This window comes from Ascaphus truei, chromosome 1 (assembly GCF_040206685.1).
Source record: "Ascaphus truei isolate aAscTru1 chromosome 1, aAscTru1.hap1, whole genome shotgun sequence".
NCBI lineage: Eukaryota > Metazoa > Chordata > Amphibia > Anura > Ascaphidae > Ascaphus > Ascaphus truei.
Genome location: NC_134483.1, coordinates 56,591,062 through 56,735,240, shown reverse-complemented (window position 1 = coordinate 56,735,240; position 144,179 = coordinate 56,591,062).

The following is a 144,179-nucleotide window of genomic DNA, read 5'->3' as shown; positions in this document are numbered from 1 at the left end:
AGGCTGGTGGTTCCACGGGTGACACATGCGGGGATGAAGCTGTGTGGTCCCACTTCTGTGGGGGCACCGCCGACCCGTAGTCTGCGGGGATGAAGTTGTGTGGTCCCACTTCTGTGGGGGCACCGCCGACCCGTAGGTGCGGGGATGATGATGTGTGGTCCCACTTCTGTGGGGGCACCGTGGACCCGTAGTGAGCACTCGTGATTTCCCCAGACCCCCGTGGGAACCACCCGAGGCCCCGCAGACACCAGTGGGTCTGACCCGGGGCTCCCAGACATCCTTGGGCCTACCGTGGGGACCCAATTGTGGCCCACGGTGACCCAAGGAGACTACCTGGGGGCCATGGTGCTGGCGGGACCCACCAGCAGGCCTCCAGAACCTGTTTAAAAAGGGCTGCTGGTACCCTGTAGGTCTGTCCAGGTGCCCCGCCAGCCCACCGGGGACTCGCGTGGGGCTGCGTTATGAACCCTGTATGTAAAAGAATAAATTATGTATTTATGGGGGGGCACAGGGGGTGGGTAATGTATTTAATAAATAGAATGATGTTTATTGTGGGTCACTGTGTTGTTTTTATTGTGGGTACTGGGGTTGGGGGGGGGGGTTTCCCAAATGGTAAGTGGGTAGGCCTCCCTTGTGGGTACTGGGTGAGGGTGGTTAGGCCTCACGGGGGGGTTAGTGTGGGAGGGTATGTAGGCATCCCGAGTGGTGGGTGAGGGTGGGTTAACCCCTTAATGACTGTAGTGGTTAATAACCGCTATGGTGATTAAGGGGTTAGGGGACATTACTTTGGATGTTTTAATTTTTGTGTCTGTTTTGCAGAAGCGGAGGGGCCATGGCCAGGATGGGGGGGGGTAACGGTATGTGGGTAGGGGGTGAGGGTGGTTAGACCTCACAGTATGCACATCGGGTCCCCCCCCCCCTGCTCCCTACACTGCACTCACAGCAACACAGGCAGGGAGATTTAACAGAAACATTAGGGGGAGGGGGCTTTAAACAGATTACACTGAAGGCAGAGAGATTTAACAGAAACATTAGGGGGAGGGGGCTTTACACAGATTACACTCAAGGCAGGGAGATACAGGGGATGTACTGTACTGTATGTTGCTTATTGCAATGCTTCAATGTCTGTACAGTATACTGTTTTTTACAATTAGAAAGATGTAATCCTTGGTATTGTAAGGGTTAGCATTGGTTTTAAATTTTGTATTCTGGTTGGTACTTATATATTGATTTTTGTTTACTTGATTGCTTAAAATAGTTGACTTGTTTGGAGTTATCTGTATTTTGCTTGCAATGATATTGTTCACATTCATTTGCAGAATGTATATGGTGCATAGTGTTATTTGTAGGACAGTATGGTTCATCATGTGTGTGTATATACTGTATGTATGTGTATATATATATATATATATATATATATATATATATATATATATATATATATATATATATATGTATGTATATATATATATATATATATATGTGTGTGTGTGTGTGTATAGAGATTGTTGATATATATATATATACTGTATATATATATTTGTTTATCTTTATGTATTTATTTATTTATTTATTAATTGTGGAGCTCCTGTGCGTGAATTTTTTTTATTGTGGGTAGCGGGGGTGGGTGAAGGGTGTATTTGGCCCTTGGTGTGAGTTTAGGACTTGCGGGGGGGTAGCGGGTGCACTTAACCCCTTCACGACCGTAGCAGTTAATACCGCTACGGTCATGAAGGGGTTAAGTGCACCTGCTACCCCCCCCGCAAGCCCTAAACAGCAACCGTTGGGGCTAATACCCCCTTCCCCCACCCCCACTACCCAGAATAAAAAAAAAATCACACACAGCAGCAGCACAATTAATAAATAAATCTAAATAAATAAATGAATAGAAATAAATACATTTAAAATAATTTTTTATTCATAGTGTAGATGTGCAGGGGGTCTCCGGAGCTGAACCGCTTTGGTTTTAGGTCTGGGGACCCCCTGCTTCCCGAGATACAGGCCCCTTTAGGGGTTGCCGGTATCCCTCTGCTTGGTTTACATGCCACGGTCACGTGATCGGGACCTTTAAATGCAGAGGGATACCGGCACCTCATAAAGGGGGCTGTATCTCGGGAAGCAGGGGGTCCCCGGACCTGAAACCAATGCGGTTCAGCTCCGGAGAACCCCTGCACATCTACACTATGAATAAAAATGTATTTTAAATGTATTTATTTATATTCATGTATTTATTTATTTATTTATTTAGATTTATTTATTTATTGTGCTTCTGCTGTGTGTGAATTTTTTTTATTGTGGGTAGTGGGTAGTGGTAGTGGGTGTGGGTGTGGTTATTTACACGGGATCCCCCTCCCCACATTTACATACAGTACACTGCACTCAGAAACACAGGCAGGGAGATTTAACCGACACAATAGGGGGAGGGGGGCTTACACAGATTAGTCAAAGCAGGGAATCTTAGCAGACACAATAGGGGGAGGGTTTTTTACATAGATTACAGTCAAGGCAGGGAAGTTTAACACACACAATAGGGGGAGGGGGGTTTACAAAGATTACAGTCAAGGCAGGGAAGTTTAACACACACAATAGGGGGAGGGTTTTTTACATAGATTAGTCAAGGCAGGGAAGTTTAACACACACAATAGGGGGAGGGGGTCTTACACAGGTTACAGTCAAGGCAGGGAGGTTTAACACACACATTAAAAATATGTATTTAATGTATTTATTGTTTATTCTTCCTTAACCCTTCATTGCCTTAGCGGCTATCAGCTATGATAATGAAGCAGCATTTCTGTATTTTTAATAATATTGTGCAGGAGCAGGGGGTCCCCTGAGCATTAATTTCTGGCTCAGGGAACCCCCTGCTCACTGTACAATATTATTAAAAATACAGAAATGCTGCTTCATTACCATAGCACATTGCCGCAAAGGTAAAGAACGATTCTTTATTGATGTGTGTGTTTTATTCATACTGTAGATGTGCAGAGGGTCTCCGGAGCAGAAACGTTTTTGTTTTAGGTCCGCGGACCCCTTCGCTCCCCGAGATACAGGCCCCTTTAGGGGGTGCCGGTATCCCTCTGCTTGGTTTACAGGCCGCGGTCACGTGATCAGGACCTTTAATTGCAGAGGGATACCGGCACCCCCTAAATGGGCCTGTATCTCGGGGAGCAGGGGGTCCCCGGACCTGAAACCAATGCGGTTCAGCTCCGGAGACCCCCTGCACATCTACACTATCAATAAAAATGTATTTTAAATGTATTTATTTATATTCATTTATTTATTTAGATTTATTTATTTATTTTTTGTGCTGCTGCTGTGTGTGAGATTTTTTATTGTGGGTAGCGGGGGTGGGTGTAGGGGGTATTATCCCCAACGGTGGTTGTTTAGGGCTTGCGGGGGGGTAGCGGTAGGGGTTAACCCCTTCATGACCATAGCGGTATTAACTGCTACGGTCGTGAAGGGGTTAAGTGAACCCGCAACCCCCCCGCAAGTCCTAAACTCACACCAAGGGCCAAATACCCCCTTCACCCACCCCAGCTACCCACAATAAAGCGGGCACGGTGGGTTAACCCCTTCATTGCCTTAGCGGCTATCAGCTATGGTAATGAAGCAGCATTTCTGTATTTTTAATAATATTGTGCAGGAGCAGGGGGTCCCCTGAGCATTAATTTCTGGCTCAGGGAACCCCCTGCACACTGTACAATATTATTAAAATACAGAAATGCTGCTTCGTTAACATAGCACATAGCCGCTAAGGTAAGGAACGAGTGTTTATTTATATATGTGTTTTATTTATACTGTACATGTGCAGAGGGTCTCCGGAGCAGAAACGTTTTTGTTTTAGGTCCGGGGACCCCCTGCTTCCCGAGATACAGGCCCCTTTAGGGGGTGCCGGTATCCCTCTGCTTTGTTTACATGTCGCGGTCACGTGATCGGGACCTTTTAAATGCAGAGGGATACCGGCACATCATAAAGGGGTCTGTATCTCGGGGAGCAGGGGGTCCCCGGACCTGAAACCAATGCGGTTCAGCTCCGGAGACCCCCTGCACATCTACAGTATGAATAAAAATGTATTTCAAGTAATTTGTAATGTGCCGATGTTTGCGCAGAGAGAGCAGCGGTTCTCTCTCTGCTGCAAACACATCTCGCCCCCGCCGGCCTATAGTATCATTGATGTGCATATACAGTACTCTATGTGTATGTTAGGGGTTATAGGGGTTGTTGTTATACAGTATATACTGTATATATACAGTATATACTGCATTACAATTCATGAATTTCTCGGCTTCAAAGACAACAGCTCGCAAACGCCCCCATGCGTTTTTACACTGCATTGCAGTATTGCAGCCAGCGGGAATAAAATGCTTAAATCACGGGCGCGATATAACGCAATACACCCCGGGAGAAAACGTTACTAAACCGCACATCACCGGGATATTCCGAAATTCGTGGAACTAGCCAACTTCGAATAAAGTTGGTCGCCACTGTATCTCACACAACATGTTAATCTTATTACTAGTGAGGGGGGGTGTTGTGTTGAAGAAAAGGCAAGTTAGAAAGGCTTAGCTTATCGCACTTGCACATGCATGGCATGGTTTGTCAGAGGTGTTGATAAGAGGTTGAAATCCTTGAGCCGTGTGTGTGCAGGGGGGGGGGGGGGTTGGAGGGGGTGCGAGCTGTAACAGCTGTATGAAGTTCCAAGCTGTAGTTCAAAGACATATTCTCAACAGGTCATCATAATGTTTTGATCCCCACACCCCCAAATCAAAATCACAGTACTACAGTATGTCATTCACCTCATTAAGAACGTACATGACTAGTGTGGAATTAAAAAAGCAACAGTACTGTTTGATTCTCATAATATTCATACTTGCTATGCAAGCCATAGCGATAACCAAAAAAAAAAACACGTTATACAGTACAGTATATATTTTTAAAACTTGAACTAATTAACTGCTGTTCCAGGCAAATTATCCCAAACTGATGCAAACCTTGCGAGGGGACATAAGGAGATGGGCCAATCACAAAATCTCTTGGATAGGGAAAATTCTCTGTATTAAAATGAACCTGCTCCCTCGCCGTCTTTACTTATACCAGACCCTACCGGTGCCAGTGGGATTGAAGGACGTCCTCTTGCTTTAATCCGAGATAAATAGATTTATCTGGGGAGGGAGGAGGGCAAGAGTGGGCAGGTGGATAATGTGCAACCAAACAGGGGCAGGGGGGCTGGCGGTGCCCTGCTTGTTGGCTTATTATAAAGCGGCCCAATTATGCTAAATTGTGCAATGGCACACCAACCCAGACTCCAAAAGATGGGTTGCATTAGAAAAAGAGCTTTGCTCCCCATTTGAACTCCGACATCTAATCTGGCTACCCATAAAGGTGCAGTTAAGCACTAAAATGCCGCTTTCCTCAATGGCTAACTCAATCTCAGTGTGGGAGAGCACCAGGCTTAAATGCAATTTGACCCATAAAGCATCAGGCATGACCCCACTATGGGGGAACTCATTGTTTGCTCCTGGATTGAACAGTGCAGACTTTACAATTTGGAAAGCTAATCATATTAACAGATTAGTGGACCTGGAGGGCAGAAGAAGCATCCAAACATTCGATATCCTTAAATCTAACAACAATATCCCCAATGCTGAATTCTTTAGATATCTCCAGGTCAGAGCATTTTACCAAGCTCAACAACCTAGAAACCAATTAACGAACTTTGAAGAGCTCTTCCGAACAGGGACGAACACAGTTGGACTCACATCACAGCTGTACAAGGAAGTAACTGGTTCTGGCTCGACCGTAACATAAAAATTAGGCTACATGACCAAATGGGAGACGGACATAGGAGAGGTATTAGACGTAGAGGACTGGACGAAAATCACCACGGCAGTCTCCAAAAGCTCCATGTGTATGACCCTAAGGGAGAACGCATATAAAGCTATGATGAGATGGTACACACACCCACAAAATTGGCTAAATTCCTGCCCAGTTACTCCCCATTGTGCCCTAGACAATGTGGACAAGCAGACTTGTTACGCTAGCTGTGGTCTTGCCCCAAACTAGCTAACCTCTGGGACTCAATCCAAAATTGGCTGAGCAGAATCCTAGGCATAAATATCCCTCTAGACCCGTGGTAGTTTCTCCTTAACAGACCGCTCCCGGGCCTCTCCAGAAAAACAAACAAATTAATATCGCATTTTGCGATGGCAGTGAGAGGAGAGATTGCAGAACGTTGGAAACAAAATGAGATCCCATCAATTACTGCAATTCAGAATAGAATTTGGACAGTCTGCCAGATGGAGAAATTGAAGAGTATGGTCAACGATACTGGCACAAATTATCTAAAACTCTGGACGCCGTGGTTGGCACAGACAGATATACCAGGGGTAGAAAGGTCCACGATATGGCAATGATTGGGATAGATGCGTTCTCCACTGGGAGGTAGTATAAACATAGACATAAAGGACAAATCTGAGTCACTTGGGTTGAGCCAATCAAAAAAAAAGTCAGTGGAGGTGTCGTGGGCACCGCCGGTGTGAAATTTACCCCCCCAAAGAGCGATGAGCCGGAAGATGCAGAGCTGTCGGTGAAACCACAGTAGAAGGACCTCCCCAAATACCCCTACCCCCCTCTCTCCATCAGGTGTCTGTGTAATGTCTGTCTATCTGTCTTCCCAGTCTGTCCTGTCTTCACCTGCGGAGACTAAAGATGCATGGGCGATTGATATTGTTTTGATTATGCTGTTGATAAAAAGCTTTGAAATGTCTGTCAAACATGTAATCTGTCAATAAAATTTAAGTTGAAAAAAAAAAAACTTGAACTAATTTCCAAATGAATGGGAAGTTACACACGCATGCGCATTAATAATCAACAAGGTCCCAGGTCCCAACCAAAGAGAATTACACGCAAATGCAGAACGGTGAGAGCAGGCTTGGGAAGATTAATGCAACCACAAAGCAAAGCATTTGAAAATGGATGGTTTGTCAGAGGTGTTGATAAGAGGTTAAAATCCTTGAGCCGTGTGCGCGGAAGGGGGGGAGGGGTGCGAGCTGTGCTAGCTGTATGAAGTTCCAAGCTGTAGTTCAAAGACAAATTCTCAACTGGTCTCATAATGTTTTGATCCCCACACCCCCAAATAAAAATCACAGTACTACAGTATGTCACCCATCTCAGAAAGAACATACATGACTAGTGTGGAATTAAAAAAGCAATAGTGCTGTTTGATTCTCATAATATCCATACTTGCTATGCAAGCCATGGCGATAACCAAAAAAAAAAAACACGTTATACAGTACAGTATAAATTTTTAAAACTTGAACTAATTTCCAAATGAATGGGAAGTTATACACGCATGCGCATTATTAATCAACAATGTCCCAGGTCCCAACCAAAGAGAATTACACGCAGGCGCAGAACGGTGAGAGCAGGCTCAGGAAGATTAATGCAACCACAGAGCAAAGCATTTGAAAATGGATGGTATGTCAGAGGTGTTTATAAGAGCTTGAAATCCTTGAGCCATGTGTTTGTAGGGGGGGGGGGTGCGAGCTTTGCTAGCTGTATGAAGTTCCAAGTTGTAGTTCAAAGACATAGGGCCTCATGCAGTAAGCGTTGATAAGGGAATTATCACCATTTTATAGCCAAAATTGGGTTTGAGATTCAGTAAGCGCCGATAAGTGCTTGATTTCGCCAGGTTTCGGAGCCGATTATTTTGTTATGGCCAGTCGGCTGCCGATAAGCCTGTTTTCGCCACTGATCGCCACTTTTTTAAATCGGCTGGATTCAACAAAAAAAATCAGCTTATCGGGGCTGATCGGCACTACGAAATTGAGATGTTATGGCCGATTTCTCCCGCCAACTAAAGTTGGCAGTTTGGACGGGAGAACGATCGCTAAGGCTGCCGGAACGGCACTTAGAAAAAAAAAATCTTCTGTACATCAATGGAGTCAATGGAGCGGGGACGTATAACAGTATAGTACTGTTTACGTTTCATTGCTCACAATACAAACGTCATTTGCATTACAGTGTGGGGGGCATTCCCTGCATTGTGTCACGGCTGACGTGTATTATTTGCATAACATTATACTTTTACATGTTTGCAGCATTTGCGGGTCACATTACTCATCATGTGATGATGTGGCAAGGGAAAATACTATACTCAACTCTTAAAGGAGAACCTCACATCATAGCACACATTTTACTGAATTGATCGACAATTGTTTACATGATGTTACACATGTCACACATGTCACACATACACCGTATATTCATGTTCCTTTACATTACACAATGCTTGTAATGTGTCACGCATCTTTAAACGTTCATGTACATCTAAATTCTCATGTTTACATCTACGTTTGGTCCTCCCTATTTTCATGACGTCACTTATTGGACGCGCAATCACATTGCATATTTACATTATAACCGTTGCATTACAAGCACTTCAACCTAACTTATACGCACATGTACAGTAATTCATCATTGGGACACCTTGTAAACTCATTCTATAGCAACTAGCCTCATTACACAAATGCATGCATATGCACACGACTATTCATTGTTGGCAACATGTCACAATAACATGGCTAATTACACATGTTACACAAAACTTTTCCCACATCAATCTCAGCCTTTTTGTCTCATTACATGACTGACTCTTGCGTTCACAAGTTTTACATGCATTGCACATGCAACTATTTATTTGCAAGCAATGTTTCTACAAAGCATCACGTCACATCATTGGCAAATATCATCATTCCCTGCAGAATACACACAACAACTGCACACAGCTTGCCACACAAGTACTTTATTATGTTCATGTAAAACCTTGCATTTTACTATGTCACCTGACATCATTATACCTATTTAAAGGACGCCCATTACCTGCTCATTCACAGCTACTCATTTCAAAATGTTGAGATTGTTTAGGAGACGGAGGAACATTCTTTTCTATGACATGCTTGATGATGAAGACAATCATATAGGGCAAGGGAGGGACACACCGAGGGACAGTGACAGGGACAGTGACGCGGATACGACAGGGACAGGGAGAGGGACAGGCCGAGGGACAGGGAGAGGGACAGGAGATCAGAGGAGAAGACAGAGGAGACAAGTTGTGCCTCGTCCGCGTCTGTACAGGGAGAGAACCCTGTTAGATGGGATGAGTGAGGAGGAGATTGTAAGTCGCTATCGTTTGAGTTCAGCAGCAATCTTAGCTCTTTATCAGGAGATAAGGGGAGATTTAGATTTTTTCACAGCCAGAGGTCGTGCAGTCCCTGGGCTTGTTAAAATGCTGTGCTCATTACATTATCTTGCTTCCGCGTCATACCAGACAACTGTGGGCATAGTGGGCGGGGTCTCGCAATCTACATTCTCGCGGGCCTTGACCCAGTTTCTCTATGCACTCAATAGACGCGCTAGGAATTATATTCATTTTCCTACAGAGGCGACAGAGTGGCTGGAAGTCAGGACTGGCTTTTATAATATAGCAGGGATACCATGTGTGCTGGGTGCAATCGATTGCACACATGTTGCTTTGATTGCACCTAGTCAGAGTGAGCATGTGTACCGCAATCGGAAGCACTACCATTCACTCAATGTACAGGTGGTATGTGATGCGACGATGAGGATAATGCATGTGGTACCCAAATTCCCTGGTTCCAGTCACGATTCCTCTATCCTGAGGAACTCTTCAGTCTTCCATGCGTTCGAAGAGGGACATTTTGAATATGGTTGGCTGCTGGGTGAGTACACATTTACATGTTATAACACAAAACACATTTTTATTTAGGAATATTGGCATTGTACCATTTGATCACTAATGTCAGCTTATGTGTGCTCCATTCATTATAGGTGACTCAGGATACGGAATTAGGCCGTGGCTCTTGACTCCGGTGCTAAACCCTCAAACTGAAGCAGAGGAGAGGTACAATGCAGCCCATATATCTACAAGATCTGTTATAGAGAGGACATTTGGCCTACTCAAGACCAGATTTAGGTGTCTGGACAGAACTGGTGGGGCTCTTCTATACAAGCCTCAAAAAGTCTCTGATATTATCCTTGCCTGTTGCATTTTGCACAATGTTGCACTCAGGCACAATGTACAATCAGACCTAGCTGAGCCTTTGGTAGACGAGCATCCCACCCATGTAGCTGCTGAAAATGAACAAACAGCCAGTGGTGGCCAGACACGCCAGAATCTCATCAATTCATTTTTTTCTTGTAAGTAAAAACAGATATGTTCCAAGTTCTACTTTTATACTTACATTATGTTATCTTAACAATAATGTTTTTTTATATAACCTTCTGTTAGGACACAGATGAATATGGGTTGCACACCTTTCTTTTCTCTGCTGTGTGCACAAAGGGATGTGGCACCGGTATGTTATTGTTGCACAGGTTATATAATCCCTCTTCAATTGTACTTTAGTTGTGTGTATGTGAATACAACTGGGGTAACAAAGCACTAATATTTTAGCATTGTGTTGTTCCTTATGCTAACACAATACACATATTATGCCCATACTCATTCATGCTTCTAGTATGCTTACATACAATGTTATTGGTGCAGTGTAACATGTACATCCATATGATGTGTACACCAGGCTCATTTACATTTTGAATGTGATTAAATATACATGGTGTTGCACATTTAACACCAAATACACACTTTGCTGTGTTGTTTACGGTACTGAAGATGGCATGTCAATGTTTGCAATTTATATATTGTTCCTTTGCATTATAGGTATATCTCCAGTATGACTGATCATGGTATGTATATTTGCTGACATCTCTCATAAGATGTGCCTACCTCAATCTTCCTATAATTATTTGAAGTAAAAACACAACATATTGTTTTAAAGACAAATGTAACATACATGTACTTTCTGTATCATGTATATGCATTTAGCTACTCTTGAGCTTTCATGTGCATTGTATTCGAAAATGATTACTCACATTTTATCACATTTTATGTATGTTTCCTTATAAATTCCATTCATGTAATATAGAGCTGTTTGGAGAAAAGGGGATAACTGTACTTATTTGTTTACTTACGGGAGATCATTCATCACGGATGAAATTGACTGATCATAACACTCCATGCATGAATGCCTGTAATCACAACAATGCGTACTACATCTTATATTTAGCAATGTAGGTGTTTTTTAATGCTAGGAATTAATAGTCAACATGAATTTAAATTTGTGACATGTGTATGTATAAGTCACACGTGTGTGGATGTGTCCTACATGTACCAAGTGTAAAACTGTGAACAGAAAACACTATTTTGTTGCAAATGTTACTGTCATTTAGCATTTCTAATTTACCTATATGACAATGTTGGTAATATTTTTGCTATATAATTCACGTCACTTCATCATTATCATGATGATAATTATCAAGTATTCTCACAATTGTAACGTCAATCACGTGCACATTAGCATAGACACACTTTTTAAGACAACTGTTTGTGTCTGAATCAATTTGTGAAGGATCCATGTATAACACCGACAAATGATAACACCAGCTTTATTATGGTAGCTTATATCATCATATTGACTATACGATGTATTTTTAGAAAGTTTAATAAACACAGTAAACTATAGTTAGTTAGGTTAATGAAATATACACAGAAACGTACTTCATTACATGATGTTGATGTCATATTCAGAACATCATGCATTGTAGGGGACCACAACATCTGGCCAATAACATTAATTGCTACAGTCCCAAACCATTTTATCAACATACCCATGTAACAAGAGATTTTTAACAATAAAGGGCTAGTTGGTTGTAAGTGTCCTTTACATTGGGAGAAGGAGTGGCTCAGTGAGTAAAGACACACACTGGCAATGAGAGTTTGAAGCAGGAGTCTGGTTCAATTCCCGGTGTCGGCTCCTTGTGATCTTGGCCAAATCACTTTATCTCCCTGTGCCTCAGGCGGCCAAAAATAAATTGTAAGTTCCACGGGCCAGGGACCTGAGCCTGAAAAATGTGTCTGTAAAGCGCTGTGTACAACTAGCAGCGCTATACATGAACATGCTCATATTATAATTATTATTATTATTCTTATTATTATTGTTACATAGTTTCGACAGTCATACGTTCCATTACACAATAGAATACACAAATGTGTTAGCAGAGTGGGAATGGTTGTTATATATAAAACACACCATGCCATAAAATGATAGTAGTCATTAAAGAACACTCAATAAAAATTCATGAGGCACTATTTTGCAACATCATTATGTTAATTAAGTGCTTATGCAATATAGGCATAAGTGTATCACATTTTTAATTGTTTGTTAATAAGCGCTGCAAGCAATATAAAATTAGTTCCATATGTAGTATAGTAGTCGGTGGCTCCTCCTCACAATCATCTCATATAAAGGTAGACTCTTCTGAAATCATACATTGATCCGATTGTATCTTCCCCGACATCTCTGAAATACAGCAAACACATGATGGTCAAAGATGGCACCTTACTATATATGTATCCGTGACAACGCGTTACACAGCTCTATATGATTGTGTACATACACACGTCACTCACTTATATTTTAGAAGTACAAGTGTACATCAGTATGTAATATTTCCTTAAATTTGTAGCAGGCATAACTATGTATATGATGTGAACGTTGCCTGTATACTGAAAAATGTGCGCGCACATCTTAGTGTGCGCACGCACTTCAGGCTTGGCTGCACTAACTGTTTGCGCATGCGCAAAACAAAGCGTACGTTGTGCGTTCAATACAGGTTGAAAATATGATTAAACATACAATCTTTATTTCAAATACAATGAATACGAAACTACATTCGTTCTAAACGAGTACATCTGTATTCTTTTTAAACAGACGTGTTTGGACAGAAAGGACGGCCGATAACACAATGCGCAAATGCAATACGTGTGACGTCATGTTAAACCAGCGTGAAACGCACGCTAACACTCCTCCCACTCAATTAACATTCGGCTAACGCCCAGTTGACGCCCCCACTGTATGACACACTGCAGTTACCGTTACTATAACAAAACATGACAGCCAATAGGCTTTGAGGCGCGCACGTCGCTTGGGGGCGGGACTTACATCCGTAATCCTTTTTAAGGACGCCTTGGGCCATGACAAGGGTCCCACGTCATACGTGGTGGACCCGCTTTTAAATGTTGTAGATGTAGCATGATAACAAAACAGGTATGTGTTAGAGTTATGGTAAAATTTTGCTAATATGTTTAAAGTGATAGGAAAGTACGTATATTTATTCCGTCAGCAATGTGTACTACTCTTTCAGGTTCTACTATATTGTATTCGGAAACAATTTATTTGTGATCGCTACATGTTATGCAGTCTGCTATGTTACGCTGTATCCACGCATTGAAAGGGAAAATGGTGGTTAGACAAAAAAAAAAAATGTAAACGCAGAGTCAACGCATAACGATTGTTATATTTACCATTCTTCTAGAATTAACTCTTCGTCTGCCTGCAACTGGTCACTCCAGAAATGCAAGGCATTTTCATCCACGCTTGACCCAAACGCTGAATCCAGTATGAAACACATCTCCTCCATGAAGCGCTCATAGGAATCGCCACTGCTTTCTTCAAACAATTGGTCGGGAGGTAGGTTCATTTCTTCGGGTACCCATTCCAATGCATTTTCAGCTGAAAGGCTTGGTACAGAATCATAGTAGTTATGTTCATGTACAATGTGGGTTTCAGGAATGGAGGGTGCAGATATTGCAGCAGCTATCGATTCACACGGAACAGTAGTAGCGGATCCATTGCTATTGGCATTAGGAATAAATATGCCTTTAACCACAATATATGTGCCTTCTTTCACGGTGAAATGTTTTTCTTTGGCAATCTTCCAGAAACCATAGTTGTGTTCTAGCTTATCCTGCACACGTTCAAAAAAGTCATTTGTTGATAAAGTGAATCTTATTGATGAATTAAAATTGCGCGCATGCCGACGGTTTTGGTAATAAGGATATTTTGCTCGAATCAAATCATAGATTTGGCGTGTGCTTGCTTGATGTCCGCAAGTTGATAAAATAGCTTCTGAAATCATGTATTTATAACCTAAATTCGGATTCATAATTGTCACCAATTCATCAGCCATTGCAGAGTAGCACAAAAGATGTGTGCAGGTATCTGTTCTTTGCTCATCAAAATGAAACTGCTCAGTGGCTAACAAATTGCTGTGTTTCCTTTTCAAGGTCAACAAAAGTATAAACTGTAACTCCTTATTTCAAACGCCAATTGGATTTCTAGTTATAATTGCTTGAACATTTGTGGTTAGTGATAGCCGCATGTGGGACAAACATGTATCCTTTTTTTATCTCGTTTTTGAAAACATTAGTACACTTTTCATTCAGTAACATTGAGTTTTCTTGCAAAATAACAATGAGCACTGTGTGAAAATAGTGCTTAGACAGCCATATCAGTAAATACACACACCTGCAAAATGAAATGTTTTTTTCCCACATTTCTGTGTGTATTTGAAAGTCTGGTTAAGTCCCTGTCTGCATGAGTTTAAATACGTGTGTATCTATATATATATATAAATATATCTATCTCATAAATATATATATATATATAAAGTGTATATTGTACTATATGTATATTGTGTGTATGTGTATGTGTATGTGTATATGTATATATATATATATATTATATATAAAAAAATATTTTTTTTTTTTTTATATATATATATTATATATATATATAAAAAGTAATATTTTTTTTTTTTTTTTAAATATTGCTGGAGTACACACAACATATTGATGGCAGTAAGTAGGCCTTGTATGAAACCTATTTAAATGGTGATAAACATGAGTGAATTAAGTAATAAACATTTGTTTGCGCCCAATAATGTTAGAGGCTCACACTTAGTATACTTCTCAAACATTAGGCCTGTATTATTAAAATACTGTGTTTTCACAAGGAAGCATGAAGTGTATGTTTCTTGTAAATACATCTATACCAGTTTATATAGCACTATATATACACACACACACACACACACACACACACACACACAGTGTGTGTCTGTGTGTGTGTGTGTGTGTGTGTGTGTGCATATATCAATACATACTACATATATATTAGTATCAATTCAGAGATGTTCTTGAAACAAGAACACATAAATGATTAAAGGACAACATTACAATGGGCAGCAAAGGTAAGTAATATGTAACACAAAATCCTGCTGTACACGTACAAGAAAGATGTTTGCAGTTAAATAGGTGCTTTTATAATTGCATGAAAATAATATGCACATGCAATGATTACATCAATTAACACACCCAAATGCAATGTTTTGCTGCAAAGTCAATGGCAGCTTCTCTAAACTTAGCAACTGGCTCCTGGTGGACCATTACTGAACAGACGATTAAAACATAAATATTTAGAACACTATTCATTAATTAGGAGTGTAAACATTTCCAAAACTTCACGTGTACAAGAACATACTTGAAAGTTTGGAAACAACACAGTCTTCAGCATACATACAATAGTAATTAGATAATGTGAAGTCAACAAAACAAGGCCAAAGACATATTTTCTGAATTATAACATTTATTTTTTTTGTTCCTTTTGCGAGCGAGTAACAGGCCTGCTTGTTGTCTCTTGAATTTTCCTTTTTCTTTTGCCACCAACTTTAGGCACAGCAGAGCCACTTTGAGTGGCCTCTGGCACTTCACGGGCAGGGCTTGTGGGCAGTGACTCACCTACAGGGCTTTTGGGCAGTGACTGTTCACCTACGGGGCTTGTGGCCAGTGACTCACCTACAGGGCTTGTGGCCAGTGATTCACCTACAGGGCTTTTGGGCAGTGATTCACCTACAGGGCTTTTGGGCAGTGATTCACCTACAGGGCTTTTGGGTAGTGACTGTGAGCAAGTTGGTAGACACTGCACAAGTGATGGTTGGTCTGTTTCATGTGTGTCTTTTGTTGTTTTTGACCAAAAACTGGTCAGTAGTAACTGCTTGTATTTTGTTTTTGTGGGCTCCTTTGTAGGTGTCAGCTGCTGATTTTGTACAGATGGCAGTGGTAGTATGTCGTCAGGAACCTGCACAGCAATCTCTGCTACTTGACCGGTAACATTTGGGCCTGGTGAATGAATATCAGATGAATGTGGTGAAAACTGACCTGCATGAACAGATCCTGGCTGGGAGGTGTTGAATTGTGGTACATTAGTCATTCTCCAGTAATTAGCTTGTGTTTGCTGAACAACTAATGCTTCGAATGAGGTGTTGATTTTTTGCAACTGTTTCGGCACTTCAATGAAGACTCTGTGGAGATGTGCCAATTGTGAAACTGTTTCTTCCTGCAGTGCAATCATCCTTTCCAGCACTGTCATGAAGTCAGAATGGCGACGATTTTCTGCTTCCACAATTTTTCCCTCAGAAGCTACAATTGCATCGTATGTCGTATTTGCAGGACGATTTGCCGGTAAAACAGTTTCAATTGGAACGTCTTCATGGTCACTTGCTTCTATTTGTGTGTGTATGGCGGTGGCGTCATCATCATCATCATCATAATCCTCTTCATCATGTTCTACAAATAAATGTACAAATTATTAAATGTCATGTTAATCTCTGCTGTGTTACTATGTAATTGTACTGTGTCATAAGTAACAACTAACATGTTTCCATACGTTTTATAACCTCACATTAAAAACTACCTTGACTTAAGAATAATGTTTGGACTCAGAATGAAATATGAGTGAATGAAAACTTGCTGTAAACTCACAACTCCTACATGATAGTTAACATCACTAACACAATACAAGTTGCCTTACACTTCATTTTCACTGACACTAAGTAATCCTATTTAAAGAAGATGTGCAAAACAAATAATGAACATGACAACATAACATATAGAAGAGCACATATTATATGGCCACCAACTGATACACTCACCTTCTAGGTGTGTTGAGCTGGCTGACCCAGGTGAAGACACTTGTTCAGTCTCAGGTGACACATGTCCTTCAGGGGCAACTATATATAACAATAACATAAGTTTTACATTTACATGTGTAAATATTGAACAAACAGTTATTGTATGTTCTGTATTTCTGAGTACCTAACAGCATCATTTCCTTAACCCAAAATGTGTGTGTGAAAGTGAACATAAATAGTTGTAATAACAATGTACATGCCTGTGTACTTAGAAGTTTTGAGTTCCCTAACATACAACATACTATGGTTCTGCAGTAATGCGTGAGGATAAATAGATAAAATTTGTACATAAAAATCATATGTTGTGTAGTGATATCAGTATCATAATGTACATAACTATCATGAGATGACCATTCACAATGGTTATCATGAAGGTGGTCATATTGCAAAAAGTGTTGCTTTTGGTAGAGGATATGTGTGGTACATTAATATAAGATGTGGCACACATGAATGTGGCTGTGACTAAACAAGACAACACATGCAGTGTGTGATAATGTGTCGTTGATAGTAGTTCAACTATAGATATGAGTGAACTAATGTGTGACGTACGGTTTGATAAGTAATGAGTTTTTGGGGCATTTAGTAGCTAAAGTGAAGCTTTCAAATGAGTGTGATTAACTTCAGTTGTGCTAGTCAGGTTGTAAGAACGGTATTCCCTTCCCCAAAAAGCCTAATGAGCCACACCTTTCAATTACTTGAAACAGGTGAAAATGGTGTGAACTAAGTTGCCCCTAAAATGAGGCTGTAATTAGTGTGTGTGCTGAACCCCACCCCCTCTGTTGAAGTGTATGCTGTGATGAGATATTAATTGCAGCTGCTTTAACACAATGGTAGATGAGCTAAATAGTCGTGTGCAGTTTTGAAGTTATGAAAACAATGACATAAAATATGATACGTGTGCCTCATTATGCTGTCTGTATATGACTTAAAGCAAAAATGGACCTTTTCATAAACAACTATAGATGTGTTAGTGCAAGTGATGTTTGTAGGCCGTTGCATGCAATATATTTGATGCATGCTTAAAATAGGCAGTAATGTCATGTTTGTCGGAGTAAAATAAATAAATACACAATAATATTCTACATATTTCTGTTCTGTACCTGTAGCTAGTAATAATTTCTCATTAACATGTGTTACACATGTGTACTACCCTGTTGTTCCCCATCTTCGCCCACCATCAATTGCTTCCACTGCAGCAATGCATTTTGAGAATTCACATGTAAATGAGCACGCAATGGCACGTGCTATATTAGTTACTGCTTTTAGTAGGACTACAACATATATGTCTATTTAGATATATATATATATACAGAATCAGACATATACATATATAGATGCAGGTATGCTTATATTGTGAAGACAGTATAAAAAGCAGTGTAACTATGCAAAATATCTGTAAGCAACGACACGCCTAGTACAGTAATATTTCTCACCTGGTGGAAATTGTGAGGGGTAAATTCCTATATCACGGTCACCAGGTAAGCCTTCCACGACGACGGGAAGTAATTTTGCCCGAAGCAGCTCCTCCAATGGACTTAATATGAGACGTTGTGGTGTGGGCCCACCTCCAGTGCCAGTAGCATGCACGCGTTGGTGTTGTATTTTCTTTTTCAATTTGGACCTAATATCATCAAATCTCTTGTGACAATTCCGCTTGTCCCTCACATGATTCCCACACGCATTGACACCAATGACTATTGTGTCCCACATTTCTTTTCTGCTTGCTGAACTTGTCCGCCCTTGAAAAACATATCAAATATATGAGGTAAATTAATAATAATATAAGCACCAGTTTCCTACACTGCTAGCTGTTCCAAGAGATAGCAAACATGCTGTTTTATGTGTAATATGTGAAGCACATGAGCATTCACTACTAAACCTATACATGTAAGCAAGGTTGCATTCATATTGTATGCAGTTATGGCAAATTGACCGCCTGTGTTTAGTTGTCCTTGTAAGGCATGATAAAAAGCTGTGTTTCCAGACTAATTAACATAGAAAGATATTGTGAAGCCATATTTGCATATGAACAAAACTCAGATGACCTAGGATCACATGTATTTGAATAATAAATGTAAATGTACACTTACCTAGTAAATGTCCATATATACTGTCATAGTGCTCCAGAATGCCAGTGACAAGAGCTGTATTTTCCTGGTCATTGAAGCGAGGATTACGTGGCTTCTCCACACGTTTCTTCCGAGCAGGTTTAGGGTCAGAGCTTGGCTGGTGCTGACTGGACTCTCCTTCTTCCAATGGAAGAGCCTCCAAAAGCTGCCCACCAGCAAGCACGCCACCACCATCCACCCCATCAGCAACTGCGCCACCAGCAGCACTCCCAGCACCAGCACTCCCACTCCTAGCACCAGCACTCACACTCCTAGCACCAGCACTCACACTCCTAGCACCAGCACTCACACTCCTAGCACCAGCACTCCCAGCACCAGCACTCCCACTCCCAGCAACAGCACTCCCACTCCCAGCACCAGCACTCCCACTCCCAGCAACACCACTCCCACTCCCAGCAACAGCACTCCCACTCCCAGCAACAGCACTCCCACTCCCAGAAACAGCACTCCCACTCCCAGCAACACCACTCGCAGCACCAGCACTCCCACTCCCTGCAACACCACTCTCACTCTCAGCAACATCACTCCCCTGAACAGTACGTTCACTCCGACGCGTACTCACACGAGTAGCACTCCCACTCCCACCAGCATCACTCTTCCCACGCTTTGCGGGCATACTTCCAGCACTCACAAAAAACAGACAAGAAATGTACAGCCAATCACACGAAACACTTCCACATATAAAACAAGACAAAGATGTAAACAAAACAACAATGGACAAAGCTCACCCAATACACAACAAGTCTCTCAGTCAATATGCAAATGTTCAAACAGCCAGCTCTGTGCGTCTCTCTCTCTCTCACTCCCAACAACACAGAGAATGAATAGCAGTACACGTTGCCTTTAAATATGGCGCGCAATCCAAAACATGCTTGTTTCGCCTGATTCAGCAAGATTTGTGATTGGGCAACCTAACAGCACCCCGCCACGCACGCCGATACACCTGTGTGTGATCGGCTAATCATCGTGAGAGTGGGCGGATTTGTTTTCGGGTTGATTTTGAATGTATTCGGCACTTACTGCATACGGAGAGGAAAAATCGCCAATAACATGACTAATCGGTAAGATTGCCGATTTCACATAATCGACGCTTACTGCATGAGGCCCATATTCTCAAGAAGTCATCATAATGTTTTGATCCCCACACCCCCAAATAAAAATCACAGTACTACAGTATGCCACCCACCTCAGAAAGAACGTACATAACTAGTGTGGAATTAAAAAGCAACAATACTGTTTGATTCTCATAATATCCATAATTGCTACAATATGCAAGCCCATGGTGATAACACAAAAAATATGCAGTATACTGTACTGCATTTGTAAAACTTGAATCTCAGAATATCCATTCTTGCTATGCAAGCCATGGCGATAACCAAAAAATAGTTTTTGCGGATTTGCAAACATGTTACTGTAATACAGCACATGTTTTTTTCTTTAATAAAGTCTATTATTGCTTATTTGATTATACTACAGTATTGCAGACATGAATATCGTACTGAACGTGTGTGTGGGGGGTTTAAATCATCAGACCCCCCCCCAATTTTTTTTTGTTTAATCAATTATTTCTGGTTTTTATTTTCAGTACTGTACTGTACAGTACAGCAATACAGAATCAAATGTAACCATAACAAAGGAAAAGACAAGCCTGTACACGAATTATGGTATTTTTGTATTTTTGCATTTTTGTATGATTCATTACCCAATAAAATTCTAAAGAATAATTATTAATGATTTGATTCAACTACTAAAGTGTGTTTGTGTGGGGGGGGCAGCTTTGAAGGCCGTATGGTAATCTTATTAACAGCTCTGTGGGGGGGAGGGGTGTTGTGTTGTTGATAAGCGGTGAACTCCAAGATGACTTGGCACAGCGCAATAGAAGAAGCTTTGAAGGGCTTATGGCATGCATGCGTGGCAGGCATCACAGCTGATTTCAGACAACATGGTAATCGGAAAGTAGGAGGTCCCAGAAGCTGAAATAAACTTTGTTTAGCTCAGGAGACCCCCTGCTCACACACACAATAAATAAAAATAAAAATGTAAGCAGCTTCATTACCTTAGCGAGAGAAACAGTAGGAAAAAGCAGGCACCAGTAACTCAGGAAAAAAAAAATAAGGGATATCCAAGAGAGCGTGTGCCCATTAAAAAATGAATTTAATGGAAACTACAAAAAACAGCAGCATTACGGGGTACAGAGCCCCCCACCAACGCGTTTCGAGCGCAAGCTCTTTTTCAAGGTGACTATAAAGGTACTCACCTAGCTGTTTATATACCCGAAGAGCGCGCCGCTGCCCACTCGCCGCTCACTTCCTGAAACTCTCAGTAGTGACGTCGGCGCGATGACGTCAGCGCGCAACGTGGGGAATACAAAAAAGCTCAAACTTTATTAACAACAGTACAAAAAAAACAATTATAATACTAGAAATACAGATACGAGTACCTGGTATATCTTTCAACAGTGAAAAACACTGGAAAAGAAAGGAGAATTCATAATTAAAAAGAAACATCATAAAAGAAACTATGAATATTTCTATTAAAGGAAAGAACATACCTAACAAATGGATGGACTTGATAGTGAATATATTAGTGCATATCCATACACAAAGGTATAAATCAAAACTGTTGGAGATATGCACATAGACATATAAAACGTCATCATCCATTTGGAAAAATGAAAACGTAGTATAATGAGCTGTAGCATGTTTAGAAGTGACTAAACTGGGGCCAACAATTAAATTTAGAAAACTAAACAATTGATCATAGACAGCTGTCACGTCTTAATTAATTCGTTTTTAATTATTATACGATTTAATTATAAATTTGTTGAACTATTGTGAGGGAGAAAAACACATGCTAGAACTGTAATAATATTAATATTCTGAGTTATCAATGGAACAATATAGATGTAGCATATTTATAATAGTTGATAGATGAAAATGCAGGCAATGTGCAAAAATAGATGAAAATGCAGGCAATGTGCAAAGATAGGGAAAACTTCATACAGATTTTAAGGAATTAACCAAACAATTCAATTGTTAAAATAAATGAAAATGTTTAACAATTAATCATTAATCGTTGATCAATGTAGATAAGGTGCCAAGTCCCAATCAGAGTTTAGAACATGGGGGATTCTTGTTTTTAACGTAAATATCCAATAAAGCTCACGCTCGATAAGGGGCACTTGTCTTATTGGCTGAAATACCATGTGACGCCAGCCATCTTGGATTTAGTGACTTCATGTTAAATGGAAATGAAGCACAGCCATTCTGATTGGCTGGCATCATTCCCTTTAAATGATGTAATAAAAAAAAAATCTGCACATGGTTTTAACAGCCAATCAGATTACAGTTTACCAGTTCCCGCCCAAATGTGATGTCACCAGCCACATTTAAGGCCGTGATGCTTTATTTGAGCCCAAGAAGACGACGAGACAACATCTGTTGGGATTTACCATGGGGTTTTTTGGATTGACAGATGAAGACAGACGATAAAGAAGATAAAGAAATAATTACAGAAGAAGATAGAAGAAGCTGATTAAAGATAAATAAAAGAAGAATGGCATTGGATGCAGTTTCGGGCCTTCGTGGTACGTGAGCTTCCTGTTTCCCTGGGAGTCGGAGGGCCAGCTCTTCTAAAGTTAAGTAAAATATTGAATGTATGGAAATGTATTTTTTACAGGTTTTTCCATTGTATGTGAATTTTTTCTTTGCACATTGACTGATAATACCGATCAATACATTATTAGGCCAATAATTTGTTTTTAATTTCTTGATTTTTTCTATGTGTGTTTATTATGTGGATGTAATGGTTTGTCATTTTGCTGATTTATTTAAAAAAATGTTGGAGATTGATTTTTGTTTTTAGTTAATGATGTCTTGTGTTGGGTAATGCTTTTAATGGTTGTGTTGCCGATATTTTTTAATAATTAATGGCTTTGATTGGTTATTGTTACAATTAATTCCTTGTTGTTTTATTAATTAATTGCTTTGATTGGTTAATGGTTTAATTAATTCCTTGTTAAGCTGGTTAGTGCTTTTATTAATTATATTTGTTAGCAACTGGTTTAATTTAGTGAATTGGGGTGATCCTGTGTTTTTGAATGTTTTATTATTGTGTGTTTTGTGCGTTAATGTATTGTGATTAGGTGCCTACTGAGTGCAATAGTGGCTTATCAAGCCCATATTATTATATGGGTATGATGTACCACTATACTAGTCAATGGGTACAGGGTGGGTATAGTGTGTCCGGGGTTGGTGGTTAGGCCTCCTGGGTGAGTAGCGGAGCATGGTGGGCTAACCCCTTAATTAATGTGATTAAGGGGCAGGGGGCCATTAGAATGTATTTTTGCTATGTATTTTTCTGGCAACGGAGGACAGGGACCTTGCAGATCCTGATGAGGACGCCCTTCATATTGCAGGGGTAAGTAGAACTGTAGTTATTTACTTTATTTATGCTTGCTAATGTTGTGTTTAATAATGGGCAAATAATCAATTATCCATATCTGGATAATAGTTATTTTGCCCATTACTGTACTGTCCTGTATGTGTTTGGTGGGGGGAAGGGGGGGTGTATTTATTTAAATGTAAGACATGTTTTATTTTTTTTACACACAGGATTGGTACTGCAGGGCTGCAAGGACCCATGGAGACCACCTGAGGACACTCGGATGCCCACGGGTACCACCTGAGGACCCCCGGATGCCCACAGATACCACCTGAGGACCCATGGGGGACACATTCACCCGTCAGAACCACCTGATTGCATTAGACACCTGTGGAAATGACCCAGGGACCCCCAGGGACCCGCAGGGACCACCCGTGTACCCCATTGGGGCCCGTGGGGAGGGACCCACAGAGACCATCTGGAGGCCCACTTTGCCTAGTGGGGACCACCCAGAGGCCCAGAGACACCTGTGGGTACCCCCTGGGATGCACTGTGCGGCCTGGGAGCACCTGCCGGGACCACCGGGGAACCCTGTTGGCCTTGGGTATTAATCCTGTGTGTAAAATAAGAAATCATGTTTTTATGGGGGGACACAGGGGGTGGGTTGTGTATTAGTGGGTGGGTAGTACAGTACATATTGTAATGTAATCTGCTACAGTACTGTACCTTAACCCCTTCATTGCCTTAGCGGGCATTGCATGGCCGCTAAGGTAATAAAACTGCTCACATTTTTATTTTTATTTATTGTGTGTGTGAGCAGGCTTTCTCCTGAGCTGAAAAAGTTTATTTCAGCCTTGGGGACCCCCTACTTTCCGAGATACAGGCCGTATGGGGTGCCGGTATCCCTCTGCTTTGTTTACATCCCACATGGATTTTAACATGGAGGAGATACCAGACCCCATACCGGGGCCTGTAACTCGGGAAGTAGGGGGTCTCTGAGGCTGAAATCAACTTTGTTCCACTCAGGAGGCCCCCTGCTCATGCACACTTTGAATAAAAATAAAATGTTAGCAGCTTCATTACCTTAGTAGCTACCCGCTAAGGTAATAAGGTAATGATTTTTTATTTGGGGGAGGGGGGTGGTGTTTGATCCTATTGTGAGGGAGCAGGGGTCTCCAGAGTTGAAAAAAGTTTATTTCAGCCTCGGGCACCCTCTACTTCCCAAGATACAGACCCCGTTATGAGGTGCCGTATGTCTCTGCTTTGTTTAGACCCCACGGTTACGTGACCCACAGGATTTTATCATGGGGATACCGGCACCCCATAATGGGGCCTGTACAAAAGGAAAGATACCATACAGGATGGGACGCTACTGTAGCTATTAAATGTCTGGGTTGTGGTTCATTAATTAAATGCCTGGGTAAACAGGTAAGTCTTGAGCCTGTTTTTATGGATTTCCAGAGAGGGGGACTCTAGAATTGTGTGAGGTATTTTACAGGGAGCCAGTGCAGAGAACAGAGAACAGGTTTCAGGTGGCAAGAATGGGTCTGGTTAGTTAACAACCTGGCCAAAGCATTCTGGACCAGCTGTAGCGGCTCTTTTTCTGTATGACGGTGCTCATCTCAAATCAAGAGGCAGACCCGCAGGTCTAAGGTAGGGATACAAAGGAACTTACCACAACCCAGGGACAGTCCTGTAAGAGTATCCGTAGTCAGTATGGAAGCAGGAGTCAGGGCAGGCGGCAGAGTTGCAAAGTCGAGGAGGCAAGTGGAGGTCAGGGCAGGCGGAAGGAAGCGAGGTCTGGGTCAGCAACAGGAATTCAAACAGGCAAGAGGGTAAGGCGTAACTGCAAAGACCGACAGGAGCTGCAAACACACAGAATTTTGCTCGGCGAATCCCTATGGTAACTGCAGCCTTATAAAGCAGGCTGCCAGTACCCTAAATGGCCACAGAGACCAAAAAAGGCAGGAGAGACAGAAAACCTGACCGAAGTAAAAACCCGGCACGGATTAAGCAGAATCCTTACATTCTGGAATAGATTGCTTTGCAGTAGTCCAGGCATGAGGACGCAAAGGCACGGACAAGCATAGTATGATCCTCTGGGAGGATAAAGTGATTAGGCGTGGCTATTTTATTTAGGTGGAAGAATGAAGATTTGATCATGGCTGAAACCTAATGTTAAAGTGTCAAGTCACAGTGAAGGAGAACACCAAGATTCCACACATGGACAGAGTTAGCAACTGGGAAACTGTAAACGGAAGGCCAGTTGATTGACCTAGCTTCACTCTTGTTGTCCTCCGACAGTGAGCATCCACCACGATCACTTCTGTCTTATCAAGATTCAACCTCATCCAACTGGCACTCATCCACTCTAGGAGCTCAGATAAACATCTATTGAAGACTGATAATGGCTCCTTAGTAGCTAGTGCAAAGAACAATTAGAGTTGAGTGTTATCTGCATAGCCATGATAACCCAAGCCATGCTGCTGATTATGTCAACTAGTGGCAGCATATAAACTGCGAACAACATAGGGGATAACATAGAACCTTGTGGCACTCCACATGACAGTTGCATTTGTGCAGTGGAGTAAACTCCTGGAGATACACTCTGTGAGTAAGAAAAGATCTGAACCAGATGAGAATTACCCCACTCAGTTCACAGAAATCTTTCAGGTGCTCAATTAAGATCCCATGGTCCATGGTATCAAATGTTGCCGAGAGGTCTAGGAGCACTAAGTGTGAACAGTCACCACTGTTTCTTGCCACCAGGAGATGATCTAGTACACGAACCAGAGCTGTTTCTGTAATATGCCATTTTCTGAATCCTGACTGGAATGGGTCATAAATATCATGGGTTGATCATGGGTTGATCATGGGTTGATAGACTGGTTTCCAGTAGAGTTTTCATCACTTTCTCAATAACCTTCCTAGGAAATGAATGTTTGATACAGGCCTGTAATTAGACATGCAATCAGGGTCTAATGAAGGCATTTGTTTTAGAGATTAACTGTGCGGTTTGGCAATGACAACTTTGAAGGTACTAGAATAGACAGAGAGTAATTTTTGTGTTGTTCATTTTTATTTTTTGAGAATTTGGATTTTATACATTATTTTTTAGTATTATTATAACTTATTTTTAACGCGCCAACATATTCCGTATTGTAGTACAATAGAGTTGAAGGGCAAAAAACAATACGATAACAAACATTAACATATATTGTTACAAAAGGTAAGCTTACTCTCTATAAGGAAGGGTAAGTGGAAACATTGGGTACAGGGGGATGAGAAGGTTGGTGCGTTACAGATTGTAATAGAGGAGCTGTAACAACAGTGAACGGCAACAAATGGCTGACACCTTTAAGGTGCCATTTCAGCTGCTGTCCTTGTGGCAATGCAGCTGTAGGCGGAAGAGGTTCTGAATACATTCACATTTATTGCAGATTTCCAGTGATAGAAACAAAAAGTGAATGTGCCGTTTTGAGACTGACCAGAAAATATCGGCAGCTGGTAGAAACTGGGCAACTTGCGGCGAAGGTGAATCTTGGTAAAAAATGTGTCCTTCTCTACAAATAAGCATGAAAGCTAAATGGTGTGAAAGGTGGGAAACTAATCAAAAAATCCCCCTGCAATGATCATATTGCAGAAACTACTCATATACAATTATTGTTCTTTTCCATCTTTATACTAATCTCAATATGCACCAATACGTATATTTGCTAATAACATCAATTTTAACAAATTATGATGCATACAAAGATTACATAAATAGAAAGATATAACTTTTTCCAAACCTACAGATTTACTGTAGCCGATCAACTTTCTCTGAAGCCAGAGATTGCCAGGGGAAAATGACAGTGGCAGTTCCTGATGGCTGGAAAACTTACACACTCCGAAGAATGTACAGTAGCGACTGTAGCTTCCCCGATAAGTCAGGCTATCTTATTGAAGACCAGAGACATAACATAAAACACAGACAAAGCTCAGTTTTTAGCACATCTAGTGAGACTCATACATGGTACAGTGCCTAAATATATATGGATAAATATCTAATAAGTAAATGGTCTTTTAGTTTGACATTTTTGGCCAAAATTGTTGTAAGCCCCTGAGCCAACGCCAAGGCAGACCACATATCAGGGGTCCCTAACGCTAATATAAATTCTTAATAACCTGTTTAATAACAGGAAGAATGATTTATAGTAAATCTGTCAATATTAGCTGCAAAGTTCTGTCTGACTGAAGCTTACTATAAATCATTCTTCCTGTTATTAAACAGGTTATTAAGAATTTATATTAGCGTTAGGGACCCCTGATATGTGGTCTGCCTTGGCGTTGGCTCAGGGGCTTACAACAATTTTGTCCAAAAATGTCAAACTAAAAGACCATTTACGTATTAGATATTTATCCATATATATTTAGGCACTGTACCGTGTATGAGTCTCACTAGATGTGCTAAAAACTGAGCTTTGTCTGTGTTTTATGTTATGTCTCTGGTTTTAATGCATATTGCCATGCTCAGTAGCACTCCTCTGACACTCATATGCTTATATATATGTTGTGGGTATTTTGGGGGTTTAATAGGAGCTTGTTAGGTGTCCAGTATGTTTTACAATTCTTGTCCAGCTAGTCATGGCTGATTGGAGGTTGGCAACCTCCTACTTAATTTAAGCTCACCCCCTCCCACATTTAAATGGTTATGGGCTCACTCCATAGCATCTTCCACTCAGGGGAACTTTCCTGCTTGCAGTTTGGCTGTGACATCTCTAATACAGAGTGGTTTTCCTGGTAATGTACAGGTTAATAAAAGCTTCAGTCAGACAGAACTTTGCAGCTAATATTGACATATTTACTATAAATCATTCTTCCTGTTATTAAACAGGTTATTAAGAATTTATATTAGCGTTAGGGACCCCTGATATGTGGTCTGCCTTGGCGTTGGCTCAGGGGCTTACAACAATTTTGGCCAAAAATGTCAAACTAAAAGACCATTTACTTATTAGATATTTATCCATATATATTTAGGCACTGTACCGTGTATGAGTCTCACTAGATGTGCTAAAAACTGAGCTTTGTCTGTGTTTTATGTTATGTCTCTGGTTTTAATGCATATTGCCATGCTCAGTAGCACTCCTCTGACACTCATATGCTTATATATATGTTGTGGGTATTTTGGGGGTTTAATAGGAGCTTGTTAGGTGTCCAGTATGTATCTTATTGAAGATCCTGGTACATAAAGGATAATATTTAGTAAGTGGTGCTTTTCCATGACACTTTATGGCGCTGGAAGACAGTTTAGGTTACAACTTTTTCATTCCACTGAAAATAATTATTGAAATATTTGTTTTATGAACAACTTTACTGTTTATGGTTTCAATGGATTGCAATATTTCAAGATTCCCATGGAAATTGTTTATTGTTTGTGATGTTAGCATATGACACCATTTAAGCTGCCAGCTGCCTCTACTAACACACTTCTAATAATTTGGCAGAATTTTACAAAATGTTAGCAACATAACATATGCCGGATGTTTTTTTGAAGGAAAACAAGTTATTTGCTCCAGACATTTCATTAGCTTTACATTCAGTTTATAAAGCTAACATACTGTATATCTTAATTCAACTCTTATTACACAGAAACATTTAAACAGTTACTAAGTAAACGCATAATTCAATACATTATTTGTATGTAATTTTGCATAACTGGGGCATCATGTGCACGTTCATCAGCTGCACTGTATGTGGTTGCATGAGTTTTCAAAACTATTTCTAAACAATAATACATTGTCAGCAACCATCTGTAACGGATGCAGTTTTGTATTAAAGATGTTTCCTTCTGTAATAGTTTACAAGTGACCAAATTTCTAATATAGTAATCCTACAGTATTAACATCAACACGCACATTTGTTATATTGATGTACTTAAAACCTATGGCTTTCGAATGGACTTCTAATTTGCATATGTTATATAAGAAAACTTGATGTGTTACTGATAAAATAAAGAATAGTATTTGAAGTAGTATGAAATGGAATATTATTGGTATACATGGGATAACATATTCTGATTCGTGAAACAGGTATTGTAGACATTATAAAAATGATACCGCTGTAATATTTTTATAATTACTGTAAGGGTTGTATTGTATTTCATGCTTCTCGATCTATGCATAATAAATATAAATATAAAGTAAATGTAGTCTTTGGCACCAAATATGTAAGACAGAGAATAATATTAAGGTGGGAAATCTACAAAAAAAAGAACACCAAAATATATGGCACCTCCATCAGGGGAGACCTAATCTCAGTTGCGGCTTACAAAAAAAAACAGAAACTTAAACTCCAGAATGAACTAACAGACAAAATTGTGCAACTTGAACAACAGCATAAACTCACAGCCTCCAAAAAAATATTTAAACAATTAAACCTAGCCAGGGCAGCCCTCAAACACACAGAACTAGAAGAGGTGGAGCGTGCACTGAGATGGACTAGACAGAAGTTTTTCGACAAGGGCAATAAGGCTGATAAGCTCCTTGCCACAAAACTTAGAGGAGCCCGAGTCAAATCCCAAATCTCGAAAATCCGCACCAAAAACGGACAAATCTCCTATTTAGAGAAAGAGATAGTGCAGGAATTTGCGGAGTTTTACTCCAACCTCTACAATTTGCACCCCCCGGGCCACGACCCAGTATCCCTGGAAACAATCTCGAACTATCTAGAGCAGAGTAACCTACCATCCCTTACGGACGAGGAATTAGATAACCTAAACAAAGAAATCTCCCAGGAGGAACTGTCAGGAGCAATAGGGTCCCTAAAATTAGCTAAAACTCCCGGCCTGGACAGCTTTTCCAACGCCTACTATAAAACATTCTTGCCGACTCTATCCCCTTACCTCCTAGAAATGTTCAACTCCTTTCTGCAGGGAGAGCCGATCCCTGCCACACTCACAGCGGCAAACCTAGTGATCATTCATAAAGAAGGCAGGGACCCCCTCCTCTGCGGCAATTACAGACCAATATCCCTATTAAACACCGACCTTAAACTCTACAGCAAAATCTTGGCAAACAGGCTCAACCCAATTCTCCCGAGACTCATTCATATAGATCAAGTAGGTTTTGTGTCAGGCAGACAGGCATCTGACAACACCCTCAAAATTGTGGATATAATAGACCATGTGCACCTCACGGGAACCAAGGCGGTGATTCTTAGCCTCGACGCAGAGAAAGCGTTCGACAGAATCAAATGGTCCTTCTTAAACCAAACAATGCTGAAATTTGGATTCAGCGGTCCCTTCCTTCAGGGGGTCAGAGCTCTCTATCAAAACCCGACAGCACATGTCAAAATCTCGGGCTGATATTCTGACCCAATCAAGATAAGAAACGGGACCAGACAGGGCTGCCCCCTCTCTCCTCTGTTATTCGCCCTCACAATTGAACCACTTGCAGCCACAATAAGAGAGGATAAGAGCATTAAGGGCATTCTAATTGGCAAAACGGAATACAAAATTTCTCTATTCACGGATGACATGATACCGACCCTCGCGGACCCCCACGTCTCCCTCCCCAATCTCCAAAGGTCACTCCATCAATTTGGCACGGTCTCTGATTATAAAGTCATTATGGACAAATCAGAGGCACTCAATGTATCCCTCCCAACCCAAGAATGGCAGCTCCTTTAAACTAACTTTAAATATCGATGGAGCACCACACATAATAAGTATCTAGGAGGTAGAATATCTAACACATACGGCTCCCTATACCAATACAACTACCCTCCCCTGTTTGACCAAATGAAAAAAGACCTGGAGACATGGAAAAAGTTCCAAATCTCTTGGTTCGGAAGAATTGTCTCAATTAAGATGAACATCCTCTCGAGACTACTCTACTTTTTCCAAACACTCCCTATCCCCATCCCCATAGCAGCTCTAAAAAATATCCAGGCCCTTATGTCCCAATTTATTTGGAACGATAAATGACCAAGAGTACCCAGATCAGTAATGTTGTCCCCTAAAACAAGAGGAGGGGTGGGGATCCTCGACGTGATCAGATATTATTCAGCAGCCCAGCTGAAACAGACAGTGGTTTGGAACTATGACCCAGCCCCTACATGTTGGCTGGCAATCGAATCCCACCATGCCGAGCCGGCCACCCTCCAGGTCCACCTCTGGTCCCCGACAGGAAGGGAGGGGGGATCACGGAGATTTGCTCTGGGGGCAATGAGGTGCATATGGGAAGTGTGGCGCAAAAACAAAGGGAAGTATAGCCTGTTAGCTGCCCCATCTCAACTTACCCCTATCTTTGGAAACCCGCACTTCTCGCCCGGGTGCTCCAAAAAACAATTCGACCAATTCCAAGGTCTAGGCATAAGCCTGGTTGCAGATCTGCTGAAGAGTGAGGGAATACTATCTTTCCAGGAACTGCGAGATAAATACCACCACCAAGGCCTCCACCTATTCAAGTTCCTGCATATTAGACATTTCCTCCTCTCTCTAGCCCCGAACGCCAAATTTCCCCCCTTAACCAGGTATGAAACCCTCTGTCGCAATGGCTCCTATCAGAAAGGACTGATCTCGGAGATCTATAGGGGGATGGAGTTGGCAACAGTGCCCCCAATCCACCAGTATATGCAGAAGTGGTCCGAGGACCTTCACGTCCAGATAGATATGGACGAGTGGGAGGATATCTGGGAGCTGGCCACAAAGACATCAATTTGCACAGTGACAAAAGAGAACATATACAAAATACTTTTTCAGTGGTACCTGACTCCGGTTAGACTGAGCCAGATCTTCCCCGGCACCCCCGATCTGTGCTGGAGGGGATGTTGTCAAAAGGGGGACATGGCCCACATTTGGTGGTCATGTCCGGAGATCCAGAGATACTGGACCAAGATCCAGGTGCTCATACAACAGACCACAGGGCTCCTTCTCCCTCTGGACCCCCTGACCTTTGTACTGGGCAAACCAATAGATAACCTGGACCCGCCCATGAGTAGACTAATAAAAGCTATACTAACAGCAGCCAGATGCTCAATCGCAGCGGCTTGGAAAAACACCAACGCCCCAGCAAGAAACACGGTGCTGAGAAGAATAGATGAAGTGATGTCCATAGACAAACTAACGGCAATGCTACATAAGAAAATGCCACAGTTCCGGAACACCTGGGCCCCCTGGAGTGGCCCGATGGGAATAGGCCTGCTTTAGACCCTCCAAACCCAATGGAGAGGAAGCCCGAAAACACTGACTGCCCCCCCTCCCCTCCCCAGTCTTCCCCCCCCACACTCCTCCCCCACTTCATCCCCACCCACTTAGAAAAACACACCTTCATTGAGACTACAAATTGCTTTATTTAGTCAAGATTCATGTCATGTGCCTATGACACTGTTGTGTTTATGCAAAATGTATGGTTGTTCTCAAATAAAAAAATTGATACAAAAAAATAATATATTGCACAATCATACTGTTTTTAACACATTACCTTTGCTACTGCGGGGGGGAAATTGACTCGTCATCTGTAATTATGGAAGAATTACCAGGGAAGATGTGAAGTGGGTAAAACCAGCACTGATGTGGTGCAATCACACTAATTTTAGGCAAATATCTTTGGGGAAGATTTACTAAACAAATGTATGGACCATACCACATCTCCATAAGACCCTTTGGTTACATTTACTTAGTCATTAAAACAACTTGTGGCAGCTGATGCAATAGGGTTCCATAAAACATGCCTTTAAAGATGTTTATGGCTAAAGAACTCTACTCCATAACTTGAAATATGTATTATTATTATTATTATTATTATTATTATTATTATTATTATTATTATTATTATTATTATTATTATTATTATTATTATTATTATTATTATATTACTATGGCTGATTTATAAAGCTCCAAAATATTCTGCAGAGCGGATAAATGGGGGACACTGTTAATTATTTAAACAGAATGTTATTCCAAATAAGAACAAACAAGCACAGATACAGACAGTTATGAGGGCCCTGCACATGAGACCTTACAATCTAGAGGAAATAAGGGGCAATGCTGATACAAAAGCTAAAGTGGCTGCGCATTGTGCGAGGGAGTACAGTATACCACAGGATGGAGTATGGTATTCTACCATGTTATGCCAAGCTACGTTTAATAGCTAAAATACTGTATCAGTAATTAACAAATTATGTTGAGATATTTCAAAAATATATATATACATTAAACAAGCATTTCTAATGTAAAAATGCAGGATTGATATACATTTTTAAAATTTTAAAATACACGGTCATTACTTAAAAATTTAAAAAAATAAAAAATAAAATAAGTTAGTAACCGATATAACCCCTTTACTACAATGGTTTGTAGGTGTGGCTGGTCCCTCTGGCACTAAAGTTCTAAGGGCATCATCTTCAATTAAAATTTAAGTTACTGTAGTTTACTTTATGGAGGTTAGATGCATCTTTAAGAACACTTTAATGTAGTATGCTTAAACTAGGGGGACTGACCTTCTGAGGGCCTTAGCTGGATGTGTAACTTCTGATTCCAGAATGCTCATGTGCTTTCTATGACACCTAATTATGGATTTATAGCATACTTTATTGTCAGACGATCCAACAGTATTTCTGTCCTGTTTTTCACTACAATACGGCTGCTGAGTCACGTATAGAAAGTTGCAATGTTATGTCCTGATGATGCAGTTTTCTATTGGCCACCACGGTTTGAGCATGACCAGGAAGTTATTTTCTATCTGAAGGATATATTCTTCCCCCCCACCCCCCCGTACAAAAAGAGTGATATTTTGGGAGCCTGGAGTTTGGGAGGCCAGAGACCAGACCAGCTCCTGCTTGGGGTAAAAAATAAACGTTAACCAATTTGGATGGGATTGCTGATTCAAAATGTAAAGAAGGGATGACAATGCCCAACCCAGTTAAGGTGATTTACCCTCCCCACCCATAAAATGGCGGGGGGAAAGTCCAAAGCAGACTGCTTCTATAAAAGTCCACATCTCGGGCTCACAGTGCTTTGCTTTCATGGCTGCCACTGGATGACTGCAGATGTATTCTAACTCATTGTTCCACACAATATATGTCGTAAGAACTCAGAATATCACAGGGTTTCCATAGGATTCAATGACAGTGATGGCACATAATATCACAACATAAAACACTATAGCACACTAGCGGGACCAATGATGCTTGCTGCTTACAGTACTTCACATTATTGTGCAGGTAGGGAGAGACAGACAGCAATATACACAGTATACTATAAAGATGAAGTTTTCTGGAAAGCATCATGAAGAATATGTGCTCCGGTCAGCATATCTTCATTATTGCCAAGTTATCAGCACACAACTCCAAGTTCCATGACGAAAGCCCAGTCCTCGTTATCTGCATTCTGGGTTGTAACAAGCTTGTATTTCTTAGAAATTGAAGAATGAAAGCAAGATGGTGGTTACTGATGAAACTTTAGACTTTCAACTGGAACAGGACATATAATACACTAGGTCCGGTCACTTAAATGATAAAACGAAAAGCATAAAGTACAAAGTAAACATTTCATGATGAATTACTTGGGGAATGCAAAACAAGTCCATCAAGCAGAAAGATGTGTAACAGTCATCACCATATACACAGATTATTTACCCAAACTATTGTCAAAGTCATCAGAAAGATTGAAAGGATATAATAAAAGCCAACAATGTAGAAGTAATAACAAATATTGAAGTCCGGGAACAGTTGGGAAACAGTAATCATAACATGGTCTCATTTTAAAAAAAAATGATCAAAACATGTATTACATGGGTTCAACACAGACTTTACATTTTAGAAAGGCAGATTGGAATACATTGAGGAATAATCTATGAGGAATAAATTGGGATGATGCTTTTGCAGAGAAAAATGTGGAAGATACAGTAAATGGGCAGTCTTTAAAACATTGTTGGAAAAGCAGACTATACTCTTGGGTAATAAATATAAAAGAAACAAGCCTAAATCAATGTGGCTAAGTAAACAGGTAGGAGAGGAAATGGAAAAGGAGATGGACAAGAAGAGGCAGGCATTTAGATTCTTTTGGGGCCTATTCACTAAACTTCGATAAGTTCAGTGCATTACCGAACGGGTTGGCATGTTCCTAATACACGCTATGAAATTGGTGTAAAAACGGTATTCACTAAGAAAAATCGCAAGTTATTTATCGTTCTAATTTGTGTTCGCTTAATGAGCGAAACTTCTCTCCATTAGTCTGGAAAAGCTGCACAGGGAGACGTTGAATATCCGTGCACAGCTCTTACAGGCGATCGTGCAGCTTTAATGTTAATTTTTATAACACAGTATTGAAGCAGGGGGTCTCCGGAGCTATACTGCATTAATTTTAACCCCGGGGACACCCTCCTTCCCGAGGTACCGGCCCCAGTTTTGGGTGCCCGGTATCTCCTGTGTGTTTAAATGTCCCTGTCACGTGATGCGGGAGAATTTAAACATAGCGGGGATACCATCACCCCATACTGGGACTGTAACTCAGGAAGCCGGGGGTGTTCGAGGCTGAAATGATAACAGTTCAGTTCCGGAGACCCCCTGCTTCAATACTGTGTTATTAAAATTAACATTCAAACAGCTTCATTACATTAGTGGCTAGCCGCTAAGGCAATGAAGGGGTTAAGCTAGAGTACCTGGTTTATTAGGGGTAGAGGGGGTGGGTAAAGGGAGCTGTTTCCCCAGGGTGGGTGGATACGCCTACCAAGAAGGTTCTGGGTGGAATTAACCCTTTCATTACAATAGCGGTGGTAACTGCTATGGTAATTAAGGGGTTAACCCTTCCTGCTACCCACCCGAGAGGCCTAACCACCAACTACCACCTTTACCCTTCTCTACCCCCAATAAACATTAAAATACAACAATTCTACTACCCACCCCCTCTACCCACAACAACCCCGCTTCCTCCCCCCAGCACATACAGTACAATAATGGACAAAATTCCTATTATCCAGATCTGGATAATAGCGCATTTGCCCATTAAACATAAAACATAATCCAGCCAGTATATAGTTAATACAAGTTCTAATTACCCCAGCAAGGATGAAGGCCGTCCGCATCCTCCTTGTCTTCAGTGGGCACTGATAGTAAAATAAAAAAACTAACTACTGGCCTGTAACCCCTTAATCACCTTAGTGGTTATTAACGCTATGGTAATTAAGGGGGTAACCCCCCTCTCACTACCCACTCAGGTGGCCTGAACACCCTCCCCGGAGAAACTACCCTCCACCCCCCTACCCATTGATTGTCAATGTAGTAAACCATGCCCACAATATGGGAATGGATTGTCACAATGGCAATGAATGGGCAAGCTACAAATAAAAAACAACTACAAAATAAAATACATGACATTTAATAAAAACAAGCATTTGCCAGTAAATCCATTGATTGTCACAGTGGCAATCCATGCCCACAATATGAGCATGGATTGCAACAATTACAATGAATGGACAACTAAAGAAAAAAAACACAAAAAGAATACATTGCAATGAAATAAAAACAAACATTTGCCAAAAAATGCATTGCTTCTCACTGTGCTTATCTATACCCTGAAAGGGGCATAGATAAACACATTGCAAGTCAATGGGCATCCTAAAAAAAAAATACACAATTAAATAAAATCCAATCAATGTGTTTCTTACCTTTGCCAGGATGAAAATTCACCTTCTTCATCCAACTGTGGTACCAACTCTTCACCACGACGCAATTATCAGCATGATGCAAAGAAGTCCATGATACCCTGTTGATTACAGAGGAGTCTCAGGGGAGTTCTTTCGTCTTTCCTTTTTTTCTTCCTTATTTTCTTCTTTCTTGTCTTCTTTTTAATCCAATTGGTCCCGATTGTAACTGCTAAGATAATGAAGGGGTTCAATCCAACTACAAGCTTCACCCACCCCTCTACCAACAACAAAGTATATCCTGCCATTTAACCCCTTCATTGCCTTAGTGGTAAGCCGTTAAGGTAATCAAGCTGGCTAAAATTTAATTTTTGTTACCTAGGATTGAATCCGGGGGTCTCTGAGCTAAAATAAATATTCAGGTCATCTCCGGAGACCACCGGTTTCAATCCTATGCAGTAAAAATAAAATAAACTCTGCGGTATGCAAATCACCATTCCGATCTCGCTACCCTCTAGGTGGCGAGAAAAGAAGGCGAGTGTTTACGCTGCGACTTGCATAACGGAGCTTTTTGAATAGCAGTTGCTGGCAAAAAAATTGGGCATTATTTCAGCTACCGCAAGGGTTGTTATAGCAAGAGTTTTAACACTCGTTAAAAAGCCGTTTTCAAGCGATTTTACCATGTTATCGGAGCTTTGTAAATAGCCATACATACAAAATCGCTCGAAATGTGCTCTTACCCAACGTTAAGTCGCTTATCAAAGTTTAGTGAAAAGGCCCCTTTAAGTCTGAAGGGACTGACACATAATATCAAAATTATAAGGAATGTAACAAAAGTTTCAAAAGAGCAATCAAATTAGCAAAAATTGAAAATGAAAAAAGGATTGCAATATTAAGCAAGATCAACCCTAAAAAGTTCTTTAAGTACCTTAAGACAAAAATATTAGAAAAGAAAATATAGAACCCTTTCAGTGTGTGATGGGCAAGTAATTTATTGGAGATAAGGGAAAAGCAGAGGTATTAAACAAATTATTTGAATCTGTATTTATCAGGGAAGAATCAGTTGCAATAATAATGCCAATGGAGGAAGCTGCAACCTCTATATTAACAAACAATTGGTTAACTGAGGAGAAGTGCATAGGCAGCTTGATAAAATGAAAGTGAATAAAGCATAGATTAATTTACATTAGAAAAGAGGCTTCTAAGAGGGGATATGATAACTATATACAAATATATTCGGGGCCAATACAAAGAGCTTTCAAAAGAACTATTCAACCCAAGGGCAATACAAACGACACAGGGTCATCCCTTAAGGTTGGAGGAAAGGAGATTTCATGAGCAACAAAGGAAAAGGTTCTTTATTGTAAGGGCGGTTCAAATGGGGAATTCATTACCCATAGTGACTGTGATGGCAGATAGATATCTTCAGAAAAAGGTTGGACATCTTTTTAGAAAGGAAAGGTACAGTATACAGGGATATACCAAAAAAGTAAATATGCGAAGGATGTTGATCCAGGGTGTAATCTGATTTGGAGTCAGGAAGGAATTTATTTTCCCCCTTCTGAGATATCATTTGGATGATATTTCACTGCGTTTTTTTGTTTGCCGTCCTGTTGATCAATATACTGTAAGTACGGATAGAATAAAGTAACTGTCATCTAAATTTAGCATAGTTTAACAAGATACACCTTTTTTTGTTACTAAATTTAATCAATTACACAAATCTATAAAAGGGATTTTGGCCAAACATTGGCCTAACCTACTTATGGATCCCATCCTAAAAGAATTCCTTACCAAGAAACCACCCATTGTTTTTAAAAGGACACAAACACTCAAGACTATTCTTGACCCTAGTTTATTAAAGGGCACTGATAAATCTAGGAAAAAGGATCTGAGGGATACATTGGGATTGGTTGGTAACTATAGATGCACCAAATGCAAGATTTGCCCAAAAATGTTAACCAACAAATCGTTCAAATCATTCGCCACAGGGCTTGAATATAAAATCTCCAACTACGTTGATTGTCTGTCCACGTATGTAGTGTACATCCTGCAATGCAGCTGTGGACTGCAATACGTGGGCAGAACCAAGCGCAACTTAAAAATACGTATTATGGAGCGTTTACGTAATATTTCAAACATCCCTAAACTAGAAGCATCCCCTAAACCCCTCAGTCATTTATTAGCCCATTTTAAAGATGCACACAACTGTAGTACAGCAGGTGTACAATATATGGGGATTGAGAGGATTATGGGTGACGTGAGGGCAGGAGATAGGGACCTTCAAATTGCTAAAAGAGAGCAGTTTTGGATTTTTACTTTACAGTCAAAACACCCAGGGGGTCTTAATGAGTATGTTGAATTGACACCTTTTTTAAGATAATTGGGAAATTGGTTGCGCCATTTTAGGTATTATTTTATCTTATCGTTTTTCCCTCCCCCATTAAAGGTTTTTCCCTACCCTTGTTATTCCTTCCCCCCCCATTTTTTTCCCCCCTCACACTTTTTTCCCCCCATTCTTTCCTCCTTTTCCATTCCCACTCCATTCCAGCCCCCTCTTTTCCCCCTTTTCCCCCCTCTCCCCCTCCCATCATGCCTTTTTTTCCCCTTATCTTCCCAGGTATTTTACATCTTATTTATTCTTTGATTTTGTTTTCTATCACTTATTTTTACTCTTTTTTTATTATTTTAAATATATGTTTATTATGGTATTAATTTTGTTGCTTAGTGATTTTAGTAAATTATAATCAAGCATGTTTCTAACAACTATGGGGATAGCCTCTAGCAGCATGATATTCCAACACTGCTTCTAATTGACCTTTATTTGGCATCTTAGTGTTGTGGATCATCAAATGATCTAGCAATTATTCTATTCTCCTGGGTAAGTGTTCACAAACACTTCCAGCTTGTTAGATACTCAACACCTATAGTATATCTAATGTTTAATCGAGGTACTTAATTAATTATTTTATTGGGCAATTGGATTGAAGTGTCTGCATAAAAGCCCCCCCATAGGTGTCTCTATACAGCCTGATGAAGCACGAATTAGTGTGAAACGCGTTGTGGAGTGAATACAGTAATTGTTGGTGTTCAGACGTTTGGTTGCACCAGTCCAGGCCTCTAACGAAGCTTTGAGCTGATTTTACCTGCTCGAGTGGGACGTGGAGTATACAGGCAATAGGAGGACAGCTCAATACGGGTCCTGCATCAGCCGCAACCCGGAAGAAAGATCTGAGCTCTGCCGGGCAAGTCAGCCCCAGCGCGCGGAACTGAACTGCAAACACCAGGCAAACCCTCCTGTGCCTACACAACCTCCTGGATTCACCACTCATGCACTGACCGCTACTGGATTTTTATTATGATGTGTAAGTTTTTATGTTTTACTATACTTATTGCTTAATACATCCTCTTAACCCTTGGTGCGCTTCTGTGTCTCTTTCATTAGCATAGGTTGAACTTGATGGAAATGCTTAAGAGGTTTAACCTTTGAATGTATTCACAAAGGGGGATATTCTACTTGCTGTGAGGGTTGCAACCTGTGTCTAAATAATATTTTCTGATCTGATTGGCAGGTTTAGCTATTCTGTATGCCCTTCTCGCATGTCCAAACTATGCGGGAAAGGCTTTATTTTTAGAAGAGGTTTTATTCCGTCTGCCAATCCGAGCTATTTGACCAAAAAGGTCCAATCTCACATTTTTTGCCAATTAACTGCTAAAGTCAAAAACACTTTTAAAAACACACATTTATTTTCTCTCCACCTCAAGGGTGGCGAAATAACCTCAAAAGATATGAGTTTGCATCTTTACAAGGCTCAAAATCAATTTCTTAACTAAAGAACATGAACAGACTTTGTCCCGCATACAGTATAGTGCTATGTTTTTTTCCTAAAAAATGTCACTCAGAAAACTACTAGTATTATATACGCAGCCTAACACCTTTAATTATCATGTAGATCACCTTCAAAATGTTAGGGTCGTATTATGTATGAAGCCATACTACAGTATATTCGGGCCAATACGGTACTTTATATGTGTTATTAAGTATTCCATATTCATTTTAGCCATTTTACACTTAAGTTGAACTCATGCTGTATAGTGTAAATATGAATGCACAACAAAACATAACATAAAAAGTATCTTCCCAAATAATAATACTAATAATAATAATGTTAATTAGTATTATTATTAATAATTACAATAATATATGTATCTTGTATAAAATTAAAAGTGTATGCAGAACTGTACATATAATTGTTGTAGGCATGAATCCCTGCACCATTGGGTGTTTAATTGAGAAAAAGAAAGAAAGAGGGAAGAGATGGAAAGGGGGAGAGAAGGGGAGAGACAGGGAAGGAGAGAGATGGCGAGAGAGGAAGAGGGACAGAAATATGAATGAATGATTTATAATAAATCAAATATAAATCATTCATTCATATTTGATTTATTATAAATCATTCATTCATATTTCTGTCCCTCTTCCTCTCTCGCCATCTCTCTCCTTCCCTGTCTCTCCCCTTCTCTCCCCCTTTCCATCTCTTCCCTCTTTCTTTCTTTTTCTCAGTATAATTTATGGGTATGTCCAACATCATTTTTACAGTGCACATCAGGAATTGTTTTTTTTTTACCTGTAAGACGTCCTTACAGTTGGTCATAATGTTGGATAACATGTTCGTCATGGACTGCAGATGTTGTACACCCTTGATATATTGTACTTCGACGTAGCACAGTGGGTGTCACAACAGGAGGAGACTCCAGCTCTGAGCCTCCAGATCTGTGCGGTCTTCCTGGATTCTCCTCCCAGATCCCACTTCCTGCAAGACCCTCTGGGCTCCCCAACCTCTGGCCATGCTTCAGTCCCTCCTCACATCCTCCCTATGTCCTCCCCTTCGTCATACCTCCACTCCACGCACCTGCACTCCTCTCTACCTCCACTTCTCACACCTCTACTCCTCAAACCTCCTGCCTCACACTCCACTCCTCACATGCCCACTGCCACTCCTCTCATGCACACTTCTCTCATGCAAATGCCCCAGTCCACTCCCACTCCTCCTCTCCTCCATGTTACTCCCAAAGTCATACAAAAAACAGTGAAGACAAAAAAAGACACTGCGCATAACTTTCACACTGACTGTCACGGGGGACCAGGTACTTACACATTTAAAACTGGGATCATATCACTGAGCAAAGCCAATAAGTAAAATAAATTATAATTTATTCCATAGAAACAGGCAAACACATATTGAATTACAATAGGCAGAAGAATAATACACTTACTGGGGTTTAGGGTTGACAAACTGACTTTCCTAGTTGAAATAAAGTCTATAAATAGACTTGCAGCCCATATCCAAGTAGCCCATTATAAGTGGCATGACTATTGAACAACTGAAGTTTAAAAGGAAGGAACTCTTACCCTAATGGATCTTATCCTTCTTCTCTCCTCAGGTAAAATCCATCTCTAAATCCTCTGCTGTGTGTATTATATAGTATATGCAAGTGATCCAATGCTAGGTAAAATCCATCTCTAAATCCTCTGCTGTGTGTATTATATAGTATATGCAAGTGATCCAATGCTAGGTAAAATCCATCTCTAAATCCTCTGCTGTGTGTATTATATAGTATATGCAAGTGATCCAATGCTAGGTAAAATCCATCTCTAAATCCTCTGCTGTGTGTATTATATAGTATATGCAAGTGATCCAATGCTAGGTAAAATCCATCTCTAAATCCTCTGCTGTGTGTATTATATAGTATATGCAAGTGATCCAATGCTAGGTAAAATCCATCTCTAAATCCTCTGCTGTGTGTATTATATAGTATATGCAAGTGATCCAATGCTAGGTAAAATCCATCTCTAAATCCTCTGCTGTGTGTATTATATAGTATATGCAAGTGATCCAATGCTAGGTAAAATCCATCTCTAAATCCTCTGCTGTGTGTATTATATAGTATATGCAAGTGATCCAATGCTAGGTAAAATCCATCTCTAAATCCTCTGCTGTGTGTATTATATAGTATATGCAAGTGATCCAATGCTAGGTAAAAACAATATTTGAACCCTGTGTAGAAAACCATTTGTTTGAATGTGCCTCAGATGTACTAATTAAGCAGACAGAACAACATAGTCAGGTGACTTTTTAGGCCTATATAAACCCAGTCAGAACAGCTAGTCTGCTTGCAGCCCATATCCAAGTGGCCCATTATAAGTGGCATGACTATTGAACAACTGAAGTTTAAAAGGAAGTTCAAAAGAAGTGAGAAAGAAGTGGACACCCCATCTGGCCCTTATTCCTGCATTTGAACTACGCTGGAAAGGAGGATATCATCAATACCAGACTGCATTATTACTGCTGTAATGCTGCCTTTACCATTTATATTTGCTGTGACTTCACTTCTTCTCAAATTATGCACTTCTTTCTACCAGCCTCAGTATGTCTCAAACTCTATTCATATATCTCCATCTCTCCTTTCTTCACCACTTCTCAGTTCACATGAACTCCTTTCTTACCTGCACCCTCTGACCCCACACAGCTATATCCCCTGCACTAAAAAACACCCCTACAAATCATCCTCACACATCCTCTTTCTATCCATGCTTCTCCTCCTTGCTTCTGGGGATATCTCTCCCAATCCTGGTCCCTGTCTTATTTCAACTTGCTCTCGTCCTCGCCTCCCACATGCAACTTCTACTCCTTCTGGTGTCACCCCCTCCAACCTCATACCCATCCCCTGCCACCCTCCCTCCTCTCTCCCTTTCTCCTGTGCCCTTTGGAATGCTCGCTCCCTCTCTAACAAGTTCCTCTCTGTACATGACTTCTTCCTCTCTCACTCTCTGCTCCTATTTGCTATAACTGAGACCTGGCTCACTCAGTCTGACTCTGCTCTGGAAGCTGCCCTCTCCTATGGTGGCCTTTCCTTCTCCCACACTCCGCGCCCTGATGGCAGGGGTGGAGGCGTGGGGCTCCTGCTCTCCTCTGTCTGCCGTTACCGAACCCTTCCTATTCCCCCCTCTCTTGCTTTTCCCTCCTTTGAGGCTCACACTGTCCAGATCTTCTCTCCTCTCCCTGTTCATGTGGCGGTCATCTATCGCCCACCTACCTCTACTCATCCCCCTTCTGCCTTTCTCTCTCACTTTGAATCCTGGCTCTCTTTCTTTCTCTCCTCAGACTCCCCTGTTCTTCTCCTTGGGGACTTCAATTGCCACATTGATGACCCCTCTCTCTCTTGGGCTTCCCGCTTTCTTTCTCTTACCTCTTCTTTTGGCCTTCAACAGTGGACTGCAGCCAGCACCCACAAGGATGGCCACTACTTAGACCTGGTTTTCACTAAAAACTTCTCTCTCTCTGATTTCTCCATTTCCCCTTTTCCTCTCTCTGACCATCATCTCATCTCATTCTCTTTATCTCGCTTCTCCCCTTCTCCACCTCCATCTACACCCCGGTTCTGCAGAAACCTGCGCTCTATTCACTTACCTGACTTTGAGTCCACTTTACACTCCTCCCTCTCCTCTCTCAGCTCTGCTACAGACCCTGACAACCTGGTCAGAAAGTACAACTCTGTCTTGTCCTCGTCTCTTGATCTACATGCCCCGCTTTCTCTCTGCCGCCCTCGCCCTTCTAACCCTAGACCCTGGCTAAATTCCCACACGCGCATGCTGCGTTCCTCCACTCGTTCCTCTGAACGCCTATGGAGGAAGTCTCACACTCTCGCAGACTTCCTTCACTACAAATTTATGCTATCCTGTTTCAACTCTGCCCTCTCGCAAGCTAAACAAGCCTACTTTTCTGCACTAATCAACATGCACAAGTCTAACCCACGCCGACTGTTCTCTGTCTTTGATACTCTACTCAAACCACCCTCAGCTGCCTCTCCTTCCTCCATCTCCGCTCAGGACTTTGCTGACTATTTTAAGGAAAAGGTGGAATCCATACGGCAGAACATCCCCTCTGTTTCTTCCCCCCATCCTACACCTCTTCCTAACTCTCCTCCTGCCTTCCTTGAGTCTTTTTCCACTGTCTCAGAGGAGTATGTGTCGCTGTTGATCTCCTCTTCTCCCTCTACCACTTGCCCTCTTGACCCCATTCCCTCCCATCTCCTAAAACCTCTAGCTCCTACTATAATCCCTACGCTTACACACATTTTTAACTCCTCCCTCTGCTCTGGAACCTTTCCATCCTCCTTCAAACATGCAACAGTCATACCATTACTCAAAAACAGCAAGCTTGACCCTACCTGTCTTTCTAACTATCGACCTGTCTCCCTCCTGCCTTTTGCCTCTAAACTACTTGAACGTCTTGTATTCTCTCGCTTGCTCCATTTTCTCAACACCTATTCTCTCCTAGACCCTCTACAATCTGGCTTCCGCACTGCTCACTCCACGGAAACAGCCCTCACTAAAATAACTAACGACCTCCATGCTGCCAAAGACAGAGGTCATTACACTCTGCTCATATTACTCGACCTCTCTGCAGCATTTGACACCGTGGACCACCCTCTTCTCCTCCACATTCTCCATACTCTAGGTATTCAGAACAAAGCTCTATCCTGGATCTCATCCTACCTCTCCCATCGTACTTTTAGTGTCTCTTCTGCTAACACCTCCTCCTCCTCTATTGATCTCTCTGTGGGGGTACCCCAGGGCTCTGTCCTGGGACCTCTTCTCTTTTCTCTGTACACACTCTCTCTAGGTGACCTAATAACATCTTTTGGGTTTAATTATCACCTCTATGCCGACGACACACAAATATACTTTTCAACACCCGACCTTACACCTGCTGTACAAACCAAAGTTTCTGAATGTCTCTCTGCTATATCATCCTGGATGGCCCTCCGACGCCTTAAACTCAACATGGCTAAAACAGAGCTCCTCATACTTCCTCCCAAACCTGGCCCTACTACCTCCTTCCACATTACTGTTGGAACTACAATCATTCACCCAGTAGCCCAAGCACGCTGCCTAGGGGTCACACTCGACTCCTCTCTCACATTCGCCCCTCACATTCAAAACATTTCTAAAACTTGTCGCTTTTTCCTCCGCAATATAACTAAGATACGCCCTTTCCTCTGTTGTTCGACTGCTAAAACTCTGACTCAGGCCCTCATTCTCTCCCGTCTTGATTACTGTAACCTCCTGCTGTCTGGCCTTCCTGCCTCTCACCTGTCTCCCCTACAATCTATCCTAAATGCTGCTGCCAGAATCACTCTACTCTTTCCTAGATCTGTCTCAGCATCTCCCCTCATGAAATCCCTCTCCTGGCTTCCGATCAAATCCCACATCTCACACTCCATTCTTCTCCTCACTTTTAAAGCTTTACACTCTTCTGCTCCTCCTTACATCTCAGCCCTAATTTCTCGCTATGCACCATCCCGACTCTTGCGTTCTGCTCAAGGATGTCTACTTTCTACCCCCTTTGTATCTAAAGCCCTCTCCCGCCTTAAACCTTTTTCACTGACTGCCCCACACCTCTGGAATGCCCTTCCCCTCAGTACCCGACTAGCACCCTCTCTATCCACCTTTAAGACCCACCTTAAGACACATCTGCTTAAAGAAGCATATGAATAGCACTGTGGATATTCTGAACACAGGATACATAAAGATTGGCCCCCTGCAGACGCACTTACCAGAACTCCCTCCTACTGTCTCTGTACGTTCTCCCTACCTACCAATTAGAATGTAAGCTCCTCAGGGCAGGGACACCTCTTCTGAAATGTTACTTTTATGTCTAAAGCACTTATTCCCATGATCTGTTATTTATATTATCTGTTATTTATTTGATTACCACATGTATTACTACTGTGAAGCGCTATGTACACTAATGGCGCTATATAAATAAAGACATACAATACAATACAATACAATACAATACAATAAATAGTCCATTGGTTGACCAGGACTTAGCTCAAAAGGTTCTGGAGCGCAAATCAGCATGAACCTCCAGCAGTTCCCACCTTTTTCACTCCAAATGGTACTGACAGTCTGACTTCGGAACTTTTCTGCTTAAAGTCCTGTAGCTGTTTCCTTGTTGTCTCCACAAAGCTTTTATGGGCTTGGAGTCACTTAGAACTTGGAAATCTTGGCAAAAACATTGAATCCCATTGAATCACTGTGGGAAAACCTGCTCTCTGGGCTGGCTGCTCACTTTTTTATAACCTTTTCAAAGTAATTCTTGCAGTATTACAGCCAATCCGTATCGTGGGAACTTCATATCTAGCCACTCACACACTGTGCCAGGTTTGTGAAAGCTGGAACCTACTCTATGGCTTCAGAAAAGTTAGAGGAAACGTGCACAAACTGCCATTTTCCCCACTTACTATTCAAAGGCCACCCGCAGGCTCAGGGCTTCCAAGTCTAAGAAGGTGACAACAGGCCAAGACTTGAACATTTAACTCAGCTATCCTATGTAAACAGTTTTCCCACCCCTGGCACCTAGTGTCACTTTGATCTAGGGATCTAGGATTAGACTCACTGGCACCGAAGCCCCAGGTGGCCATAAGCCCCCCATTGTCCCTGAGATGAAAGACCCTGCCTTATGTTACAGTAAAAAGTATATAACATTTTAAAACATTGCTGCTTTAATAAACTATACTTTTCTACTCTTCTTTATTAAAATGTGTTGAGTCTATTTGGTGTGGGAGATAGAGTGCAAACTATAACTGTGTTTTTTCCTCACTAGCCATATCTTTGATACTCAATAAATAAACTTCTTATTTTAATAAAAACTTGCTCAGCCTTATACATGGCTGGAGCATCCCTTAGCCCCTGTACCAGAGTCAGGCATGCATACTAACATGCTTGGCACACTTTATTAGAAATCTCCTTAGGGCCGTTCTATACAGGTTGTGGGCATGCACGTGCCGTATGCTTTCCCCCGTTATAGAGCCGGGAGCTGCAGGTACTGTGTATGTGTGTGTGTGTGTGTGTATGTATGTGTACATGGGTTGCGTGAGTGAAATAAGTCCTAAATAAGATTTTTTAAAGAAAAAAAAAAGTTTAATAAATATTTTTTTTATTTTAATTGTGCAATCAATTATTTATTTATTTATTTATAAAATATTTTACCAGGAAGGAATACATTGAGAGTTACCTCTCGTTTTCAAGTATGTCCTGGGCACAGAGTAAAACAAAATAATACATGGTTACAAATACAGTTACATAAATGAACAAGGTATACATTATATACAATACATTGCATGCACAGTTAAAGAAAATATATATTATGAGCGTATGAAACAGTTACAGACCAGATTAAAGTGTGATACAGCCTTAGATTTGAAAGAACTTAAGCTGGTGGTGGATATGAGAGTCTCTGGTAGGTTGTTCCAGTTTTGGGGTGCATGGAAGGAGAAGGAGGAGCGGACGGATACTTTGTTGAGCCTTGGGACCATGAATAGTCTTTTGGAGTCTGATCTCAGGTGATAGGTACTGCATGTGGTAGGGGTGAGGAGCTTGTTCAGGTAGCTGGGTAGCTTGCCCAGAAAGTATTTGAGGGTGAGACAGGAAAGGTGAACTTTGCGCCTAGACTCTAGTGATGACCAATCTAGTTCTTTGAGCATTTCGCAGTGATGTGTGTTGTAGTTGCATTGGAGAACAAAACGACAAATTGAATTGTAGAGGGTGTCAAGTTTGCTAAGGTGGGTTTGAGGAGCTGAGCCATATACTATGTCTCCATAGTCAATAATTGGCATTAGCATCTGCTGACACACGCGCACACACACATCCATACAAACACACATCCACACATACATGCATACATACATACACACATACACACACATACATACATTTGAGCGCCGGTATCGGAGCGAAATCATCTTTTCCCCGTCTTCGCCGCTATCTGTCAGCTCCCCGCTCCCTGCCATGCGCGCATGCGGCACCATTATAGAAAGGCTGACTGATGTCAGCCAACTAAAATTCTGCGCGCACGCACGGCATAGCGCGCACCCGGCACTATATAACAGCCCCAAGTCTTTTGGGGGTGAGGGATAGAGGGGGATTTAAACTGTCTGTCTCCCCCCAGCCATATCCCTTGTACTCCGCAAACTGAGACTTTTCTTTATTCTAATAAAAGCTTCTCTGCCTTATACCTGCTGGAGTATCCCCTAAACTCCTTCTACCAGAGATAGGGTGACCTGAGCAAGAACTGGGCATCCCCTCCTGTTATATTAGGGACCCCTTGACTCTTTCAGTGACCCTTTTCCTCCCTGTGCCTCATTTGAACTTTTCTAGTCTGTGCTGAAGCAGGACCTCCTAGTGGTGAGTCGCAAGAACGCTTTCATGGAATAGTTTTGACCGGAGCACTGCGCTTCAACATAGCCGGGAATCTAACCTGATCCTTGGGTATGTTTTTGGGGTCTCCAGTAACTTTGGAACCCCGCTAAATAGACGCAATCTGAAAGAAGTTTCTCCGTCAAACCTACCCTGAAACTCACAGCCGGGTCATCTCCACTTGCTAGCACTCCTGGAAAGGCTACAACATGAAAAATTGCAATTGTAGTATATTTTATTACATGGTACAGTAATGCATGCACAATGCACAGGTCCAAGAGCTAACACTCTAGGACCCCAAAACACAGTTCATGGGCAACCAAGTGGGCTTAACCTTTATTTTAAAGCCTGGTAACCACCCCCCACTGTCACACTGACTAGACTAAAACATTTGACAATAACATGGAGATATGAAGTGAAATTCATTGTGCCATAATGACCAACGTTTCTGCTGTGTAAAATAGCCTTTTACACAGCCGAAACATTGGTCATTATGGCAGAATACCTTTTCGTTGATATGCAAGTCTGTGTGCCCGTTTCACTTCTACCTCCACTGATGATTTCTTTGGAACCTTAAGATGCCCTTCTGTATCGGAGAACCGTCTGAAAAGTAGTATGTGATGTTCTACTGTGTGCCTGCATTTTCCCTCTTAAAAGGATAATATAACAACAGATGACTAGTCATTCAGAAATTGCAACAAATGCACACCAATATAAGCTATCTTTTTCTCTTTCACTCCCCACAGCACTGATACACGCTGGCTAAAATGGATGCTTTATATAGTGTGTATGATACGTTGTCTAGCAAAGTGATGTTAACTCCGCTTCAGAGAAGAAACAGCTCAGTAGAGAAGGAGTGGCGCAGTGAGTAAAGACACTGACTGATGTTGCAAGGTTGAGGGGAACCTGGTTCATATTCCTGGTGTCAGCTCCTTGTGACCTTGGGCAAGACACTTTATCTCCCTGTGCCTCAAGTACCAAAAACATAGATTGTAAGCTCCACACGGCAGGGACTGTGTCTTTACAGCGCTATGTAAAACTAGCAGCACTATACAAGAATAAACTATTATTATTATTACAAAGGAATAACGCACGCAAATTAGCTGTTTAACGTTGTGGTTTTGCTTCTTTTTTTTTTTTTAAGACACGGCTTAAACTATGCGATTTGCAATAGATAATAAACATTTTTTGTCACGTTCATTCCACAACTTCTGATAATGCCAAATCGTGACATATGACAATGACAAAATTGGAGCTACCTGAACATTCCCCATAGTGTTTGACTGACCAGGAGTCATGGAAACCTTGGTTTGTGGATTCAACATTCCATATTTAAATCCAAGAGATTTGAGTTCTTCTCTCTAGGCTAGGAACTTGGTTTTGTTTTCTGCAGTTTCCTTTGCAAGATCTGCTGGGATTGTAAATGTCATGCCCGACCAGGAATGTGAAGCTTTGATTTGAGCTTTTTTACATACTGTATCTGCAGTAATAATTTGCTAATTAGTGGACGAGGTCTGCTTTCTGGATTCAAATCTGTGATTGCAAATGTGATGCGATCTCCTATTTTAAATGATTTGCTTAACTGTACCCATAGCAGTTTAGGTATCAGAATTTCAAAAAACAAATGCAGATATTACCCCTCAAGAACCAGAAAGAGCTAAAGGTACAATGTAGTGCAATAAGCCCCTAACTGGATAAATATTATGAAAAAGGGGTGTTTGGTGCATTCACATTTAACAAATAGCACTTAGACATATCAAATCTTGGCACATCTTTTGCTGATAGCTGGTTATTAGCTGGTTATGAGGTGTGGATATTCTTCTTTCAGAGATCTCTCAAATAAATCTCAAAAGGAATACAGAAACGCTTGGACCGGAAGTAAGGGAAACAAGTCACGGGGAACGCCAGAACGACAGTGAGATCGCAGAGTCTATGCAGTGCTCCTGATATTTGTTCTATTTTTACATTTTTAACTTGCAAAGTGTGTGTACTGTACAGTACACTTTGCTGTATTTTATTTTTATACCTACAAAGCATTGGACTCTCTGCACTATCGTATCCCTTCTCTGGTTCCTTTTGAGAATTATTTGAGGGATGTCTGAAAGAAGGATTACCCACACCTCCTAACCAGCATGTAACCAGATATCAATAAAAGATGTGCCACGATTTGATACGCCTAATTTCTCTTTGATAAATTTGAATGCACCACATACCCCTTTTACACAACAAGTATCTATTTAGGAGCTAATTGCACTATATTCTATCTTTATCTCTTTCCTGTTTTTGAAACCTGCGCTCCCCACATTTTGAAGACTATTCATGGCAAGACAGGAAAAATGTACTTTGCTTCTGTACTCAAGGCATAGCCAACCTAGTACATTTTGTAGTGATGCGGGTTGTAATGACATTGTAGTACAAAGCAGCATAGAGCTGTAGAGGGTGTCTAGTTTGCTAAGGTGGGTTTGGGGTGCTGTATCATATACTATTTCCCCATAGTCTATAATTGGCATTAGCATCTGCTGTGCAATGCGCTTTCTGACCAGCAGACTTAGGGCGGATTTGGTCCTATAAAGCAGCGGTGCGTAAACTGGGGGGCGCGAGAATTTCTAGGGGGGGCATGGCGGTTACAGAGGCCCCGTGCTCTTCCCCATGGCATTTAAATTAAATGCTAGGGGAAACGTGAGGCCTCTGTAACTCCCTTACCTGCTGTCTGCCGGGTCTTCGGCGACGCGTCTCAATGGCAACGCAGCATCAAATGACGCTGTGGGATCATGTGACGTGACGCTTCGCCATGGCAACGCGTGCCAAATTACGACTCCCAGGCAGGGGGGCGCAGCTCAAGAAGTTTGTGGACCTCTGCTATAAAGTATACCTAGTTTGGCAAAGGTTGTGGATATCAGAGTATCAACTTGCAGCATAAATGTTAAGTTGGAGTCAAGCCTAGTTCCCAGATTCTTAAAACTAGTGACAGAGGCTAGAATGGTGTTTGGTAGCTTTAGAAATTTAGCATTAGTCCCAAATACTATCGTTATAGTTTTGTCTGTATTTAAAAACAGTTTGTTCGGGAAATCCAGTATTTAAGTCTTAAAAAATGAAATCGATGTTCTTATCCAAGTTCAGAAAGTCGAGGTCTGTGTGCATAATATTAGATTGTGTCATACGCATAGATGTGCATTGAAGCTGCCTTACAAGCTGTACATTGATTATTAATGGAGACTGTAAAGAGTAGGGGCCCAGACAATCCTCATATTCTCTGGCATCCCCGAGCATTTGAAGGGCTCTAACAGCGTTAGACCAGCTGGGTACTGTTGCCTCCAAATTGCTGATCCTACTTTTTCCTTCACTCATCCTGTTGTTGAGTTAACCTCTGATCTTAACTTAGATAAATCCTTTATCCAGGGCGGAAGCAGAGAGATTCATTATGAGGATTTCCAAGCAGTGCAGATCCTCCAAGATTGAAAAGAAGATTCTACAGTAGATGTACTAGAATAGTGAGCACATGCTATATCCAGAAATGGGTCAACATATTGCAACAATGGAACAATATATATTTTCGTAAAAGGTTTTGGAAACAAAAATTGGTCCAGATTTACTAAGAGGTGCCATGTCAGGAAGCAACATTATGACTTAGCACTGCCTTGTAAATATGGCCCACCATCTCTATTCCTGGAAACTATAGCAAACCACAGCAGATGGGTATTTTTCAATTGCTTACATTTTAAACAGTGGTGACTTGTAAAGATCATTTTATACAGTATGGGCAAAACGTTACATACAAAAGATGCATAAGGGGCTTTCAGAAATATATTATATTTGTAAAGTGATGAATACACTGTTGGCAGTATATAAAACAATTTACCTACATATACATTGTGATAGCCACTCGGGAGTGCGAAATCAGAACTTAATAGAACCCTACTGTATATTCCAAAACCCAATACAAAACCCTTAAGATTTTTAAGTGTAACCCTCTGTGTCTGCCCAGCAACACAAGGACACTGCCCACTTGCAGGTTCCTCTCCGTGGACAGATGACTATGCTAAGCCAGTAACGAGGCTGCTGAAGGAGGAGATTTTATGAGGGGGAGTGAGCCTTAAGTGCTTGGGGCAGCCAGGTCAGATCTGCCTGGAGCTGAGGAAGTGAGCCTCTGTCCGAAGCCTCCTGCACAGTGGGACTAGAACCTGTTGCACTTGGCAGCAGAAGTGCTGATCAGCGAATGAACACAGCTGCAGGGAAGCAGAGTAGGAGACAGGTGGCTGATGAAGGGAATCCCCTGCAGTGTCAGAGGTATGTGGTACCACACAACATATCTTTATGAAGTACCGGCCTGCAACTTACAATTCAATACACAAGCTCCAACGAGATACCGGTATCACACAGCATGGACTAATCACCCAGGATTGGGAAGCCTGATACAGTGACTCTAACACACACATGTGCAGAGCTTGGTTGTACTGTGATGTTAGTATTTGTATTGTATTTTGGATGTAGGGATCCTTGTCTTAAGGATCACTTGGTCACTGACAAACAGTGTATTATATCTATTCCTTCTATTCATAAACCTATTATATACATCCAAGTGTGGTGTCCCCTTTTACTGGCCCCACGCATGTGTGAGGGTTGCTATAATTGTATGATCTCAGGCCCCCACTTCCATAGACTGAGGTATAGCAAAATAACGAGTAAAAATGAGATAAAACCGATGTTAAACCCAAAAATTATTTACAACCAAAACCATAACATTAGGACAACTGCCCATCTCTACAGGTAGATTTTTCTTACCATAATGTTTTAAATTATTTTAATAATTTCAGTTTTTATTTTAGTTTCTTAAGTTTTTTTAATCTAATACTTATTTCAAGAATTTTTCCTGCCTTATTATGGTACAGTATTTTAGCATTTTAGCATTTTCCTCCTAATTTTGAGTTCTAGTCATAATTTGCTAAAAATTAAAAACCAAACAAATTGAGTTTAGGCAACAAAAAAAAAGAACCAAAACACACAATCTTTTTAGCACCAAAAACAATGTAAAAAACACAAAACATATACATACAAATGTAGTAAGCCTTAATTTCATGGCAGACATGGTCCCGGGGCTGCAGACATGGTCCCGGGGCTGCAGACATGGTCCCGGGGCTGCAGACATGGTCCCGGCGCTGCAGACATGGTCCCGGCACTGCAGACAAGGTCCCGGCGCTGCAGACAAGGTCCCGGCGCTGCAGACATGGTCCCGGGTGGTAGACATGGTCCCGGCGCTGCAGACATGGTCCCGGGGCTGCAGACATGGTCCCGGGGCTGCAGACATGGTCCCGGCACTGCAGACATGGTCCCGGGGCTGCAGACATGGTCCCGGCGCTGCAGACATGGTCCCGAGGCTGCAGACATGGTCCCGAGGCTGCAGACATGGTCCCGGGGCTGCAGACATGGTCCCGGCACTGCAGACATGGTCCCGGCATTGCAGACATGGTCCCGGGGCTGCAGACATGGTCCCGGCGCTGCAGACATGGTCCCGAGGCTGCAGACATTTACTTGTGCGTCTGAGGCACAGAGGACAGTAAGTCTTGCTACATCTGTACAGACATGGCATTTTTTTTCATACCCAGAACTAAGCATGCTAAAGTCTGTATTCTATTATTTAGTTTGCGAATACGTCAGTACTATATTTTAGTTAGCATTTGTAGAACTTACAGCTAGACAGGTTCCTTGAGGAACATTATACAGCTAGCATCGCATTCAGTGTGATTAAGAAAGAATTATGTACACATCCTAAAAGGAGTCAGACATTTTAACTGAAAACGGTGTAACATATGACATTGATTAGTTGTTTACTACCCTAAATGTCATGTGGAACGGTTACATGAGATAAAGTTCAAGGAAATGTTCTTGGAACAAAATGCTGCCAGGAGCAACACTGTGTGTGATTTCATCAGGAAGTTTTAAGAGGTTGGTGAATGATTATTTAATAGAGATTTAATGGCAAATTTGTGAGCTAGTGTAGTCTGTGTAATCCTCAAAGAAGAAGCAGAAAAAAATAGTTGCTTTAAAGAAAGGATGCAAAAAAGGGTGAAAAAACAAGGTGCTCTTATGACTAACTTAAGTGAATTAATGTGCTTGTGCAATAAACACTAATATAATAATATAGTGTAAAATAAACAGTTAAAAGTGCATAGGGTGATTAAGTATATTGCTGTTACTCCACTGCTCAAACCCTCTGGATGACACACTCCTGTAGGGTAAAAATCGAATTAAATAAAGAGAGTTTTAAAACACTAATGATGTGGTGCTTGCTTCTTCAAAATGTGTTCTAGACCACTTGTGTTCCAAAGAATTCTGCAGCCAATGGGTGCAGAAGAGCACACAAGGACACCAAATAGTGGAAGAGCACACAAGGACACCAAATAGTGTAATACACTTTAATACAATGATGGAAGTAAAGACAAAGTTACTGTTGCCAGGTCACCTGATGGCTACTATTCTGCCCTTGGGCTGGCAGTAAACCCTGGTACAATCAGGTTGCCAGTAGTTGGTATGGGGTTTTCCCCTTCCCTTTTGTACTGCACTCTAGTGACAGCAGGGGGTGGTACATCCTATTGCAGCTGGGACAATGGGGTGCCCGCCTCCTGACTGTACTTAAGGGCAGGATGCAGTAAAGTTTGTAGTGTCCTTCCCTCTGAGGAAGACAGGTCACACAACTGAGAGCCTGAGATTGGGGCCTTCCCATGTGCTCTTCCCTCCAGGGGAGAGTGAGTGTGGACCATACCTGTGCCTCCGCTAGGGAGGTGGGGAAGAACTAGGACGGCTGCAGGTGTCCTTGGCCTGTAGTGACAGTCCAGAGACCATCATTCAGTGAGAGCTGAGAGCACTGCATCGGGCAGAAGCCTGCCGTGTAACTGTGCTGTACAGAGTGAATAAACCATTCCTGTTGTTATATACCTAACTTTTTTTGTTTACTCAAGCGCCAAGCTTGAGTGAGCGTGCGTGCCTGTGCATGAGCGCGCACGTGCCTGCACATGAGCGCGCGTGCACCGCGTAAACGGGGACTTACACATATAGATTTATGTAAGTAAAATCTGCAAGCACCGCGCACTCAGTGCGCTCAGTGCCAGCAGGAACACAGCCTTAGAACATGTGTTTTATCTATTTGCACTTCTATATTTATAGTAAAAGTGAATTCCATGTGTGTGTGTGTCAGTGTGTCTGTCTGTGTGTGTGTCTCTGTGTGTGTGTCAGTCAGTCAGTGTGTGTGTGTGTGTCAGTCTGTGTGTGTGAGTGTCAGTCAGAATGTGTGTGTGTGTCAGTCTGTGTGTGTGTTTTAGCTGGAACTCTCCATTTCTGCCTTCTGCTGACTCCACCCCTCTGCCTTCCCCCTACCTGACGTCACCGCCCCTTGCAGCCAGCTACATCGCACACCAGGGTGCAACTTTTGCTACAGCGATGGTGACGAGTGACGTCACTGGTAGGACTATGAACTCAGCCTTAGGCACCCAGGCGTCCTGCTCTTCGATGTCTGTTACCACGGCATAAACGGATTACTTCACCACAGCTGATTCTTCTTGGGGCTTCTCTTCTCTGCTGTCTAGTTCAATGCCTCATCAGGAGAAATTAATATGGAGCGGCCCACACATGGAGGGTTTAAATATCTAATTCTTGATGCCCTAGGAGGAGGAAAGAAGCTTGTCAATGGAGGATGGGTGTGTTAAAAGAAACAGACATATAAGTAGCACAAATAGCACTATAATGTAGTAAATTATTGCCTGAATGTATTAAAAGGCTTACAATTCAGACCCACAATTGGTATAACTGATGCATAAAAGAAAAATAGAAAACATATTGTAACATATTTATAAAACAAGACTAGTAGATAGGGACGAGGCACTGGGGCTGCATAGGAATTTGAAAAATAAATATATAAGAATAACAGTGAAAAACGAAAAGATCCAAAAATATACCTTCTGCACATTCCTTCTGTGCTCAATCAATCTATAGAAATATATAAACAGATACAATCTGCTAATTATGATGTAGCAGATATACCCTGCTAAAGCGAATGGAGAGGGACTAATACACCAAACAGTGTAGAGCAAGGGTGGTGCTCACAGGGAGTGGATAATAGACTAAGGGGCCTATGCAGAGAGCAGCGGTGTAAATAATTGGCGAGGGGAATAAAATGTACCTGAAATGCCGAGTTTATTTCTCCATATGCAGGAAGGTGAGAAATCTGCTATTTTTTTCATGAATGCGTGTGTCCAGTTGAAAATGGAGAGATGCACGTTGCTAAAATGTCTTAGAAAAAATTTGCCGTTTTTTTTTTTCTCCCCTATGGCCGCCGAGCTCCAGCTTCTTGCCAACTTTAGTTGGCGGAGCTAATTGTTGAATTTGGCGCGAACAGCCGCTAGATGGCGATCGTCCCTTTCTGAATAGGGACCTTTTAAAAACTGGCGAGATTTAGGTTCTCGCCAGCCGCGCGGCGAGATTTAAAAAAAAATAAAAAATGGCGCTTTTTTCTACACTCGCCATTACCTGCCTTTCTAAAGGCAGATTTCACCAAAAAATGCCGCTTTTCCTGTTAGCGCTGCTCTCTGCATGAGGCCCTAAGTAGGAGGAAAGACAGAATCCCTATATTGTGGAACTAAGAAAATACACCCTAAATAAAACTTAATATTTATTAGATAATCTTAAAATGAACTGTTTGGAGTAACCATAAATGCAGGACAAAAAGTTAGTTAAAATAATTAAAGACCGGAGAGGTGGGGTAGTACATAGGGTAATTATATATAAACCCTATTGTCAGTTTATTTAACCCTTTGACGGTATATAAGTGTAAGAATAGTGTCACTCAGGTAAGTATAGTGTGGATATTGTTATATCACTGGTCCCTTACAATCAAATCCTAGAAGGAGGCTGAGTAGGGATAACTATAAACTTACAGAGAGTAGGAGGAGGGATACATGAATCCTAGCTATATAGATAAATATCTATGTATAGAGCAGCCATGTAGATAGCCCTTGCTATATCTAGGTAGCTAACCTCTAACTAAATGAACGTGAACACAAACACTAATTGAGACAAGCTGACACTGAAGTCTGGGTGCTCTTGCCGTCCACGAATGCAGTCTACGAAGCACCCAGATAGTACACAGACCCACACCTCTCCAATGAGCCGACATCACGTGATGATGACGTCAGCCGTACCCTTACGTACGTTTCACCGTGACGGGCTTCATCGGGGGCGGGTTCCAAGTGAATTTGGTAGGTTTTTATTGGATCTTGTTGCCGAGATAACCGATTGATGCCCTCTTTCCATTGGAGGTGGCTGACAGCCAATCGCAGCTCATTGCGTGTAGACGCTCCCTCTAGAGGGGAGGGAGGTAAGAGGAATACATTCCTCTGGATTGGCTGTAACTGTCAGCCAGTGGTAAATGTGTAAGTTACATTTCTTGTTCACAGCAGCGCTTATGGAGGTGTGTAAACGAACTTACATTCCATAGCATACCAGGGATACATACATATGGTGGGGATGTCTCAGTTAGGAACAATAAATGGCCATATAATATATATATATAAGCACAGGTGATGGGAGAGCTCACTGATGCACAAGGAATGGTAATAATGGTAATATTATGAATGGAGATGTTAGTGTAATGTTGATATATAGATGGGTTAACCTGTTATAGATGAAAATCTTAACAGCAGGTAACCAAATGAATATCTATGATCTAAAATAGAGACACTATCAAGAGTCATTAGAGAAAGGGAGTGTAAAGAAAACCCTCATTCATACCATTAGGAGTCAAGGTGGACGGAGTGAAAATCCACCTTGACTTTTTTTGCAGAAGTGTTTTATACCAATTGCCCCCTCTACTTGTAGGTACAACTATCAATACCTTGGAATAATAGAGATTTAGTATTGCCTTGATGGTATTCCCTCACATGTGTGGATACCGGGGTGTCCGCACAGTTTTTTATGGAGCCAATATGCTCCAAAATGCGGCGACGAAAATCATTGATATCTGAGCAGTTTCACACAAAAACACACAAGCAATGGCAAGGAATATATTACGAGGGGTTTCTTTAATTACAAATCTTCCAAAATTGTTTATTTGATCACATGTTGTTGTAATTTACAATATGTTCGTAAAACCGGTAGGGAATTTCTTCGCCGCATTTTGGAGCATATTGGTTCCATAAAAAACTGTGCGGACACCCCGGTGTCCAGACATGTGAGGGAATACCATCAAGGCAATACTAAATCCCTATTATTCCAAGGTATTGATAGAGTTGTACCTACTAGTAGAGGGGGCAATTGGGATAAAACACTTCTGCAAAAAGAGTCAAGGTGGATTTTCACTCTGTCCACCTTGACTTCTAATGGTATGAATGAGGGATTTCTTTCCACTCCCTTTCTGTAATGACTCTAGATAGTGTCTCTATTTTAGATCATAGATATTCATTTGGTTACCTGCTGTTAAGATTTTCATCTATAACAGGTTAACCCATCTATATATCAACATTACACTAACATCTCCATTCATAATATTACCATTATTACCATTCTTTGTGCATCAGTGAGCTCTCCCATCAACTGTGCCCCTTTATATATATATTATATGGCCATTTATTGTCCCTAACTGAGACATCTCCACCATATGTATGTATCCTTGGTGTGCTATGCAATGTGTGCTCCATAAGCGCTGCTGTGAACAAGAAATGTAACTTCCACATTTACCACTGGCTGACAGTTACAGCCAATCCAGAGGAATGTATTCCTCTTACCTCCCTCCCCTCTAGAGGGAGCGTCTACACGATTGGATGTCAGCCACCTTGGATTGGATGTCAGCCACCTCCAATGGAAAGAGGGCATCAATCGGTTACCTCGGCAACAAGATCCAATAAAAACCTACCAAATTCACTTTTAACCCGCCCCCGATGAAGCCCGTCACGGTGAAACGTACGTAGGGTACGTCTGACGTCATCATCACGTGACGTCGGTTCATCGGAGAGGTGTGGGTCTGTGTACTGTCTGGGTGCTTCGTAGACTGCATTCGTAGGCAGCAAGAGCACCCAGACTTCAGTGTCAGCTTGTCTCAATTAGTGTTTGTGTTAACGATCATTTAGTTAGAGGTTAGCTACCTAGATATAGCAATGGTGGCTATCTACATGGCTGCTCTAGACATAGATATTTATCTATATAGCTAGGATTCATTTATCCCTCCTCCTACTCCCTGTAAGTTTATAGTTATCCCTACTCAGCCTCCTTCTATGATTTGATTGTAAGGGACCAGTGATATAACAATATCCATACTATACTTACCTGAGTGACACTTTTCTTACACTTATATACCATCAAAGGGTTAAATAAACTCACAAAAGGGTTTATATATAATTATCCTATGTACTACCCCACCTCTCCGGTCTTTAATTATTTTAACTAACTTTTTGTCCTGCATTTATGGTTACTCCAAACAGTTTATTTTAAGATTATCTAATAAATATTAAGTTTTATTTAGGGTGTATTTTCTTAGTGCCACAATATAGAGATTGTGTCTTTCCTCCTACTTACTCAATAAATCTATATTTCAAAGCCCATTTTCTTCTCCTTATGTATTGTAGTTTACACGGCCATTCAATAATGTAAATGAAAGAGTTTTTGCAACAGTTGGAAAATGTTTGATGGGAATGTTCCCCCAGTGGCCTTGGAAGTAACCTTGCCTGCCTCTGAAGAGTGCTGTAGCTTCAATTTGAAACAGACTTCAGAAGTGCAATATTATTCAGTTTGAACGGTTCATACAGTATATAGCTGGTTTGTTCAATTGAGGCAAAATAGGAAGCACATTGCAGGGTTACATCCAGCAGCTGTATAAAGAGGAAGAACAGAAGGACTGTGCACCTGGAAAAGCAGCCTGAAATGTTTAATTACTTTCTTCACCAATATGTTTGTGCTCTGACATAATCTTCATTTCCTCATCTTGTCTTGCTATATCTATGATATCTGTATCGTTATCAATAAGAAAGTGTTTTAACAAATGTTAAGATATGTATTTAGTTAAAACCATTTACAAGTTATGAAGATATATAAATACATTCGTTAAAATAGCTAAATCAGTTTAATATTTGTAACAAAAAATAAATGTTATCTTGAAAATTAAAATGGAAGTTAAACTGGCTGGTCTTTTAGGAAAAGCCAAAAATAACAGGGTGGAAACAGCAGTTAAATGGTAAAAAAAAACAAAACAGTGAGGGATTTGAAATTAAACATAATAAACAGTTTCTTAACAAAGAAAAACAAGTTAAATAAGTTAATGATGTGTAGCGCATGGGTCATCACCCCCCCCCCCACCCTCTGGGAAATCATGGCCAGGCTAATGCTAGGTGTAGTGCTGATTACCTGCGAGGTACAGAAGAGATGAGATGCCGCGATGTTGTGGGGGAACAGGGCAGACTTTTGGTTATTCCTCTGGTTCTTTCCTTCTTGGTGACAGCGCCTCCAGACATAGGGGACTTCAGCAAGGCTGAAGGTGGTCCCCGCTCTGACAGTCCTTACTCCCAATACCTCTCTCCATAAAGACTGCAGTGGAGCCAGAAGTATAAATGAGGATGATCTTTATTACAGCAGACACTGCTGGTGTTGTTACAACGTATGCTTAAGTTGATAAGGTAGATCCCTGGCTTCTGGATGGTACTGGCCTGCGGGTAATGATGGGGCCTCTCTGGATTAGTTTAGTGTCTCAGCCCATGAGGACTGAGCACATTTCTCTCTCCCAGCCAAAGGAGACCCTTGAAGGGGTAGTCTGGAACCCAACTCACTAACTAACTAATGGACTCACCCCCAAGGGGCTGAACTTCATTATATAATTTAGGCAATTTCTTCCTGAAGCTCAACGAGGGAGGGCTCAGTATCTGTACCACCATTGGCTGTTACAGATCCCTGTGTCATCTTCACTCAAGTCACTCAGTAAGTCAGCATGAGGAGAGGGAAAACCCCATAGGATAGCCTGTCACTCTCTGTGTCTTACTATTACTTATGTGACAGGGAAGGTATAGAGATACCTGGACCAGCCATCGCTATAGATGTTTTCAATAATACATCAAGACCTCCTGAGAGACCTAGTCCTGTGGGGTATGTTCTGGGAAAGCAATTTTTAAGAAAAAAAAAAACATTGTTGTAAATAATTAATTAACTACAGTAATACAGTATACTGAATAAAAGGACTGTCATAATAATATCATACATCCCAATTAGAAGGTGCCTATGACAGATATCTGTCAATATATCTGGAAATATAGTCATTAGCTTGTTTACAGGCATACCCCACTTTAAGGACACTCACTTTAAGTACACTCGCGAGTAAGGACATATCGCCCAATAGACAAACGGCAGCTCACGCATGCGCCTGTCAGCACATCCTGAACAGCAATACCGGCTCCCTACCTGTACCGAAGCTGTGTGCAAGCGGGGAGACTATAGAGCCTGTTACACATGCTTTATTTACATCAGTTATGCACATATGTGACGATTGCAGTACAGTACATGCATCGATAAGTGGGGAAAAGGTAGTGCTTCACTTTAAGTACATTTTCGCTTTACATACATGCTCCGGTACCATTGCGTACGTTAATGCGGGGTATGCCTGTATATTATTTCAAGGTGTGAATAGTAAGTGCACATAAGCAACAGTGAAGATGGTGAAACAAAGTTATGAAGTTTTTTTTATAAATTGAGGCAAACTTTAAAGCGTTAAAAGGAATGTTATTTTCCTTTCATTCGTAAAAATGTCAGCCAGATCTGATTGACGACAGAGGTGGGCTTAAGTTGTTTTCAATTAAAGACTTTTGGCATAAAAATGTGCATGTGTGAATAGAAAAATTAGATTTCAACCAGGGGAGTGTCCATGCTGGAACACGTGAACTCTCAATTTCCAATCTAGAACCTTTGGTAAAGGTTTGATCAATGTTAGACGATAGCATAACTTAGATTATTTGTTTGTTTTTTTATTTTGATGAAACTGTGTGTATTTATTATAACTTTGTTCTTGCAGTAATCTTTTTCTGTACAATTTAGTAAAAAGAATCAGGTGAGCTTAAACCTACTCCTATAACAGAATGTATTAGGTAACACTATAACTCAATACCTTTATGGAATATGCAGCTAGGAATAAAATTAAAAAAGAAATAAAAAAAATCTGTGCTATCTACGGTAAATAAATAGTGCAACAAGTGCAAATTGTGATATATATATGTATTAGATATACTACACTACTTGGTGACTAAATGATACACTAAATATGTAGAGTATCTTGTAAACTGAATAGATAATCAACAAAAGTGTACTGTATGTGTAATGTGATGCAAATTGAAATGAATATGACATAGCAGATATAAAAAAAACAATTAAAAAATCTAGTGGTCCAACTGGGAAAGTCCAAAAAAGTTAATCATGGAAAAAAAGTACCAACGTTCCGGCTCTCAACTTGACAAAGGCTGTTATTTGCAGCCAAAACGTTGGTTCGTTTGGCACAATAAGTTTCTTCATTCAAGAAGTCAGTGTGCCTTTATCTCTCCTATCCTCTCTGATGATCTCTTTGGGACCATAGGATGCCCTTTTTGTTATGAAGAACTGGCTGATAAGTATACTGTTATTCTTTTCATTGTGCCTGCATTTTTCTTCTAACTGCACAGGCTGGTTATACTGACCTGGCAATTTGAAGTTTGAATAGGGTTCAACCACACATTTCTTACTCACAAGTTATGGTGGGTAAAAAAGTGACAAAACCCCTCCACCGTACAGTGTATAGCAAATAAAAAAAACTATTCTTACGGTAACATTGAAACCACAATTTATTCTAAACCAGTATCTGTCAACAATTTCATAGAAGCCTCCAGTAACCATCACCCTAGATGATTACATACAGTAACATCCCGTTTAATCCGTTTTGTAGATTAAGAAGGAATTGCTCCTCAGTAGAAGCATTTGAAACACAATGCCTCATCGTCCAATCCAGCGTTTTAGAAAAAGGATATACTGTATGGAATAAATGATTAGAGAATCCTACTTTAAAGCAAACAGTATCTCTAGGATTTATATGTTGGAAAAATCCAAGAAGAATCTACACAAACTAGAACTAACATCTTTTTTTACTCCAATCGCGAACAAAAGTACTAATATAAACTATTACAGATGTCCAGGAAAGAATGGGGCCACCCAGTTGAAAGCTCTGCTCTTATTCATAATGTGACAGTGAAGGGGTAACCAGGCCATCAATAAAGGTATTATTACCTCTGGTATAATACCAGCTGGTTACATCTTTTACTGGTTACCAGGTTTTAGAATGTCAGCTCTTCAACCTGTGTATTGTACCTGCAATGATTTTATTGTATGACAATAAAGATTTTATGTGTGTTTTACCTTTCCAGGAGTGCTAACCAGTGGAGATTCTCAGGCTTTGAGTTTCAGGGGGGACTTTGCGGTAAAAGTGCTGTCAGAATGTGTCTAGGTAGAAGAGGTCCAGAGTTGCTGGTTACCCCAAAAATGTATCCGGGTATCAGGTTAGATTCCCAGGGACATATAGACACATCACTGCGATCAAAATCCTCGATTGAAAACAGTTACACGAATCACTACCAGGTTTCCCTGCTTTAGTACAGACTAGAAAGGTAAATGAGGGCATAGGGATTTGTATATCCTGGGTTAAGTTAAAGGTCACCTAAGTTAGTGAAGGTCTCCCAGTATATGCTCAGGTACCCTGGAATCAGTATAGAGGTTCTGGGGGGTTTCTCCAACTGTATATTAAGTTGCGAGAGGTTTTATGAAACCTAAATCCTAGTTTCAGTAAAGGAAAGAGATACAACCCTGGGAGTGTGCCTAAGCGTTTTTTGGTTCTAAAGAAAATTAGGTTTCCTTAAGGGAAGGAGCTACAGCTTTGAGATTGAAGCTAAGCATCTTTTCATTTCACTATGGGACTTAGAAAAAAAATGGGAAATATTTTTTACGTTTCATAAAATGTTTAATAGCCAATGTGGTAATAAGGTTTTTACAGTCTAACTCAGGTTTACAGTGTATGAGGGATATGGCTAGTGGGAATAAAGTATATAGCCCCATTTTTCCCCTCATAGCCAAAAGACAGACAAAGTAAAAAGTGTAAAAGTATATTTTTATTAAACTGAGATGTTCGTGTAAGGGGCTCACCCCCGGTTCCCCTGATCTTCCTTTGCCCCCTGCCTTACCCTGTGGCAGTGGGGGAAGGGGAAGTCAACATCACCCCACGCGGAGGCAGGTTTCATCGCAGGATCAGCGGATCCTTTGTGAAGATTCATGATACCGAGTGTGGACACACTCGGCAGGTACAGTCACCAAGTGCACCACCATTACTGGTACCACACAGGCACTGATCATGCCTAAGGTTGCATAACTCTTGGGACACTTGGGACTCAGGGAATAAGGTGTGGGGTACAAGGCCCTGCAAGGTGTGTGGCTAGTTGTGTCTTCAGTGGGTGGAGTGATAACATATTATCATAGAGTTATAAATCTACATTAGAGCGTTAAGATATATGTTATGTTCAGTAAAGCCCTTTGCTATTTCACATCCAGTGTATGTGTTCATTTGTATGTGTCCTGCGAGGAACAACTCCTGCTCTGATGGGAGCCATCGCAGGTGGAGGAGCTGCACCATATAGTAGTAGTGAGAGTAATTCACCCCAGGTTCCCCGTGGCGGAAGCTCAGCCCTCCTGGTTGCCAAACAAGTACAGCACCACACTGATAAGTAGTCAGATACACCTACCCACCTCAATCTCACTTAGGGTGGGGATAAGAGGGCTACATTCGTATATGTATTATTCTTATAAGCTGGGAAAAGACGGTACTCTGAGGATGGCTAGTGGGCTACCAAGATGTGGTGCCACTTAGTCTGCCCTAGGTCCGTACTTCAAAGTCACAGATGCTGCCAGAGGTGTTAAAGCCACTTGGGCAGGATGGTTAGTGGGAGAACCCTCATCCGGGAAACAATGCCAGCCATTGTGGCTAGCATTTGCCTTCCCAGACTTGGAGGCACCTAACCCAGCAGGTGGCTTATGAATGACAAGTGGCTAGGGTGGCAAACTAACGCATGCCCTCGTTACATTCAGAATAACCGCTTGCCCGGCTTTAGAAGACTGGCAGCCCTCTGATTGGCTGGTTGTAAAGTTCCCAGGCTCGGATTGGTTATAGTATTTCATGAATGAATCTGAAATACTAAAAGAAACCCAGCAGCCAATCTGGTCCTGAGATTCACAGAGATTCTAAGTGCCAAGACAGCAGCGGCAGATTTGAACTCACCAAAAGATGCTCTTGGAGAAATAGATGCGAGCCGGCTTCAGAAATTTCAAGGTAAGACATTTTCTACAGTAAGTCCTTCTTTTTGGGGCCAAGTTCTGAAAAGAGAACGTAGCGGTCATCTGGAACTACACGCCAAAAAGAGTACCAGGACGTTTGGTACTTTCTCCCGGTCAAGGGATTTTGCCATGTCCGGAAGAGATACAGCGGTGGCGTCTGGTAACTCATGCCGAATTGAGTTCCAGGACTTTTGCGGGTAACACCCTGTCAACCTAAAGACTTTGTTTTCTGTGCTATTTCAACTAGGAAAGATTAGTTTTGTAGCCCAGACCCCAAGTAAGTGTGTTTTCTTCTGTATAATTGTAATCCATTGTGTGTATGTGTGTTTCAAAGGAATATATCACAATTTGTTTTGCTTTTTGGTTTTGCTCAGTGATATGATCCCGTTATAAATGTGTAAATTCCTTGTCTCCCGTGACACATAACACGTTACAATCAGTCTGGAAGATGCACTTAAATAATATTAAATCAACATTGGAAATTGTTAACATGTGACCAAATCTTGAAATCACACATTCCAACTCATCCAAAAGTAGTTTTCAGAAAAGCAAAGAATTTAAATAATCTATTAGCCCCAAGTAGATTGAAATCTACACATCAGAACTAGAATTTGGCAAAACTGTCACAGTCAGTTTAGCGGAATTTCCCAAGCTTTCCTTTAAAAATCTGTTCCGCGGTGTATGGAATGTTTCCCCTGATATTTTGGGGGCCAAAGTTTTTCCACATTATGTAGGAGAGAATCCTAGTTGATCCTTAATATGTTACTCTCCATCCGGATGGTCTAAATGAGTGTTTAGATGTCAGCACATTTCTCTGGTAAACATCTTAGAAGGTTACCATCTAGGCACCATTTGTTAATAATTTTATTTCATATTACCAAATAACTGTTGTTCTTGTGTTCCACAATTGGGGTCAAATCTATCTATGTACTGTATAGGTATATATTTATATTTATCATTTATCTGTTGCATTCCTGTTTTCTTTCATACAGAATCATGGATGTATGGCTATACAGTATACTGTACATCGGTGTAATCTTAAATTTGGCTCTAAAGAGACACTCTTTTTTTAGTTACTAACCATACTACTTGCATATTGTCATCCTTTTTCAACCCTATCTGGGGTTACTATATTATTTTAAGGGGTTTATGGCCCTCAGAATAACACACCTCTGTCATCACGTAATCAGAGTTGCTGGCCAGAAAAAAAACGTAGCCACGCCTACTACCTAGAAGATATTTAAAATGCCTCCATGGTGAAATGTTTGGGATTTTAATAGAGAAAATAATAATTAAAATACACTCACACAGTGCATGCTATCAAATAATGACTTGCCCTTCAACTCTTCTCTTGTGCATTTCGCTAGAACACAGCTAGCTTCCAAGCAATTAGTTTAAATGGATTATTGGTTAACTGCCATTAAGACCGTTATAGTCTTAGAAATCATGAAATTCATGGAGTTTTGAATAATTAAATGGTACATGCATTCATATTTACAACAAAAGATTTCATCCATGAAATACTTAAATATCTGACGTGTTGCACCTCATTGCGAGCGGCGTCGATCAGCTGAAGACCAAATATTTAATGGCGTATGTCCTAGTCACCTTTTTGTGAGTAGGATTCCAATTTTTCCTATCGGCGGAGCAAAGTTTTATTCAGAGTGCTGTAGCACTCAGATGTTTTACTAATTGATGTACAGTTGTACACACTTTTATCTTTCCAATTTGGATTATTAAATTGCTCAGTCCACATATCCAATGTTTATGTTTCTTGGGTAATGCACTATTGTAGTGTCTCTCAATATTTTGTCTCCCTTCTCTTGAGGTAACTATTCAAGGAACAGGACAATCTCTACAGTCCATTTGAACTTCACAGGCCACTCCTTTCCTCAGCGCCACAAGAGGTTTACCATTCTCTTAACCCAGGCTGTGCTGAAAGCTGTGTAATGCAGCGAGCATAAGCTTATAAGGGTTCCATGTAAAAATGGTTGAGGCAAATGTATGCTCATTTGCATGTCATTTCCCAGAATTCTTTGCTGCAGTGGAAGCACTGTATGCTAGGTGATAATGGCGAAAATCAGGGTTGCAGAACTGTCTAAGACATGTGAATGTGCTCACAAGTGATATTATTATTTGATTATATATATATTTGTGAAAAAAAGTTTAAAGTGCACATATGCAGTCACCAATACATATAATACAATAAAACATATGCTACCATACTGTATATTATGGTGCAGCTCCTGGTCTGAGGTTTCACACTGAATTGTTCAAGGGGTAAGACACTATAGAAAAAAGACCATAAGCAATGACTTATGGTAGGAAAAAAAACAAATAATTGCCCTCAAACAAGACTATGGATAAACAATAAAAGACTGGCTATTATTATAAAGAGAGTTGATGACTTCTACATGAAATTGTAAGAGGCATAATCCAGGATAGGTCAAGAAAGAAGAAACCTCTAATGAAGTACAGTACCATATATCCTTCAAGAAGAAGTGGCAAAAGCAATAAAGCAATAAAGACCACAAAGAATGGTCTTGGGGTAGATGGAATTACAACTAAAATTTTGAATGAAGTCATAGTTCTCCTCACACAGAAGAAAGAGAAAAAGACCTCAAGATCTAAAGACCAATCAGTCAACTTCCAATCACGTACAAGATTTTACAAAGATACTCACTAATCGGCTGCAACCAATCTTGGACTTTGCCCAGCCTAGAGAACACGTGGGATTTTACAGGGGGAAAAAAACACAACCGATGGCAAACAAGTCAAACAACAAGAGATTTTCTAAAGTAATGAATACGAGCTACCACTCGATTTAAGATTCGCAGATTACAAAAAGCATTTCACTCTGTCAACACATCAGTGGTAATAGATGCATTAAGAAGACAAAGTGTTAAAAAAGCGTACATTGATATTATAAAGAACATCTATGAGAATGCCACATCAACCATTAGATTACATGAAGATACAAGCAAGATAAAGATCAGTAAGGGACTGTAGCAGGGATGCACCATGTCACCAAAGGTTTTCACAGGAAATGAACGTAAAAAAATGCTGTATGGTGCTCTAGAACATTGATCAAAGCCATAGCAAGTCCATAAATGTATTCTCCAACTGTGAAGATCCTAGGAGTATCAAGGAAATAATAGACCAAAAATCATATATAGATCACACCTACTTCCACTATGACACGATGGCCTGGATGGAGTTCCACTAAGATAAGTAACAACTCCCACTCGCTAGTGTCCAGTCAGATTAATCGCTGTGGAACAGTAAAAAGGTGTATAAGAGTAGTATTACTCACATGTTGATGGTCTTCATGATATTCCTCCTCTGGTGTGTGCATCCGGTTTTCCAAGAGTGACAACAAGGCAGTATAGGAAGGTTGGAGCACAACTGGGCACAGAAAAAGAAGAACAAACTGCGAGAGAGTGTGTGTCCCATAAAAATATTTAATGGATCAAACCATAAAAATACACCTTGATAAAGAGCGTTCCGCTTGAAACGCGTTGGTGGGGGCCCGTGGGCTCGCTGTATTTTTATGGTTTGATCCATTAAATATTTTTATGGGACACACACTCTCTCGCAGTTTGTTCTTCTTTTTCTGTGCCCAGTTGTGCTCCAACCTTCCTTCACAGGAAATGAAAACATTTTTACAATGGACTCGCGTACGCATAGGCCACAAAGTGTATTCTGAATTAGAAATAGTTTAAGTTGCAATGCATTAGTGGCAGCTTCTGAGAGACACCATACTCATTTCTTGTAACTATTGTGACAAACGGCTTACTCCGGGGCTCCGCCGTCTGTCCGGGACTGTTAGAACACGGTCTTTTAGGGTAGGTTAAATGATGAGACGTCACGTACTGTTCCTTTAAACAGGCTATGCCTGGTTTATTCAGTCCCAGGCACTGAGACTGCCACAGTTTAAACAGAAAACAAAGCCAAACAAAAAGCTGCTCGTCTGAGCGATAACTTAAACTTAGATGTCCCTGACTCAGAGTTGGAAGTGGCTTGTCCACTTCCACCAACAAAATAAGTACCTTTGCAGTCTTTAGACAAACTAACAGAATGAATGAAGCGATTTGGGAAAGAGGCTTTCTCACCCCTCTGCAGTTCAGCAGCCTTCCAGGCTCTTGGGCGGGGCCCAGAGGAAACAGGAAACAGGTCTTATATACCTGAACTCTAATCAGCATGACAGGTGACAGAAAACAGGCAGCAGACAAACTGTGGAATGGAGTGCCTGTACCACAAGGCTGCCCTGTTCAGCTTAGACAGGACAGAAACTGTTCAGTATCCTGGGAGCCCTGTATATGGAGTTTATTACCAACCCCTGGTTTCTGTCACATATCCTCCCCCCCAGCTCAGACCTCGAGGGGTGAGCGACCATGGATATTAGGGAGTGCATCCTTGACAACCCGTCGGCATTGCCATGTTTGTGCCCCGACCTGTGTTCCACAGAAAATTTAAAGGGCTGTAGGCTTAGGAACCACCTGGTCACCCTAGCGTTCTTCTCCCTATTTTGACACATCCAGGTAAGGGGTGCATGATCTGTGACCAATCGGAACTTTCTCCCCAACAGATAATACTTGAGTGTCTCTACAGCCCACTTTATTGCGAGACACTCTTTCTCGACTATGGAGTAATTTTTCTCCTGGGGATTTAGTTTCCTACTTAAATAAAGGATGGGGTGCTCCTCCCCTTGAGACTCCTGGGAGAGTACCGCCCCCAGCCCTACCTCAGATGCGTCGGTTTGGACTACGAACTCTTTGGAGAAGTCAGGTGTGACCAACACTGGTTGGGCACAGAGAGCTTCTTTCAGGCTTCTAAAGGCCTGTTCGGCTTCGGGGGACCACTTTACCATTAGCGGTCCTCTTGCTTTTGTGAGGTCGGTTAGTGGGGTTGCCTTAGTTGCAAAATTGGGAATAAACCTCCTATAGTAGCCAATTAACCCCAAAAAGGTCCTTACTTGTTTTTTTGTGACTGGCCTTGGCCAATTTTGTATCGCCTCTACTTTGAGTGTTTGTGGTTTGAGTAACCCTCTACCAATAGAATACCCCAGATACTTGGCCTCCTCCAGACCAATAGTGCATTTAGCGGGGTTAGCAGTTAGTCCAGCAGACCGAACTGCGTCGAGCACAGCTTGGACCTTAGGAAGGTGGGACTGCCAATCTTCACTATGGATTACCACATCATCCAGGTAGGCGGCAGCGTACCGAACATGTGGTTTTAAAATTTTATCCATCATTCTTTGGAATGTGGCGGGAGCTCCATGTAAGCCAAAAGGCAGCACCTTATATTGAAAGAGGCCGTCTGGGGTTGAGAAGGCTGTTTTTTCTTTTGCCCTTTCTGTGAGGGGAACCTGCCAGTACCCTTTTGTTAGGTCTAGGGTTGTGAGATATCGGGCTTTGCCCAGTCTCTCTACAAGTTCATCCACCCTGGGCATAGGATAAGTATCAAATTTTGACACCGCGTTTAGTTTCCGGTAGTCATTACAAAACCTTGTTGTACCGTCTGGCTTTGGGACTAAAACTATAGGGCTGTTCCACCCACTTTGGGATTCCTCAATTACGCCTAGTTTTAGCATTTTTTTAACCTCTAAACTTATAGCCTCTCTCTTGGCCTCTGGGATTCGGTACGGTTTAAGGTTAACTCGGACCCCCGGTTCAGAGACTATGTCATGTTTAATTACGTTAGTTTTACCTGGCTGTGTAGAGAAGATTTCTTTGTTCCTTCTCACTAAACTCTGGACCTCTCGTTTCTGATGCACAGACAGTGTTTCAGCTATGCTAACCTCTGGGTCAGTTCCTTGATTCTCTGACGGACCTGGGGGTACTAGGGTTAACAAGACCTCTCTATCTTTCCAGGGCTTGAGTAGGTTTATATGGTAAATTTGCTCAGGTTTCCTCCTACCTGGCTGCCTTACCCTATAATTTACTTCTCCCACTCTTTCCAAGACCTCATATGGCCCATGCCATTTAGCAAGGAATTTACTCTCCACGGTGGGAACCAGAACTAGTACCCTATCACCTGGAAAAAAAATTCTGACCCTAGCACCCTTATTATACGTATTCCTTTGTGCTTCTTGAGCTTTCTCCATGTGTTCCCTCACTATGGGTAGGACTGCAGCAATGCGGTCCTGCATTTGGGCAACATGCTCTATTACACTTCTGTAAGGGGTAACCTCGTGTTCCCAAGTTTCTTTGGCTATATCCAGTAAGCCCCTTGGATGTCGGCCATACAATAGTTCAAACGGGGAGAAGCCTGTGGATGACTGGGGAACTTCCCTAATGGCAAATAACAGGTATGGTAACAAACAGTCCCAGTTTTTCCCATCCTTATCGACCGCCCGGCGTAACATGCTCTTTAAGGTTTTATTGAACCTTTCCACTAAACCATCTGTTTGTGGATGATAGACTGAGGTTCTGAGATGCTTGATTTTTAGGAGTTTACATAGCTCTTTTGTTACTTGGGACATAAATGGTGTTCCCTGGTCAGATAAGATCTCTTTAGGAATTCCGACCCGGGAAAACAGAAGTACTAACTCTTTTGCTATGTTTTTAGCAGAGGTGCTACGTAGGGGAACTGCCTCCGGATATCGGGTAGCATAATCTAATATTACCAATATATGCTGATGTCCCCTAGCAGACTTTATTAGGGGTCCTACTAGATCCATAGCAATCCGGTCAAATGGTACCTCTATTATGGGAAGGGGTACCAATGGGCTGCGGTATGCTTTGAACGGGGCGGTGATCTGACATTCTGGGCATGAGGAACAATAGTTTGTAATTTCTGCCAGAACCCCAGGCCAATAAAAGCTTCGGAGAACCTTTTCTTTTGTCTTTTCCACCCCTAGGTGTCCCCCCAATGGATGACTATGTGCGAGGTGTAATACTATGTTACGGAATGTCCGTGGTACCAACAATTGTTTAGTTGTAACTGATTTTCTTTTATCAACCCGATATACTAGGTCGTTCTCTACCTCGAAGTAGGGGTAAGCAAGTGACCTATCTGGTTGGCCATGAGTACTATTCTGGTCCCGTATATTTCCCCTTGCTACCGCTAATGTGGGGTCCTCCCACTGGGCCTTCTTAAAACTCCCAGGACTGACCTCTAGGTCAGCGAGGGTCTTATCCTGTACTGGGGGGGTAAGTGCCTGATCAACATCTTGATTTGGGGTATTCCCTACCAAAGTAGTGATGGGGAAGGGAATTTCACAGCACTCCTCCTTTTCCCCCTTCTTATTTGGGCCCTCGTCAACCTCCATTTCTGAAAAAGGGAAAGGATTTGTTTCTTCTAACACTTCGTTATGGTCTGCTATTGAACTCTGGGCGCTATTCTGAGCTGGGGACCACATTTTTAGAAAATGGGGAAAGTCGGTCCCTATTAACACATCATGTGCCAGTTTGGGTACAACACCCACCTTGAAATCTAAAGAACCAAATTCTGTTTCAAAAAAAAACATCAACAGTGGAATATTCATGATTATCCCCATGTATACAACAAATTGCCACTCTTTGTGAACTGTTTACCTGTTTCTTCTTAATGGGCAATAGGTATTCGGACACTAGTGTGACCATACTCCCAGAGTCAAGAAGTGCCCGAACCCTCTTACCATTAACCTTTACAAATGCCCACAGATGGTTATTCAAGGGGTCCTCTGGGCTAGGGCCCATACATTGGGACAACAGCGAATAAGGTTCCACGCTGTTGCATTGCATGGGCTCATCATTTAGTGGGCAGATTTTTGCTGTGTGGCCCCTCTCATGACAATTTACACATTTAGGTACATAGTCTGTGTCCCACTTAGAGCCTTTTCCCGGCTCCCCATGTTGGCTATTGCCCTTAGTGTGCGAACCACTGTTGCTGGAGCGGCGTGAAGGTGGTCGCCGCTCTTCAGCACCCCTTAACCCCGGTACCCTTTTACCGTCTCTGGAAGAGTCCTGGAACCTCGGATAGTGGGGTTGCTCCACGACTGTGGGTTGCGGGTGCTCTTCTGCTGCACTGTACCTTTCTACAAGGGCCACAAGCTCATCCGCATTGTGGGGGTCACTCCGACTGACCCAATGGCGTAAGGCAGAGGGAAGTTTCCTCAAGAACTGGTCCATGACCAACCGTTCCACGATGTGGCTTGCTGAGTTGATCTCGGGTTGTAGCCACTTCCGGGCGAGGTGGATGAGGTCATACATCTGGCTTCGGGTGGCTTTATCCATCGTGAAGGACCATGCGTGAAACCTTTGGGCACGAACAGCCGTGGTTACGCCGAGGCGGGCGAGGATCTCGAACTTCAATTTTGCATAGACGTTAGCTTCGGCTGGCTCTAGATCAAAGTAAGCCTTCTGGGGTTCGCCGCTTAGGAAGGGTGCGATTAGACCAGCCCACTCAGCTTCTGGCCATCCCTCTCTCTGTGCCGTGCGTTCAAACGTGAGAAGATAGGCTTCCACATCATCCGAGGGTCCCATCTTCTGAAGGTAGTGGCTTGCCCTGGTCATTTTCGGAACTGGGGCTGCCTCTGCCAGTGGAAGGTTACTGATAGTCCCCCTCAGGATCTCGAGTTCCTGCTGTAAGCCCTGAGCGAACCGCTTTTGCTCCTCTCTCAGCAGGCGGTTTGTCTCTTGCTGGTTTGCATTAGTCTCTTGCTGGGCTATTAACAGCTGTCGCTGGGTTTCACTCGCCTGTTGCTGGGCTTCATTCGCGTCTTTCTGGACAGCGACATTGCATACCAGCGCACTCACCACGTCTTCCATCTTGTTTGGAGAGAGAGAAAAAAAAACCTTCTTTGTTTTTTTTTTTTTTTTTTTTTAAAGTTCTTTAACCCCCAGACCTTTTAGTGTTCTGCCCGCATTCTCCACCATATGTGACAAACGGCTTACTCCGGGGCTCCGCCGTCTGTCCGGGACTGTTAGAACACGGTCTTTTAGGGTAGGTTAAATGATGAGACGTCACGTACTGTTCCTTTAAACAGGCTATGCCTGGTTTATTCAGTCCCAGGCACTGAGACTGCCACAGTTTAAACAGAAAACAAAGCCAAACAAAAAGCTGCTCGTCTGAGCGATAACTTAAACTTAGATGTCCCTGACTCAGAGTTGGAAGTGGCTTGTCCACTTCCACCAACAAAATAAGTACCTTTGCAGTCTTTAGACAAACTAACAGAATGAATGAAGCGATTTGGGAAAGAGGCTTTCTCACCCCTCTGCAGTTCAGCAGCCTTCCAGGCTCTTGGGCGGGGCCCAGAGGAAACAGGAAACAGGTCTTATATACCTGAACTCTAATCAGCATGACAGGTGACAGAAAACAGGCAGCAGACAAACTGTGGAATGGAGTGCCTGTACCACAAGGCTGCCCTGTTCAGCTTAGACAGGACAGAAACTGTTCAGTATCCTGGGAGCCCTGTATATGGAGTTTATTACCAACCCCTGGTTTCTGTCACACTATGCTGTTGTATTAGTTATGCATCTGTGTGAAAGTATTGCTGGTGACTTGTGTTAACATGACAAATTCTCTTAGTGTGGCGTTTTCAGTTAATGCATCACTAAACAACTTGAATGTGGGATGTACGCTGATATACCAATTTTGGATTTCTTTACCGATTCCAAAGCACTTAGCCATCATGGACACAACGCACTATAGACTATGAAATGTAATGAAGGCATCATGACCTGTTAATGAAAAAGGCCAATCATGATGTGTAAGTTGTGCTTACCTACGATATGTACCAATTATATGACGCTATTGTGCAAATATGACTGTAGACATTGCTTGTTATAAATACTGTGTGCTAAGTAGTTGTCAGTTTAAATATGAGTTAACCAACGTGGTTGGTCAGGGCAATGACCAGACTGCCCCCCAAAGCCATCAACTCTGTGATGACGCCGGGAGTCCAGAAATACAGTATATATATATACTTTATCTTGCCATTTTGTTTTGCACGCTCTGACCTTGATGTGAACGTAGTGTACATATCAAAGTAAAATTGAATTACGATTATGAATTAAAGTTAACTAAATATAGAATATATAATTGTATGTATATATTAGCAATTGTATATTATCTAGAGAACTACAGTAGATGTGTGAAATGGTTAATCTTTAATTAAGGTAACAATGATTTATACCTTACTTTAACCACATTTGGTATTTAGGAGGAAGATTTTGCAGTCATTGAAAATGTATCTAATATAATATATTTAATATACAATATGCTTACATATAGAAATAAAGCTCTCTAGATAATATATAATTGGTAATATATACATAAATTATATTTTCAATATTTAACTAATTCATAATCATGATTCAATTTTACTTTGATATGTACACTATATTCACATAAATATGTTGTATATAGTAAAAAAAAAAAAAATACATTTAGTCCACATCCAGTGTTGCAATCTTTGCTTATGTTGTCTATATGAAATGAAACATTGCACTTGTTGACTTTAATAGACGCCATCTTTAATATATTCACTGCAGCTGGAGATGTCAGCACGTCCACAATGTTTGCCGGTATATAAATTACTAGCTGATATACCCGGCGTTGCCCGGGATATAAATGTGTAATAGGTAGTATTACTTATATATAGTGGGAGCTGAAGCGGCGGCCGGTTGTAGGGTGTTTGGAGGTGAGGAGCGGCGGTTGAGGTGAGGCTGCGGCTGGGTATAGGGTATCAGGCGGGGGGCGGGTGTCAGGCGGGGGCGGGTGTAGGTGAGGAGAGGCGTTTGAGGTGAGGCGGCGGATGGGTGTAGGGTTTCAGGCGGGGGGTGGGTGTAGGTGAGGAGCGGCAGTTGAGGTGAGGCGGTGGCCGGGTGTAGTGTGTCAGGCAGGTGTCAGGCGAGAGTGCAGGGGGCGGATGGAGGTGAGGAGCAGCGGTTGAGGTGAGGCAGCGACTGGGTGTAGGGTGTAGGGTGTCAGGCGGGGGGGGGCAGTTGGAGGTGAGGAGCGGCAGTTGAGGTGAGGCGGAAGCCGGGTGTAAGGTGGGTGGGGGGCAGGTGTAGGTGAGGAGTGGCGGTTGAGGTGAGGCGGTAGCTGGATGTAGGTTGTCAGGCAGTGGGGTGGGGGCAGGATGGAGGTGAGGAGCTGCAGGTGAGGTGATGCGGCGGGCGGGTGTAGGGTGTGAGGCGGGGGGGCGGGTGGAGGTGAGGAGCGGCGGCCGGGTGGTGTATGTCAGGCGGCGGGGCGTTGAGGTGAGGAGCGGCGGTTAAGGCGTGGCAGAGGCGGGGCGTTGAGGTGAGGCGGTGGATGGGTTGTGAGGCGACGGTGCGTTTTGGTGATGAGCTGTGGGCGGGTGCTGTGTGTCAGGCGGCATCCGTGTGTAGCGTGTGAGGCGGAGGTGGGTGGGTGGAGGTGAGGAGTTTCGGGCGGGTGCTGTGTGTCAGGCGGCACGGCTTTGAGGCGAGGAGCGGCGGCGTAGTGGGTGGTGTGTGTCAGGCCGTGGGGTGTTGAGATGAGGAGCGGCGGTGGGGCAGGTGGAGGAGCAGCGGATGGAGGGTGTGAGCGGCGGGTGGGGTGGATGGTACCTGGCAGTCCCGCTAGGGTGGGTTTGCACTGAAGTGGGTTGATGTGGGTTTAGGGAGTTCGCTGCATGGCGTGTGTCTCTCGGTCAGAGGGGCACACGGTGTGAGGAGGGTGAGGGTGTGTGTAGCCCTGTTGTTGGTGATGTCACCCCACTCCGCAGGCCAATCAGAGCATGAGCCACCACCAACCAATCAGCAACATCCCACAGACAAACAATTTTTCACTTTTATATATATAGATTATACTTCACCACTGTGGTATCTTGACAAAGGTCTGTGTTTGGACTGAAACCTTGATAAGTCCACAAATAAAATCTTATATGTTTTGCAAAGACCCATCGAGTGCTGGCATTCCGAACAGGATTACTTTCTTAATTGATTACCCTTCAAAGGTATAGCCATGCCACTGAGGCAGTTTCCAAACCATTATGTGAGTGCTCCTATCTCTTTCTACAGATGTTGTACTGCTGCGGCCAAGCTTAATCTAAAGCCTAACCGCATTTTTTCTCACCTTTTTTTTCTCCGCCGAGATTGACCGCGCGCCAGCCGCATCTCAAGGCTGCGCGTGGCCGTTTCTCCAATCAGCACCTAATGGCGCTGAACAATAGAAGCGCCTGCGCCGCCGAAAGAAAAAAAAAGTCTGCGTCTGCACGGGGTTTTAAATTACCCGCGGTGGCAGCCGCTTTAGACTCAGGGCGGCCGCCACTGTATCTTTAATCTATCAACTGCCTGAGAGCACGTGCTGGTGCAGAGTGTGCAAAGCATTGACTGTCCGTGGCCAGTGCATAGCAAGAGGTAATGACCCATCAGAATTAACACAGCGGGACTCCAGCTATGCGAATTCTACAAGGCTGCACCTATCTGTAAGAGACACGCAGTAAGAGTGAGACAGAATCAGTCACTCTACCTTTGCGCCTCGAACAGATGGTTGCGTGGCTTTTATTTTAATAATACAGTATTGAAGCAAGGGGTCTCTTTAGCTAAACTGCATTTAGCCTCTAGGACCCTTGCTTCCCGAGTTACAGGTGCCACTGTATGGGGCGCCACTATCTCCTCCATGTTTAAATTCTCCCACGTGACGGGACATTTAAACAATGCAGAGAAATACCAGCACCTGTAACTCGGGAAGCAAGGCATCCGCGAGGCTGAAATAAATGCGATTTAGCTAAAGAGACCCCCTGCTTCAATTCTGTGTTAAATAAAAGCCATGCAAACGCCTATTAGAGGCACGCAGGGAGAGTGACTGATTCTGTCCCACTCTTACTGCGCGTCTCTTACAGACAGGTGCAGCTCAGTAGGATTCACACAGCAGGAGCCAAATTCAGAAGCAGGGACCCCCGCTGTGTTAATCTCGAAGGGCCATTAGTCCAGCCACTGGGATTCTGCGTGCACTGATGAAGAAAATAAAACGTGACCGCAGCAGATTTCGGGATTGCAGCGCAACCAACCATAATGCTGCACCTATATTACTGTGACTGAAAAACCTTTTGCTTTTTGGAAGGATGCACCTATACAAGCAAGACTATTTTTATCATATTAATCACACTACCAGACACTTTGCTGAGTGACTATTTAAAATAGTGGAATTGAGACTTCACCAGTGTATTTACAACTAAAACACTGATTAACTATAATGGATGACCTTCCGGACATTACAACAGCTGTGTGCAGACGCAGTTACTTACACGGACACTGAAAATCCAATATATTGTTTAAAAGCACCTTCCAGGAAATGGCAGGGTCCTCCAAGACTGACATGTATTATGACCTACTGAAATTGAAAAAAAGAGAGATTGATTTAATTCTGCATGGCACACCTATCTCTGATTAGCACATGAACAGACGGAAACCCTTGGGACTTCAGGTTAAAACAATTACCCACTATTGGGAGGACAAACCCCTTGTTTTGCAGGAAATAGTGTGAAATTTTGTAAACATGTTCCCTCGACCTTATGAAATTGATTATTGATTAGGTTGGTAAGGATTGTTGAACAAAATGTCAAAGAACTTGAGAGTTTGAATATTGATAGTCTTGTTGAGGATACCAAACAAAATTGGTTACAACAATTAGAAAATAATTTTTCCAAATACAATTGTAGCCCTGTTTCCTTCTGAATACAGTATAACTACCAATGCTGTACAACCTGTTGACTCGCACGGCCTAAGCCTCTGCCACGGAGAGCCTGGGGCAATGTGTATGTATGGATTGTCTCTTACCAAATGCAGCGCCTCCACCTGCGATGGCTCCCAGCAGAGCGGGAGTTGTTCCTCGCAGGACAATAATACAATACTACTCACACAGCATATAAAAGAAACAGTAGCTTTACTAACGGTAACCATAACCATGCATGTATCATACCTATCAGTGTTACTCTTCAATGAGACAAAATAACTAACGCGACTCTTCACCGTGTTCCCACACCGTGTCCAACACCCACACCATAAACCCCAAAGTGAGTGTATGTGTGTGATTGCGCAGCCAGTAGTATGAACAATATTATAGTTGGTGCACTTTAATTGATGTTACCTGCCCAGCGCTCCTGCGCTCGGGCCCGCAAACAGTCTTCACAAAGGTTCCGACGGCGTGGGGCTGTCCGTGATGTCCTCCGGGGCGATCCCACCCGGTGACTGATGATACTCCTGGAGAGGTCTCCTGGAGACCTCTGGGATGAAGCTGCGACAGTCTCTGTGTCCCTATCCCCACACACTAACGTGACAGGTTCCTATTCTAGGGCCTGTCCTTGTATTAACTTATACTTGACTGGGACTCAGGGCCTATCTCGACCTGGGGGTATTTGGGCTTAGTGTAGAGGCTACTTGCCTCTCTACACTCGGAGCTCCTACCTCTTCCCCTTCCCGGTCTTCTCTCGCAAACGTGCTCCCCTGCGCAACCTCCTAACCTCTCCCTGCTCCGTCTCTCCGCCCTATTGGCTCCAGGGCATCACCTGGTCCGGCTGAGGCTCATGGAACTTGTAGTCCCCTGCTCTAAACCTCCTCTGGTTGGTCCATGCTTCGCGTGCTACCGCAACCACTTGCTGCGCATGCGCGACCTCTCTTGTGTCGACGTCGCTTACAGGACTCACTGCGCATGCGCAAATACAGTAATGGCGGCGCCCTGGACGCTCGGGTCGCCGCGGAACCTCCAGCGCTCCCTGCAACCTTCTCTGACTCTCTCACCACAACGGAGGTGAGGGTGAGCCTGGGGACCCGGCTACACATATATGAACTATTATCTTTAAAAAAGCAAAATTACAAAAGGTAGCAGCAGATTATAGATACCATCCCATCTATGGATGATTACAAGGTACATCTGATTACCAACACTTTTTTATTGGACTATATCCTTTAACAGACATGGGACCGGATTTGGTATTGTGAGCCCATCGTCAGGTTGTGATACTGACATAATTGAACAAACACTACTGACAATATCTGACTCTTAAATACTGTAGGTACAGTATACTGTAGTGAAAATTGAGGGAAGCACAAAAGAATACAATCGTATGCAATTCAAGTGAATGGAAAGTGCAAGTGATATAAGAACGTGTCAAAATAAGAAATTAAACTAAAAGTAAACACAAGGTATGGCTGGATGTCAGGGGATTCCCATCAGATGTTCATCTGTATGTACAGCTCACACAAATCCACCTCACAGGAGAGACAAAGATACGATGGTGCAGACGGTATAAATAGAAATTTAAAAAGCACTGCGATAAGCACAAACAAATGCGCAGTTACAATGCCCCAGAAAAAAAACGCATTGGTTTAGAAGTTCATACTCAATTTTGGAGTGCTGAAGATCTCAGCACCGCCCGACCCACACAGTGTCCTTTGTGACCAGCGTTTATTCGAAGAGTGACATCAATTCCGGTACACAGCTCTGGGACTGGAAATTCTCGTAGCCGGGTCCAGACAGAGCAGCACAGGTAACAAGCAGTCTCAGTCCCACACAATGCATTTCGCTATCTAGTAGCTTCATCAGGAGTGTCATAGTTTTGTCGTCCTGTGCAGACACCGCTACGAGAATTCCCAGTAAATTGAGTGCACAAGGTTATATTTTAAATCAATCAATATACATTGAAGTGAGTTCTTGTTTAAAAGGGGCTCTATCTCTTGCCTTGGCAAGTTTTTTCTTGTTACTACTGTATTACCTTAAGCTCCTGGCACCGTTCACCAATCATCATAAACTGTTGCAAGAGCTTCCCACCCCTCCCTCATATTATATGTGTCAGTGCGTGTCTTATACAGTAGATAGTTGTAACGCTCGGCCTGCCCACAAGCAAGACGATACCCCGGGACTGAGGTGGAAAGGACAAAAACCACACACCTAACAGTAAACGGGGGCGCGGCCGGAGTGTGGAAGTAGCATAGCTGATCCGGGAAACAAAAATGGAAGTAGTTCGGTACTTGCCAAATCCGATGTAGAATGGTTGGGTACGTAAGCCAATGGTCATGGAGTAGAGAAGGGAGTGTGGTAGAGTGTCCGTAAGCCTGGGTTGAGGAGAGGAGAGAGCTGCATCGTTGAGGGTCCATTTGCCGAGTCCAAGGGGTATAGAAGACAGCGTGGTAGAGTGTCCAATAGCCAAGTCCAATGGGTCCAGAAAGCAGCGTGGTCAAAGTCCAAAGCCAAGGTCGAAATCCAGGGAGGTCAGCAGCGAATCCAGGGACAGGAACCGGGACTGAAAAACAAGAGAGCCAAGCAGAAGCAGACAGCACCAAGTTACAGTAGCTATGCAGAGCACTGAGAGAATGGGGAGACTAGACTAAATAGTGGGTTGGGACCTATCAGGAGAAAGGGAGGAGCGGAGGTGCGGTCTAGGGGTTAACCCTGATAGGAGAGAGAAGCCTGGGGGCGGACCTGGTCGGACTGGGGCTTGAGAGCGCGCCAGTGCACATGCCCGCAAGGAGGAGGCGGGACCAGGCTCAGGACGCCAGGTAAGAGAGGCTTGGGTCCACGCGCGCCTGTAAGGATGACGCGCGCAACCTGGAAGAGAGAGAGCAGCCGCGGAGGTGAAGCCGACGGCAGGGGAATGCCGCCGGGGATTCGGGGCAGCGGAAGAGCAAGGTAAGGGGATGCCGGGAGCGGGAGTCCCCGCAGCGCGGGACCTTACAGTACCCCCCCCCGCCCCTTGAGGGTTGGACTCCGGACAATCCAAGGTCTGTGGGGAAATTTTTGGTGGAATCGTTTGAGTAAGGACGGAGCGTGGAGATCAGCATGCGAGACCCAAGAACGATCCTGAGGTCCATATCCCTTCCAGTGGACCAAAAACTGGAGCTTGCCCCTGGAGATGCGAGGGTCAATGATGGACTGGATTTCGAATTCCTGTTGTCCTGGTACAATGGCGGGAGGAGATCGAAGAGAAGGATGAGCAAATCGTGTGCCTTGGATGAAAGGTTTTAAGAGCGAGACATCGAAGACGGGTGAAATCTTCATGGAGGGGGGTAACAGAAGATGATAGGCCACAGGGTTGATTTGTCTCAGGATGGAGAAGGGACCCAGGAACCTGGGAGACAATTTAGGGGTTGGGGCCTTCAGTTTGATATTTTTTGAAGAGAGCCAGACCTTCTCTCCAGGTACAAACTTATGAGACGCCCGACGAAGGCGATCTGCCTGTCTCTTCTGTCTTAGGACAGATTCCTGTTTGAATCTTCCTCCATGACTCCTGTAACGTGGTCACCCTAACATCTGCTGCAGGCACTCTCGACATGGATGAATGCATAGGTAGGCGGGTAGGATGAAATCCATAGTTTACAAAAAACGGTGATTCTTGAGTGGACTCATTCTTGAGAGAGTTAATGGAAAATTCAGCCCAAGGAAGTAGTTCTGCCCAATTAGCCTGAGAGTCTGAACAAAAACAACGCAAATACTGTTCGAGGGACTGGTTCATGCATTCAGTCTGCCCATTAGTTTGGGGGTGATAGCCTGAGGAAAAAAGGAGAGTAATGCCAAGCCTCTGGGAAAACACGCGTCAGAACTTTGAAACAAATTGAGTACCACGGTCCGAGACAATGGACAGTGGAACGCCATGAATACGGAAAATCTCTTTTACAAAGATATCAGCCAGAGTACTAGAATTGGGTAAACCCTTGAGGGGAACAAAATGAGCTTGCTTGGAGAATCTGTCAATGACCACTAGGTTAGTAGTCATACCGTTAGAAGGGGAAAGATCCACTATGAAGTCCATGGCAATGTGACTCCAAGGACGGTCCGGGACCGGGAGAGGTTGGAGTGGACCAAAAGGCTTTTGACAGACTGATTTATTTTGGGCACAGACTGGGCAAGAGGAGGTGAAACTTCGAATGTCCTTTACCATATTGGGCCACCAAAAAGTTCGCCGGATCAGATCCGTAGTTTTCTTAAAGTTGGGATCTGGAGGAGTGACCCCATTCGAGAATTTTAAGATGGAAACGTGGGGGTGCGTAAAGACGTCCATCAGGAACATCTGGTCCATCGGGGACCTGTGATTGAGACTCCAAAATGTTTTCCAAAATGTCAAAGGAAGCGGCAGATATAAACAATCGGGGGGAAAGAATACTCTCCGGGACGTCCTGCAACTTCTCCTCAGTGTTGAACTGACAAGACAATGGATCAGCTTTGATATTCTTTGTCCCAGGAATATAAGAGATGATGAAGTTAAACCTTGAGAAGAACAATGCCCAATGGGCCTGACGGGGACCAAGGCGACGGGCACCCTCAATGTAAGAAAGATTTTTGTGGTCCATGAGGATTAGAATGCGTTCCTTGGTTCCTTCAAGAAGGTGTCTCCATTCTTGTAATGCCATCTTGATGGCCAACAACTCCCTATTCCCCACGTCGTAATTTCTTTCTGCTGAAGAGAATTTCTTGGAGAAAAACCCGCAGGGGTGGAGTTTATCTTCGGGGGTGGTTCTTTGTGAGAGAACCGCACCGGCTCCCACGTCAGAAACATCGACTTCTAGGATAAAGGGTAGGGTGGGGACAGGATGTCTTAAAATGGGGGCCGAAACAAAGGTTCTTTTGAGAGACTCAAAAGCATGACTAGCCTCCGACGGCCAAGAGGAAGGATCGGCCCCTTTTTGGTAAGAGCCATAATGGGTGCTACCAAGGTAGAAAAACCAGCAATGAATTTCCTATAATAGTTTGCGAAGCCAAGGAAACGTTGAATCGCCTTCAAAAAGTTGGGTTGTGGCCAATCGAGTATAGATTTGAGCTTCTCCGGATCCATGGTGAACCCCTGGTCAGAGACAATGTATCCCAGGAAAGTGGTTGAGGATTGATGGAAGACATACTTCTCCATCTTGCCGTAGAGCCTGTTGGCCCGTAGACGAGAGAGCACCATTTTGGTATGGAGAATATGTTCTTCGGGGGTTTTGGAAAGATGAGGATATCATCCAAGTAGATAATCAAAAATAAGTTCAATAGATCACGGAAAACTTCATTAATAAAGTCTTGGAAGACTGCAGGTGCATTGCACAACCCAAAAGGCATCACCATGTACTCATAGTGACCACTGCACGTGTTGAACGCGGTCTTCCACTCGTCGCCACTGCGGATGCGAATAAGGTTATAGGCCCCCCGTAAATCAAGTTTAGAAAAGATTGTGGAGCCTTGCAACCTATCGAAGAGCTCGGGAATAAGGGGCAATGGATAGCAATTCTTGATGGTAATCTTATTTAGCCTGCGGAAATCGATGCACGGGCGCAGTGTTCCATCTTTTTTTTTCACAAAAAAAATCCTGCTCTGGCGGGGGAGGTGGATTTCCGGATAAAGCCTTTCTGAAGGTTCTCCGTGATATACTCAGCCATGGCTTCCGTCTCGGACAAAGATAGGGGATATGACCTGGCTTTGGGAAAAGGCGCTCCCGGAATCAAGTCAATCAGGCAGTCGAAAGGGCGCTGGGGAGGAAGCTCCTCAGATTTAGTCTTACTGAAGACGTCCAAGAACTCCGAATAAACCTCTTGCGGGGGAGAGGTCTCCAAGACGGCCAGTACCGTGGGGGAAGGAGGTAGCAACTCCACATGGGGAGATCTCCATCGGATGGGAGACTTAGCAGTCCAATCGATAATGGGGTTGTGGAGTTGTAACCACGGTAGGCCTAGAATGAGTTGAACCAAAGGGGAATGGATGACATCAAAAGTAATGAATTCCAAGTTTCCATCCTTCATAGAAAGTTCAATGGGAAGTGTCTCCAAGGAAATAAAGGCTGGCTGAAGAGGTCGGCCATCGATAGCCTCCAACACGGCCGGAATGGCTTTCTCCCGGAGAGGGATGTTGTTCTGAATAGCAAAAGCATGGTTCATGAAATTCCCTCCGGATCCAGAATCGAGAAAGGCCAGAGCAGGGATTTGGAGGCTGACGTACTTAAGGAGGACAGGGAGTAAGATGTGCTTGGGGAGATCCTGTGCAGGAGAGGGGAAGGAAGAGATTGTACCCAGTGAAATCCCCTCATACCTCACTGGGTGCTGGCATTTCCCGGCCTCAAGGGACAACGTGGCAAGATGTGCCCAGGAGATACGCAATAAAAGCACAAGCCCTCATTCCTCAGACGAAGTCGTTCCGTAGACGAAAGTTGATGGCTGCCCAGTTGCATGGGTTCCGGAGCGTCCAATGCTGGTAAGACAGGAGCAGGATATCTGGAAGCAGAAGGCATAAAGACAGCAGTACGAGGTCGTTGACATTCGGCCCGCCTTTCCAGAAGTCGTTGATCCACCCTGATGCATAAAGCGATTAGGGCTTCCAATGAAGATGACCTCTCACGAGCCGCCAGTTCGTCCTTTAAGGACTCAGAAAGCCCTTGCCAGAAGGCAGCGGAGAGTGCACCATCGCTTCAATTAGTCTCAGCCGCGATTGTCCGGAATTCCAGAGCGTATCGTGCCACAGATTTCCGACCCTGCGAAATGTGGAACAAGGAGGAAGCAGCCATATCACTATGTCCAGGGGTATCAAAAACTAAACAAAACTCTCTCTTAAAGTTGGGAAAGCTGTAAGTGAGTTCAGGTCTTAGCTCCCAGATTGGTGAAGCCCAGGCCAAAGCATCCCCGGTGAGGAGGGAGATGATGTAAGCTACCATGGTTCGATCCGTGGGAAGCGAGAAGGAGAACATTGCTTCAAAAGCAAAACAAAAATATGCACAAATTGGCTATTAAACGGCACAGTTTGGCATTCTTTTAAATATTCCATTCAGAAGATACGATTTGCAATAGAGAATAGGGTTGTTACTCACATTTCACTCCGCAACTTCTGAAAATGCAAAACACTGCGGTTTGGCAATGACAACCTCGGAGCTACAAGAATAGGCCCCTATGTCTAACTTGGCTGGCAAATAAAAATAAATGGGAACCTTTTGAATGAAATCAATAGGTGAATGAAAATAGGATGGAGCGTATTTGGAAGAAACAAGACAATATTTCAAGGGAACCTTATACTATGCCTCAAGAGGACATTTTTTGATCAGTGTATTCTGCCCGTGCTCACGTATAGATGTTAAACTGGGACCTTAATTGCGAGGATAATTGAAAGAAAGACAGAAGGGGCATGAGTAGAGGTAGGTGGACGATAGATGACTGCCACCTGGAGAGAGAGAGGAAAACAAAGCTGGACAGTGTGAGCCACAAAGGAAGTAAATTAAAGAGAGGGAATGGATCAGAAACAGCAGATTGAGGAGAGGAGGAGCCCCACGCTTCTTTGCATGCCTTCAGGGCATGGAGTATGGGAGGAAGAAAGGCCACCATAAGAGAAGGCAGCTTCCAGTGCAGAGTCAGACTGAGTTAGCCAAATATCGGTTATATCAAAGAGGATCGTGATGATATCTAAAAGTACAGTAGGCTCTCCTCATTGCTGACTGACAGTAAATTTGAAAACCTGGGATATTTCTCTCCACATCTTTTTAATACTTTACATTTTTCAGTTTGATTATTTTAGTTTAGAAAAAGGAGAGGAGTTGATATTACTAGTATTCCTATACCTTAATAGACCATAATAGCGGTGCTAATACGCAAAGTTCATGAAGATTATGTGGGTGCAATACTTAATGAATTGTGGGTGAATTGGTAATGAAGTAAAATACAAAAATGAAGAGCACAACAGCATGTGCTCTTACAAGGAATTTACTTTAAATGCACACTACACATAAAACGTAACATTTATTTACAATTTGGTTAACATATTTCACTGTTCCATACATTTTTCAGCACATAAAAAGTGAATGAACGAGGTTATAGGCTGCGAATGAGTCCACCAGTGTTTATCTTCAAAGAAACATGTTTTCTGAGAATAATCAGTGCAGCTACAGTTTTTATTGCTGTTCCCATGGGGGGGGGGGGAAACTGTATTCAATACAAAGGGGATTTTTTTGTGGGAAAAATATATATTTTCCATGAAAAAAATCCCCTCTTCACTATATTGAATAGATCACCAACAATGTAAATATGTAATACATTCTGTAATCATTTAATTACCGTATTGGCCCAAACATAGTGCAATGTTTTTTTTCCTAAAAATATCCTTCCGAAAACTGTACTAGTATTATATGCGCAGCCTTACACCTTTTATTTTTCATATAGAACACCTTCAAAACTTTAGGGTCGTATTATGTGTGAGGCCGTACTATATTCGGGCCAATACGTTACTTAAGAGCATTTCATTCCTTTGAGTTTCCACAGAGGGAAGCAACCAGGAACAATTAAAAAGGTCAGTCACCTTATCTGAAGTATTTAAACAAAAATATTAACATACAGAGCCTGTCTTATAAAAAAATAAATAAGAGGATCTTGGTGGCTCATTAACTTTATTTTGATTTGGAAGTCCGTTGTGCCTGTACTTTCTCTACTCACTGCTGATTCTTTTTGGGTTATCCTTATTAGTATGGAGCATCAGCATTTGTTGCTTCGTTGATCCTTTTTGATTAGTGCCCACATCATCTTTCAAAAAAAAATATCACTACAGTATTTCCCGTTATTTGAAAGCAAATTTACAAAAACAAATGAATACAAAAATATATAGTTCAAAGGTAATAACTGCAATGGTAGGTTGGGATGCATTGAATTAAATAATGTTTCTCTTATATTTATGAGACGGACATAGATTCAATACAGTTAAAATGATCAATTATTTCTCAATTTATACATTACAGACAGAATATTTATAATAATTTGTCAAATTAATTGAAGTTGTGTATTGCCAATTACTTGGCAAAGTAATACTGAGAGACTGATCTTTTTCCAGCTGTTAAAAGGCTGCTGAGAAATATTTCATGCCTTAAAGGCATTCTTCCTTTCTCAGAGCATACTGTACCTCCTTCTGTGATAATTATGTTCTTGAGAACATATTCAGTATTTCATACTTGTGTTAGATACAGAGAATGCACAGTGTACGCAGGAAAGCAGTGTTCTTCTTTCCAGGATTTTCTACGCTTTAATTGGAAAAGCCTGCCTATTGCCAATTCCTGGAATGATTTGTCAGACATGTCTCCATGTATTTAAGCTACAGAAGATCTACAAACACAGCATGCTTGATTATAGTTCCCAGTAACAATGTTTGTCCAGAGTAAGTGAAGCGTAACAACCATAGCCAGCAGACATTATTCATCCAAAAGGGTTATCTCAGTAAGGCAACGCTACTAGTTTACAGCTATTGGCCAGGGGTCATTTACCTAGGCAGCCATAGACTGTAATTTCACTCAGTTATATGTACTGTATATTAGAACTGAGCATTACACATACTAGATTCAATGAACTTACAGCTATGTGGCTCCATTCCCCTCTTTGCCAATAAACATCATTCACATAATGTGGTCATCTTAGTAAGTGCATAGATACTGGTCAGGGGCCACTTTCCTATGTAGACATAGACTGTAAATGTACTCAGTTCTATCTACTGTGTATTATACACTTATACTGTATTCTAACTATCCAGTATTCTGCATAGGTAGACTGTTGCTATTTACTATGGAGAGGATGGGCTGTCTATTATAAGCCCTCAATTCTAGTGGGGGTTTGGGGCCCTGGTTATCCAAGCCTTTTTTCAGTTATTGCCGTTGTTTACAAGTACACTATTTTATTTGAAACCTATTAAAATTGAGTTTTATGTCTCCATTAGTTATATCACTTGGGGGCTTGAGTGCTTATTAGTCTGGGACCTTTATCTGTGTGTGGTTCTTATGAAAAGTGGGTCAGCCAGAGAGCTGTGTATGAACCCCTGTCCCGTATGCAAGTCACGTGCCCACCGGTGTGCCGTACGTGATGTGCTACTTCCCTATAAGCAAAGTGCAACTGAGCTACAAATATGAAGCTCAATCTGGGAAAAACCCCATAGCCCCAAGCTCTCCCATGACACAACAATAGGTGTTAATGGTGCAAATTTATATGTGAATTATACCAACAGAGTGAAAATTGTGAATAACCCAGTGAATTAAATGGATAAAAAACACTGTTATCACATGTTAATAGCAGCTCCATTGAACAGGATCCTCAGAAGTTGATGCTCCTTGAAGAAACTCATGTGGGGAAGAAAACACAAAGGCAAGCGTTATGGTGCATTATCATTTTACTCTAATGTACAAACAACTCAGAGGGGAAAAGTACAACTCACAATCTTCCCACTGGAGACAAGCAGAGCGTGACTTCAGATGCACTCCAACCCTTCTTCGATCCCGTCTGCTTCCCGTCTTGTGCGTGCTCACGTGCATGGCTTCCCTGGTCTGCTTCTCTCACTTGCAGCATGTTCGGGTTGCCTTTAAATGCAAGAGGACTCCACGAAACGAAGTATTTGAACTTCTAACCATATGGAGATAATTCACATATCAGTTTGCGCCGTTAACATCTATTGTTTAATGCTGTGTAGTTGCGGTTTGGGAGACTGCGGGGGTTTTGGCAGCATCTGATTTGAATCTATCAGTCACCATTTAGATTCGAACTCACTTTCACCACATATGTTTGCGCTTTTTTTGCATATTTAAATCCAAACTCTCCCAACACTGCCCACAAATTTCAATGTGTCCCAGTTTCTGAAGAGAAGATTACACAAGCGCTCTTCAAATTAAAACTAAGCAACCAATGTGGACCTTACCTACTGTAATCAAAGTTCCTACGACACTGTGCCCCAGCCATTGCCAGACCACTTGCTTCCCTAATCAACTCTATTTTGTCTGCTGGCCATATCCCTAAGAGCTGGAAAACTGCCCGAGTTTACCCAATCTTCAAAAGTGGGGACAAAAAACTTTCTCAAACTAGAGGCCAATCTCTCGTCTCCCAATACTATTCAAAGTCAAGGAAAAATGTGTTCACTCCCAATAAACGATTACTATACCAAGACAAATGTCCTTAGCCAACTTCATTCTGGCTTTCACCCAAAACACTCCATGGTGACTACCCTCCTAAAGGTTTGCAATGAGATTCAGAGTGGAATGGAACTGTGACAACTTACTAGTGCAATATTCCTAGTTTTTGCAAAGGCTTTTGAGATTGTTGCTCATGTTATCTTGTTAAACAAGCTCCAGTGCTCTGGAATAGGTAAATATGATTTATACTGGTTTCACTCATACCGTGTGTCTCTCGGGCTTTAACTCCAACCCCATAGATATCACCTTCGGTGTTCCGCAAGGCTCTGTTCTGTGGCCCGACCAGTTTTCAGTCTTCATCAATGATCTACCTACAGTTTGTAAGGGAGCTTCAATGCATATGTTTGCGGATGACACAATCTTATACAGTATGCACATACTGTGGCAAAAGCCACTCTGATCTTGGACACGTACTTCAATCTCATTTTTCGACATGTGAAAACTGGATTTCCCAAAACCAAACTGTTTTGAAACACTGACAAGACTGTAACAATGGTATTTGGTAACAAGGCGAAATTTCTAAAGCTACTGTAACAGTGTTTCCCCCACCCAATGGGAGATTCTGGCGTTGCAGCTTGTGTGGTGCATACTACCTATTGGTAAGCAGGAGGACTGAGTTGTCCGCCGATGTCTCTAGTGGTACAGCGCCTCCATCTGCCACAGGCTCCAGATGTATGGCGGCGATCTCCTACGGTATAACACAATCCCTCTCCTTTCCCAGAAAGATCACACATCAGGCAGGAGGTAAAATAACTGGAACAGTTTATTCTGTTCAGCTCAATGCAGTCCCAGCAGGCCTCTGCCCTATGCAGTCTCTGGTGATATCTCCAGCTGTAGAATGGTCCCTAGACCTGCACTACGGGTCAAGGGCCCCCACAGCAATCTTTGCTCTTCCCTGATCCTCTATAAGGAACAGGGGAAAGGTGCACACTCACTCTCCCCCAAGGGGAAGAGGAACAGGGAAGGGCAGAATTCAGGCAACCTGTGTGTGACCTGCCTCTCTCAAGTGGGGAAAGGCACTGACTAAATTTGGTCGGCAATCCCCTTAAGTACAGCTAGGAGGCAGGCACCAGGCCTGACCCAGGATTGAGTGAACCCAGGCCTGGTTCCATCTCCTCTCCTGTCACTCAAGGGCACTTCTGGGAGTGGAGAAACCCCATGATAAGTACTGTCAGGCCTTCTCCTGCCAGGGAGGGCAGACTAGTAGCCAAGAACTAGTCCTGGTTACACACCAATGATGGAGCTACAGATCAGAACCAACTTAAATCATACTACCCCTATCACTAGTTTTAAATATCTGGGGGCCTAGTCATGGAGAATGACTATGCAAGCTGCGAGGGAAGTGTTCCATGTATGCTGTGTGTAACGTACAGTAGCGACATCTTTAATTCGAGTGAATGCCGGCGGCATGCCGGGATCTACCCCAGCTGCCGCCAGTCAAAAACGCGCGCCGCCGCGTTTCCCCCACGCACCCCCCCTCCACATCGCGCGCAATTACCCCCCCAAAGACACCCCGAACCCGGCTTCTACTTTGCCCCTCTGCTTCCCCGCACCCCCGCTTACCTAGATTTGAACTCCAGGGGTGTCGGGGAAGCCTGGGGAAGCCGGGGAAGACGGGGAAGCCGGGCGCGCTTGTGACTGTGACGTCACAGTGCGCCGCCACGCGCCGCGGCTACCCGCTTCCCAGCCTCATACAGCCAGCGGCATTTACTCGAATAAGAGCTGCCGCTGCTGTATCTCTCTTGCATGAGAAGGAAGGATCAGGTCTGGCCTGCCAATAAATGGTGAACTGTTCCTTGCCTGCGTGTGAATTACTGGAAGGGGTTCTTATAGGGAATACTTCCTGGCTCTGGCAGAGCCCTGCAGGATGGAGGCACTGTACCAAAGGACCCAAAAACCTGTCCTGTTGCTGCTCCCTTTCCCATCTGCGGAGACTCAGGCCTCCTGGAAGACCACAGGTGAGCTATACAGAACCACAACCATACCATAACATATCTCCTGTGTGGGGGCGGCGGGGGGGTTGTGGGGCGGTATTACATTTTGAAAAAAGAAAAAACTGTAAGGCTTGCGAACAGAAAAATGATTAAGTTGGTTTAAGAGCCAATTGATCATGTATACAGCACAAAATGACCTCAGACGCAATGACCAAAGTTACTTCTAAATGGTAGGTGAACCAAACAATAAAATGTCCAAAAATTAAAGCATTCTAGGAGTTTATAAAAAAAAAAAATATATATATATATATATATATATATATATACTGCAACTGTAAATATTCCTGTATATTCATTTGCATGTCTTAGACAGGTCTGCAACCCTGTCTTTCACCATTATCACCCAGCAAACAGCACTTCCACTGCAGTAAGGGATTCTGGGAAATGACATGCAAATGAGCACACAGTGCCACTTTTTATCTCATGCTCACATTACATGAGCAACCCTTAGCCAATGCATGCTGCTTTAAACACAGCTTTTAAGCAAGGACTTGGGAGATGCAAAGTCAGTTAACCCACTCACAGACATGTTTTCAACCTTGATGGGTATCATCAGTGTGAGGTTGGCTTGCTGAAATTTGCTTGCTTAAAAGCTGTGTTTAAACAGCATGCATACAGGAATATTTACTGTTGCTTTATGCTTTACTGTGGAGGGTTTTAGTCACTTTTTTTTACCCACCATAACCTTTATAGTGGTGGTATATATATATATATATATATATATATATATATATATATATATATATGTAACGGTATTTCTGGCCCGGCCTGACCCACCCAATCTCACATTGGCCCCTGTGGTCTAACCGGACCCCATTACAGTGTAGATATGCCTGAGGGTGCACCTGTTGGCTACAGGACTCCTGAGTCTCCCGCATGATGGTGTGTGGGGAGGACCCGTCAGACAGGCAGCTGAGGTAGTGTGCTGAGTCTCACCTAGTTCCAGTGCAGCGCCTCCACCTCATCAGGGTCCCTGCGTCCGCATGGGGATGATCCTGACGAGGAACTCCTCGGTGGTGCAACCTCCTGTGTAATCATTGGACTCTCACACACAGGGGTTTCTCTGATCAGCTCCATCTTTATTGTCACGGCGGGCATAGCTGCCCTCCACAATGGGTATATTCAGCCAATCATCTCACCCGTGCTCCCTTTAGATAGGTATATCACCTAGATCAGGGATTCACTTATTCCCTCAGGAATCACTATCCTGTGCCAGGTCCCTGGACACAGCCTCCCATGGAGTTACTATAACATAACTGACACTCTGATAGAACTGGAACTCCTTCCTCAGCTCTGACAAGAGCTGGAACTCCTTTCAGCAGAACCTTCTAGCAACTAACTTTAGACACAGTGCTGTGCCTTATGTAAGCTTCTGAGGCTGACACACCTCTGACATCACTAACCATGGAGTCAGAGCATGTGACCAGTCCCAGCCATACACAGGGCACCCCACCAGGGTGTGAGGGGAAACCTCCATAATTACTGCTGGCATGCCCACACTTACCAGGCCTTACTGCCAACAGGAGAGATGACTGTAGGCATTTTACATGACCGCTACATTCTCCCCCTGGTGAATCCCATCGTCCTCGCTGGGACCTAAATTTGTATACCTCATTCCAGGAAGCACTGTAACGGAAAACATAATTAACATCACACAAATTTCCTCATAATGCAGTACACATGAATACAGTCATCCGCCAAGCCCGCCCCGACCAGCAGCCACAGACCCGCGTGATGCGTTAGTACCCCCTAAAAATAGTGATCTGGGTCGGGTTTCCTCACCTCCCTGTTACCCATATCCAGGACCGTGACATAGTAATGCCTAGGCGATCCTCTCTCTGGCATATAGGTCACCCTATGTTTGTGAACATTTCTCCCTATGCTCCACACTCGCATCAGGGTGTCTATCCTTTCTTCCGCCTTCTTACCTACAATGGCGCTCCCCCTATTGACTAAATACAGCTCTATAGTCTCTTGGAGCCACTTTTCCCTATTGTCCTCAATTTCATCCATCAGGGGCTCCGGAACATAGGGATACTCCAACCCATGGGATTTTTTATATTTGACTATTATAGCCCTCTCCGCCCTACTGACCCTGGTCAGATCAGCATTACCTGCCCTCCCAGGTAACACCCATGATAAGGGCTCATCAGGATCGACTGGATCTGACAGTGTGTCGGGACCCATGGGCGCTATGTCTCTACGCTCCAGCTGGAACCACCTCTTCTGTAATTCCCTGTCCCTCTGCTCGGGTGTAAACTCTCCCTCTTTCCACCAGAAATCTACCACGTCCTCCCGCCGGATGAGGAACCGAGTACGGTCCATCCACACGGAGTACCCTTCAAATAACGGGGCCCACCACCGGGTCTCCTTAAATGGGTTAGGTCCTGGTTCCCTGTCGTCGTCAAATGAAAATACCCCTGACGACCTTGTGGATCGCGAGTTGAACCACCTCGAGGACCCCGGAGCCTTTACTGCCGGTTGGGGTGCTGTATCTGCTACCTCAATTCTCCCCCTCCCCGTGAATCGCCCTCCGTAGCGCCACTGCTTTGCCTTTCCCCAGTCCGTCTTCCCTCTCCCCCTTGTGAATTGTCCACGTACTCCAGGCTAGGCGGTGAACCCGGTGACCGTGTGATGGGGGTAGGGGTATTAACTATGGCGGGGGTTTGGGCATAGGGGCACGGAACGGGACCCCACGGGGTTACGACCCGCTCCTGGCTGTCCGTAGACTGGTCCAAGGATGATGTCTCACCCTCCTCAGTCCTGAGATCGTCTCTCCAATTTCTGGGCCTTGTAAGTGATCGGGGACCTTCCCCCGATCGCCGAAGCATCGCTGCTTTTTCTTCCTGGGTTCCGCCGTCGCCACCGGAAGCGTCGCCATCTCGCGTGGGACCCCCATGCGGGATCTCTTCCTCTATGACGACATCAGGTTGCTCCGCTGTCGCCACCGGAAGTGATGCCGTCTCTCCACGTGCGCGTTGGGCCTGGCGCGGCCCTTCCAGCGCTTCGCCGTCGGCTGCAACCAAGTAAGTAATAGGGCTGCTTGGCTTACCCGTCCGCAGAGGTGTAGGCGTCTCTCTCCCGTCTCCGCCAGGTCCTGGAATGGCGGGACTCCGTCGGTCGGATCGCCGATCTGCGGGGGACGTCCTGCCACTCACCCCACGGGGTGTCGTTCTCCCGGTATGCCTTTTCAGTTCCGTTTTTACTACCGCCAGCTCACGGAGGTCCTCGTCTGAGTAATCCCCTCGCCCGGACTTAGGGGTCTCCGGGCGGGGTGACAGTCTCTTTTCCCCGAACGCGGGGGTTGATTCAGCCGCCTCAATCGCCAGTGACCCAGCCGACTTGACCGGCTCCAGTCCCTTGGTTCCGGGACTCGCGCGGTTGATCCATAGCGCGCCCGGGGACTCGGCGGAGCGCCTTGTCACGTCCACCGGGGGGTCAGCAGGCTGTATAGGAATGAATGTGGGCATAGGCCACAGGTACAAAGTCTCACAATGAGGGCAACGTGCCGCCGTGTTGACCGTGCCTCCGGGCAGCCCGCATTGTAGGCATAGCCCAACCACCGTCTCGGTATTGGCCACCCTCACTACTAGCACCCCGCCGGGCACTGAGTAGGGCTGTGTAGAGACCATTGTGCCCACAGTGGAGGAGCAGGCCATTCTCTTTACAGGAGCCACTTCCTGTACAGGTCTCTCCTTCTCAGTGGTTCCTCGCAACTGACTGATGGAAGTTGCTGGATCCGCCACTCCCTGCTTCGGCTCCTCCCTTCTCTGACAGAGCTGGAACCCGCCCCCAGGGGTTGCAATAATGGGCGGGTCCAACAGGGGAATATCATGCCCCTTAATTAAGGCCGCACCTCTCTCAGTCCTGGTGGGCGCGGTCTGCGTTTTCGCGCCAGATTCCTCCTCAGAGCTGGAGTCTTTTCCCACGGCTAGTTCCCGCCTTCTCCTTGCAGCAGCTTTTTGCGCAAGGTACCCTTCTTTCTTGCAAATCACCTCCACGGCCGGAACTACTTTCTGTAGTGGCGCCGTCTGAATATCAGTCCCTGGGCCCAGTGGGTGCATCCCCACAGGCCATAGTTGATAGTCACTCCCCCTGGTAGAAATCAGGGGAGGGTCCCATAAACTCAACGGTTGACTCAGCACAGGGGCTGAATTAGTCACTGTCCATCCCGGCGCAGCCATAGCTTTCGCGCCATGCCCCCCTTCAGGGCGGGGCTCTGCTGTTCGCGCCATTCCCGGCCAGCTTTTTGCAAGTCCTGCACCAGCCACATTTTCTGTAACTGTCCCATGCGGTTTCCCTAGCAAGCGGGAACCGCCATTTTGGTTGACTGTTGAGCCCAAAAAGTCCATCTGTTTGCTCTCCTCACGGGGTTCTCCCCCAATTATAACAATTTCTTCACACTCTTCAAGGGTGGCCCCTCGCTGTCCCATACAGGATAAAAACGGGGCAGCCATAGCCTTCGCTCGGCTCCAGAGCAGCCTGGTCAATGACAACTCGGCGACAGTCTGCTCTTCAGTGGGTTGCACGCCACGGGTGCCCTCCCCATCAGCCTCTGTCCGCCATTTCATGTTCTCCGCACCACGTGGATCCTCCACTCTCTCGTAACAGTTGTCGTACATGGGGCTCCACTCTGCGGGGCAGCCACCACACCGGTACAATAAAGATCAGCTTCAGATGCACCACCACATGTGTACCTTATCTAGGTGTGACCCAGTGTTGCACTACCTCAGGCTAGGCTCACTCTCTCAGTGTCTGCTGTGACTCCTTCCTCCCAGTCTGTGCTCCCTACGGTGAGTGTCTGGAATGGGCTAGGTACTCTGGCTCTGCCATGCAGTACTTGGGGCGTCTACCTGTCTTGGTCAGCCTAGCGCAGACCCTCTCCAGGACTCCTGACCAAGTTAACAGGCTGTCCCTTCTGGCATCCTACCAACTAGCACTGCCTCAAGGTGACTCGGTCAGCTATAGCCCGGCTCCAAACCCCTCACTCCTTTCAGGCCCCTAGGTTGTCCCTGCGAACTGACAATATCCCGTCAGCCCCTGACCACCCCTAGGTCCGTCCCTACGCAGCACAAAGTGGCAGCAGACACTTCTCCCTGTTTCCAAGTGACCTAGCTAAAGCCTGTCCTGTTGACGGATCTGATCTCAGCAGCGCCTCCAAATGTAACGGTATTTCTGGCCCGGCCTGACCCACCCAATCTCACATTGGCCCCTGTGGTCTAACCGGACCCCATTACAGTGTAGATATGCCTGAGGGTGCACCTGTTGGCTACAGGACTCCTGAGTCTCCCGCATGATGGTGTGTGGGGAGGACCCGTCAGACAGGCAGCTGAGGTAGTGTGCTGAGTCTCACCTAGTTCCAGTGCAGCGCCTCCACCTCATCAGGGTCCCTGCGTCTGCATGGGGATGATACTGACGAGGAACTCCTCGGTGGTGCAACCTCCTGTGTAATCATTGGACTCTCACACACAGGGGTTTCTCTGATCAGCTCCATCTTTATTGTCACGGCGGGCATAGCTGCCCTCCACAATGGGTATATTCAGCCAATCATCTCACCCGTGCTCCCTTTAGATAGGTATATCACCTAGATCAGGGATTCACTTATTCCCTCAGGAATCACTATCCTGTGCCAGGTCCCTGGACACAGCCTCCCATGGAGTTACTATAACATAACTGACACTCTGATAGAACTGGAACTCCTTCCTCAGCTCTGACAAGAGCTGGAACTCCTTTCAGCAGAACCTTCTAGCAACTAACTTTTAGACACAGTGCTGTGCCTTATGTAAGCTTCTGAGGCTGACACACCTCTGACATCACTAACCATGGAGTCAGAGCATGTGACCAGTCCCAGCCATACACAGGGCACCCCACCAGGGTGTGAGGGGAAACCTCCATAATTACTGCTGGCATGCCCACACTTACCAGGCCTTACTGCCAACAGGAGAGATGACTGTAGGCATTTTACATGACCGCTACATATATATATAATCAATTGCTCCTTACCAGGCAGACCAGAGAATCCAGGGAATCCAAAGCAGGCACAGCAAGGAAGAGACAGCACACTTGTTAGCAAAAAGAATTGTATTAGTGAAGCAGGCACAAAACACCAACGTTTCGGTCCTAAAAACAGGACCTTTATCAAGGGAGTGCTTACCACAGATAGACCTTAACCACCAATATATACCCATAACTAACTACCTTAATTAAAGACAAAATTGCACACACCTGTGTAACTGCAACCTCCTCCGGTGAGGAACAGATGACATCATCACCTGGCGTCTATCTCATGTGCTCACTGCAGTAAGGAGCATCATGGGTAATTAGGGAAACTATGGGAGACCCCCCTCAGCCACAGGAACGGGCTCTACTGTGCATGTGTAGTGCTCAAGTTCTGGGTTGCCTCGCAATGACAGGCAACAGGAAGGAGGGGGGCGGGCCAGAGTGCTCCGTGACAGCAGCTACAGAGCACATGGAAGTAGAGGCTGCAGGCAGAAACACATGTATACAGTAAAAATGCCACAAACACCACTAAAGTGCATACATACCAGCTGGGCAAAGGGACAGCAGGGAGAAGGGGAAAGGGGGGGTGTGTGTAGGGAGGGGGGGAAGGGGTGGGGATGGCAACAGGGGGAAGGGGGGGAGAGAGGGTGGTTGGAAGCAGGGATAGGAAGACATGGTTAGAAATAAGTAACATGTCAGAGATGCATCTGGGTCCATAATGAGGACAGTGCCAAAAAGTCACAAGTCAGGGAAACTGAAATGAGCAAAAAGGCAGAAAGGAGGAGGGCTAATCATCCAGCATCATGATCATAACAGTGGGGGGAGGAGGGGGGGGACACTGGAGATAGCATGTAGCAATAATGACATTATACAATACAGCCATTATTAAATAAAGCAATGAAAACATTATTAAATAAAGCATCCAAGTCTGAAGTCCTCGTTAAGACCAAACGGTGACATGGTTTTAAGGTCATGGATCGTCTTAGCCTCCAATTGCAGCAAAAGTTTATTGCGATCACCTCCTCAAGATGAAGTGTCGGCTTGTAAGATGGGCATACACCTTAATGTCGACAGACTGTGTTTTTCTTGTTTGAAATGTCTTGCGACCAGGAGCAGTTTGTAATCCTCCACTGTGCTCGAGTCCAACAGTGCTTTCCTGATAGTAGATCTATGAACAGCCATGCGTTCTTTCAACATACGGCTAGTCTTGCCTATGTAATAAAGCCCACACGGGCACCTGATGAAATACACGACGAACCTTGTCTCACAGTTCATGGGTGTTTTGATGTGTATTGTTTTACCAGTGTGTGGATGGGCATAAGATTGGCCAATCTGTAAAAAGCCACAGTTAATGCATCCATGACATTTATATACACCAGGTTTTTTATGTAGCCATGTTGTAGTAGGTGCATATTTGTTAAAAGGATCAGCCTCCACTAGATAGTCTCTCAGGTTTCTACCCCGACGATAGCACATCCTAGGTGCTCCCTGACAGAAATCGCCTATTTTGGGGTCAGTGCTCAGGATGTTCCAATTTCTTCTAATACTCCGTTTGATCACATTAGAAGCGGTGGTAAAAGTACTACTGATGTTAATGCGGCTGGTCTTAATTTCCGCAATGCATGGTGTGAGGAGAGAATTCCTATCCACGCCCCTAGCTTTAGTGAGGGCTATATCAATTTCAGATCTAGGATATCCCCTGTCAAGAAACCTATTGGCCATTTGGCATAAAGCACCCTCTACTAGATCTGGATCGCTAGTGATGCGCTTAACCCTCAGCAACTGTGAATACGGTAGTCCCCGTTTGAGAGGCTCAGGGTGATGGCTCGTAGCACAGAGCAGGGTGTTTTTATCTGTAGGTTTCTGAAAGATTTTAGTTGCAGGTAATCCACCTTTTTTATAGACCACGGTATCCAGAAATGAAATACTGTCCAAACTATGGTTCACCGTGAAGCGTATGGTAGATGGGATCGTGTTCAAGTATGAAATAAATTGTGCTAGTTCATCCTCATTGCCTCCCCAAATCAAAAAGATATCGTCAATGTAGCGGGTATAGTGGACAATGTTTACCGCAAACGGTGCATCATTTAGGATATGTAGTTGTTCATAACTGTCCATGAATAGGTTAGCATAAGCAGGTGCCATGTTGGAACCCATGGCTGTCCCTGTAAGTTGGAGGTAGAAGTCGCGTTCAAACCTAAAGAAGTTTTTATGAAGAATAACTTCAATCAACAGTAGGATGAATTCGGTAGGTGGACCATCATACTCTGAATAGTTGGAGAGATGTTCCCTGATTGCCTCCAGTCCCTCACCATGGGGAATATTGGTGTAAAGACTGGAGACATCCAGCGTAACCAAAAGCATGTAGGTAATATCAAAGGTGATGGTGCCCAGTTTGTTGATAAAGGCCGTTGTGTCCTTGACAAATGATGTCATATTGATGACCATTGGTTGTAACAAAAAATCAACAAATTGGGAGAGTGGGTGGCAAAGAGAACCTCTCGCAGCAATAATTGGTCTGCCTGGCGGATTAATAATGGACTTGTGCACTTTAGGTAGCACATATATCACGGGAGTCAAGGGGTGGTCCTGGGTTAAAAAAGAGCCGGTCTCCTCAGAGATCCACAAGTTGTTAACACCAAGCCTGATGATGGAGTCTATTTCTGTCTTATAGCCTGGGGTGGGATCCTTCTGTAGTTTTTTGTAATAATTGGTGTCCATCAGTTGCCTCTCGATCTCTGCCCTGTAGCCACCATAATTCATGACCACAATGCCACCGCCCTTGTCGGCTGGTTTGATGATAATGTCTTTATTGGACTTCAAAGACTTGATGGCGTCTTTTTCTGCAACTGTCAAGTTAGAAAAGCTTTTCTTGTGAGTCTTGATTTGTCTCCTAGTGTCGTTACCCAAAAGCCCCATAAAGGTAGCAATGCTCACTAAAGCTAGGGGCGTGGATAGGAATTCTCTCCTCACACCATGCATTGCGGAAATTAAGACCAGCCGCATTAACATCGGTAGTACTTTTACCACCGCTTCTAATGTGATCAAACGGAGTATTAGAAGAAATTGGAACATCCTGAGCACTGACCCCAAAATAGGCGATTTCTGTCAGGGAGCACCTAGGATGTGCTATCGTCGGGGTAGAAACCTGAGGGACTATCTAGTGGAGGCTGATCCTTTTAATAAATATGCACCTACTAAAACATGGCTACATAAAAAACCTGGTGTATATAAATGTCATGGATGCATTAACTGTGGCTTTTTACAGATTGGCCAATCTTATGCCCATCCACACACTGGTAAAACAATACACATCAAAACACCCATGAACTGTGAGACAAGGTTCGTCGTGTATTTCATCAGGTGCCCGTGTGGGCTTTATTACATAGGCAAGACTAGCCATATGTTGAAAGAACGCATGGCTGTTCATAGATCTACTATCAGGAAAGCACTGTTGGACTCGAGCACAGTGGAGGATTACAAACTGCTCCCGGTCGCAAGACATTTCAAACAAGAAAAACACAGTCTGTCGACATTAAGGTGTATGCCCATCTTACAAGCCGACACTTCATCTCGAGGAGGTGATCGCAATAAACTTTTGCTGCAATTGGAGGCTAAGACGATCCATGACCTTAAAACCATGTCACCGTTTGGTCTTAACGAGGACTTCAGACTTGGATGCTTTATTTAATAATGTTTTCATTGCTTTATTTAATAATGGCTGTATTGTATAATGTCATTATTGCTACATGCTATCTCCAGTGTCCCCCCCCCCCTCCTCCCCCCACTGTTATGATCATGATGCTGGATGATTAGCCCTCCTCCTTTCTGCCTTTTTGCTCATTTCAGTTTCCCTGACTTGTGACTTTTTGGCACTGTCCTCATTATGGACCCAGATGCATCTCTGACATGTTACTTATTTCTAACCATGTCTTCCTATCCCTGCTTCCAACCACCCTCTCTCCCCCCCTTCCCCCTGTTGCCATCCCCACCCCTTCCCCCCCTCCCTACACACACCCCCCCTTTCCCCTTCTCCCTGCTGTCCCTTTGCCCAGCTGGTATGTATGCACTTTAGTGGTGTTTGTGGCATTTTTACTGTATACATGTGTTTCTGCCTGCAGCCTCTACTTCCATGTGCTCTGTAGCTGCTGTCACGGAGCACTCTGGCCCGCCCCCCTCCCTTCACTGCTCATTCCTCCCTCCTTCCTGTTGCCTGTCATTGCGAGGCAACCCAGAACTTGAGCACTACACATGCACAGTAGAGCCCGTTCCTGTGGCTGAGGGGGGTCTCCCATAGTTTCCCTAATTACCCATGATGCTCCTTACTGCAGTGAGCACATGAGATAGACGCCAGGTGATGATGTCATCTGTTCCTCACCGGAGGAGGTTGCAGTTACACAGGTGTGTGCAATTTTGTCTTTAATTAAGGTAGTTAGTTATGGGTATATATTGGTGGTTAAGGTCTATCTGTGGTAAGCACTCCCTTGATAAAGGTCCTGTTTTTAGGACCGAAACGTTGGTGTTTTGTGCCTGCTTCACTAATACAATTCTTTTTGCTAACAAGTGTGCTGTCTCTTCCTTGCTGTGCCTGCTTTGGATTCCCTGGATTCTCTGGTCTGCCTGGTAAGGAGCCTTTGATTATATTCATTCATATGGGACTAAGCACCTGTCTTCATCTGTATTTGTGTGCCATCTGCTCTGTTACATATATATATATATATATATATATATATATATATATATATATATATATATATATATATATATATACACATATACATATATATATATATATATATATATATGAACAACAAAAAAAGAAAGCGCCCGATCCTAGTGCAATATGAAAAAAAACACTTTTAATACAATCGATTAGGTCCAACATAAATACACTCACAAACAAATAAAAGGTAAAAGCATGTTATGAGTATACTCATTCGCCTCCACGTGCTGCTGTAACTCCGTTTGTAGACTGCTCTCTCTTGGGTGAAGTGTCTGCTTCTCCAGTAGCCCTTATCGGTGCAGGAATTGTGAGAGCCTCTGGAACCGTGACCTCTACTGGCAAACCGCTCCCTTCAAGGATAGAGCTCCGGCCTTTCCCGTAGTTATCCGGTGGGTATCGGGGTTGGAACTGTAACCCGGAAGTGTAATCACCCCCTCTGTGTAAACCGGATGCGGAGCAACGGATATGCGACCCCGCTGTTGAGATCTTATTGTACCGGCAAAGTTCCAAAGTCCTGACACAATTGTGCAATGATAAAAGGCAGCAACACGGCAGCGAACGAGTAATAATAAAAACTGGTCTGGATACCAATAAAAAATCCTCCCTACGCGTTTCTTCACTCAGGGTGATTTCATCAGGGGATGTATGACGGAAGTACGTCATGCTATTTATACATATGTATGGCAATGAATGAATTAAATGCTTCTAATACAACACATGATTATATTTAATTGCTATTTTCAAAACGAAGGCATCAATATATACTTTACATGTACAATTAAACCATTCTCAATTGTTTTAAACTGATTGTGGATTTTAAATAAAGTCTCATATGACATTCAATAAAACTATTTATCCATGTCTGTTTCAGTTGGATATATATATATATATATATATATATATATATATATACACAATGTGTTCAATGAATGTTGAATTTTCATTGCTTCAATTTATTCCCATGTGTCTTTAATTTACTAATAGTACTGGGTATTGGTAGATCTTTTGTCCTTACAGACTAGGATAAAGAGTCAATTACAATTAAGCACTAATGTGAGTTAATGGTTGGAGGATAGGCGACAAGGGTGGCCACTAATTCAATGATTTAAATCTGTGTTGGTCAATATTGAATAAAATAATTTTATTATTGAGATCCTTAATGTCTGGGCAAAGTCCCATCTGAAATAGATGTTTACATATACCCTAAACATGGGCTATTTGGATCTAACATTATGGATGTAGTTTTATATATATATATATATATATATATATATATATATATATATATATACACCACACACCACATATATACACCACACTCAGGGCCTAGGGAACCTGAAATAATTAACTTATGCCTACACAGGATAAACATGGCCATTGGAAAATATTTGAACATTTTGGGGTTTACTCCATAAGTCACAATGATTTGAATGACATACCTGTGTTATTTTGGAGGGATGGGGTCACCTCTCTGATATCGGTACCAATGTCGTTAATTTAGCTCTACAACAGACGACAGAGAACCCCAATGCTACATCCAACATGACAAAAATACACAGTAAAATACTTATATATTCTCTTGAAAAAGGGTAATTTAGTTTAACCCTTTGGCCAAAGCATTGTAAGCTTGCGAGCCACGACAAGGCAGACCCTGTTCGCAAGTCCTAACACTACCAGATAAAATACTAATATACCTCTATTAGGATTAAAATTCTCATTTACCTCTATTAGGAGGGAGAAATACCACATTGGATCTATATCTAGTAGAATGAAAGGACCTACTAACTTGGGAAGGGGGGAAGGGTGGACTTAAAACCAGGGAAGGAAGAGCCACTAACCTCCAACAGCTGAGACAGCTGAGAATGGTTAACAAAACACACAAAACTCCAGTAAATCAGTTGTCCATGTCTTTATGGGGCGGAGTGTGAGTGCGGGTGATAGCACGCCAAGGAGAAAAGTTACCAAATAAGACGACTTTTCTAAATTAGAGATGTGTTAAACTATCGCATGAGATCACCAACCATGTGAAATTGGCCCTTCTTTATTAGTAAATAAAACTGTGACTCAGTCGATATTCAAAGACAATTTGTCATGCATTAAGTCAATGTGCATTGCAATTTCATTTAATACAGCATGCTAATTTCTGAATGTCTCTAAAATCACTAGATTCACTTAATGCTAAGATTAAAAATAGAAAACACACACCATGTTTCACACCATGTTTCATGTTTAGGCTTGCAAAAAGTTTCTCATGGAAGCGAATTTGGGTGGAAAAACTGTAAAAATGTCACATATGCATTTTGGATAGTATCGCACATCTCTATTCGGAACCGACTTATATGTGGGGAGGGGTAAAAGTTACAAAACTTACATTACTAGGGTGGCATTTACATACCCACCTCCTCTCACCCCATATACTTCCAAAACAGGGGGAAAGGGCGAAGAGAGAACAGGGTGGAAATTACAATGCACAGAGTACTATGTATCTTGTCAAAGCTACCAGCCAAGAATACTTGCCATAAATACTGTAGCTATACAAGCATGAGAAACCTAAACCATGAACAGACATTGTATATACATTGATGAAATTCTTAACATGGCAGCGTCTTGTGAAGCCAGTAGAATGCAGGAGCCCATACCTCAGAATAAAATTCAAGTGAACCCAAATAGGAAAAATTACAAAAAGAAAAAAAGCACCACTAAACAAAGAGAAATAAAGCAGCATAAATAGCTTTTGTCTTTTGTACCAACTATTACCAGAATGTTTAAAATGAAAGTGGGAGCGGGAGTAAATAAAATTAAAAGAAAGAGCAAGTGTAATTGTAAAATAGTGGAGAAGGAGAAATCACACGTTATTACATTCCTTCTGTCTCTGTAGCTACTCTCTATATACCACTTTGATTGTAAAATAATTTTAATTTGTATTTTTTCTACTGTTTACTTTTGTGTCTGAAGGACTTATTTCCTTTATGCCTTGTGTACTGCTGCGGCCAAGTTTATTCGAGCATTTGCCTGTTCTTGGCCGCAGCTGTATCCTGGCGCGCGCCGGAGGGTGACGGGTGCGCGCCGAAGCAGCGGAAGAGCGCCCTCCGATCGGGGCGCTCTCCCTACCGCTGCCGGGTCCGCCGGGTCCCCCGGAACCCCCTACCGCCGTCCCGTGATCGCGGGACACCAGGGCTCCCTCGGGGAGCCCTGGACGCGCGTGCAGGGGGCGCAGGCTCCCGATGACGCGTGACCGCGCGTCGGTGACGCGCGGCACGCCGAGGGGCGGCCACTAGCAAGCCGGGAAATCTCCCGGCTTGCGGTACCGGCCACACTTTAATAAAGTGTGTCGGTAGTGTATAACACACTTGTTATATTGTCTATTACTTCTGTGAAATGCTATGTGCATGGTTGACGCAACATATAAAGACATACATAAAGATATAGTCCAGGTTATTGCACACACGTTATGGATGGATATTCTGTGATATTCTGCATTATTACTGCTAATGAATCCTATGGAAAATCTGCGACATTCTGTGTTCTAACTAAATATTCTGCATTATAAACAGGTGCAATAACCTTGGCTACATCTTTATATACATACAGCTGGGGGAGATCGGACTGGTCAGATATGTCCAGGTGATAATTTTGACTGAATGTGCACGGTGGTTGGGTGAGATGATCTCAGGTCTGACCTAGATGGAGCAAGCTTTAGTGTGAACTCCCATATGGTTTCCCTGTTTTCACCCAATGGTGCTCACTGGAACAGGGGTAGTGGTGAGCAAAAATAGGTTGAAGGACTGTGACAGGGTAAATAAAAGCCACCAGCTATATGCCTGGCAGACCTATGTTTAGTCTGCAGTGCAGCAGTGACTAGGTTAACTCCAGCTGGGAACCTCAGGATAATGAGTTGGATCCCAGCTGCCTAATCAAGGTGTGTTAAAAACCCCAGGCTGTAGACACATGCTGGCTAGCTGTTGAGGAGAGAGGAGTAAGCTACTGAAGAGATTACTGATAGAAGCTCTGTCTTTTTGTATCCTGTCTGAAGCAGGGAAATCCCCTGAAACTCTGGAGAGAGAGCAGCTTGATTTAAGGTCTGTGTTGCAAAGAACATGTTTAATGGACTGTTGTGTTTACCATGCTGAAGTGAAGCTATTTTGTTTATCATGCTGAAGACAAGGAATTTTGTTTTGTCTGCTGAAGAAAAGTTATTTTTGTTTTGTGTGCTGTATAATTTAAGGCTATGGTGTCAGAAGTGGGATTTTCAAAAGGCTCCTGCAGTTAAAGGGCCACACGCACACACAAACACAAAAATGGAAGAATTTTTTAAGAGTTTCTGTGCGAGCAGACAAGACAGCAGGGACAGTTAATGCAGGAGCAGACCAAACAGCAGGGACTGTTAAAGCAGGAGCAGGCCCGGCTGCAAGCGGAGAGAGATGAAAGACTACAGGCAGCACAGGATGAGCGGATTGCCAAGCTGCTGACCCAATTCCAAGGGTCTGCCAGTCCAGAACTTGAAAGCAGACCCCCGGTACTCCTGAGGAAAATGGCTCTGAACGAGGATCCAGAGTTTTTTTACTGACATTTGAAAGAGTTGCCGAAGCTCAGGGCTGGGCTACAGATCGCTGGGCAACTGCTTTGGCCCCGCTCCTCATAGGAGAAGCCCAGGCCTCATATCAGGGCCTCCCAGCAGATCAGGCAATGGACTACCGACAAGTAAAAGCCGCCATACTGGATCGCTTAGGTCTGACCCCAGAGACCTACCGGCAGCAATTCCGGAACATGAAGTACACCGCTAAGATGAGACCCCGGGTCCTCGCTCAGCGGTTATTGGACTTGTGTGTGAGCTGGATACAACCCGAGGAATGCAGTAAGGAGGCAATTCTTGAGCAGGTGGTTTTGGAACAATTTCTACAAATAATACCCCATTCCGCACGCTCGTGGGTAAAACGCCACGCTGCTGAAACCCTAGCTTTGGCGGTCCGACTCGTGGAGAACTTCCTTGGGGCTGAGCAGCAGGCGAGTGTCCTGGACCCGACTCCACCGACACTTGCGGATGCCCAAAGAGGGAGGTCGGATCAACGGGGAACCTACGGCCCGTCAATACGCAACCGTCAAGTCCAACAGAAGGAGCAGTCGTTCCAGCAAGGACGGAGTCCAAATGCTGGTCCCCGCCGAGACCCTCATCTCCTTCCTGGTGTCGGCTCGTCGCAAAATGAGAGGAACTTCCGAGGACGTCGCCCACAGGACCCACCAGATGCCTGGTCTCCAGTATTAGGTCCAGCAGAGCGCTATCCACAGCCCCCTCCTGCGAGGGAACCCTCTCCATGTTCCGCCTGCGGAGAACAAAGCCACCGGTATGTGGATTTGCCACTGATGGATTGTTCATTCAGCAGGACTGTCGCCTCGGCCTTCACTGGAGAAAATTACAAGCCCGGGCTACTTCCAGCCCTGATTGGGGAAAAAACGTCCAGGCCCTTGTAGATTCGGGCTCTGGGAAAACTCTGGTCCTCCAGGAACTGTTACCGCCTAACGTGTGTTTTTTTGACTCCCCATGGAGTATAGAATGTACAGTAGAGGCAACGTTTATTCTAACATTTGCCGTAAACTAGCCGGGTTACATTCTGGGTATGTGCTGGGTATGTGCTGGGTATGTTCTGGGCTAGTTTGAGGCACGTTTAAGGCATTTCTGCATTGACTAACGGCTCATAGGATTAACACAGAAGGGATTCCTGGCAGTCCAATTCAGTTTGAATGGGACTGCCAGGGACCCCCGCTGTTAATCTGATAGGCCATTAATCAATGCAGAAATGCTGGGGCTAGTTTAAGGAAAGTTTAAGGCATGTATTCAAAATGTACCTGGGTGTTTCCTGGGTTTTTTGGGGAATTGCCACTGGTTTTTGTTCGAATAAGAGTTGCCTCTACTGTATACACGGCGATGTAAAACGCTATCCGATGGCCAAAATCCGCCTACAGGTAAAAGGTCAGGAGGCTTACCTCGAAGTAAGAGTCGCTCCTTGGCTCCCTGCCCCCGTTGTGCTCGGCCGGGACTGGCCTTTCTTTTCGGACCTAATGGCTCCAGTCTCTCACGAGGAGCCTCATTCTATGGCTCAGGAGAACCCTGGCAAACTGTTCCCCTTCTCGGCAGACCTTTATCCCAGTAGACACCGGGTTCAAAAGACTCGGAAGAAAAGACGCTCTGACAAACAGGACTGGTTGCAGAAATCTGGGTCCCAAGGTGACTATTCGAGTAGTCAGAGGTCACAAGTGATGGCTGGGGATGTCCAGAGGGAGGGGGATATGGGCCCTGGAGATTTACCAGACCTGTACCTCCCTGAATTTCGCCAGAAGCAAAGGGAAGACCCAGTCCTTGCTGGACAGTATGACAAGGTGGTGAAAATTGATGAGCAGATTTTAAATGCACAGGGGGTGATAGTATTCCCCCATTTTGAGCTATCAAATGATATCCTGTATAGGGTGAATAGGCAGACACAAACAGGGGAGGTCACCAGACAGATATTGGTTCCCAAGGCGTTTGTTAAATCTGTGTTCACTCTAGCCCATACTGTCCCTTGGGGTGGTCACCTGGGCAGGGATAAAACATTGGACCGTATTTCATCCCGATTCTATTGGCCGCCGATGCATAGTGATATTGCTAAGTTATGTGCGGCATGTCTGGAGTGCCAGCTAACTAGTCCAAAGGGACAAAAACCAGCCCCTTTGGTTCCTCTATCCTTGGTGTCAGTTCCCTTTGAGAGGATTGGGGTAGACTTGGTAGGACCTCTAGAACCTTCTGCGAAAGGACACAGGTTTATTCTTGTAATAGTTGATTATGCAACAAGATATCCTGAGGCGTTCCCCCTGAGAACAGCAACAGCGGAGCAAGTAGCCAACAAGTTTTGGAACTGTTCTCACGGGTTGGACTTCACCAGGTTTAGTTGACAGACCAAGGTACAAATTTTATGGCTAAACTGATGCAGGGTGTCTTAAAGTTACTAGAGGTCAAGTCTGTTCGGACATCGGTCTACCATCCACAGACTGACGGATTGGTGGAAATATTTAACCGAACTCTAAAAGGGATGCTGAGGAAATTTGTAGATTCAGAGAAGAGAGCCTGGGATGAACTTCTCCCTTTTCTGTTTGCAGTGGGGGAAGTTCCCCAGGTCTCCACGGGATTCTCTCCATTTGAACTACTCTATGGCCACCAACCCCAGGGTATCCTAAACCTCCTAAAGGAATCCTGGGAGGAACAGCGATCCCCTTCTAAGAATACCCTGCAATATGTACTAGACCTTAGGAAGCGCCTAGATGTGGTCGGTCATTTTGCTAGGGAGAATCTTAGATCAGCCCAGGACAGTCAGGAGAGACAATACAATCAGAATGCTCGCATAAGAGTGTTTCACTCGTGAAAATGTGCCCTTGTATTCTCCAACGTCTTAGCGTGAAAATACACAGTCTGCCGACTCAGGACGACTCCAACCTCCGGAGGATTTACCCCACTCTTATAGCGCTGATGATCTGGGAAAACAAAATGGCGGACGAGCTCGGGAGAAGACAGTAATTGAGTCAGACAACCAGTGAAGCTTTGTCAAAAACTGTTCTCTCATTTATTGAAGGTCTACAGCCAGTTTATATAGCAAACTTGAGCATAGAAAAAACACAGATATGAGAACATACTTCCCCTTTTACTTCACAGTCTGTCTATCTCAGCAAAATGACAGTTAGACAGTTTATGGTCTGGGAAAGGGGCTCAATACCGAGTTAGGAGGCCATTAAGGAAATGGCAGTATGTTGTGAAATGCATTGTTGTGTAACTTATGCCCAATATGGCTGAAGACAAGTTCCTGTTTTCTACAGGGCAAAATAAGTCTGAATAAGTCTGAACAAACACAGTTCAGCTAGAGATAAGTAGGTGACAGGTCAGGTCACATTCTCAGACCTGCCTGCACAGCACAATTACATATGGCATATGGCATGTGATTAGTTCCTGAGACTTAAACGTTAGTACAGAATAGTTATAGAAAAATGGTTATCCAGCAATCAAAATGGAGTCCCCCCTTATATGCACATTTACAACTCGGGAGACCAGGTGATGTTATTGTTACCCAGTTACGAGAGTAAACTCCTGGCCAAATGGCAGGGCCCATTCGAAGTACTCCGCCGTACGGGTGATGTGGATTACGAGATCGCTCAACCAGGGTCCAGGAAGGGTAAACAAATTTACCATGTGAACTTGCTGAAACCCTGGAAGATGCAGCGGTCTCTATTCATCCACCCGGTGGAGGAGGAAACGGACTTGGGTCCTAAGCCTCCATGGGAGAACATCGTGAGTGACGATAAAATCCCAATGGGTAAACAGTTGTCCTCTGAACAAAAAGGGGACTTGTTAGCAATAATTACACAATTCCATGATGTTTTTTCTGATTTACCAGGGCAAACTAACTTAATTTCACATGCGATCGAGACAGCACCTGGGGTAAAAGTACGTTCCCGTCCATATAGGTTGCCTGAAAGTCATAGGGCTCTGGTAGAGAAGGAGGTACAAGAAATGTTACACTTAGGAGTGATTGAGGAATCATGCTGTGAGTGGTGTAGTCCACTAGTTATGGTCCCTAAACCCGATGGGAAGGTAAGATTTTGTGTGGACCTCCGAAAGGTCAATGCGGTATCCAAGTTTGACGCATATCCGATGCCAAGGGTGGACGAATTAATTGACGCCCTTGGTAACGCGGAATATATATCCACGCTGGACTTGACAAAAGGATACTGGCAAATACCCTTAGAGGAGAAGTCCAAGTGCAAAACAGCCTGTGCCACTCCAATGGGTTTATACCAGTTTGTGACAATGCCATTTGGACTGCATGGAGCCCCAGCCACATTTCAGAGACTCATGGATAAGGTACTGAGACCCCATAGGACTTATGCCACAGCCTACCTAGATGACATTGTCATTTATAGTAAACACTGGCGGGCCCATCTAAATAGGCTGAAAGCGGTCCTCAAATCTCTAAGAGACACAGGGCTCACAGCCAACCCTAAGAAATGTGCCTTGGGTAAGGCGGAAACCAAATACTTAGGCTATGCAGTGGGAGGTGGAAAAGTAAGGCCACTAGCCGACAAAGTAGATGCCCTGAAAGAAGTTCCGACCCCCCAAACAAAAACGCAGGTACGCTCTCTGCTGGGTTTAGCAGGGTACTACCGGCGGTTCATCCCCAACTATTTGGAAGTGGCAGTCCCTTTAACGGACCTCACAAAAAAGTGTGCACCTACACAAGTGGTATGGTCAAGGGATTGTCAGAGAGCCTTGGAGGACATAAAAAGGTGTCTATCAGAGGGTCCCGTCCTTAGAAGCCCGGACTTCAACAGCCCTTTTGTAGTGCAAACAGATGCATCAGAGATAGGGCTAGGGGCAGTGTTGTCACAACAGTTTGAGGGAGTTGAACACCGTATCCTTTTCCTGAGTAGGAAATTGTTCCCGAGAGAAAAAAACTACTCAGTGATTGAGAAGGAGTAAAGTGGGCAATCGAGGCTTTGAGACATTACCTGGCAGGAGTCCATTTTACTCTGGTGACGGACCATGCTCCACTGAAGTGGTTAAATAGTATGAAGGATTCCAATGCTAGATTGACTATGTGGTATAAGCCTTCCAACCCTTCTCATTTGAGATTCAGCACAGGCCGGGAAAAGAGAACGCAAATGCTGACTTCTTTTCTAGAGAAGGGTGGATGGTCGGGCTTCAGCCGTGCGTTGCCCCAGCCACACACTAACAGGGGAGAAATGTGACAGGGTAAATAAAAGCCACCAGCTATATGCCTGGCAGACCTATGTTTAGTCTGCAGTGCAGCAGTGACTAGGTTAACTTCAGCTGGGAACCTCAGGACAATTAGTTGGATCCCAGCTGCCTAATCAAGGTGTGTTAAAAACCCCAGGCTGTAGACACATGCTGGCTAGCTGTTGAGGAGAGAGGAGTAAGCTACTGAAGAGATTACTGATAGAAGGTCTGTCTTTTTGTATGCTGTCTGAAGCAGGGAAATCCCCTGAAACTCTGGAGAGAGAACAGCTTGATTTAAGGTCTGTGTTGCAAAGTACATGTTTTATGGACTGTTGTGTTTACCATGCTGAAGTGAAACTATTTTATTTACCATACTGAAGACAAGGAATTTTGTTTTGTCTGCTGAAGAAAAGTTATTTTTGTTTTGTGTGCTGTATAATTTAAGGCTAAATAAATAAGCCTTATCAAAAAAAACCTGCGTGTGTAGTTGCATGTACCCTGCAACAAGGACTATGAATGATCATGGGTCTAGGATTTACTCAGATTCCGGTAATATTGTGCTGTACATTTGTTATGTAATAAAAGCTGTGACAATTTGAACACAATTCCATGTTTGTGGTGTTATTTGAGGGGTGGATGTTTAGAGAAGGATGGATAAGGTTGAGGGTCCATCGGTCAAGGACTCTGAAGTGCAAGGGAATGTTAACAGTTTGAGAACCCAGATATGGGCTTCTACCCTGCTCTGTGAATTTACAGTAAGTAGTACAGAATCTTTTGTTTTCTTAATGTAATATTAACATATTTACTTTACATAGTATACTCAATATGGTTATTGTGTGAAAACAATAATTAACCTTAACACAGTTTAGCGAATAGATGTGATAATCCTCATTTGAATATCATTTGCATTCCTTATTCACTAACGTCCGCTATAATTAACACTTTGCTCCTTATGAGAGAAAACTTTACTTATTATATTCACTATGGTTATTTCATGAAAACGAGAATTGCTTAATATGTTTTAGAATGTGGCCTTATACAAACATTTTAAATAAAAACACGCTTGTGATTGCCAAAGTTTTTTTGGGAGATAAACATTAATTGAAATTCTGTTGATTTTGTTCCTTTTAAAGTTGCAAAACCCTTAGGGAACATAACGGGATGTTACCTAAATCAAGAACGTATGTTCCCAAAGGTTATGCCAGATCTACAGTACAAAGCAAATTATATGCAAAAACAATAGCCATACCACATCTCATTAAAATTGGGTTAACATCATATTATTGTAGGATAACATTGAATCAAATTCCTATAACATGACTGTAAGAGACGTGTGCAGAGGTATGCAATGGAGACCGTTTAAAGTGAAACTAAAATGAGGCTTTATTGCGCCTGTTCCTTTAACACAGTGTAACGGACAGACCCCTACCCAATCTCATATGGGCCCCTATGTGCAGAATCTGCCCCCAGTTACATGTCATGTCGTGTGGTGCACCTGCTGGCTCACAGGACTCCTGAGTCTTTCCGCTTGATGGTATTGGGAATTTCATCAGGACTGGCTTGTGAGGTAGTGCTGAGTTCGTACTCACAGTTGGTACAGCGCCTCCATCTCTTCCAGATCCCCACGATAGCAGGGAGGAGTCTCTGGAAGAGAACCTCTGGGTGTAGCTTCTCCCTGATTAACTCCAGTCTCAGGCAACAAGGTTCTTTGAATCAAGGGCATCTTTAATAACATCCTCCATGGCAGACTGCCCATCATAGCGGCCGGTACTTAGCCGCACATCAGCATAGTTGCCCACCTCAAGGAAGTTCCCTCCTGACTCTGTAATAGAGACAGGGATATCTCTGCCACCTCTCCCCTAAGGGAGGGCCACCATCTGTGCCAGAGCCCTGGCACAGTGTGGGGTCAGCTTGTCACTCTGCAACTACTTGACAGACTTGACACTTGAGCTGCACAGACTCACAGCTCTTGCACCAGACACTTGAACTACTAACTTTAGGAAGTGATGCGTATTATATAGCTCCAGAAGGCACCACTCCTATGTCACTGTAAGTGGACACAGAGCATGCTGTCACTTCCTTTGCTACATAGTACACCTCACATGAGTTGAGGGCAAACCTCCATGATAACTTCTGGCAACCCTGCCCTCTTAACAGGGATTACTGCACAGAAGGAGAGAGGCATGTAACCCCAAAATTACACAGGGCTACAACAGCAAACACTCAAAATAAACAAAAGAAAGGCCTACTCCGCTTTGGAGAATATCTACACATTTAGCCCAGCCCTCTCTAACTGGGTTGGTAGCTAAGCTAATTACCACCCCAAAACAATGTAGAGGTAACGGTACCGTGTTAGCCGAGCTTTAATAATCAATGATGGTTCTTTTCTCTTTTGCGCTTCCTTTTTGTGTATAAGACCTCACGTTAACCTTAACAGTCTTTAGTGAATATGAGATGATGGGATAATGCCTCATTTAAATATCATTGTAATGGCTTAATGTTACATTTCAAATGGTCAGAGTATTAGCATAAATTATCAAGAGCTAAATATACCAGATATCAGAGGTGGGTAAATAGCTGACAGATGATGAGTTATATATCAGGCCATTAGGCTAGGGCTTTCTATAACATCTTTAAAACCTCTACAGGTATTAGCTAAACAGCCTGATACCTCTTCACACGTCTGCTACATTATTGTAGGACAGATACCTAGCTTCTGCTAATTCTAAAGCTAAAATTATGTATACAGATTTAATCATAAGTTTTTTTAAATTAGGTTAGTACTTTGTAATTGGCCACTGTGATGGGTGTGATATAAACCAAGACTGTCTCTGTAGGAAATCTCTGCATATTTCCTGGAAAGGTTGAGAAGTAGCTTTTTGGGTAACATCACATGGTATAATTTGTTTAAACAATTGTTTTGATATTTATGGAATTTGTGGCGCCTATTCAAATCATTTGAGTACACTGTGCAGTACAAAGACATTTTTGGGGCAAAATTTATGTCAATATTATTCTGCATCTCTTGGGGTGGGGGGGAAATTATGAAGGTATTTTCTTCCATTTTTGCCCCATGGATATAGCATTGTTCTTTTGGGGTGTCAACATGGTTGCATGATTTAACCAAATAACACTGTAGAGGGTATTTTAGAATCTTTATGTGTGTAATGAACAAGATAAAGGTTCCCTATAAGCAGAATAATAATTTGTAATGAGTATTAGTCTATGGCCACTTATGAAGATTATATTTAATGTTGTGAAGCTCCTATCAGTCTTCATTAAAAAAGAAGCATACTTTAGAGGTGTTGAAGAGAATTTTCTTTATAGCTTATGTAGCCCCTGTAGGTAAGAGCGGGCTACTTATCCTTCTCCTACTGGAGTAAGCCCTGGTAAGGGCAGGCGCCAGTAGTAACCATGGGTTTTCCCCCCTCACCAAGCCCTGCCTGGAGTGATAGAGGTAGGCCCCCCTGACTCTGTGCAGGCCTAGACAGAGGGGAGGTCCTGCTGACATCATGAGGGGCAGGGCTGTATCTATTTAGTGGGCTGTCCTGTGTGTGTGAGAGTCAGTTCTAGTCAGTTCTGGAAGCTGTGAGTTTGGAGTTGGAGTGTCTGGCTGCAGAGTCAGAATCTGGAGAGCAGTGTGTCTGTTCTGCACAGTGAGAGAGAGAGAGAGAGAGAGAGAGAGAGAGAGAGAGAGAGAGAGAGAGAGAGAGAGAGAGAGAGATGACCCTGTGAAAGCTGAGCGTTCAGCTTGTCAGTCTGTGGAGTTACGTCCTGGGAGCTGAGGAGTGATGTGCTGGTCTGAATTGGAGTAGGACCCCTTAAGAGCAATGACTGAACTGAGAGTTGGAGAGTGTACCAATGCCCCTCACCCTGCTAAGGGGGTGAAGGGGAGAATCAATCCCCACCCAGAGGATACCCTCTGAGGTGGGCCTAGGGGTAGTGAGGCCCCCCACAGACCATCCTGCTGGGAAGCATACTTGGAGGGAAGGAGAGGAGAGAACAGGCCTGTACATTTGGGAGCACTGCTTCCTATGAACTGCTGACCTTGTATGTACTGCTGTGTACTACCTCACCGTGTTGCAAGACAATAAAGAGACATTGCTGCTGTTTTACACAAAGAGACAGTGTGTGAGTTCTGGAGCATTCACACTGGGACCAGGGTTCTTTCTCTATAAGGGTCCTACCCCACATCCCTGTGGAATTATAGAGAACGGAGGCGCTGCACCACTAAATAACCAGATGAAGGCAATTACCCCAGAAGCCTGGTCCTGTTATCCCCAACACCAACGCAGGAGACTCAGGCCTTCCTGTTCCAAGCAGGTACGCATCACCCAAGTACACGTAACCAGCCCTCACTACACCCTAGATATGCTATTTGTGTCTGGGGGGGGGGAACATGAGTTACACTTACATATTTGTTTTATTTTGCGTGGGGGATTTAAACAATAGTGTCTTTTTGTTATTGTAGAATCTTGTAAATTGCTAGAAGAATCTGACCTACATCGTCAGTACTTACAGTAGATTTGGCGAGTTTCATTAGGAGGAGCATGATACACATTACGATGATATATATACATTTTGGTCTCAGTGTGCGTCAATTTATTACCTGTTACTCATACTGTATATAAAAAAAAAATCTCTTAAATCTGAGGTGGTGTAATGTACAGTAAACCTACCTGGATAATAATCTGTGTCAAATAAGCAGAAAATGGTGCAATGCAACCCAACTTTTTGTATTATCTGTGCCTTCATATATTACCCCCAATGTGTTTTGAACACGTTGACTTGGGCAGGGTTTCACCTTACCAATCATTAAAAGCAAACACTCCAATGGTTTGCTCAGAAGCAAAGGGGGTCATCCTAACACAAGCGTGATTTAAAAAAAAACATGTTTTTAAAATCCATGAACTGTGGATTAATGATTTTTTAAAGCATAACCATTTGCCTTAACTCGTGGCTATCATTTTGGTTCTACAGTATATACTCTACACAGTATATCATTAACAAGGATTTTCAAGTTGGACTGAACCCCTTTATTAAAAATGATATAGGCTAGACTTATTGCCCATTGACCCAGAGTTGGGTATCTATTCCATACAGTATATTGGATATAGATGAACGTTTGACTCCTATTCCAAGTGTAGATTAACATACTCTATATAGGTTAGCTAAATTAAGGAATATTGTATTCTCTAAATTTTGATAGTGCTCCTACTGTTTTATTAGTTTGTTTGTTCCCTTCTCACCACTCTATGTTTATTCATCCAAACATATAGTGGTGCTATCTGCCATTTTTTAGTTTTTTGATCCATAATTAGTGATTATAAAACTTACTTGCAACAACACAGCAAGTGTTTTTGAACCAATATATTCCGGCTGTATCTTATCTTTTGACATAAACATAAAAGATACTGTTCGCAGTCCACAGTACTTAGCAAAACTATGGTCACTTTTGCTTTATAGTGAAATGGAAATAAAGAAACAGCTCCCCCTGGGGGATATTGAAAACATATCTAACTTTTCACAAACAGTACTGTGTCTACAGTAAAATAGGCTTCACCAGTCTGTCTGCATGTTATTTTGTTGCTGTCTCCCTATTTATTTTCCTATTCTCCTTCTCCCTTTCATTTCCCTCTGCATTTCCCACATTACTTGCTCAATAGTTTGTGCATAACTGGGGGTTAGTTACAGATACACTTTTATAATGTGAATTCACAAAACTTTTCCTGCAGACTAGAGATGTGTGAATGCTTACAAAAGCTGTTCTGAAATGTTTCGCAAATTTGCCCAATTGCACATTGCTTGAAAATGAGCAAAACTCACATTTCTGCCCAGAATTCAGGTATGCCAGACCAGTTTTTTCCCCCAAACACTCTTAGTTTATGAAGATTTTTGTTATTACAAACATTTGTAGGTGGAAAGTAAGGGGACTGTAGAGGGAGGGGTCAGGTAGAAAGTAGCAAGGTAAAATACAATATTCTGTCATTAATCGCATTGCAGAGAGACACCAGTAACAATACATTGCATTATATATGGAAAATTGAATTAACACTCAAATAAATTCCTGTACCTATAGCTCCACAAAAGCACGGATCTATAAGTTTTTTTTTCAAATGTAGAAATGGGGGTTGGCATCCAATTGTAACCATAATTCATAGATCTCTAAGAACTTTGAACATGTATCATTCAGTAGACTGGTCAGTCTTTCCATGGAAAAGGTAAGTGTGTGTGTGTAGGGAGGGGGAAGGGGAAGTAAAATATTTCCATGTTGCCATGATGGTGCATCTAGTTGCTGATATGATACCCTCTATTGGTCCAATAACTAAGGCACTATAAGGATATTTAGCAATGCCTCTCCTCAATATCTAAAGACTGCAGACTATAGTGAGACCACCTTGGGACATGCTCCCAGATATGAAATAGGGATTCCATTTCTCCACAGTTCTTCCAGCAGAATGGAAAGACTGAAAGATGCATTCAATGTAATCTAGTGGTAGCCACATAACAATCTAAATAATGCCAATCTCCATTTGTAAGAGATGTGTGCAGAGGTAGATTTAATGGAGACCGATTAGAGTGAAATTATATCTTGGCTTTATTGAGTCTGTTCCTTTATCCAGGCAAAACATACAAAACAACAAAATAACAAACCCCTATCATTTTGTAAGGGCTAACTTACTTCCCCAGATCCTATCTGCAGGACTAGAGGGATATTCCCATTACCAGCCTAAAGTCTCAGGTGGTACCTTAAGCAGGTGGACCTCCATGTCAGTCTCGGGCAGGTTCCTGGGTCCTCTGTGTCCAGGAAATACAGGTCTCTGGGTGTCTGGATGCCTTTGCGCTGAAGACAGTGTATGTGTGCAGGTTGCTCTGCTCTCCTTCTGTCAGCGAAAATGTGAGCTAAGGAATCTCTCTCCTGTATCTCACATGAGGATTTTTACAGAGCTCTTATTAGTCCAGATGGAGACTAGTTAATTGAGTGGCTGCAATCAACTACAGTATCTCTCTGCTGGATTCTCAGAGCTCTGAGGCTGCTTTATTTAAACAGGGATAAGTCCCTGGTATGCCATTATATCGGTACAATTTCAAATTTCAAGCTTTGAAGTATGTTTTCATATACTAACTCAATTCTCCCAATGGATTACTCTATTATTTATCTTCCTCCCACCTTCCCATATAGGGACGTTTAACTGATAGATTAGACTCATTAATAGTATAATTCTGATGAAGATTAGAACCTTAATGGGGGCAGGGGGACTTGTTGACCAAATCTTTCAAGGGGAGAAATAGCTCTGTCCAGGTTTGCGGTTGGTCCCAAAGAGTGTTTAAAATGTGTAATCTTCAGGTGCTTGTAAAATTATTTGTTGGAAATATTATAGGAACCCTGCCATTCTGAGAAAGATTTTACTATAACTCCAAAAACATCAGCAACCGTATTCAACCCAGCCTTCCTCCAAGTGATAAAAAAAGTTGGTTTACTGCCTAGGGGGAAATCCAGATTAGATAGCAAGGGAATCAACAGGAATGGATAGGGTAAAAGCTTAAATTGTGAGGTACATTTATTCCACACTAATAACAGATAAATAATTGGACAGAATTAACAGAACCTTTTATTGTCCCACCCGGAGGTGTATGAACCCGAGGAGCCGAAAACACTCAGAAAAGGAGAGACGTAAATAGATATAGCGTTATTTACAATCTGTGTGCGTAGTAGCCAATATGGGTGAGGTAATTGGGAAGTACAAGGGAATTCATATACGGTACTGTGTGTGTGTGGCAATAATAGAGTAAGAACAGGCAAGTCCAATACTAGAAAGTGAAAGGAGAGTGCGCACTAATTAAACAATACCACACACGTGAAGTGATAAATACAGTGATAAATAAAAATGTATAATACGTGACCTAAAAATATATAGGTTGGATGGAGCGTCTGCAGCTGTGGTGCCGGGGATGGCTCAAAGCACCCTCTAGAATATCAGACAAGAGAAGAAAGAAACACAGCGCACAACGCTCATAGTGCATTAAAAATTATATTATAACAATAAATCAATAGGGTAAGTATTGTGCGTACATCAATGTATTAATAACTAGGCATATTAGGGGTAAGTTACCCATACACCAACTCAGTTGACCGGATCAGATGTCGTCAGCAGGATGTGAAGCTGTTTCGTGACACCAGGTTCCAAACAGGTCGGATGGGAGGGTCTCTTTGGATAAGCAGTATATACAGTGGTTTAGATATTGTCCAGCGTCCGCAGCTCACAAAGGAGAAAAACAGATCTGTCCACTGTTACACACGATGCTTTCTCTGTACTCTGTACTCCGTCGCGGCACTTCCGGGTTATGACATCATCACTCTAATGCAGCGCTGCTCGCGTGATAGCACAGAACAACCGCATGAACGGGGTATATCAAGTCTTAGAACGCTCGTCCTTCCAACGCGTTTCCCTGATGAAGAAACCTTTACGGTTTCGAAACGCGTTGGAAGGACGAGCGTTCTAAGACTTGATATACCCCGTTCATGCGGTTGTTCTGTGCCACCGGAGAGAGACTATCACGCGAGCAGCGCTGCATTAGAGTGATGACGTCATAACCCGGAAGTGCCGCGACGGAGTACAGAGAAAGCATCGTGTGTAACAGTGGACAGATCCGGTTTTCTCCTTTGTGTGCTGCGGACGCTGGACAATATCTAAACCACTGTATATACTGCTTATCCAAAGAGACCCTCCCATCCGACCTGTTTGGAACCTGGTGTCACGAAACAGCTTCACATCCTGCTGACGACATCTGATCCGGTCAACTGAGTTGGTGTATGGGTAACTTACCCCTAACATGCCTATTTATTAATACATTATGTACGCACAATACTTACCCTATTGATTTATTGTTATAATATAATTTTTAATGCACTATGAGCGTTGTGCGCTGTGTTTCTTTCTTCTCAAGTCCAATACTAGTTTGTGTCATACACATGCAGGCAGCGTCTATAGAAAAGGGGTTAGGCAGAGTCAAATCCAAAATCCGGTTTGAATCATATACTTGATACATAGCAGAAGGGGGTAAGGCAGAAGCAAGGTTCAGAGTCCAGTCTATAAGTCAAACACAGGCACAGTCAGGCAGAGTAACTTGGACACAGAAAACAAGAGACAAGAGACAGGAGCGTGCACCTGTCCACGTGAGGAACAGAACCAGGAACATAAGTAAGGGTAGTTTACTTAAATTCTTTGGCCAAAGGATTATAAGCTTGCAACCACGTCACAGTAAACCCTCTTTAGTAGGTCCTACAGTACCCGTAAATGCTGGCACTTATGGGTGGAATGCAGGAGAGGAGCAGGCACATGGTGAGAGATAATGTAGGGAGAAACAGATGAGTGGAAGGCCTTGAAGTTAAGGAGGAGAACTCAGTGGGTTATCTGAACCTTGATGGGAAGCCAGGAGAGGGATTTAAGGAGGGACTGAGCAGAGACTGTTTCGGAGAAAGGGAAATTATTCTAGCAGCTGAATTTTGGTTTGATTGCAAAGGAGAAAGTTGTGAGGCACGGAGGCCTGTTACCAGAACAATACAATAATTGTGACGGGAGAGGATAAGGGCAAGCATTAGATTTTTAGCAGTAGAGTGACAGATGAAAGGATGGAGGAAGAAGCAACAATTTTTAATTATGCTATGAATGTGAACGGAGAAGGAAATGGAGGAGTTAAATGTCACTCCTAGGCAACATGCTCTAGGTAACAAGATAAATGTAGAACCATTTACTGTGATGGAAAAAAGGTATATTGGGCCAGGTTTATGGGGAAATATAAGGAACTCAGTTTTAGCCATATTAAGTTTAAGGTGGCAGAGTGCTATCCATGAGGATATAGCCAGGAGCAATCAGAGACTTGGGACTGCATTGCAGGTGTGACGGTAAGGGTGGATAGATATACTGTATCTCCATAGAGATAAGAGAAATAGTAGCTCAACTTACTGTTTTAAGTGCCGCAAACCAACATGCTGAAATCTGCGGCCTGTTTGCTGCACCAGAAACAATAAGGTTTGCGGCCCGGGAGGATGAACGCTGTGGGGGCCCATGTTTCTTAATAGGATCACCACAGCAATAATACTTCATTTGATGGGCCAGCAGCTTAGTTGAGAAACTTGTGGAGGAGCTGTGCATCGTCTCTGTCTCCATCTCAGTGTGTTGTTCCCAGCAGCTCTGAAGTTAAAAAGCAGTTTCCAGTCTATCTAACCCTGTGGATTTTATAGATGCCAAAATATGGGTATCAACATCATGAAGGTGAATGCAATAGGATTTTATTCAGTCATCTACTGTATGTCATCAAGGGGGCTGGGCAGGACATTAAACACTGTCCAGTCCCTTTGATGATATAAATAATCGAATATGGTCCCATAGTATTCCCCTCATTATGTAGAGACCTAACTTTGGGGGTTGGACAGACCATAGACTGCTTCTTACATTCAGATCTTCTGGGGACAGCACAAGAAGATGGTTGTAGGGTTTCTCTTCTCTCATGATGGTCCAACAGCATAAACACGATGGGGTCCCATTCCGAAGCAGGGTCCCTCATAGAGTTAATCCTCCCAGCCTGCTTACTATTTTCTGGCCTGTAATAAAAAGCGGCCACTGGACTGCACTGCTGTCACATGATAGCAACATCAAAAACAGTCATTCTTGCTATATCTGAAAGGTCAAAACAGTTGTTAAAGTCAACAAGTGATAGTGTGTAGAGAGAGAGAGAAATGGAGAGATCCCAGAAGAGTGAATGAGTTGTATGCAAGCCAGATTGTAAAGGGTTCAGCAAGGCCAGTGAATTTAGAAAGTTGATCAAATGGGAGAACATGAAACATTCTGACTGTTTGGAAGAAAAAGACAGGAGAGATACAGGTTTTTAGGTAGTAAGTCACATAGGGGGTTATGCACTAAGCTCAATGGGTTTGCGTTCTGATGTTCAAAAAAAGCATGTCCATTAAAAAGTGAGGCCAGGGACGCGATTCACTAAGGCCTTGAGCTCATTTTTTTACGTACGTGCTCAAAACACCCACAGCGTACGGGTTGCTTTTTTTCCCCTGCTAGCATTCTTAACCTTCACGTACGCTAGCTGATAGAAAAAAAGCTGCATGTAAATGTGCATGGAGATTCTGTATCTCCATGCAAGGCTGTTACAGGCGATCGTACACTAATTAAAATCATTTTAATAATAGTGTACATGAGCCGCATTGGTTTCAGGTCCGAGGACCCCCTTTTTCAGGAGATACAGGCCCCGTTATGGTATACAGGCCCCGTTATGGTGTGCCGGTTTCCCCTGCACTTTAAAGCCCCCGCGTCACGTGACCGGGATATTTACATTCTGCAGGGGGATACCGGCACCCCAAACCGGGGCCTGTATCTCCTGAAGTAGGGGGTCCCCGAGGCTGAAACCAATGCGGTTCAGCTCTGGAGACCCCCTACACATCTACACTACTGTCAAAACACACATATCAATAAACAATAATTCCTTACCTTAGCGGCTATCTGCTATGGTAATGAAGCTGCATTAATGTACATTTTAAAAATAGTGTGCGGGAGCAGGGTATCCCCTGAGCTGAACTGCATTGATTTCTGCCTCAGAGACCCCCTGCTTCCCGAGTTACAGGCCCCGGTATGGGGCATTGGAGGCCAATGTCGCCGCCATCTTTATAGCGTCCAAGACGCGACGTGGGCTCTATAAAGATGTCAGCGACACTGGCACCGATGCCCCAAACTGGGGCCTACTCGGGTAGCAGGGGGTCCCTGAGGCAGAAATCAATGCGGTTCAGCTCAGGGGACCCCCTGCTCCCGCACACTATTAATAAAAATACATTAAAACAGCTTCATTACTTTAGCGGCTATCCGCTAAGGCAATGAAGGAGTTAAGGCACAATAGCATGTTTATTGGGGACAATTGCCCCCAATAAACATAGCAATATACAACACACATCCCCCCCACCCCCTAACACATACAGCACAGTAATGGGCAAAAAAAACTATTATCCACATATGGATAATAATGCATTTGCCCATTTTAAATACATATAAATTACAATGAATACAGTAAGTACATATTACACTTACCTTTTCCAGCCACCCACGATCAAGGCCGTCTTCATCCTCATCTTCATCCTGCCCATGTCCCTCCGGTGCTGCAAAACATACTGTACACAAGAATAAAAATAGCCCTTAACCCTTTAATCACCTCAGTATGTCTCTAACTCCATTCATATATCTTCATCTCTCCTTTCTTCACCACTTCTCTGTTCACATGAACTCCTTTCTTACCTGCGTCCTCTGACATCACACAGCTATATCCCCTGCACTAAAACACACCCCTACAAATCCTCCTCACACATTCTCTTTCTATCCATGCTTCTCCTCCTTGCTTCTGGGGATATCTCTCCCAATCCTGGTCCCTGCCTTATTTCTACTTGCTCTCGTCCTCGCCTGCCAAATGCAATCTCTACTCCTGGTGTTAACCCCTCCAACCTCATACCCATCCCCTGCCACCCTCCCTCCTCTCTCCCTTTCTCCTGTGCCCTTTGGAATGCTCGCTCCCTTTCTAACAAGTTCCTCTCTGTGCATGACTTCTTTCTCTCTAACTCCCTGCTTCTCTTTGCTATAACTGAGACCTGGCTCACTCAGTCTGACTCTGCTCTGGAAGCTGCCCTCTCCTACGGTGGCCTTTCCTTCTCCCACACTCCGCGCCCTGATGGCAGGGGTGGAGGCGTGGGGCTCCTGCTCTCCTCTCTCTGCCGTTACCGAACCCTTCCTATTCCCCCCTCTCTTGCTTTTCCCTCCTTTGAGGCTCACACTGTCCAGATCTTCTCTCCTCTCCCGGTCCATGTGGCGGTCATCTATCGCCCATCTACTCATTCCCCTTCTACCTTTCTCTCTCACTTTGAATCCTGGCTCTCTTTCTTTCTCTCCTCAGACTCCCCTGTTCTTCTCCTTGGGGACTTCAATTGCCACATTGATGACCCCTCTCTCCCTTGGGCTTCCCGCTTTCTTTCTCTAACCTCTTCTTTTGGCCTTCAACAGTGGACTGCAGCCAGCATCCACAACGATGGCCACTACTTAGACCTGGTTTTCACTAAAAACTTTTCTCTCTCTGATTTCTCCATTTCCCCTTTTCCTCTCTCTGACCATCACCTCATCTCATTCTCTCTATCTCGCTTCTCCCCTTCTCCACCTCCATCTACCCCCCGGTTCTGCAGAAACCTGCGCTCTATTCACTTACCTGACTTTGAGTCCACTTTAAGCTCCACCCTCTCCTCTCTCAGCTCTGCTACAGACCCTGACAACCTGGTCAGGAACTACAACTCTGCCTTGTCCTCGTCTCTTGATCTACATGCCCCGCTTTCTCTCTGCCGCACTCGCCTTTCTACCCTAGACCCTGGCTAAATTCCCACACGCGGATGCTGCGTTCCTCCACTCGTTCCTCTGAACGCCTCTGGAGGAAGTCTCACACTCTCGCAGACTTCCTTCACTACAAATTTATGCTATCCTGTTTCAACTCTGCCCTCTCGCAAGTTAAACAAGCCTATTTTTCTGCACTAATCAACATGCACAAGTCTAACCCACGCCGACTGTTCTCTGTCTTTGATACTCTACTCAAACCACCCTCAGCTGCCTCTCCTTCCTCCATCTCCGCTCAGGACTTTGCTTACTATTTTAAGGAAAAGGTGGAATCAATACGGCAGAACATCCCCTCTGTTTCTTCCTCCCATCCTACACCTCTTCCTAACTCTCCTCCTGCCTTCCTTGACTCTTTTTCCACTGTCTCAGAGGAGGATGTGTCGCTGTTGATCGCCTCCTCTCCCTCTACCACTTGCCCTCTTGACCCCATTCCCTCCCATCTCCTAAAACCTCTAGCTCCTACTATAATCCCTACGCTCACACACATTTTTAACTCCTCCCTCTGCTCTGGAACCTTTCCATCCTCCTTCAAACATGCAACAGTCATACCATTACTCAAGAACAACAAGCTTGACCCTACCTGTCTTTCTAACTATCGACCTGTCTCCCTCCTGCCTTTTGCCTCTAAACTCCTTGAACGTCTTGTATTCTCTCGCTTGCTCCATTTTCTCAACACCTATTCTCTCCTAGACCCTCTACAATCTGGCTTCCGCTCTGCTCACTCCACCGAAACAGCCCTCACTAAAATAACTGACGACCTCCATGCTGCCAAAGACAGAAGTCATTACACTCTGCTCATATTACTCGACCTCTCTGCAGCATTTGACACAGTGGACCACCCTCTTCTCCTCCACATTCTCCATACTCTAGGTATTCGGAACAAAGCTCTATCCTGGATCTCATCCTACCTCTCCCATCGTACTTTCAGTGTCTCTTCTGCTAACACCTCCTCCTCTATTGATCTCTCTGTGGGGGTACCCCAGGGCTCTGTCCTGGGACCTCTTCTCTTTTCTCTGTACACACTCTCTCTAGGTGACCTAATAACATCTTTTGGGTTTAATTATCACCTCTATGCCGACGACACACAAATATACTTTTCAACACCTGTCCTTACACCTGCTGTACAAACCAAAGTTTCTGAATGTCTCTCTGCTATATCATCCTGGATGGCCCTCCGCCGCCTTAAACTCAACATGGCTAAAACAGAGCTCCTCATACTTCCTCCCAAACCTGGCCCTACTACCTCCTTCCACATTACTGTTGGAACTACAATCATTCACCCAGTAGCCCAAGCACGCTGCCTAGGGGTCAAACTCGACTCCTCTCTCACATTCGCCCCTCACATTCAAAACATTTCTAAAACTTGCCGCTTTTTCCTCCGCAATATAACAAAGATACGCCCTTTCCTCTGTTGCTCGACTGCTAAAACTCTGACTCAGGCCCTCATTCTCTCCCGTCTTGATTACTGTAACCTCCTGCTGTCCGGCCTTCCTGCCTCTCACCTGTCTCCCCTACAATCTATCCTAAACGCTGCTGCCAGAATCACTGTACTCTTTCCTAGATCTGTCTCAGCATCTCCCCTCATGAAATCCCTCTCCTGGCTTCCGATCAAATCCCGCATCTCACATTCCATTCTTCTCCTCACTTTTAAAGCTTTACACTCTTCTGCCCCTCCTTACATCTCATCCCTAATTTCTCGTTATGCACCATCCAGACTCTTGCGTTCTTCTCAAGGATGTCTTCTTTCTACCCCCTTTGTATCTAAAGCCCTCTCCCGCCTTAAACCTTTCTCACGTTCTGCCCCACACCTCTGGAATGCCCTTCCCCTCAGTACCCGACTAGCACCCTCTCTATCCACCTTTAAGACCCACCTTAAGACACACTTGCTTAAAGAAGCATATGAATAGCACTGTGGATATTCTGAACACGATACATAAAGCTTGGCCCCCTGCAGACGCACTTACCAGAACTCCCTCCTACTGTCTCTGTACGTTCTACCTACCAATTAAAGCTCCTCGAGGCAGGGACTCCTCTTCCGAAATGTTACTTTTATGTCTAAAGCACTTATTCCCATGATCTGTTATTTATATTATCTGTTATTTATTTGATTACCCCATGTATTACTACTGTGAAGCACTATGTACATTAATGGCGCTATATAAATAAAGACATACAATACAATACAATACAATACAATAGCGGTCATTAACCGCTACAGTCATTAAGGGGTTAACCCACCCTCACCCACTAACCCAGCGGGAGGCCTACAGTAAATACCCTCCCCCACTACCCATCCCGTGAGGCCTAACCACCCTCACCCACTAACCCACTAACCCAGAAGGGAGGCCTACCCACATACCCTTGGGGCCAATACCCCCTTCCCCCACCCCCAGAACCCACAAGAAAAACAATACACAGCCCCACAATAAACATCATTATATTTATTCTATACATAACCCACCCCCTGTGCCCCCCCATAAATACATGATTTATTATTTTACATACAGGGTTAATACCCCAGGCCCATGGGAGTCCCCGTGGGCCTGACGGGTCACCTCACAGACCTACAGTTGCCCAGCACCATGTTTCAAACAGGGTCTGGAGGCCTGCGGGTGGTCCCCGCCAGGCGCCATGGTCCACCAGGTGGTATCCGCGGGTCACCGTGGGCCACAATGGGGTCCCCACGGGTAGGCCCGTGGCTGTCTGGGGGGCCCCGGGTCAGCCCCACAGGTGTCTGAGGGGCCTCTGGTGGTTCCCACCAGGGTCTGTGGGCCCACAGGTGGTCCCTACGGGTCCGCGGTGCCCCCAGGTAGGGCCACCTGTACTTCCCCACAAGTATCCCCCGTGGACACCTCCAGCCTGCTACCCGTGGAAAGCCCGAGGAGACCTCAGGTGGTCTCCAGAGGTCTCCCGCAGTACAAAAGGAACCAACCCTGTATGTAAAAAAAATAAACCTGACCTACTGTATACATTAAATACATCAATCCCCCCCCCCCCAACACATACAGTACAATAATGTGCAAAATAACTATTATCCAGATATGGATAATAGATTATTTGGCCATTATGAAACACATAAAACATGCATAAATCAAAACATGAATTCTTAATCTTAAAATCTTGAATTTTACAATTAATCCAGCAGCACTTGTAAAAATAAACCAACAAACCAACAGCTACACAAATGTATATGAAATGTCACACAATTGCGTTGTGTGTACATGATGCAATTCATCTGTGCATCATGTAACACTATGCAAAATATATTTAAAAATAAAATACACTATGAACAATGTCCCCTAACCACCAATGCCATCATAAAAATCAAATAGAAACTTTCACGGTTGTGCTCGCCACAAACCTGGGTCGGACCGCGTGGCTGAGGTGGGGTTGTATAAGCACCGACCTTAGACCACGCAGGCTGATCCGGATTGTGCAGTTCGAAGTCGTACATAGCAGGTTCGGGACTGGAGAAGGCAGAATCGTCAGTGGACAAGCCAGGGTCAGGATTGGAGACATCAGGGTAAACGTTATCGGAGCGGAGTTTCGGTAACAGGAAGTCAACTAGGTCCCGCTTCAGCGTAATAGCTGCAGGGCGGGAGCGGGTTCTGCGTGTGCGGTGACCATGGCCCATGGTACCGGTCTCAGGAAGGGATAGGCAGACCGGAGTGGGCACACCGCCTGGCAGCACTGGTAAACCAGTGCTTCAGCGCAAGTGTCCAGAACGAGCCTGTGCAAGGAGAGAGAGAGAGAGCTACAGACCTCAGGACTCGTACACCGACCTCTGCAAGGGAAGGGCAGCAGGCCTCAGGAAACAGGGAGCTGTAGTACACACTGGAGAGTCCTCCGCTTCAGCACAGGAACCAGGACACGGCCTCTGCAATGGAGAATGAGCAGCAGGCCTCAGGAACCAGTAGATAGGCCTCTGCTATGGAAAGACAGCAGGCCTCAGGAAATAGGGAGCTGAAGTCAACACTGGAAAGTCCTCCGCTTCAGCACAGGAGACAGGAACAGCCTCAGGAAAGCAGGCCTGCGTGAAACTAGCAGCAGGCCTCAGGAAAGCAGGCCTCTATGTAGAGAGTAGTAGCTGGCCTCAGGATACTCAGGATACTCAGGAAACACAGGCCCCTGCATGAAGACTAGCAGCAGGCCTCAGCAACTAGGGAATAGAACTAGAGAGGTTAGTAAACAACAGAGACAAGCCTAGGGCTTATGGCAGAACACGTGTGACATCATGGAAGGATTATGCTCGGCAGAGAAGCATTGTGGGAAAGCTGTCTTTAAAGGTCAGTGAACCAATAGCAGAAGGGGCGTGTGACAGCATTGCTTTAATGAGTGAACCCAGGGTGGTGCTGCAGAGAATATCAGGGGAAGTGTTCCAGGACTGCACATGTTTGTAAGGCAAGGCAAACAGTAAACTAAGTTGCGGATCCGTTACAGAAACTAAGCAACATAAATACATTTACCATCAATCAATTAATCAATTTCCTAAACCAATTACAATACAATACAAATCAATTATACAATTCCCTATTCAATTCCTAAAGGCAAACCTTTGCCAAAAGAATTCTAATTGAAAGTAACCACCATCATTCTAATCTAACTACCAGGAAAGCGATGGGTGTAGATAGAGCACAGCTCCAGACATCCTGCAATGTCAGGCAGGAAAACAAACCAGGCCACTCCGCAGTAGTATGAAACAAAAAACTATATTTAATGCTAACTACACATAGAGGGAAAAAAATAGGACAAAAAGAACGCACCTACGCGTTTCGTACAGGAGTACTCCTGTACGAAACGCGTAGGTGCGTTCTTTTTGTCCTATTTTTTTCCCTCTATGTGTAGTTAGCATTAAATATAGTTTTTTGTTTCATACTACTGCGGAGTGGCCTGGTTTGTTTTCCTGCCTGACATTGCAGGATGTCTGGAGCTGTGCTCTATCTACACCCATCGCTTTCCTGTATCTACTAACGGATGAATTGCACGCTGAAGATCCTGACAGTGCCCCCTGGACGGAGCAGGTAAAGTGCCATAGAGCCTTATTCAAATCCTGCTGTTCATGGACATTGTTCCTTCATTAATTTACTGTTTGGGTGATTATTGTGTACATCCCTGTGGCTGTCTTAAATGACTCCACCTGTCACTTCCCCTACAGTTACTACGCAGTTTCATTGCATTCAATTGAGGGGCACTCCATTATCACTGGACTACCATATTATGGTTTTATTATGCTAATGTCTTATGTGGATATTTGTTCAACTTGAGCACCACATACACCACGTTTCCCTAATCTAACTACCAGAAGAAATAAGCCATTATAAATAACCTGTAACTAAATACAAATTACATTATTCACACCAATGTATAAATAAAGCTGCTAAATACATTAGACATACATGAAAAGAACATAAACATTAGCAAAACAATCAATTATTATCCCTGTATGTCTATCCATATAGATAGATATACATAACATACAGGGGCAATAAAAAACAATGCATTTACATCCAAAAATCACATAGAATACACCCATTTAGTGTCCGTGAATGTATGTATATCCATAGGGACATAGATACATTCAGGGGCATTAAATGGGAATGAAAAAATAAAAGACGAATAAAAAATCACAAAAACCTGTAAAAGTAAAAATAATAAACTTTTCTTTTGTTTACTTACCATTAGATGCCCACTCACCGAAATCCAGGCGACCCGGAAGCACTAGAACCAATCCAAAGGTAACCATAAAATAATAAACCCTTACAATCCACAACGGTGTTTTCTTTCTTCTATTTGTAATCCTTTACGTCAGTCTTGGGGTCTTCTTGTCTTCTTTTCTTCTTTGGGGTCTTCTCCGTCTTCTTCAATCTTCTTACGCCACGCCCTTCTTTTCTTCTTAGGAGGGGAGGTGTTCCCTCCTCGGCGTCTGGATTCAAAATGAGGCGACATAGGCTTTTATAGGCCCATGAAATCCCATTATAGGCCTATGAAATCACATTTTGGTCAAATGTTTCCCACGGCCCTGATTGGGCCGTGAAAAACATGTGATTTGAAAGAAAAAAAATGATGACGTCATTTAAAGGCAATGACGCCAGCCAATCAGAATGGCTGAGTTTCAGTTGCCTTTAAGATGACGTCATCAAAACAAAGATGGCAGGCGACACATGGTACGGTAGCGGGGACCCCCGCATGGTGAGCCGGGGACCCCCGCCCCCCTGCGGGGTCAGCCGGGGACACCTGCGGGACCCCTGCGGGGTCCCCGGGGACACCCTCCGGCCTGTTGTATGGGTTTTGCGCATGCAAAAATGTAAAGCAAGAAATTTTTCCAGCTTTTTTTTGTGGCTACCTTGAATTGACGTGTTCTGTTGAACGCAACTTTCGCATACGCTAAGGTTGCGTTGCTTAGTGCATCCCGCTTAAGGGCAGAATTTAACGCAAACAGGGTAACGAACGAGCAAAGTTGGACTTACAAAAAATTCCTGAAAAAAGTCAGTTTTAGAGCGCAAAGTGCCTGTTTGCGTGGCTTAGTACATCGTGTTCAGCGCAACATCACGTTCTAAGAGCACTTTGCGCTCTAAAAACGACTTAACGGAGCTTAGTACATGACCCCCATAGTGTTAAAGGTGTTTTTGAGAATAGGTGTGCCAGAGGACAGGGAGAAATTAAATATATGAGTGAGATTGGGGCTAAGACCAGAGTAAGAGTTCTGAAAAGATATGACAGGATAGGATCGAAAGGGCATGTGGGAGAGGGAAAACAGAAATTCAGCTTAGAAACATCCAACTCTGTAACAGGAGAAAAGAGTTGAGTGGAGGAAGGAGCTTTAAATAGAAGCTGAGAGAAGGGGGAGGGGACAGAAGGAATCTCCATGTGAATAGCATCCACCCCTTGCCTTTAAAGTGGTCAACAAAGGATGGAGTTGAAGTAAAGAAAGGATGGGGAGTGGGAGAAGGTCGGCAGAGGCAGACAAATACAGAGAAAAAATGGCGTGGATTGGATTTGTGAGTGCTAATGAGTGAGGCAAAGTAGCGCTATTTGGCCTTTGAGCGGAGTTAAAAAAATAAGAGGAGAAATTTATAGTGCAGACAATAAGTCTGAGTGTTAGATTTCCTCCAAGGGCGTTTTGTTCAGAGGTGCGAGTGCAGGCGCGAAGAAAGCATGTTTGGAAATTTAGCCAAGGCCGTGTATTATAGGGAAGGATGTGTCAGAGCAGAGAAGGGGCATATACTGTAGATTGAGAGTAGAGCAGGTTTATTAGTCTAGTATAGTGATGAGAGATTATTAGTGAGCTGAACACCCAGATATTAAAACGAGAGGTCCTTCCAGTTAAACCCATAATTTAAAATTTCCAAAAACTTCAAATAGGACTTTTGGTGGAGAGAGCAAAAGAGAGTGTATGAGGAAGCATAAGAGAGAGAGGAGGGAGAGCGTGAGAGAGGAGGGAGAGGATGACATAGAGAGGAGTTAGAGCGGGGGAGAGAGAGAGGAGGGAGAGCGAAAGAGAGAGAAAGGAGGGAGAGTGTAAGAGAGAGCAAGAGGAAGGAGGGTGTAATGGGGAGTATAAGAGATGGAGAAGAGAGCAAGAGATAGGAGGGAGAACATAAAAGCGAGAGGAGGGAGAGCCTATGAGTTAGAGGAGGGAGAGCCTAAGAGTTAGAGGAGGGAAAGCATAAAAGAGAGAGGAGGGAAAGCGTAAGGGAGAGCGTAAAAGAGAGGAGGGATCGCGTAAGAGGGAGAGTGTGTAACGGAGAGAGGAGGGAAGAGACACATTTAGTTATACAGTATATCCCCCGAAAAACTCTATCCGACATGTGGAGAGGTATCTGTAAGCACATACCTTGGAAATAAGCAACTTTAATTATGAATATAAGCTAATTTAAATATGCAAATATACTGATTTCCCAAAGAGTTTCCATGCCACTTCTATAGCCACCACTAACATGGGGTAATAACATTGTCATTGATTTAATGCAAAAAGTATCAATAAACATGAGGGGATTAAAAATTAGACATGTCTTGTCTTGTTATCCTAGCCCTTTCAATGCCAGAGAGACCAGCAATGTGTTGCAAAGCATATACAGTAATAGATTAACAATGCTTTGCAGGCCACTCAGGCACTTAAAGGTTTAAAAGACAATAAAATAAACATTACATTCAAAACTAGTTTATTGGGGCGTTACTAATTGTGCAATATATACAAAACATCCATCTGTTCACTGCATGAGCTGCTAGATGGAACTCCACAGTCACAATATTCTTAGATAAATAAACTGCCATGTGAGGATAGACAGTACATACAGATGTAGCGGCCCTTACTGTCTCCAGTAGCGGAGCAAGCTGCGGGACTGTGACCAGAGGATTATCGCTGTGGGGGTCCGATCCTGATGCATGGACTCCCGCAGTGATGGGGTTGAAAGCACTTTTTCTGGGGACGCAGCTTTTTGCCTTTTCAGCCGCAGCTCTAGGGACAGTAAGTGATACTACATCTGTATGAACATGCAGCATTTGTATGAAAATGTTACATCTGTATGAACATGCTACATCTGTATGAACATGCAACATTTGTATGAACATGCTACATCTGTATGAACATTCTACATCTGTATGAACATGTTATATCTGTATGAAGACATCTGTCTGTGACAATATATCTACCAAATCTAAAATAATTTGGCTTCTATAAAAGATCTAGATTATCACCTAGGATTTGAAACTGTGATATTTGTTCATCATTATAAAACATACAATGTACAACTAAATGGCTTTAGACTACGCACACAGTCCCTTTATTTGTACATTTCTCATATCCAGAGGAAGACAAAGCATCTCATATGCAGCACTTATGAGGCAGTTTGTCACATACAGTACTGTACAGTCATTAGGAACATTTCCCCCTCTATAGCTATAAGTAGTTACTCAACCTACTAAATCTTATAAATAACTTTTCAGAATAATCAGGACATGACATTAACTGGAATAACACATGAGTTGTTAGTATAAAATACAAAATGTTTTACAGTATGTTTTATAGGTTATTTATATACATCTTAAGGGCTAAACAACAAATAAGTTAACATTTCTCACAGTTCAGCTTGTGAACATTTGTGTGCATTTCTAAGAAATGTGGATATTTGCAATGCAATATAATTGTTCTCTCATAGGCACTGTAGCAGGTAGTGCTGGATTACCATTGATACGAGAGAACAGGACTCTCTCATGGGATCAAGCATCAGATAAGACACACCGATCAAATAAACTGTGTTTATTTTGGCCCGGCTCAAACAGATATAGCACAAAGTCACCCAACAGAGCAATACTCACTACACACAGTGAATACAGGGGAAATCTTAGGAGTTGTAGATGTCTGGTGCCACCGCATTGGCTTACCCGGCGCAGCTTCCACTCCTTTGGGGGATCTGGAAGTCCAGGCAACGTTGGCTGCAAGAAGAGATGGCTGTGGCAGCCTTACACTCCTCTATGCTTGGAGCAGCAAAAGTGGCCTCTGTTCTGATGCTCCGTCTAGGGTAGATAAGTGGGCTTCCACCAGGCGAAGGCTTCAGGAAGCTGCAGGAACTGTGGGGCATTGTCCACTGGAATATTATAGCGACAATACCCAAGGAGCGTAGTCTACTGGATATCTGTGTCCTATTTAGCATCCACAATACGGACTTTTATGAACCCTTCTATCTGTCTCAGTGCAGTTTGATAGCTGGGCAAGGGCATGGATACTGGGAGCTGACTAATGGCGACTGTCACGGTAGACCAGGTCTTACAACACATTAATACCGGGATTCTGGATTGAGCACACAAGCTGGGCAAAATAAATTGTAATTTATTTCCTTTGAAGACAAACACACAATATTTCACAATTACAATCAATATACACCTACTGGGATGGGGAAACTAAATAAAACGTCCACGGAATGAAACAAAGTCTCTGGGTACCCCTGCATGCATGCAAGTGGGTGCGCGATGTACGCTGTGCGACAGTCCTTGGCTAGGGGCGCAACTTGCCAGCACTATATTTCCGCCAAAAGGAAAGATTTTGTAATGTCCTTACAGGATTTGTTCGGAAATCCTTAGCTCAAACGAATTCTGGAAGAGGGTTGCAATCCTTGGTTATGATGTAGTTAACCCCTCACTCTCTGGAACCGCTGATGCTGTAACTTGGACACTTCTTGGAAAAGCTTAGGTGAATCAGGTGAATCTCACTTTGACTGGGCTGTAGGCCTTTTAATATTGTTAAGGGTCCTATACCTAACATATACCCCCAATCCTCTCGTGGGAATAATTTTCCCCACCTATCTCAGACTTGCCAGTACCAAACAAAGAGGGCAGAAGTTGCTTCCCGGTTTGCACAGAGCATGTGCTAACCTCACACCTGAGCTGCTTAGCATATCGGGCCCAACCTCTTATCTGGTGACAGTAAGTCTGGGGTTTGGCTACCAAGTGTTAAGTGCCCATACTTTGCACTGGTATCTGATACTAACAAATATCCCGGCCACCCTAACACCTAGGGTCTCTGAGGCTTTTCAACTCTGGACTTCCCTAGACACAGAGGCACCACCTTAGCAGGGTGCCCTTTGAAGTCCGGAGATGAAAAATCCCTCAGCTCATTCATCCATAACATATGGGCATGTTAATGGATTCATTGCCGGACCGGCAGGAAAGAGTTCCTGCCTTCACATTTAAAACATCATTGAAATACAGTATCTTTATAAATGTATTTTCTGCATATGTTACAAATATAAAATTCATATGTACAGTATATTCATGGTTCGTGTGTGACTAACTGCACTCCAAAAAATAGAGTCCTAGCTCTTTGCTAACGCAAGTTATCCACTTAATTGAACGGGTTCTCTGATGTGGGTTGAGGTCTGACCTATAATTGGTCTGGGTTACAAGCCGGCATACAATGTATCCGTGCTGGCCTTGATCCGTAACTGCAGACACACGCCTACAATTCAGCTTAAGGGGATAACATGACCGCTGGATACAATTTGACAAGAAGGCACTTCAGCTAGACCGCAAACCACTTATCCAATTGACTTTGCGGTTTAGAGGTCAACGGCTTAGGAAGTGATACCTATACTTTAAAGCAGCCACTTCTTCACAGGTATGCTTCTTCACTTAGCACTTGGTTCAGCGCTAGAGGCTCCCCCTTGTGTCACAAATACAGTTGGCACATATTCATTCATTCATTCAGGGTAACTGCAGCTAGCTTCTTAGCTGCAAAACAGGGACAAAAACAACAGTGTAGGGGAAAACAGGATATGAGGGGGAAAATACATTTTAACCCCTTCAGTCCCAACAGGGATTAGGGTTAACCAGCTGGGCATAATACCTTTATTATTGGCCTGGTTAACCCTCTCCCGCCACAGCGACCACGTGGCGAGTGGATGCGTGGCGCCGTAGGGCCCACTCATGGATGCTCTGTTGGGACGGTAGAGACATGGTCTCTAATTTGGTCTGACTGCTTTTGAACGTAGATTGGGCACCCCAGGTCTGAGATCTCAGCAGTCCCTCCAAATGTAGCATGGGTTTCCCCACCCTATGGGAGATGAGGCGGCTACTATGTGTGTGTGGTGCTTTACCTGTGGCTCACAGGAGGTCCGAAACTCCGCTTCTGGGAGCCTGGGGTGTACCTGATCCTTCTGGTGGCAGTGTCTCCACCTGTGAGGGATCCTAACAGCAGCAGATAACCCCTTCACAGGACCCGATGCAATAACTACACACAGTGTATATGATAACAGTTTACTACATGCAGATGATGATAGGGAGAAGGAGTAGTTCAGTGAGTAAAGACACTTACTGGCACTAAGTTTGAAGCAGGGGAACCTGGTTCAGTTCCTGGCTCCTTGGGACCTTGGGCAAGTCACTTTATCTCCCTGTGACAGGCAAATATATCAAAAAGTGGCGCTCCAAAATTATAAACACATATGTGAAAAAATGTGATACTTATACAAACATGAATTAATGCTGCTTAACCCGGTGTGGGGTCGTTCTCTCGATCCCGTGGACAGTGAAGAAGTGAAGATCGCCAGGAAGCGCAATGTCATGTAAAAAACAGAAGAAAATTCCCTGATGGTGCAATATTGTGATTGATATATGATAAATATCAAGGTGCAGTGTGCTGGATACTCACAAGTGTAGAGTGAGCAATGTTCCCATAAAGGTTTCTTTATGTGTGTCAGCCCGTTGGACCGTCAGACAGGTAAGTGGAATGGTAAGTGCTGGAGACCTTAAGTGAATAATAAAACGGACATAGTGCAGACTGTACAAAATATCTTTAAAAGTAAGTATATGTGCAATACACTCACATGGTTTTAAAAGGTAACAAGCGTTTAGATCACACAGGTTGGATCTCAGCAATGAATGAGCTGTTCTCTGTCCCCCCTCTGCCTCGGCAGGCGTGCGTGTCACCGGTGCGTCTCACCCTGACCGGAAACCGGAAGTGACGTCATCTGCTCTGGGGGACGCCGATCCTGTGGGAGTTTTTCTCATCAGCCTCACTCTACGCGTTTCTCCGTATTGCGGTTTCTTCAGGAGTGTATGGCTGACATGCTCTGGGAGGATTTTATACGCTATGCTCAGATCCCATTGGTGGACAATTAAGTATGGTGATCAAAATCAGTAATTAGGGCAGGGATTACAGGTGTAAACGGGCAATATTTGTACAACTCATATCAATCATATATGAGTATAAACAGACATAAAAGTTATAAGACTCATATCATACATATATGGGTCTTCCAAAAGGATTTTAATAGGCTTAAAATTAACGATATACACAAATTGGTTAAAATAGTTAAAATAATTAAAATAGATTAAATTAACCGCTACAACATGATTTAACCCCTAAATAAACTGAGCTAGTCATATAATAACAGGCATGGTGATGTAGTTTATCTAGTGGAGAAAAGACAGGCATGTTAGAATCATTCACAGAAAAGGTTTTATGTCGAACTCAAGATTTAAACCTTGGGGGGAAATGGTTTTTAGCTCGAATATCCAGAATGATTCCCTCTTGATTAAATTTAAGTCTCTATTGCCCCCCCTCCAATGGGGCAAAACTTGCTCTATGGCTTTGAATGAGAAGCTGGCAGGATTGGAGATATGGGTCAATAAAAAATGGTTCGAAACACTGTGGGTTGTGAGTTTGCGTTTTATATTACCCAGATGTTCTAATATACGCGTTCTAAGTGGGCGTATGGTCTTCCCAATGTATTGTAAGCCACACTCACATTCCGCAAGGTAAATGACATGACTGGATCTACAGTTCAAATGCTGTTTAATCTTATAAGATTTCTGTGTTACATTAGATTTGAAACTGTATACTTCTTTGGAGCTATGCTGGCAGGCAGTGCACATTTTACATTCATAAAATCCTTTGGGGGGATCTAGCCAAGTGTGCTTTTTGGCTATTGTATTTCTCAGTGCACTTGGGGACAGGAAATTTTTAATATTAGGTGCTCTCCTATAAATCATTTTTACTCTGTCCGCCAAATGTTCCCCCAAAATTGGGTCATTTCTAAGTACCGGCCAGTGGTTGTTAAGGATTCTATTAATCTTACTGGCATCCTTATTGAATTGTGTGATAAAAGGTACTTGTATAGTGTCCATATCTACAGTTAATTTTGGGGCAGGTGTGAGCATGGATTCTCTTGGGGTACTCTTGGTTCTAGCTAGTGCTCTATCTATTACATCCCTCTTGTAGTTTCTCTCTCTAAACCTTTTTGTTAAAACTGTGGATTGCTCCTCAAAGACATGGTTATCTGTGCAATTACGCTTTATTCTGCGGTACTGCCCATATGGGATGTTTCCAATCCACTTGTTGAGGTGGCAGCTTGATTGTAAAATATAGTTATTTGCGTCCACCTCTTTAAAATAGTTTTTGGTCTTAATGAGGCCATTTTCCAGATAAATGCAAAGGTCTAGAAAGTTGATAGAGGTGCTACTGACCATAGATGTGAATCTCAGATTGTACTCATTGTCATCCAAATATAAGAGGAACACATCTAGATCTTTCATGGTACCCTTCCATACAAAGATAATATCATCTATGTACCTCCGCCATGTGACCAAATTTGCATCCAGTCCAGGCCAAGACCATATATATTGGTCCTCCCACATGGCCATCAAAAGATTAGCATAGCTGGGTGCAAATTTGGTCCCCATGGCGGTCCCACAGAGTTGCAAATAAAAAACCTCGTTGAACCAAAAGAAGTTCTTACTTAGGACAAACTTAATGCATTCCACCAAAAAGTCTACTTGTATTGTGGGCAAAATCCCTTCCTTTTCCAAAAAATGTCTGGCGGCTCTACATCCATCTACATGTCTGATGGATGTGTAAAGAGCCGTCACATCTGCTGTCACCAATAAGAAGTTATCCTGCCATTCTATCTCTCTCAGCATCAGGATTACGTCATTCGTATCTTTCAAATGTGATTTTTGCTTTTTGACTATTCCCTGTAAGTAACTATCCACAAACTCAGACAGGTTAGCCGTCAGTGACCCAATGCCAGATATTATAGGCCGTCCTGGCGGATGAGTGTGGTTTTTTTGTATCTTAGGTAGGAAGTAGAAAACGGGGAATATTGGATCCTCTACATTTAGGAACTTTAATTCATGTTCCTCCAATATTCCCCGTTCTCTTCCATTTCCCAAAAGAGTTTGTAGTTCTTTTTTATACATGGAGGAAGGGTTAGATGTAAGCTTTTGGTATGTACTTGTATCACCCAGTATCTTATTTGCTTCAGACATATAGTAGTCGTGATCTAATATCACTACTCCCCCTCCCTTGTCCGCTGGTTTTATTACAATAGATTTGTCTGCTGATAGTTCTTCTAGTGCCAATTTTTCAGATTTTGTTAGATTCGAATGGTACTTCTTATTACTATTAGAAAGGGCTTCTAGATCCTTGGTGATTAGTTGGAAAAATACTTCCAAATGGTTGCCTTTTGCAAACTTTGGGAAAAAATGACTTTTGGGTTTAAATTTAGAGTGGACACAGTCCACTGTATCGGTGTCTAATGTGGATACATCTGTAACTTTATTTATTTTGGTGTCAGTCCAGTTTTTAGTTTCAACATCTTTATTCAAGTAGAACCTCTTAAGGGTTAGTGACCTTATAAATCTGTGAGCATCTAAGTATAGACCAAATTTATTTGGTCCAACAGTTGGTGCAAAGGTAAGGCCTTTACTAATTACTCCTCTCTGGGATTCTGTGAGATTTTTACAACTGAGATTAAAAATATTTTTAGAATCTAATTTAACTTTCTTGTTTTTCCGTGCTCTGCCCCCTCGTCTCCCTCTGACATGCGTCTTTTGTTTTTGGGTTTACCAGAGGTGCTTGGCGTTACCAGGGGGTGAAATGGGTTCCTGGTTTCCCAAGAACTCATACACCCCCTGTGCTCCAAAAAAGAAGAAGAGGGCAATTCCCTCTGACTTTCTCTGGGTTTTGCCTCATCATTAAGTGCCAGCTTTCCTTTGTTAGAAGTGTCCATAATGTCACTAATTTCTATGTGTTTGGTTTTTTCTTTATAGATAGATAGATGGATTTTTTGGACTCTCAGCACTCTAGGAATAATTTTATATTCCACATATTTCCGCAAGAAAAGTAAATCTAGCCACTTTTTGGTGTCTCTTATTAGAGTCCTAGAGGGCTGAGAGTCCAAAAAATCCATCTATGGATTTAAGTGATGAAGATTTTATTAATAAATGGAATAGTGCACAAGATGTTCTTTTAACCTTATTAAATTAATCATGTCTCAACAAGAGAAACACCTTGCAACATAAGATAAAGAAATTGAGGATCTAAGACTTGAATTGGGGTCTTTGGAAAATATCAAAGACTACCATGAGAGAGACGCTAAAATACAGAAAAATATTGATGTTTTCAAAAAAGAAGTAATAGAAATAAAATTGCATAAATTCAGAAGGGATCAGGACGACTATGCGAAAGGCATAGAAAGAACGTGGAACAAAAATTCCAAAAAAGGCCAAAAAGCACAGTCTAATTCTGACCCTTCTGAACAGAGCCCAGTGTCCACATCCAATATGGACACCTCTTTCAGAGGCAAATTTGCAGACAATTACCCTAAACATCATGCAGGATTTCTTCCTCAGGTGTTGGTAAAAAAGACAGATAAAAAACCAGACGCTAAAACAACTAATGTAGGAGGCAAAGTCAAAGAAAAAACCAAACACATAGAAATTAGTGACATTATGGACACTTCTAACAAAGGAAAGCTGGCACTTAATGATGAGGCAAAACCCAGAGAAAGTCAGAGGGAATTGCCCTCTTCTTCTTTTTTGGAGCACAGGGGGTGTATGAGTTCTTGGGAAACCAGGAACCCATTTCACCCCCTGGTAACGCCAAGCACCTCTGGCAAACCCAAAAACAAAAGACGCATGTCAGAGGGAGACGAGGGGGCAGAGCACGGAAAAACAAGAAAGTTAAATTAGATTCTAAAAATATTTTTAATCTCAGTTGTAAAAATCTCACAGAATCCCAGAGAGGAGTAATTAGTAAAGGCCTTACCTTTGCACCAACTGTTGGACCAAATAAATTTGGTCTATACTTAGATGCTCACAGATTTATAAGGTCACTAACCCTTAAGAGGTTCTACTTGAATAAAGATGTTGAAACTAAAAACTGGACTGACACCAAAATAAATAAAGTTACAGATGTATCCACATTAGACACCGATACAGTGGACTGTGTCCAC